We start from the raw sequence: 144,179 nt of genomic DNA, 5'->3' as shown, positions 1-144,179 counted from the left end.
GTGCCTCATCCACCAAACTTGTATATTTACATTTTGGTGCAGTACCTACTTTGCTAAAATCTGTGTACGCAGTTAAAATTACTGATCCAGCCTGGAATTGAACTCAGGGTCCTCTGAATAAAAGGCCACTATGCTGACCCTTCAGTCAAGGAACCGAGCAGTGCACAAGGTACTAATATCATTTAAATAAAATTTGAACTTATTTACTTACCATGTCCTTCAATCCCATTTGATTAACCTAAGATACACTGCTGTACTGCAAATACCAGTACACAATTGCTCATGAGTAATTTATTTTATTATTCATAGACTACAATTCTAAGCTTTTTGTGGCCTTGAGACAAACACAAACACTAAAGCTCCCACATTACAAGAATACATGACATACAGTAGTAGAAAGAAGTTTGAAATCTGGGGTGATTTACCACATGAAACTGCAGTTTGAATGCTAATGAAAACTTCAAAATTTGAGAAAACTGGTTCTATTTATCTGTGCTCTACCCAGGAATACAACTATATTATTTTCATTTTAAAAAAAGCATTTAGATGGTAATTTATTCACTTATTCAGTTCTGAAGACATTTGTCTTGTACCTACAGTTTTAAATCTAGTCTTTCAGTTATTAGCTTTGGAATTTATCACATCTTATTTTCATAATTATTGAGGACAAATGATAATCACTAAAATATGCTTTAAGTATTTCATTCTATCTATATACTGGTACTAAATAGTAGTATTAAAAAGAAGAAAGAGAATAAAGTGCCAATAATATAAACAACATACTTTTGTTATAGTTTCAGTAGGCTTCAAAGGTGGAAGCTGTCCAGAGGGCGGTGGATTCTCAAATGGCCCAGTAAACTTCCCTGCTTCAACTTGACGTTGTAGTTCAGAAAGATAAACGTTACGGAGGACTCTATCTTGTGCTGAGCAGTGACTTAATTTGTCTAACCATATACGACACAGACGAGCATCTGTTGGAAGAGGATTGAATTTCACATTACCAGAAGCAAAATGAGATTGCAGTTGGGACATATACAGATTTTGAACTATTAATGGATAACAACTGGAGCTAGAACGTACATGTAATGTTTACTTACATAATCAGTGGAAAGGGACAAACAAGTGACAGGCCAAGTCATATATAGAGAGCTTGGAACATAAAATGCAACATGGGATAAATAAAATAACAGGTCAGCATAGGAAGAGGAAGTGACAAAAAAGAGATGATGACTAACATAAAAAAGGATGAGAATAATCTCACATTTTAATACACAGTCATCTGCAAATGGATAGGCTCTCTCCCCTCACCAATACCTTCTTCATTAATTTCTTCTCAGCCTCTACCAGGCCCATTTCTCATCATCATTCACATACATCATGTTTGTAAATAATATGTTATTTAATTTTTATCCCTATGAAATAATAATAATAATAATAATAATAATAATAATAATAATAATAATAATAATAATAATAATAATAATAATAATAATAATAATTACTACAGCAACAACAACAACTAGCGGACCCATGCTGCTCCGCAGCATTCCTTATAAATAGGTCGGATACGCCTGTCGCAGTTATATTGTTTTACCTGTCCTTTTCAATAGTGTTATGAACATTTAATACTGGTACATAATAACTGATTCATTTGTAATTTAGTTTATAACATTTCTTTCCATACAATATTCTCTATGCTTCGACCATTCGGCCGTATCTGGATCGTAATGTTTGGGCTGGGAAGACTTGGGAGAAAGGAGACGAGCTGCTCGACTAAGTGGGCTGTTCATAGAAGAAATAATAAAGGTATTTTTACTGCTCCACCTTTATTATTTCTTATATGAATAACTTTCAATACGGAAAAAAATCATGAGGATAATAACCTGTAATAAGTGGTATGTTCCGAGTTGTCAGTGGAGAGATGGCGTGGAATGACATCAGTAGACGAATAAGTTTGAGTGGTGTCTTTAAAAGTAGGAAAGATCACAATATGAAAATAAACTTGGAATTCAAGAGGACAAATTGGGGCCAATATTCGTTTATAGGAAGGGGAGTTAGGGATTGGAATAACTTACCAAGGGAGATGTTCAATAAATTTCCGATTTCTTAGCAATCATTTAAGAAAAGGCTAGGAAAACAACAGATAGGGAATCTGCCACCTGGGTGACTGCCCTAAATGCAGATCAGTAGTGATTGATTGATTGATTGTAACATTTTCAAACGATCTTACCCGAGATAGTGCAACATACAATTGGCCATGGCTGAATACTGGTTCGGCTAAGTAGACACCCATTTTCAAGCGTTTGTCCCTGCGTTTTATTAATGGCCATACAGAAGGCTAGTCGACTTAATACCTTCCCGCCTGTACGTACTAAACTGTTTTCTCTTAGTAACATGTAAGTTATTAGGAACATTCTGCCATCTGTTGGGTATATTCAGAAGCTGGCGAAGGTCAGAGAAGCAAAGAGTATCTAGCAGAGAAGAGTATTCTTCTATCATCGAAGTGTGTACTCTCTGGCTTGACAGGTAGTATTCATTAATGAAACTATTAGTCACTTAGCAACCCACTAAGTACAGAATGTACAAGTATTATGTACAGAGTTTTCAATAATATTCAGAAGTATACAGAAAAATAGAACTTGATTCATAAACACAGTAAATATTTTGAAGGAATGTTTAACATATGAAGCTATCAAAAATAATCACAAGTAAAAAATTAGAACTTGCTTCATAAATACATTTTCTTAATAAATATCCTAATACCATACTGTGTACTATGCATTTCATGATATGAAATGTGAAAAGGCTACCACCAGATGTACTGCGTGAACAGTCTCCATTACGAAATATACAGTACTTCTCTGAAGGAATGCCTGCTTTCTAATCTCATTTCTTGATATTAAACCATCTACCACCTTCTCCAGATTTAGTGCCTTAGCAGCCTCCAAAGACTGCCAAACTCCACATTTTAAGGGGAATTAACATCTAGAACACATTTTTTGTTCCATTCTGCCCCACTAAGATCATTTTGGGGGGGGCAGGGGGGGGGCAGAAAATGCCTTGCCCCCCTAAAGCCGGCACCACTATTCCCACCCCTACCACTGTAGAGATAGATTTCATTTTATGCACTTGTCAAGTAGTGATGAACAGGCACATTAGATAGTCGTTGGTATTAAGAAAAAGTTATTTAAATACGAAATAATGAGTAATGAAGGTTGCCAGTCCCCAGATTCACCACAGTCAGACAAAAGAAGTGTATTAGAGTGTTCCTGTTTCCTTTCTAGATTTTTAAAAGAGACCTCTTTAAGGGTGGCACCCTGTAAAGAGCAAAAGAATCCATTACTGGTTTTTGGTCTATTAGATAGGGACCTACAAGGTCCACTTTCACCATATGGTGGTGGTGGTGATTATTGTTTTAATAGGAAGTACAACTAGGCAACCATCCTCTATATAACACTAATCAGAGAGAAAAAATGGAAGGGGTCCGACACTTCGAAAAATGAAGGTATCGGCCAAAGGAAGACAAGGGCCATGAAGGGCATGAAAATGAAAGACTCCCTAGGCCTCCATACGTAATACCGTCGGGGTCAGAAAAGAACAAGAGTTGACCAAGAGAGGTCAGATAGGATAGATGAAAGTGAGGAGCCTGGCACAAGTAAGTGAAAGCAATGCCAGGACTTTGCTAAGGGCCCTGTGGTTGCCAACCCAGCTCCAAAGTTCAGAGCCCCTGGGGCCCCTTTTAGTCGCCTCTTACGACAGGCAGGGGATACCGTGGGTGCTATTCTACTGCCCCCACCCACAGGGAGAACTTTCATCAGAGCCCCACATCTTGAGGTATGGCTATAAATACTTCAGAGGCCACCTGCTATCTGAAGATGGGTCGCTAGTGACTTCTCTCCCAGTAAGCATGCACATCTTGTAATGACTAACCATACCATTTTCTTATTTTTATCAGCTCATGCAAAATAAATGACCACAGGGTTAAAAAATATAGTAATTTCTTACCCTGGCTAAAAAATCCAAAATTCCTCCTAATCAAACATGAAAACGGGAAGTGCTCAAGTTTCCATTCAATCTTTTGACAGACATTTTTTAAACATTCTTGATATTGTATTCTTCAAATCTGAAAAATTAGTCATGCATGTTCATCTATGCCTTTCCAAGAGAACCAATTTCTAATTTACTTTTAAAATCCGTTCTTTCTTTCTTTCTTGGAAGATCTGCATGAACTTGCTTGTTAGACCTTTTGTAGTTCATTTCATTTTACCATGCACATTCTAGCTAGATTGACTAAAATGGTTTGGAAGATCAATTATATTTATGCTGTGTTTATCTAGGTACCTAAGGTCAAATGTAGAAGAAGTTAAATCCTTGCAAACAGTACAAAGTCAATAATATAATGTCAATAAGACATGCATTGATAAGAAGTTCTGTAATCCTGGAATACATTTTTCCAAATATATATTGATTCTTCTTAACATCCTTTCATTTTCTATGACTATACAAGATGGCCTGCTAGTCCCTTATTTTTAATTTAGGTACGAAACCCAGCAAACTCATATACAGTATAATGGCTAACCTAAAACATTGGTTTCTGATCCTATATTGCCTTAGTAAGTTACAACTATACCACTGAGTTCATGCTCGAGAATAATAATGTTATTTCAATTGACGAAAAACTAAAATGAATGTTTAAAATGATCACAAGTTAGCTGCGAGTAACACTACCTTACGTTTCCACAGGAAGTGTCTATTAGGACTATGAACAGTTTCCATACATGCAGGTCACATGCTACAGCTCTCCATAGCTAAGGTGGCTAAATCACACATTGTTGCTGTTGCAGAGCCAAGCTGCCAGGAACCAAGTCCAGTTCCTAGGCTGCTACACCTTTTAAGTACAGTACTTTTTTCCATTTTGTGCTGTTTACAATTGATGTGATATGGCCACATACTTACTTGTTCCAACAAGTGCATTATTATTGGATGTTATGTAGCCAAGTTATTCTATGACATACTGGTCTGTACATAGGAAGCAGGGTACTCTACACATTCCGTGCAGTAAGTGCTCGAAATGCTGACCACCTTTGTTGTATAGATTTCAGCACAATGTTGTAAAGACATTCTTGTTTGTTGTAACATGTGAGGTGGAACAGCTTGGCATATCTTGGTGATCAGTTGCTGAAAGTAACCAGGATTTTCAGGCTACTGTGTATACACTACCTGCGTTAAGAGCCCCCCCCCCCCAACAGGAAGAAGTCAAGTGGCATAAGACTGGATGATCTAGTAATCTGGTGGGCCAGGGAATAGGTCTTCCCCTTCCTATCTGCTGTGTTTATTAGGATATGAAGCATGAAGGTGATTCCAAACAACTACTAATCCACGAGGTGGGACCCCGTGCTGTTGACCACATTTGTAATTGGTCGAGCAGTGGCGCATTCTCCAGCAGCTGTAAGAGTTCATTTTGAAGAAAATGAAGGTTGCGTGCTCCCATCAAATGGCCGTCGAAGAAATAAGGTCTGATTAGGTAGTCACCCAAGTTCCCACCCTAGACGTTTACTCCTCACTGTACTTGAAATGCAACATGTCTTGCCCAATGGGGATTCTCCATGCTCCAATAGTGCATATTGTGCTGATTCACAATGTCATTGCTGTGAAATCTGATTCACCTGAAAACAAGATTCTTGACATAAAAGGCTATGTCATTGGTCACTCTGCATAGTGCCCATTGTCAAAATCTTATTCGAGCATCAAAATCACATTTGTGGAGCTGCTAGTGTAAATGCAGATAGTATAGAAGTTCACTGATATGCAATATTTGCATAATAAAAGACCGGCTGATGTTGGTTTGTTGTGCTAGTGTCTGTTTACTAATATGAGGACTATTCCAGACAGCTCCAAAAAGAGCCTCTTCATTTGGACCAGGCATTATAGGAGCATCTCTAGAGATACTTTCCAAGTTTCCCAGTCGATGGGAATCATCATTCAAGGTTTTGGAATTTATCAGTAGATGGTAGTCTTCTGTCAGGAAACTGCTCATTATACAGGCATTTTGACTCTAATATGGTCTGCCTTGTTTCTCTATAAATTAGCAACATATCAATGGAGTCATCTCTCAAATACATCATGAGTGAGCAAGTGCTATGATGTGACCTGGGTGGTATGGATAAATATTATGTCCCTGTTACAATGGGACACAGTCTGTCATTCAAAAAAATAACCAAGCATAATGTTGGATTTGAACCACTACACTACCAATATTCAGATACCACAGGCGACTGGCACATTACCGACTCAGCCACAAAGACAACATACGTGATACTCACTAGAAGTGCAGTACTAAACTAGGGCACATCCACCTCAAAAGTTAATATCCACATCAGAGTTTTCAGTCATGGTTTATGGCATTCATTTAACTTTCCACCATTACAAATAACGTGGCATAATCTATGTTGCTGCACATCGGTCGGTATAACCTTCAATTGACCTACACGTGTCCCCCGGGTGGTGCTAAGAAAGCAACCAAGATAAGATGAGACCAAACTGTCGAAAAAAGACCTCTCAATCAAAGAATGAATATGAAGACATCCGGTCCTATTCAGGACCTTCAAGTTCGTAGAATTGGACCATCTCTATGCATTTGTCAGCTGAATATTGAAGTGATAAGCCGAGCAAAATGTGAATATCTTTCCAGGCTCTCACAGAAATATGCAGTTGATGTCATCGTGCTCCAAGAAACACACACAGCAGACAAACTATAATTACAGAATAGAGGGAAAATACCAGGCTTTAAATTGATAGCCTCTAATTACCATCAAAATTATGGCCTTGCAACGTAAGTCAAGAATCAGATAACAAATCATCAACTGCTGTCACTTAACTCTGAAAATGACCTCTTTACTACTACAATGAAGATTGAAAACTTGACAATAGTTAATGTATACAAGCCTCCTGAGACTAGTTGGCCTAACCCAGCAATATCCAACTATATTCCTGTGTGATTTCAACAGTTATCTTCATCTTTGGGGGTATAACAAGAATGATCTTAACAGTGAAGCTTTTGAGGACTGGATGGAAACCGAAAACATGAAATTAATTTACGATGCCAAATACCTGCCTACTTTGTACTCAGCTCACTGGTCTCGAGGCTGTATTCCAGATTTATGTTTCACAACTCAACTTCATAATTCACTCAGTCATGTGTGATGTACAGTGCTCAATTATTTCCCACATAGTCAGTACGGACTTGTTATCTTGGAGGTGGGGATGTCTATTCCTGCTATATGATCACATCCTAAACCGAGATGGAACTTCAAAAAAGCCAACTGGACCGAATTTGCAAATCAAACAGACTCCAACATCATTTGGATTAAACCACCATATAACAACTACAGCAGATTTGTTGGGTTTATTAAAGGTGCAGCCAAACATTGCATCCCTAGAGTATACCGTAAAGAGTACATCCCTGGCTAGAGTACAGAGAGTGAGGAGCTACTAAGAGAATATGAAGAACATCCTACTTCTGACAATACAACAGGTCTCCTCCAATTCCTGGATGAGAGTCGAAGAAAGATCTAGCATGAAACAGTAGAATCCCTATATTTCACCCACTCTAGCAGGAATGCCTGGTCTCTCATACGGAAATTAAATTCATCAAACCCTGCAACTAAAAGATCAAAAACTGACATCAACTTGAATGATTTTGGTAAACATCTAGTATCAGTTTCCAAGAATATAAAAGACAAGCAAACCAAAAGGAATATTAAATCACAGCTGAACGCCAAGAAAAGAGCAGCCCCCACAGTCTTCAGAATTTTCCACTCCATTCCTTGAAAAGGAAACTAAAGAGGCAATCAAAATAATGAAACTTGGAAAATCAGCTGGACTTGATGGAATCTACCCTGAATTTCTGGCTCACTGTGGACAAGCTACAGTAAAATGGTTAACCAGCTTCTTTTCAAATATCCTGAAAACTGGTAACATCCCACCTCTGATGAAGAAAACAAAACTATTAGCCATACTGAAGCCAAATAAAGATCCCTCAAATGTGAAAAACTATTGTCTGATAGCACTTCTCAGTGTCAGATACAAAATTCTCGAGCAACTGATCTACAACAAAATTTTTAAAACAATCAACAAGCAAGCAAGATTCAAATCTGGAAGAAGCTGTAATGAGCAGGTATTTTCTCTTACTACTCACATCGAAAATGGATTTGAGAAGAAATTAGTATTGATAAACTTAACCATAATAGGTATTTGACTTGATCCTGTACTGACTCGTCTAAATCTATTAAAAAACTATTTAAAATAGTTTTTTTAATAGCTTGAGAAATTAGTAAGCGCAGCTGCCTTTTTGGACCTGTCAGCTGCCTATGATATTGTTTGGTGTGAGGGACTCCTTTTGAAATTTGTGAATGCTATCCCATGCCGTAAACTTACGACCTTATTAAATGTTATTGTATGCAATAGATACTTTCAGATCTACTCCAGTAATGAAAGAAGTAGAGTGTTTAAACAATATGATGGTTTACCTCAAGGATCTGTCCTGGCCCCCCTCCTTTTCAATCTAAACACACACGACTTATTGAAAATAACTTCAAGAAAATTCATTTATGCTGATGACATTTGTTTGATGATTCAGTGCTCTGACTTCCCTGATGCTGAAACTATTTTATCCACAGATCTCAAAGCCATGGATGTATATTTTAATAAATGGTGCCTCCAACTACATCTCCATAAAACAGTGGTATCTGCATTCCAACCACATAACAGACTGTCAAATTACAAACCAGATGTTAGGTTCAGAAACCAAGTACTTCTGTACTGTAATACACTAAAATACTTGGGAATAATGCTAGACAGAAGTCTGACCTTCAAGCAACATCTTTGGCTGCTAAAATCAAAACTAGAAATAATATTCTACGAAATCTTGCTGGTACATCATGGGGAGCTAATACATCCTATGATCCATAGCCTTAGTCCTATCATATTCTGTTGCTGAATACTGCTGTCCAACCTGGATCAATAGTGCTCACACTAAGGAAATAGATGTACTTCTCAACCAGCTATGTGAATAATCACGGGATGTATTTGGAGTACGAACATACTATGGCTACCTGTTCTCAGAATTATTCCACCTCCATCCCTAAGAAGATCAGAAGCACTTCTGAAGGTATGGAAAAACATTCAACAGAATCCAGAGCTACATATTCACCAAGATATTGCACAAACAGAACATCAGTGCTTGAAATCAAGGAAACCACCATGGCGCACAGCAGATAACCTTGATGATGATGCTTGTTGTTTAAAGGGGCCTAAAATCTAGGTAATCGGTCCAGTTAACCTTGAAAGATCCTCCTCTAAAGTTACCAGTTAATGGAAAATCCGATGGAAGCAGTCTTCAGTAATCAATATACATCTAGTTGAAGACCCTTCTAAGCGATACAGCGATTCAACGTTCTCAGACATCAGCGGAGGATCATCAACTGTATCCGAACCGGACAAGGCAGATGTGGATATCTGCTACAAAAAATGGGGATGGGCTACCTCTGCAAATTGTGACTGCGGTGCCTCCTTGCTGACAGTCCACCACATTGTCGCTGACTGCCCTCTTCGTGCTTTCAGAGGAACGATAATGGACATCCATCATACATACATCAGTTGAAGCAATAGAATGGCTCAGATAACTAGACCTAGTATTGTAGGATAGTACAAGCTTGTGACTGTGCACATTTGTCCATATACTTTGTATATATGTAAATAACTTTGATTCATCATACAGTTTTTAAAAATCTGTTAATTTGATCATATTGCTGGTACATGTATTATTTCAGGGAGCAATACATTGCATTGTATACAATAATCCATTGGATGAGGCAGGGAAATTGTGCAGTTATTTTTCCTTTGCTGGCAAGACCTAGTGTTTACAGTGCACTATGTCTTCTGGTATGGACTAGAGCAATTTTCTTACCTTCGTTGATTTGTCTTATCCTTTGCTTTGACAACATGAAAAGTGACTGAGGTATGAGCGATGCTAGTAATTCCATTCCTTATGCAGCCAGTCCCTGCTATGAATGGTGCGAAAATATCGCTCATAGGGTCAGTTGGTCCATGTATTTCAGTGGGCTTGGCAGACTGATATGTGATAGCAATTTCTGGTTCAGTGAGGAAAGCAATGGGAAACTACCTCACTCCTGATTTCCCTAGTATGCCTCTTCAGTGATGTCTAGGCCATTTATGACAGCTGATGGTGGAGCTATTGAGGATCCAACCAAACTTGTACGTACGTACGTACATACATACGTACATACATATGTACGTACATACATACATACATACATACAATTCCATGGCTCATTTACACATCTGACACAGAGACAGGATGTTTCAATATCAATATCAAGGAGAAATTTAATGTTGGTGGAGTTTCATAGCCTCCTCAGTCCCGAGTGGAAATGAAGTATGTTACAAGTTTGTTTTTTGCATAAATAATTCAGTTAGGTACCAAATAACACAAGAAAAGAAATAATTTTCTTTCATCATAGGTATTTTATTACGTAACAGTGTGTCCAGTATGCTGGACACTGGGTCTCAATTGTTGTAAACATAGAGAAAATAAGTGAACATAAAATACGATTCTAACTATCGAGAATCAATTCTTTACACACCTTGTGCATCTGTTGTTAACAATGTAACATTCAGCTGTGAAATTGTAGGAAAACTGCCTCTCACTCGATATGCACAGAAATACATTACACTGAACACACTTGAATTTCATTTTAGACTTACAGTCCTTGTTTCGACATCTCATCCATTTGTTTTTATCATCAATTGCACAAATAGGTAGATGGTTGTTTCCTGATTTTCTGATGTCTTTGTTGGGAATTGTAGCTGGACTGTTTTTCTTTCTTGGTGGTTCAGGGCTCTCATCGTCCTCATCAGAAGAATAAATTGCCTGTCTTCTAGCAGTGGCAGCAAAACTTAGTGATTCTTCAATATAGATCTTGAACTCCAGAAGATCCATTGTTTCTTTAGGTCTATGACCAAGAGCTTTCTGGTCTTTCCTATATTCAATCCATGAATTAACAATGGCCAAATCAATGAAATGGAAGAAAACTCGAACAGGCCATTTCTTTGTTCTCATGGAAATGCGGTAAAATGATACCATTCGGTCACATAAGTCTACCCCTCCCATTGATGAGTTGTAGGTGAGAACAAGCTTGGCCTGCTCAACATCAATGTAGGATTTGCTTTTCTTGTCCCACCGTCTGACAAAGTGTGTAGGGAATGCACCAGTACAGGTCGAGGCTAAGAGGACTGACCTGTTATCCATCCATTTTACGATACACATATTTCCATCTTCTCTTACAAATTCATCGCAGGAACCTCTTCCTCTCTTCAGCAAGTCTTTGTCACTGGGAAGTTTTGATTTCATTGAACTGTCTATGCGGCTAGCGAGTATCGTACCTGTGGCAAAAATGCGTCTTTCAAGAAGGTAGTCGAGCAGTGGGATTGAGGTGAAGTATCTGTCGCAGTAAACTATATGGTCACTTGGAATTCTATCTTCCACCAGTTTCACTACAACTGACCCTCCAATACCTAAGTTAGGGGAAGGCTGGCCATTAGGCCAGGTTTTGGCTCCTTGATAGATGAAAAAATCTAGTACCAGTCCATCTGGAGTTGCAAGAACAAAATTCTTAATACCAACTGGATTTGGTTTGTTTTTTACAAACTGTCTCAGTGACGTAGTTCCAGTAAATGGAATCATCTGCTCATCTACTGACAGATTACGTGAAACTTGAAGGGTCAAACACTTCCTCCGAACAGTATCAAGTATCGGCTGCACCTTCCACAATTTATTTTGCTGTTTTTCATCATCTGAAACACCTAAATTGTCCACACAATGCAGATAATTCCTCAATTTAAACATCCTGTCTCTGGAAATGACAGTCACTGCAGGTACCCTTAAACCCTGACGGTAGTACATCCGAAATCTAGGAAATTTCATGCATCCTGTAATAATATGTGGCCCCACAAGTTGTTTAATTTCCTTCGGATTGGTTTGAAGTGGTCTTTGATTATCCTGCAAGGCTCTGATATTAGTTTGTTCAGCTACAATCTTCCATATTTCATCAGGAAAGTACTGCTCGAAGTGGTACCTTAGTGGTGTCCATAGTTCTCTCCCTCCCACAGACCATTCTTTCTCAGGTAGATCCTTCAATTTGTCATCAAATTGCTGCCTCTTCCATTTCATGTTCCTTTGCTTGGTAGACTTTGATGTGCAGGGGGTATGTATATCTTCAAGTTCTTCTGGCTCAGGTGAAGGATCAGAATTTTCTTCGGAAGAAACAACATCCCACGTTGGATCATCAAAAACATCATCATCCGATAAATCTTCAATGTCGCTGCTCTCTTCCAACAGAGTGAATATGTCCTCATCTGTGATTGGTTTCCTGTAAACTAAACAGATAAAACGAAGATTATTATTATTATTATTATTATTATTATTATTATTATTATTATTAACACACAATACAAGAATAACAGATTAACATATAAATTAATTTTGGATAAATTCTATTTCAATGCAACAAACATACGGACTGAACTGAGTTAAGATTTCACTTTGCAAAGACGTCATATTTTCCCACCAAAAAGCTGAGATACTGAACAGAGACCTGGTGTCCAGCCGGCTGGACTTCATAAGAAATAGTGGATTAAGCAAATAAATAATATATGTAAAGTATGCTACATTACACAGAGAGCTTCTCCATTATATATACAAATAATTTCAATACTTAACCGTACAATAACTTGTGAGTTACTTCAGTACTTACCCTTATTTCGCTGAGAAGTCTTCCTACCCATCTCAGCTATAAACGCCATGATGCCTAAACGCGAATAGCCAACTTCAGAAACATAAAATCAAAGATTAAAAAACCAAAGAGTAAAAGGCACATGTGCAGCAAGCTGGACAACAGGATTTAGAGAGAGTGAAACTGAATTTCTTCCATTTACGGCTGTACATAAGTGTGTCCAGCCGGCTGGACACCTGGACTGAGGAGTATAAAACTAAATGATGAGGGGTAGGCAGGCCACCTAGTAAATTCTCTTTCCCACCAAACAAAGCTTTGCTTCTTATTTAGTCACCTTTTTGGATCTAGAGAAAAACCGCTTTCTCCATTTTTTTTATGAATGTTACCAACTGTCTTATTAACTGATGTCTAAACTTCTTTCAACACATTTACTCATCATATGACAGAAGAACGGTATTTTCATACTTAGCCCTTGAACTAGCGTTCATTTAACCTGTAGCGGCAAGGATATTTTACCAGCTATGTAACATGTTTGTATTTGGGCAAAATTTAAAAAGTTGGTTAGACAAAAAGAGCACCATTTTATAGCAAATAAAAATACATTACTTATTGCACTGTTCTTAACTGAACTACATGTGTAGTTCATAAACCAATTGTACACCACAACATATGCACTTCACTCACAGTTGCTTGGGAGGTTCTTACTTTTTCCTACACAACTGTCGGGCCTCCAGAAGTGTACTAGTTTATGATAACAGTGCTGGTGAATCCCACCATTATGTAGACTATTACTTCTTTTCTTCCAAGCAGACAACACACATGCGATTGTTATTCTGTGGTAAATTTTGGAGGACATGAGATGGGCATCCTGCATGACATGCTGGCCCCACAACTAGTATAGTAATTGGGATAGATCCATTTACCAATCCAGGATGAAAATGAAAATCCACAGCCTGCTTCCAGTCATATGACCGGGTCAGGAATAGAATGAATGAAGACCTCATCTAGTGGTGAGAATAGGAATTGTTCCGGCTGCCGAAGCCCAGTTACAGGATGTATGCATCAAATAATGCCATATCTAGATTGAAAAAAAAATTGTATCTAACACCTTCTAGTCGGTCTGGAACAGGTGGCATGATAAATGCATTTATCTTTGTTATCCATACCTCCCATAAAGGTATTATACTTGTGGATCAGTAGTGGTTTCAACCCTTCATTTCCCTTACAGCTCCTTACAACAACTTGGAATATTAGACTACTCAAGACGTCAACAAGATTTCTTGTTAGCACTGATAACAAATTTATCTCGCCAGCCAACAAATTTAGTCCATCAGATAAACAACAAATGGTTTGATATTATTGTATATTACATATGTGAGTTCATATCAACACTTCGATTTGATATCAGAAGGAAAACTAGCGACTAAATGAGCCGGCGAGTGACTGCCTAGCTGCTAGCGCAAGATGGCAGATTATCAGCTTATTTGATATCATTTTACATATCAGTACAAAATGAGAATGTATAAACTATTTCTCGATAAATGCTATTCATTTCCCTTTCAATTGACACTTTAATCGGGAGAGAGTGGGTTCGAACCCCACTGTCGGCAGCCCTGAAGATGGTTTTCCGTGGTTTCCCATTTTCACACCAGGCAAATGCTGGGGCTGTACCTTAATTAAGGCCACGGCCGCTTCCTTCCCATCCCTAGGCCTTTCCTGTCCCATTGTCGCTATAAGACATATCTGTGTTCGTGCGACGTAAAGCAAATAGCAAAAAAAAAAAAAAAAAAAATAATAATAATAATAAAAATTCAATTAACACTTAATTAGCACCTTTCAATGACTAATAGTTTGCATAATGCGATAAAATAAAGAGCATGTCCAAATGCCTGATATCAGGCGCTGCCACATGCTACTTATTCATAGAATATGCATTGTGAAAGGAACTTTATTTTCTGTACAGTATAATAAAATTATGCATGCATTTATAATACCTGAAAAATTACTGGACATTCTGATTTGTCTCACTCACTCCCTCCATAATGTTTTTGAGGTACCTTAATATTATATGTCTATACTGATATAGTCTGAAAGTGTTCCTTCATAAAGAGACTGTGCAACAACAGGGTTGATCATTGTATTTCATCAAATATATAAATCTAATGTTACAAGAAATTCAGAGGAAATGTTACACTTCACTTGCAGTCTGTATTCAGGGAAGTTCTCACAAGACATTATCTTTATCATGGCAAGTGTCACATACAGGTCGCTGGTGGTCAGGACACACCCAGTTTTGCATACATTGCAGGTTTTCCTACTTGTCTTGTTTTGTGCTCAACTGCAAATATGGCAGCGGCCCATTTTGTATGTTTTAGCAGGGGGTGGGACGGAATCTTCTTCAATTTTCAAAAGCAACTTTCCACGATGCTTAATTTCTCTTGGAATCATTTCCAGGTTGATCCTTCTTTGCATTTCAGGTTTCATCAAATCCAAAGCAAGAGTTTGCAAGAAATTTTGGCAAGACACTACTGCATAATTTAGATTTGCAGAAAATATTATTCAAGCATTGATGCCACCAATATTCAGGCAGTTGAAGAATATAGTTAGAGGCGATCTCCGAGAATTCCTCGAAACATCAAAATGTCCACACATCTTATCCAACACATCAACACCACATTTTGTCCCATTGTATGCCGTAAAAATCTCTGATTTTCTGTCAACACCTGTAGAATCATCTATAGCTGTATCATAATGCATAGAAGACACTGCTAGGACTGCTTTATTCTTTTTAGGAACGTAGGATACTAGAGTACACTGTTTATGAAAGCCAAACAGTGAACTCTTTACCTCTCGGGTTTTGTTGGGCAAGAATTCTTTTGAGATTTCCCATTTATTTTTTCTCAGTGTTCCCATGTATGTTAGTTTCTTGTTGTCTAGTACTTCAAGCACCAAAGAAATTGATGTGAGCCAGTTATCGGCCGTGATATTCCTATTCGAACCTACAACTGTTTCCACAGTACGTTTCACTATTTCATTTGGTACATTACTCTGCTTGAATGGTCCATCAGGTTGAACACCTACATATACTTCAAGGTTGTGAGTGTACTGTGTATGTTTTTACAGTCAATGAGTGTGAATAATTCTAGCCATGTACTGGCGAAAGGCTATCAATTGTTCGTCAATGGTGAGGTATTCACTTGCAGAATAATTCTGCCTACAGTTCAATACGAAGTTCAGAAATAATTCTCTGAAGGCTGCAAACTTGTCCATCTTCCTACGTTCAAGTCTACTACGAATGTCATCAAACCGGAGGCAATGCGTGAGAAATTTGAATCATTGTGCACTGATAGTTACAAACATAGCCTCTACTTCTGTTCCACAGCTATTATCCCACAAATCTTTCATATTTCACCTTCCTGACTTCAACACACTGGTAAGATAAAAAAAAATACCTATAAGTGATATAATTTCACACACATCTGTAGGTTTTGCGTCCCTTTCACACTGAAAATTAGACCTGTTTTTTTCAATGTAAATATTTGTATACTCAACTATTTTTTTGTATCATGTTGTCATCAAAATATAGTTGAAAACACTGCAAATGTGTGGTAGCATTTTTGACCCTGCTCTTAGGACCCGGCAAATGAACAATAAGTTGTGAGAACGTGTGCGCGATGTTGGCGCAACAACTGACTTTCTCCACTTTGTTCCATCCTTTCCAGTATAATAATTAGACGGCACAGTATCATCAACAGATTCTTCATCACAACCAGAAGCACTGTCATCCCCACTGTCAGCATCACTGTCTACATCTGGATGCCTTCTGCATGGTCTTCTTCAACCTCATCCTCAACACCAAGCACTTCATTATCTTCCTCACTGTCTGGTTCATTGAGCCATCGTTTTATATTCTCATAATTATCCATTTTCGCACCTATATACCAATAATTAATATAAACTCATAAAACGGAGTAGATATATGCACAGGAACTGAGATTAGACACCGTAATAAGAAAACGAACAAAGTCAAAAGAAGTCACGCTAGTGGTCGCACAGATCACAGTTGTGATCCACAAGAATAAATTGTTTTATAACACAACAGCCATCAGTCAAGGTTAGCAGACTACTGTGTGTCAGAGAGGGGACGGGGTGCGAGGAAGATGCACAGATGCTCAAGGACAACAGTCATACCAACAAACAGTAGCAAAAAAAAAAAATCTAAACGGCTGAATTACTATTGTGATCCGCGCGGCCACTGGAGTGTTAAGAAAATTTTTATAAAAATGAGCTGGCCAATGGATGAGAATCAGGAAAGGATTAATTATATGAAATGAATGAAAACCTACAACCTGCTTTCCAGTCAGTTACCGGGCCAGGGATGGACTGAATGAAGCCCCCATCTTGCAGCGAGGATAGGAACTGTGCCGGCTGCCGAAGCCTGTCGCACTCCTCTGGGGCAATGAATAATGACTGACAGATGAAATGAAATAATATTGGAGAGTGTTGCTGGAATGAAAGATGACAGGGAAAACCGGAGTACCTGGAGAAAAATCTGTGCCCTGCCTCCGCTTTGTCCAGCACAAATCTCACATGGAGTGACCGGGATTTGAACCACGGCACCCAGCGGTGAGAGGCCGACATGATGCCACCTGAGCCTTGGAGGCTTTCAAAGGATTAATTATAGAATATTCTCATATTGACTGAATGTTTTACTTCAGCAACGAAGAATTTTTAAAATCTCTCTTGAAGGAGTTGAGGTAGAAAGACAACTTACCGTTTACAGAATTAAACTGAAGAACATGCGGTCGAATTAAGGCAAGAATATTCTTGTATTCTTCATCTAACTTGAGACCTGATAGCTCATCCTTCTCCATGAGAAGACAACTTCCCAATGAGCAACATTAAAATTACTATATTATACTTCTTAATGTAAGCCTAGTCTGCTTCAAGAAATCAAATGGATCTGAGAATGGACTGTCAATGCCATACATTAATTTAAGATAGAGCAAACCTTTTGAATAAATATGAGAGATTAATTTTTTTACAGTCACCTCTCATTCCTAAGCAACCAATGTTTTACTGTTCAACAAAACACTTTTCTTATTGTTGAAGTATTATAAACTAATCTATTATCAGATAAAATAAACAGTAAACTCAATGTCTGTCATTGTCATCATTTCCCCTTTTCCAGCTGAAACTCGGTGAGGGTAAATATGGATCCTCTCTCCTTCATCCTATCTCTCCACCATTCCTCATCCAACACTGCGCTCCAGCCCAGGTTCCATTGTCCTATGCTGTTCTTCACAGAGTTCGTCCATTGTAATCTTCATCTTCCTTGTTCTCTCTTCCCTATGGTCTGTTTTACAGTGCTTGTTTTGGTAGTCTTCCTCCCTTCATCTGCCTGACATGTCCAAATCACTTCAATAGGTTTTTGCACATTTATCTCTTTTTGCACATCTTCATTTTTCACTCTATCCCTCCTTGTCTTTTGTACCATACTCCTCAGTAATTTCATTTCAGCTGCCTGTACTCTACTCTCATCTCTCCAAGTCAATGTCCAGGTTTCTGCTGCATATGTCATTATTAGATACAGGAATTTGCCTATTTTATTCCTGTGTTCAGAAATGTAAGCTTTTGAGATATAAATCTGTTTTAGGGTCCTTTAAGGTAGATTTTGTTGCTTTTATAATGCCTATAAATGCCTATTTCAGGGGTTTGTGCCTATTTGGAGTATAATTGCCTATGTGATGCCTTTGAATCTATTTTAAAGAAGCCAATTTTCTCCCAGTGCATTATATTGCAACTGATGTGCTCAAAAGTATTGCCTTCTCATTTCTCAAGATCTGTTTACCCCACGAACAAAAATGGGAATTTTCAGAAGTCACCAGAAATAGTTCTTGGGAAATTTCCATCAGGAGAAACAAGGAACAATTTGACCTCGAAGCCTTCAACCCCTCCAACCTTCTAAGACATACATTATGCAAGAACCAATCAATGTCGAACTACGTTGCAGAACCCATATCCCTTATACTTCCTCCTCGATGTGAACTGTTGTAGGCGTATGCTTTATCTTCAGAACGTGTTGTGATTTATTGTGCAGAAGAAATGTGTCTGTGGTGCGCAGCTGTGAGCTTGCATCTGGGAGATAGTGGGTTCGAGCCCCACTGTCGGCAGCCCTGAAGATGGCTTTCAGTGGTGTCCCATTTTCACACCAGGCAACTTAATTAAGGCCACGGTCACTTCCTTCCCACTCCTAGGCCTTTTCCATTCCATCATCACCATAAGACCTACCTGTGTCGGCATGACGTAAAAAAAATTGTAATTGCAAAGAAAAATCGAAGTTCTACTGGCTGAAGCGGTGGATCACCAGGGATCCCAATTTCACTACGGTTGGAAGGGTAGTCTTCTGCCAAGCCTGCTGTATGGAGATAATTTCATTTGTTCCTTTTATCATTTTTTTGTGACTGAACTACGATCGCATTTCATTGTAGCATTTATAGGCCTATTAATTTACGTATTGTGGAAAACTGATTTGTTGTAATGCTGTATTAGTTGCGAACTTTCAATAATTTATATTGCTAAAATGTAAATAATCATTTAATTACTGAATGGCGAGTTAGAACGCCGGTGTCTCTTGTCACAGAGTGAATGAAAATTAAAAATCGGTATTTTGAACTCTGATTCATTTCCTGTGAAAATAAAGATTTACAACTGAAATATTTTCTTTCATTCTTTCTTAATCTGTTTACCCTCCAGGGTAGATTTTTCCCTACCGGGCGAGTTGGCTGTGCGCGTTGAGGCGCGCGGCTGTGAGCTTGCATCCGGGAGATAGTAGGTTCGAATCCTACTATCGGCAGCCCTGAAGATGGTTTTCTGTGGTTTCCCATTTTCACACCAGGCAAATGCTGGGGCTGTACCTTAATTAAGGCCACGGCCGCTGCCTTCCTATCTGTGTCGGAGCGGCGTAAAGCCCCTAGCAAAAAAAAAAAAAAAAAATTCCCTCGGACTCAGTGAAGGATCCCACCTCTACTGTCTCAAGGGCAGTGTCCTGGAGCGTGAGACTTTGGGTCGGGGTATAAAACTGGGGAGGAGGACTAGTACCTCGCCCAGACAACCTTACCTTCTATGCTGAACAGGGGCCTCGTGAAGGCATTGGAAGATTGGAAGGGACAGGCAAAGAAGAGGGAAGGAAGTGGCCAAGTCCTTAAGTTAGGTACCATCCTGGCATTTTTCCTGGAGAAGTGGGAAACCATGGAAAACCACTTCAAGGATGGCTGAGGTGGCTATCGAACCCACCTCTACTCAGTTGACCTCCCAAGGCTGAGTGGACCCAGTTCCAGCCCTCGTGCCACTTTTCAAATTTCGTGGCAGAGCCGGGAATCGAACCCAGGCCTCCATGGATGACGGCTAATCACGCTAACTACTACACCACAGAAGCGGGCTACAACTGAAATCTAATTTTTAAAAATCGTGAGTAACTTTCACCAGCGCTATGTGTAGGCTCTAGTGAATTCTATTACACTTCTGCTAAGCCTTCACAAAACGTAGGTTGAAGATCCAATGTGGTGCAGCTAAGACGATGTCACAGAGGCTAGACATACCACAGACAAACCAGATGGCACGGCTTGGGCGATGTTACAGCGGGTTTTTCTAAGGCTGCAAAGCCTATTTTTACAAGACCAGGCCAGTGAAAAGACTGTTGGTCTGGATTGGTGAGGTCCGGTTAGTAACCGTTGTGCTGGAGAGGGGAGGCAAGCAAAGAGAGTCTGGGGGGGCATAAGCTCTAGCATCCCATCTAGAGTCTTGCTAAATTGTGACAAAAGGTAAGGTTATGGGCGCATGCCACGACAATTTCAAGTCATATGTATAGACAAGAAAAGGTTCCACCTTATCAATACAATTTTTATTATTGTAAGAATTAATTTACAGGACCAGTTTCCACTTTAAATAGTCATCATCAGCTGTACATGAATACCTTTACATTTGTGTCAAGCATTATCTAATATGTCCTTTCTTAAAGGGAGATACCATAAGGAAGCATTAGGTCTAAGTGTCCAAATTGGGCATGTGTAATGAGAAATGGTTATGTATAATGATTCAGGTACTTAGGTATAGAGCTATCTCTTTAGGACTAGAATTTGTTTGTAAAATCTAACTTAAGCTTAAATCTAAATTACGAATACATTAAAGATTAAAATACACAGTACATGTTAAAATCCTTTAAAATAATGAATATAAAACATTTCATAGAAATGAATGTATGCGTCTTGCATGAATCTATGTTCTCGTTTGAGTCCAATGTTATAAATAATTCAGTGCTTGCATTCATGGGCAATGCTGTAGCTCTCTTGGGAAGTCTAATTGTATATTTAAATGTCTCCACATGTGTGTGTGGTGAAAAGCTTCTATTGTTAACAAAATCCAGTATATAGACAGAGGTAAGTATGTGCAGCTGTGAGTGGAATATCATCTTTAAGTATTGGAGGAAGTTGTGGTCTAGGTTGTACGTAAGTATTTCTCGATGCAGAATGGTGGCTCCTTCCTAGTCTATAACTGTATGCTGATGTATGTTATTATTGCTGTCGTGGTTGGGTTGCATTGGATTTGAGTGGGCTTTACAACCTAGACCACAACTTCCTCCAATACTTAAAGATAATATTCCACTCACAGCTGCACATACTTACCTCCATCTATATACTGGATTTTGTTAACAATAGAAGCTTTTCACCACACACATATGTGGAAACATTTAAATATACAATAAGACTTCCCAAGAGAGCTACAGCGTTGCCCATGAATGCAAGCACTGAATTATTTATAACAATGGACTCAAACAAGAACATAGATACACGCAAGACGCATACATTCACTTCTATGAAATGTTTTATAGTCATTATTTTAAAGCATTTTAACATGTACTGTGTATTTTAATGTCTTTAATGTATTCATAATTTAGATTTAAGCTTAAGTTAGGTTTTACAAACAAATTCTAGTCCTAAAGAGATAGCTCTATACCTAAGTACCTGAATCATAATATATAACCATTTCACATTCAACATGCCTAATTTGGGCATAGACCTAATGCTTCCTTATGGCATCTCCCTTTAAGAAAGGATATACTAGATAATGCTTGACACAAATGTAAAGGTATTCATGTACAGCTGATGATGACTATTTAAAAGTCGAAACCGGTCCTGTAAGTTAATTCTTACAATAATAAAAATTGTATTGATAAGGTGGAACCTTTTCTTGTCTATACATACGTGAACTATCAATATGGAAATGAAACTAGTAAATCAAGAATTTCAAGTCACGCGGTTTTCTCATTTTCAATGAGGGTGGCAGTCTTGTGGGCACACATGATGCAGGATCTATTGCAGGTAACAGAAAATAGTCTTCATGACAGCTGACCCAGCTGACTAAACCCGGCGAATAGCAACATATTGCATCCATAATGCGAGAAGGGCACAATATAAAATGTTCACAAATCTGAGATTCATAGTGCCTCCATTTTAATTCTACTATATAAGTAAGAATACTGTTAAGGGCAGCTGGGTGAGTCCTTAGCAAACATATAGGAAGGATCTCTCCTCTATGCTACTCAGGTATCATTTCAAGTCATTTTTATTTTTTTTCACCTGGTGAATTCAACAGGAATCTGCCAGATTATAACAACATTTTTGAGGACATATTTCCATGTAAATTACAAATTCTCTTGTTCCTACTTTCAAGTTTTGTACTTATAGTAACATCACCTCTAATAGTCCTTTTCTTTCTTTATCAAACAAATGCATGTTTATACTAAGCATTATTGCCAATTAGCCCAGCTCTAGAAATTTAAGACATAGGAACATTGTAACTTAATTCAATTATATTATTTTTCAGATCAAATGTGAAAAGATACCATATAGATCAACATAGAAGTACTGTAATGCATTTGGCACGAGTACAGAAAGCTGTGTCAACGCAGCTTTTCTACCAGTCCACTGTGAACAGCGACCAACAATTTTCGATAGACCTGTGCACTGCGGTGGTGGGAGCTAATATCCCCCTGCATAAACTGGAGCATCTTCAAACTTCAACAAGCTGCGGGGAGCAATCACCGAGTTGGAGAAGAGTGGCTTTTCCCTGGTGGAGTCATTTAGGGTTTTGGAAGAAGTCAGGGGAAGTTTTGACCAAACCTCCAGGAAGGTAGCTGCTGTCAGCAAAAAGTTCCATATGAGTCCTGCAGCAGATTCCATGATGGAAAGTGACAGTAAAAGTAGCCAGTGTGCTACGAGGTGAGGTAGATGAAGCAGTTGAACTAAAACCAGATGAAGTGGCTTCATTCAAGTTTTGTCCAATCACTTCTTGTGATGTTGAGAGATCTTTCTCTCAGTATAAAACATTCTGCCCGACAGGAGAACGAGATTGTTACCCAAAAACATTGAAAAGTGGCTTGTTATAAATTCCTTTTATAGTAATTGTGTGTGTTATTAAATTATAAGTATTTTTCATGCCTATTGTACACGTTAGTGCGAATTTACATGACTATTTTGGCTAATTAAGGAGCCTATATGCTTGCCTATTTTAACTGTTTTTAGTGCCTATATATCTCGTCTCTAGTCATTATAGGTAAGTAATATCCCTTGTGCATTACTTATTTAGCCTTCATTTGTACATCTTTGTTCGATATTCATTTCTGTATCTGGCGGTAAAAGGCACTCCCCAGTTGTATCCTTCTACTAATTTCCAAATCCAGTCTTTCATTTTCTGTTCTACCAATTTCCATATCCAGTCTTACATTTTCTGTCATTTCACTTCTCAAGTATTTGAAGTGTTCTACTATTTCCATTACCTTGTCTCCATTTTTGATAGCTCCTTTTCCTTCCTTACTTTCTCTGTTCATCACATTGTATTGCTCATTTCTACAATGATCATCAATCTCCATTGTTCAATCCTTCTATTTCGTACATTCAGGTGGTGGTGTACCTCCTCATCTTCTCCCCAGATCACATCATCATCATCGTCATCTGCAAACACCATTACATTCACCTTTCCTCTCTATAATTTTCCCTTTCTGCCTTTACAATGTCATTCATCACCATTATGAACAGTAAAGGTGACAACACAAACTCCTTTGTTTTAGCCCATTGTCATTTCCAAACCATTCTGTTCAACCCAATTTTGTTTTCACACAGCTGCAAGTTATCACATATTGCTTTTATCATTGTTATTAGTTCCTTGCCAATGCCCCTGTGTGTCAGGTATTCCCAAAAATTTTGTTCTGGGGTGGTGTCATATGCCTTTTCTAAGTCTGCAAAAGTCATTACTATGTCCTTCCTATATCACCAGCTCTTTTCCAAGATCATAGCTCACTGGACAAAAAATTAGTCACCCCTGGAGAAATCATTACAAATATCATTAAATACTGTGTAACTCTGCCTCTGGACTTGATAACCGCCTGGAATCAGTTAGGAAGTGAGTCCACAAGGTTGTGCAGGTATGCTGCATCCAGGTTAAGCCACTCGCTGAGGATTTCATCGAGCAATTCCACCAAATTGCGAGGATGCTGACGTCGGTGTTTTAGTCGCGGTTCCAACACGTCCCACAGATTTTCAATGGGGTTTAAGTCAGGTGATTTTTCAGGCCAACTGACATATAACAGGGTGGGGGAGTGTTCATAAAACCAGTCACAAATGCGTCCAGCCTGATGAACTTCACTGATGTCATCTTGAAAAATTGGGGTATCAGTAGCATACTCTTCATGCATATATTGACTGAAAGACAACACCTGAGGTGTCTAGTATCAAAACCGGCCAAGTCACAAAATTTACGAAAATGAGTTAAGGTTATCAGTTTGAAGTAGAAGTATAGCACTATCAGGTGAAACAAAAATATGCTTTAAAATCGACCATGTCTTCATGTTATAGAGCACTGAATTCTCGGTCGTGCAACAGAATCGGCCAAGTCATGCAGCCAGTAAATTCAAAACCGGCCAAGTCAAGGAATGAGCGACAATCTTTATGATGCAGCATTATTGTCTAAAACCTTGTGTTGTTACATTAAGCAACAATGTGATAATATCAGTAGGCAAAATCGTTCCTTGTAATGTATATTCTTTGAAGTCATAATATTTTGTGTTTTGTTCGTTTGCAACACTGATTTACGTATTCGCGGGCTTCTTACCGTCATTGGTGCCAAAGCAATCCTATTTCCGGTGTGCTCGTATTTGGTCATTATTGTGTGCTGTAACGTTGATATTGTTCCGAGTGGTGAACTGAAAGATTTACTTCCATACCTTGTAAAATTGTACAAAATTGCAACAAAAACGGCCAAATCAAAATTTAAATTAACAAAAAAGATGGGTTAATTATAAGTTAGATTTCTCAAAACAGCGGAACTTAAATATTAAACCATTAAGGATATAACAGTGAAAAAAAATCTTTTCTGACCATCATTGCTTTGCCTCTACAGGTTTTTCGTCCATATTGAAAAATATGCCTTGAGTGACTTGGCCGGTTTTGATACTAGACGCCTCACCTGATTATCCAGAATGGTTAAATAAACATACTGGTTCATGTTAGTGGTCACATCAGTGAGCGGGTTCAATCCCCAAAACATCACAGACCCACCTCCGGCTTGAACCGGATGAAATGCTTCATTTGGCCTTCAGTGCACTCGACGACGTGCGCCATTGGAATACAGGAAAAACTTAATTCGTCAACCGCATTACGTTATGCCAGTCAGCTACTGTCCATATTTGATGATTTCTAACCCATTGAAAACATACAGCTTTATGTGCCTGCGTGAGCAATTGGGAGGTAACCAACTCCAAATGTTCATTGCATGCAGTTCTCGTTGCAATGTTCTCTCACTAAGAGGTTGGGATGGACCTTCATTCACTGACTGCAGCAATTCTTGTCATGTTTGGAAGCGATTTTGATTCACAAGTCGTGAAATGCGTCTCCGGTTCCTCTCAGTCAGCATCTTTTTCTGACCACAATTCTGACGTGTTTTGTGGCCATGTGTAGTACACTACTTCTTGTAGACACGTTGAACAGTCCGCTGCAAAACACCAACAAATCCAGCATCTTCACGCACCATATAGCAATGAACACGGCCAGACACGATTGCCCCTTTTTGCTACTCTGTCACATACTTACATCTACCCATGTTGACATACACTGTCCGCTTGAAACACCAATGTCCCATTGTTTGCTAATGCCTTATGCTCACATAGAGGCAGTGTGAGTGTGGTTGAGCACGGGACTCATTCGCTGCACCATCTGTACATGCTCAACGATCTATCTGTGAATGCACGTTAGGGTGACTAATTTTTTGTCCAGTGGGCTTACCTTAGCATTAAAATTGGTTCCACTGTTGATCTTCCACTTCTGAATCCAAATTGTTCCTCTAGTAACTGACTTTCCACCTTTTCTCTAATTCTTCTTTCCAGTATTCTATTCAATACGGGAGATGATGGTGATTTCTTGGTAGTTACTGCACATCTTCTTGTCTCCTTTCTTGAATATTGGTCCTGCTGGTCATTTCTGTGATGTCTGATTCCTTCTCTGTTACTTCTATTCTTGCTGCCTGGATACCTTTTCCACATCGCTTCTCACCTTAACAGTTCACTGAAATCTTTTTTCCATCTGTTCATTAGTTCTTCTGGTTTTGTCAGTATTAAACATTCTTTATTCTTCACAAATGTTGTGTTCACCGTACCATTAGTATAGTTAATTATATTTCCTAATAATTTTTTCCCACAGTTCAAATCTTCCTTTACTTCCCTCACTTCCTTCCTTTACTTTCTCCACCAACTTTTCTTCTTTCCTTTGACTACTACTATTTGTTTGCAATCTCTTTTAACTTCTATGCATCTTGCTTTAGATCCAGAAAGGTGACTGATTAAGAAGCAAAGCTCTATTTGGTGGGAAAGAAAATTGAAAACATGCCTATCCCTCATTATTTAGTTTTATGAAACTACACCAACATTAAATTTCTCCTTAATATTGAAACATCCTGTCTGTGTGTCAGATGTGTAAATGAGCCATGGAAATGTATGTATGTATGTATGTATGTACGTATGTATGTATGTATGTATTGTTGGAAGATCAGAAGAATGCACATGTCGGGTGAGGCAAGGGGCGAAGGAGTTTTCACCAGCAGAGCCAGTGACACAATGGTTACCATAGCAACTCCGCTACTACCCAGGCGACTTTATATTATCTTCTACTGGCAGCTCTTCGCTCTTGTCAGTTGTAATCCAGCAACCTGCAAAGTGTAAATCAATGTTTTTGTCTAGTAGATAAGAGCAGTTAAGAGCCGATCTGTGTGGACAGAACAGGAAGTTTGTGCTTGCAGGCCACATTCCTCATTCCTGCATTCTTCTCATCTCTACATAGTATGTATGTTCAGTTCTCAACAGCTCCACTTTCAGCTGAAAGATGGCCTAGGCATCACTGAAGAGGCATACTAGGGAAATCAGGAGTGAAGTAGTTCCCTATTGCTTTCCTCACTGAGCCAGAAGTTGCTATTACATATCAGTCTGCCAAGCTCACGGAAATACATGCAACAACTGACCCTATGAGTGACATTTTTGTTTTCCATTCCTTCCAAGTTTTTTCTTTTTCTTTACTTTATCATTCCACCACACTGTCTCTTTCTCTCTTACCTTTCCTGATGTTCTGCCACATGTCTTCTTTGCATACCTTTCAAATGCACTCTTAAAATTATTCCATTCCTGTTCAACATGGCTAATATCTGTCCTTGGTATTAGTTTTTGTAATTCCTTCCTAAACTTGTCCTGAACTTCCTATTCCTTCAATCACCACACCCTAATCTTTCTTTCTCTTTTTTCTGATAGTTTTGTGACTTTGTGTACTTTTAACTTTCTTATCACTGCTCTATGGTGACCCGCAAAGGCTTCCTCAGGCATAGCTGTAACATCCATAAGATCTTTTTGATGTCCTTTTTTCCACTCATATGTAATCAATCAATGATTTTGTTCTTCTCCCTCCCCATCCATATCTGGTAATCTTCTGGCTATTTTCTTCCTGAACCATGTGTTTCCTGTTATTAGTTGTATGGCAAAAGTCCATTAACATGTCCCCTTCTTGATTCTTGTTGCTATATCTATATGGCCCCAGAATCTCTTCTCATCCCACTTGTGCGTTCAGATCTCTCATTATCATTACTTCATTGTCTTCTATGTATTTCTTAAAGGAATTGTTCTTGTGTTCTCTTTTTTATTTCCAGTTTCTGGAGCATATACTAGCAACAGATCTTATGTCCCTGTCTCAAAGTGCATCCTTGCTACGATCATTCTGTCATTTATCTTCTTTACCTCCTACACATATTCCAGAACATCCTTTCTCATGAACATTCTTACATTGTTTATTGCATCCTGTCCTCCACTGTAAAACAGCCATACCCTTCCATTAGTCTTATTTCCCCTCCTCCTCTTTACTTTGTGTCACTAAGACCAAGGATGGGTTATGTGCCTCTCTTTCATGAACTCTATCAGCTATGTATTATTTCAAGGAATTGTTTGTTCTATGCTCTCTTCTTTATTTCCAGAATTTTTTATTTCATAATTTCTTTAAATTCCCCTCTCAGCAGCAGTCTTTCTCACTAAGCTGGGGACAGATGCTGCTCTTGATTTGTTCCAGTGTCATTTCCTACATGGAGGGAACCATCTAAGAGAACTCATCTGCCCAAAGCCATTGGTCCTCTCAGGGGGTCAAGTAATTTCTCGCAGTTGCTGGCTGTATGATCTCTCCATTACCATAGCAGATTATTGATGTACATTATGTATGTAAATACATACATATTGGTGTCTACTCCATTACAGTATGTATGTATTTGTTACAAGTAATTTGATTACTTTCACTCAATTATTTTAGCCCAGCAGGCATGACACAGTCAAGCATCACCTCCAAGCCATGTAAGCTGTAGTGCATGCAGCATGTGTTTAGCTGTGAGGCTAGTGACGTAACGAGTTATGAAGTGTTCGAAGTTAGAGCCTGCAGATTCGCATCCTTTCAAACTCTTTAACTTTTGTAAAGCGTTATAAATTACAGTGTTACCATGTTTCAAGACTTAGTTTTCCACGAAGTTACAGAATAATTTCTCACGACGATGCACAACAGTATATCATACTTGTAATTTTCCTTCAACTGCATCAACTGTTAAGTTGTTTTTCATCGAAAAGTGTCAAGTAACAGATTTAAACTGCTGCCGTACAAACATGTGTCACATGTTAGAAATCTGCTTTAATAGTATTAAAACTCATAAACTGTGTTAAGTGTTGGAAACTGTTCTTGGAAAGAATCTTTAGGGACTTGTGTGTTTATTTGAACTGTCTAATATCTAAAATTTAGAAGTTCTAGCCAAATACTGGGAAGCTTCACAAGTGCAGCAAACATATTTCAGTAGAACTGTTAATATTCATGCCAAATTTAAGTTATTTTGAATGACAGTGTAAATATGCTTGTCGACTCATTCAAGTTAGTATAATTCGAATCGCATAAATACTAGTTAAAGTATTTATTTCTTCAGGGAATTTTAACTTTATAATTAATTTGTGGAATCATTCAAGCAAGACAAGTGGGATTGGAGTTCTGCAAATTGTTTAAATTCAAAGTTATTCCTCAACCATAGACTACACTTAGTAGCCTGATGTCATAATTAAAGTTAAAGTGACTACAACTCAATCAATCAACGAGAACGGATCTCCCACCAAGGGACCAGGACCCAGGCCATTATTGTGACCTCCCATGGTTGGAATTTCTAGCTTGGTTACTGAAACTTCATGGATTGGATCGGAACTTCTAATATGGTAGCTGGAGCAGTGGCGGCTTGTGATCAATATCGCCAGTGGGGCCAAGTTTTTGACCATGAATATGGGATTAAGGCAGGCATTTTTGAAACTTGGGTTTCTATATTGTGCAGTACTATACTATACTGTTCCACTAAAACTCCAAAAGACAGTAGGCCTACATATAGCAAAATATGTCGGCCTACATATAGCAAAATATATCAGCCTAAATATAAAAATACACTAAATAGTTGATAATAACGAAATAGAACTGAACTCACCAAATGGCACATTACTTATACAGCAGTTGAACTTTCCTATTCTTCTGACTGGCAAACATTTCAATGACTCTGTTGTTGAAATTGGGAATTTCACCAATTTCCTCCTCATGAATTGAACAAACAGCAAGTGAATTCAGTCTGTTTCAATCCATGCTATTCCAAAGGTAATTTTAGACTTTTTAATGTGCTAAAACTTTGCTTTGCTTCCACTGCTTAAATTGGAGTAGTTAGAGCAATTTGTAGAGTTTTATGTACCGTACTTCAGAGAACAATTCTTCAAAGGAATGTTTCATGAAGAATGTGACCAAATCACAGACTGAAGGAATATTTTTAAAGGTATCATTGCGATAAATCACTGAAAGCTCATTTATCAATTTCTCTTCGGAAATTAAATGGACTGCAAGTCGATGAAAAAATATCGACTAAATTCGTTGGGAAAATTTCTCTGAACATAGCAAACTTTTTCGGATCAATAATTTTGGAACTACTAAATGTATGAGATAATTTCAAAGAAAAACTTCTCTCTGTACCTAGTTGCAGTAGTGGACTGTACACTCCCTACAAATCCTTTATCTCATATTCGAGCTAGTCCATGATTTTCCTTGTACAGTATATTGAAATTATGTGGCCGAGTGTTTATACATGAAAGTGACTGAATTTTTATGTAGATTAAAGAACAATTTCAGTGGCAGGCAACATTTTGAATTTTTATCATAAAAAAGACCCAGGGAAGTGGAGGCACAATTCAATAGATTTTGTAAAAAAAAAAAAAATTTATCATTTATGCTTTCACAACTTACCTTTCTTCAAACTACCACATTCTAGGCACTTACGTTAATGCTATTCCTATGCATGGCATTTTATCACACAATAATTTTGTGATGATGAACTTGAGTATGACGGCATTTACAATTGCAGCACTTCTTCCCTGTTATAGACAGGTTAACAGCTAGTTGAATTTTAATACCTGATATTGACTAATCAGTTTGAATGTGGAGCTGAAAGCCTGAAAAGTTCACAAGAGAATACAAAATAATATTTCAAAATGTCATTATTCTCAACCTTAAATAGGAAAATTTAACAAAAGTAATCACAAGATATTCTCAGCCACAGAATTAAGAATTATTAAATGAAAAAGGTCTCATATTTACAAATCATAAATCACTTACCTGACAATGAAACATCTGCCATGGCAGCCACTTCAAATTACATAATAAATATGTGGAAGGGATTTTTAAAAAGGGTAATTTGGTTTAAAATTCATGTAACCGTGTGTTCTTCACGTCATGATGATGATAATTTAGTGTTTAGAAACTTGAATTTATATGTACAACGATCAGTATCATATGAGAATCAAAATTGCGTGACTTGCTACAAAGCAATGTATCATTTGAGTACCCAGTCAACAGAATATCTTGATGCAATCCTCATTTTCTTCTATCCTAGGCTAGCTGCTGCACTTCATCTGTGAGAAAATCTAAACAAAGTGTTAAAAGGCTATGCAGTATGGCGAGTATCCATGGACTAATGAGAAAGGTGAGCTTGAAACCTGAAATTGTATCCATTCTTGGAATGGTTTTGTATACAATCCCATTTCAATTCGAGGAAAGTGCTAGAATTGTTACTTATTCAAGATCTTCCCAAACCTTGACCATATAAATTACAATGACATTATTCACACAAACAAGTTCCAATATGAAATAACAACAATAAAATTTGACTAAGTTTTCCCAGATTTTGGCTGCCCGTGTGGTCTAAGAGTAATGTGCATGCCTCTCAAACAGAGGTCCCAGGTTTGATTCCCGGCCAGGTCAGGGATTTTTTCCTGTTCTGAGGGTTAGTTTGAGGTCCACTCAGCCTAGCGGTATGTGATTATAACCGAGAGGTTATCAGATGGTGAGACAGCAGGCTCAGTCAAGAAAGCCAAGTACAGTGGCCAAGAGAATTCGTTGTTCTGACCACTTTTCACCTTGTAATCTTAATGTTTGATATTAACTTTGGGCTGTACGACCAGTGAGGGAGGTTAGAGGGGGGGTGGGTGGGGAGTCCTAGCTTAGGCCATTCTTGAATGTTTTTGTCTTCCACTGTAACCAAGGCATATTTCTGTATCTTAAAATACGCTCAAATAAATTTGCTCTCCCTTTCTTCAAAAAGTTTTATTAAGATATCTTCACAGTCTCCTAGATTCCAAGTGATTTCATTTTTCTCCTTATCTTTACATCAAAAGCTCCAATATTGAAAACTTTCAATAACACTCAAGAAATTATACAAACAGCTGTGATTAAATTGGTACTTATGCTGTGCACTTTTTTCTAAATATCTTACGATTTGAAACCATTAATATTTCACACTTATTTCTTCATCTTTCTGATGGCTATATTCGATTCACTCCTGTTGCTGCTTCACAAGAGGCTTATAAAAAGAAACATCTTTTCCTTCAGGTTTCTGGTTTCATCTTCACATTTAGGACAAAAAAACACTGTTGTACCTCATACTGCAATCCAATAAAGCAATCCTCTACTTTAACCATCATCTAATTCCCATAATATGTACAAGTTAATCTTTGGCCAATTTGATATGATGCTCACCCACTTTAATATTATATGCAAGATATGCAGTTAATGTTTGATATTAACTTTTATTCAAATTAATCTGTCAAAATTGCATTGAATTCCTCAAAGCAACTACGGTGCATGAAAATACTAGGTAGATTATAATGTTCTTATCAGAGAACCATGCACACAGTATTATATTGACATATCTACTTTCTATACACAAAATTAAAAATCAGTTTTCAAGATTAGAGATATGAAAACTTCTTTTATCTTAACGAAGTCTACAAATCCACTACCTCAACTTGAAGAGTACAGACTTGCATGGCACCCAAGTCCACCTAGTTGATTATTAGGCACATTACCAGTTCACCAGCAAATGCTCTGCACAAGTGCATGTTGAACAAACCATAAATTTGTATTCAGTCTCCTAAGTGAGGTGATTTTGAGAGAAGTATCTTTATTTAAAAACAAAAAATACAGGCACACCAGGAATAGATAATCCAACAACTATTTATCAATGTTTCCTGTTACTCAGAGCTTGTTAAAAATGTTCTTAAAATCACCAATAAGAAGAACTTTCCATGTATGGCCCATAAAATATTTTTTACTTTTATGATTTTACTTATTTATTGCTAGGCAATCCGTTATGTTTGATCCATGACAGTTTTAGGTTTATTCTTCTACTAGCTGATGTACCCGTGCTGCGCTATGGAATTCTCAGAAAGACTGTCTTTGTGGTTTTTCCCAAATGAAGTCAACATAGATCGTTACAATGATGTCAGTAGAAATGTAGTGATTAAAAGCAATGTTATCATATAAAATACTCGATCAAATGAAAAACCGCACATTTCCTCACTTTCAACGATCGGTACTACACTGCCAATCTAAGAGTCCAAAGTTCCAGTGTTGGAATGACCAGGCTGCAGACAGCCACGAACACTCCTCTGTCATTATTCCGTTAAATATGCACACTGCTCATTCTAATCAGTGCCTCAGAGTAGGGACTGAATAGCTGGAATGCTATGATGAACCCGTGTGTTGCATACCAGTAGTATCAGAGGAAAGGAATGGCATGGTAAAGAAAAGAGAGATCTAACTCCCCAGCTACTTCTGCCAATATATAGGCAGGCTGTTATACATGGTACGCAGCAGTAATCCCATCTATTGTAGATGAGTGGCAGCAGGAGACGCAAAGCACATCACAACAAACAATGGTCAATGTAAAGTTATTGTTGATCAATTTTATGAGCTTCCTATATCGTAGGCCTTTACATTTAGTTTTCTTCCACCTCTGTGATATTAGGGCAGCATATAAAATTATTTATAGCGTAGACTGTAGTTCTTTATTTCCTGACTTTACATACCGATTTTCATTAAAATCTGTTTACCCGTTTTCTCATGGCTTGGCGCTGATATTGATTTAGCAACAAAAATCCAAGCCGGTACAGTAAAAATGTATGAGATATAAATGATCGAAAATATAATATTATATAAATATATATATCTATTACATAGTAATAGCATAGTTGTAGCATCATATACAACCATTAACCCGGCTCAAGGGAGACAGGACCACCTTCCCTGTCCTCCACTTGAGTAATTCTTGCCTGGTGTGTCCATGTCGCGGGGGTGGGCATCCTACACTCCAGTAGGTCGGAGTGATGGGATGGCTGATTTCAGGCAGGGACCTAGTCCCATGGGGTATATCACGGAACCCATGCCTAGGATTACGGGTGAAGACCTCAATGGCAGTGAAGGTGGAGATAATGATTCGGTACAGCAGAGCTTGCGGAAGAGGCAACCCATCCTCTGGGGTAGTACAGATGGAACCCACTGCCTTGTGGGATGAGGAGGGGTCCTCAAAGGCTAAGGGAGTAAACCCTGAAAGAAAATCCTTCTTTATGTTAGGCCAGGCGAGCCAGTAAAGAAGTAATTGTTTGATTACTTTCAATGAACGAACAAGCCTCAGATCGAACATACCATAAGAAGACTCCACTTCTAGCACTTCAGGAACTAATGATGACCCTAAGAAGGCAGATTCTTATCCTGAAAATGCAAAGAGATATACCGATCTAAGACATAACAACCAGAATAGACCTTACCAAGAAACCAAACTGAGAGAAGTAACCCTGAATATAATTACACTGACCAACAAGTGTAAAGAGATAGTCGACCTTACGGAAAGGAGGAAGATTCATGTATTAGGAATGAGTGAAACAAAATGGAAGGGGATGAAAAGAAAGAAACTGAGGGAAGATTACAAGCTATACTGGAATGGTAACAAGAAGGAAACAAATAATGGAGTTGGATTTGTACTACATACAGGGAAAATGCAGGAGTTGGTTTAATAATGAATGAGAAAATAGGGCAGTGGGTAAGCTACTACGACCAGCATAGTAAAAGAATTATTGTCGTCAAAATAGACACCAAACCAATGCCCACCACAATAGTGCAGGTCTATATGTCTACTAGTTCATGATGAAGAAATCAAAAGAATATATGAGGAGATAGAAGATTTAATACAATATGTAAAAGGTGACGAGAATCTAATTGTGATGGGAGACTGGAATGCAGTGGTAGGCCAAGGAAGAGAAGGTAGTACAGTAGGAGAATTTGGATTGGGACAAAGGAACGAAAGAGGAAGTCGGCTGGTTGAATTCTGCACTGATCATAATTTAGTCCTTGCCAATACTTGGTTCAAACACCACAAACGACGGCTGTATACGTGGACGAGACCTGGGGACACTGGAAGGTATCAAATAGACTTCATTATGATTAGGCAGAGATTCAGAAACCAGGTGTTGGATTGCAAAACTTTCCCAGGAGCAGACATGGACTCTGACCACAACTTGTTGGTTATGAAATGCCATCTGAAGTTGAAGAAATTGAAGAAAGGAAAGAATGCAAAAAGATGGGATCTAGACAAGTTGAAAGAAAAGAGTGTGATGGATTGTTTCAAGGAACATGTTGCACAAGGACTAAATGAAAAGGCTGAAGGAAACACTATAGAGGAAGAGTGGAGGGTCATGAAAAATGAAGTCACTAGGGCTGCTGAAGAAATGTTAGGAAGGAAGAAAAGATCAACTAAGAATCAGTGGATAACTCAGGAAATACTAGACCTGATTGATAACGACGAAAATACAAGAATGCTAGAAATGAAGAGGGCAGAAAAGAATACAGGCGATTAAAGAATCAAGTGGATAGAAAGTGTAAGGTAGCTAAGGAAGAATGGCTGAAGGAGAAGTGCAAGGATGTCGAAGGCTGTATGGTCCTGGGAAAGGTAGATGCTGTGTACAGGAAAATCAAGGAAACCTTTGGAGAAAGGAAATCTAGGTGTATGAATATTAAGAGCTCAGATGGAAAGCCACTTCTAGGGAAAGAAAACAAAGCACAAAGATGGCAGGAGCATATCCAACAGTTGTATCGAGGTAAAGATGTAGATAATTTGGTTCTGGAACATGAAGAGGCTGTTGATGCTGATGAAATGCGAGACCCAATTTTGAGGTCAGAGTTTGACAGAGCTGTGGGTGACCTAAATAGGAACAAGGTACCTGGAATTGATGATATTCCCTCTGAATTACTGACTGCCTTAGGAGAAACCAGCATGGCAAGGTTATTTCATTTAGTGTGCAAGATGTATGAGACTGGAGAAGTCCCATCCGATTTTCGGCAGAATGTTGTTATACCTATTCCCAAGAAAGCCGGTGCTGACAGGTGTGAAAACTACCACACCATTAGTTTAGTATCTCATGCCTGCAAAATTTTAACATGTATTATTTACAGAAGAATGGAAAAACAAGTTGAAGCTGAGTTGGGAGAAGATCAATTTTGCTTGAGAAGAAATGTAGGAACACGTGAAGCAATCCTGACTTTGCGTCTGATCTTACGAGGATCGAATCAAGAAGGACAAGCCCACGTACATGGCATTCGTAGATCTAGAAAAGGCATTCGATAATGTTGACCAAGCTATTTATTATTCTGAAGATGATAGGGATCAGATACCAAGAACGAAGAATTATTTACAATCTGTATAAAAATCAGTCTGCAGTGATAAGAATCGAGGGCTTTGAAAAAGAAGCAGCAATCCAGAAAGGAGTGAGGCAAGGCTGCAGTTTGTCCCCTCTCCTTTTCAATGTTTACATAGAACAGGCAGTAAAGGAAATCAAAGAGAAATTTGGAAAGGGAATCACAGTCCAAGGAGAGGAAATCAAAACCTTGAGATTTGCTGATGATATTGTTATTTTATCTGAGACTGCAGAAGATCTTGAGAAGTTGCTGAATGGTATGGATGAAGTCTTGGGTAAGGAGTACCAGATGAAAATAAAAAAAGTCCAAAACAAAAGTAATGGCGTGCAGTCAAACGAAGGCAGGTGATGTAGGAAACATTAGTTAGGAAATGAAGTCTTAAAGGAAGTAGATGAATATTGTTACTTGGGTAGTAAAATAACTACCGATGGCAGAAGTAAGGAGGATATAAAATGCAGACTAGCACAAGCAAGGAAGAGCTTTCTTAAGAAAAGAAATTTGCTCACTTCAAACATTGATATCGGAATCAGAAAGATGTTTTTGAAGACTTTCGTGTGGAGCGTGGCATTGTATGGAAGTGAAACATGGACGATAACTAGCTCAGAAAGAAAGAAAATAGAAGCTTTTGAAATGTGGTGTTACAAAAGAATGTTGAAGGTGAGATGGATAGATCGAATCACGAATGAAGAGATATTGAATCGAATTGGTGAGAGGAGATCGATTTGGCTAAATCTGACGAGAAGAAGAGATACAATGATAGGACACATTTTAAGACTCCCAGGACTTGTTCAGTTGGTTTTTGAAGGAAGTGTAGGTGGTAAGAACAGTAGGGGTAGACCAAGGTATGAATATGACAAGCAGATTAGAGCAGATGTAGGATGCAATAGTTACGTAGAAATGAAAAGGTTAGCACAGGATAGGGTGAAATGGAGAGCTGCATCAAACCAGTCTATGGACTGATGACTCAAACACTCAAAGATATTGAAGCCACAACAGATCTCTCTTTTAGTCCAACCCTTCGTAAGGATGTAGTGGCATCACGCGACAATCCTTTTGGTGATCTTCCTCCAGGAGTCTCTGCTTTGGGCTTGGTGACTTGCTTGCTGTAAGCACATCCTGGTCAAGCTCTTGATCTGGTCCATCCATTGTAACGGTGAATGTCCTCTAGGTCTTCGGCCATCGACTTTTCCCTCTATGATAAGTATTTCCATTGCCTTCTGTCTTCTGGCAATATGACCAAAATATCTGAGTTGTTTTTGGTTGATAAGGGATGACAGTCTTGTTCTGATGCCGAGCTGTTGCAGGATCGATTCGTTAGTATGGTGTGCTGTCCATGGTATTCGCAGTAATCTCCTATAGCACCACATTTCTAGAGCATCAATCCTGCGGCGATCCACTATCTTCATCGTTCAAGTTTTTGCAGCATAGGTCGCGATAGGGAAGATCAGAGTTCGAATGAGGGTGAGCTTTGTCTTGGAAGTGATGGAGGTGTCCTTCCAGATGAGAGTAAGTTTTGCTGTTGAATTTCTCGCAATCGCAATGCGCTTATGGATCTCAGGTTCACAGTCTTGTATTTGTGACAATGGATCCCAGATGTTCAAAGCGACTGACAACCTCATAATCAGTAATTCTTGTTATGGCAGGTTATTAAAATGGTCTACAATCATCACTTTGGTCTTTTTATTGTTGATTTCAAGACCATATTTTCTGCTTCGCTCGTTTAACCTCTGCATGATGGCTTCTAGTTCATGGTCATCTATTACAATTATCACAGTGTCATCCGCATATCTGAGATTGTTAACTTTCCTGCCACCAACTGTGATGCCATCACTCCAATCCTCGAGAATCTCCCTCATAATGTACTCACTGTACACATTAAATAGGAGGGGGGAGAGAATGCAACCTTGTCGCACTCCAGCACTAGGGAAGATGTCTGAGAAGCCATTAACTCTCACTGTCGCAGTGTTCGAAAAGTACAGTTGTTGAATCAGGTACACTAAATATCTCGGCGTCCCCATCTCAATGAGTATAGCCCAGAGCTTTGACCATTTTACCTTGTCAAAGGCTTTCTTATAGTCCACGAAGCACAGGAACATCTTGATTTTGTACTCCCTTCTCTTCTCTATGAGCTGTCGGATGTTTAGGATCTGCTCGCGAGTTCGAGATTTGTGGAAGTAAGAAGGTCTTCAGCCTCTCGTTCAGCACCGTGAACATGATTTTACTGGCATGGGAGATGAGGGCTATCGTTCAATAGTTTGCACAGTCAAGTGGAGAACCTTTCTTGAATAGTGGTACGAAGATGGAGTGGCACCACTGGTCCGGCCAATTTCCAGATGTCCATATCTTCTGACATAACTTGTGGAGGATGTCGACACCTAGGTCATCCATGTTCTTTAGGATTTCAGCAGTGATTCCATCTTGGCCTGGTGCTTTCCAGTTTCAGAGCTGTTTTATTGCACGTTCCACTTCTTCTCTAAGGATCATTGGTTCAAAGTCTGTTGGGTTCTGGTAACATGGCACTGGTTGTGGGTTATCAGTGAACAGCATGATGCAGTATTCTCTCTATACTTTGGTGATGCCCGCTGCATTTGCGATGATATTCCCTTGGTCATCTTTAATAATCTGAGTCTTAGGCATAAACTCTCGTGCTAAGTATTTCACCTTGTTGTACAGTTCTGCGCTGTGATTTTTGGTCGCATGTGCCTCTAGCTCTGTACAGTTTCTTAATGTGTTCATTCTTGTCTCTTCTACATGCGTGTTTGATATCATTGTTCAGTTTTTTTCATTAGTCGTCCTTGTTGTTCTGGATTTGTAACTGTGAGCAGGATGTTAAGTCTCATTTCAACCAGTGCCAAAGTTTCGTCAGTCATCCAATGTTGTCGCTTCATTACGGCATTCATCTTTGGGACCTTGCTCACTGCATCTGTGATCCATTCTTCAATTCTCTTCCAAGCCATGTCACAGTTTCCCTCTAGGTCAGGTGGTCCAGTGCTTCAGAGTGTTTCTTAGAAAGTAATTGGCTCAGGGGCCGTTAACTTTTTCGAGTTTATTTTGATGACTGGTTTGCTCAGTTTGATTTTAAGATAGGCCCAGAGTAGACGATGATCCGATTTTCATTCGGCACTAGGTTTTGTTTTCACATTACGGAAGGTTCTCCCTCTTTTATTGACAAGGATGTAATCAATTTGGTTCTTAAAATGCCCATTCGGGGAGGTCCACGTAAAGAGATGACGTTTGTGGAGTTTAAATGTAGTATTCATAATGGAAAGACTTGTCGGTTGCAAACTGTATCAACCGATTGCCTCGCTCATTACGTGGACCCAGGCCATACTGTCCTACAGTTTCTCACAGGTGGTTGTCCATCGAGGTGGTTCCTACTTTTGCATTGAAGTCTCCCAATAGGATGGTAATACCTCTTGGTTTAAGCAACGCTAGAGTATCTTCCATGTCTGCATAGAGTCTTCGATATCTTGGTCGTCTGCAGCGATTGTGGGTAGATATGCATGGATCAGGTGTAGTTTATATGGTTTGGTGTTTAGAGTGAGGGTCAGTATTCTTTCATTGATAAGTCTGTATTCTCAAAATATTGGGATATTTGCTTATCAACTAGAAATGTGACGTCATTATGACCTGTATCATTTGCCCCGGCAATATATATTACATGGTCATCTGTTTCAAAATGCCCAAGTCCTTTCCAGTGAGTTTCTGACAGTCCATAACAGATATCACATATATAAATGAAAGAGTAAAACTTGGCAGTAACAGTCTCACAATAATCCAAGTATATGCTCCGTAGACAGGATGTAATGATGACAAAAAGCAAGAGTTCTTTGAGAATTTGGAGGACCATGTATAAGAGGATAATATTATGATAACAGGGGATCTAAATGCCCAAGTTGGAGTAGATAGAACATGCTATGAAGAGGTAATGGGGCCCTTTGGATATGGGGGAAGGAATGCTGAAGGCGAGAATGTCCTAGATTTCTGTGCCAGAAATAACATGATAATAAAAAAACACCTTCTTCAAGAAACAAGACAGCCATAAAATAACCAGGTACAGCTGGGATGGAAGAACCAAAACAGTCATTGATTATGTAATAACAGAAAAAGTGGAGAAGGCGTGAGAGACGTAAAAGTTATTCGCAGTGAATGTTTAGATAGCGATCATAGGCTACTAATAGCTGACTTGAACTATAAGGTTGTGCGAACACCACGTACTAACACATAATAAAGTAGAGTACAAATGATCCACCTTATATCAATACAAAATATGTTGCTAATACAAGATCACAACATTTTTATTAGGGACCGGTTTCGATGTCTTTGGACAAACACAGAATGAATGTTGATATCTAAAAGCTGACGTAAATCATTGTTCCTCTGTTGATAATATGTAACTTGGTAGTGGTCTGTGTCATCGGTTTTCATAAGGTAAACGCCAAGCTCAAGACTTTTAGGCATTACACAGTGACAAAGACTTTTTAAACCATTTGTTAAAAATTTTATCATCTAACCATCAAGTCTCTAACTTGTAAATTTCGTAAGAATGACTTTTAAGCACCATCACGTTGTACATTTCTCCCATTTTATATTATTTTATTACTAATGGTCTATATTTTGTATTGTAATATATATATATCTTTGTTCATTTGACCTATTGTGGCTGATGATGGTGTCCAAAGACATCAAAACCGGTCCCTAATAAAAATGCTGTGATCTTGTATTAGCAACATATTTTGTATTGATATAAGGTGTATCTTTTTTTTTTTTTTTTTTGCTAGCGGCTTTACGTCGCACCGACACAGATAGGTCTTATGGCGACGATGGGATAGGAAAGGCCTAGGAGTTGGAAGGAAGCGGCCGTAGCCTTAATTAAGGTACAGCCCCAGCATTTGCCTGGTGTGAAAATGGGAAACCACGGAAAACCATCTTCAGGACTGCCGATAGTGGGATTCGAACCTACTATCTCCCAGATGCAAGCTCACAGCCGCGCGCCTCTACGCGCGCGGCCAACTCGCCCGGTAGGTGGATCATTTGTACTCTCCTTTATTATATGTTAGTCTCCTTTTAATACGGATCAAATATGAAGTTTTTTTAATATTAAGAGAACACCACGTACACAGAAAATACTAAGAATAAAAGATTGGAAACTGGAAGATGAGGCAAATAAAAAAAAACAACATAAAATAAAATTAAAATTAAAAAAAAAAAAAAAAGCTTTTCAAGAGTTAGTAACGGAAAAGGTACTGAAGAATGAAACACAAAGTGCACAGGAGGAATGGAACCTGTTTGAAATAACATTAGTGAGTTGTGCAGCAGAAATGTGTGGCAAAACAAGAGGAGGAAGAAAGAAGAAAGAGACCAGTTGGTGGAGTGAAAAAGTAAGAGAAGCTATTAAAGACCGAAATATGGCAAAGAAACATAAAGATGTTGAGAAGCAAAAACAAATGCAAGGTGTCTTACCACAAGATAACAAAAAGAAAAAGAAAAAAAAGCTGACCTTGAACAAATAGATAGAGATAAGAAATTATTAGTGAAGAGAATTGTGAAGGAAGAGAAAGATAAAGAGTTGGGAGATGTTCACACAAAAACTAGAAGAGGACTCAAAAGGGAATAATGAAGAGTGGGAGATCAGACAGCCGGCCCCGTGGTGTACAGGTAGCGTGCCTGCCTCTTACCCGGAGGTCCCAGGTTCAATTCCCGGCCAGGTCAGGGATTTTTACCTGGACCTGAGGGCTGGTTCGAGGTCCACTCAGCCTACGTGATTAGAATTGAGGAGCTATCTGACGGTGAGATAGCGGCCCTGGTCTAGAAAGCCAAGAATAACGGCCGAGAGGATTCATCGTGCTGACCACACGACACCGCGTAATCTGCAGGTCTTCGAGCTGAGCAGCGGTCGCTTGGTAGGCCAAGGCCCTTCAAGGGTTGTAGTGCCATGGAGTTTGGTTTGGTTTGGGAGATCAAACAAAGAGGATATTAAAGCAATTTAAACAGGATGGAATCCTAATCGGGAATACAGAAAACATCAGAGAAGGCAAGTTGTTAAATGGCAATGAAGAAGAGAAGCATGAAAACAATGAACTTATCAAACATGGAGAAGAAGAAAGACCAATTACATGGTCAGAAACAGAAAATGCCCTGAAGCTTATGAAAGGAGGAAAATCACCAGGAGTAGATGGATTATCTGCAGATATAATCAAAGTGGCAGGCATACAAGGTCTTCAGTGGCTACATCGAACACTAGGAGTAATCTGGAGAGAAAATAAGATACCAGATGAATGAAAAAACTACAAACTGCAGAGGAATTATCCTGCTACCACACTGCCTCAAGATATTGGAAAAGATCATAGCGAAGAGATTAAGAACAAGGATAGAGCATCAGTTTGAAGAAGAACAACATGGCTTGAGAGGCAACAGAGGAACAGTGGACCTAATTTTTGCCATTAGACAACTAATGGAAAAGTACTGGGAAAAAGGGAAAGATCTGATAGTAGTGTTCCTAGATATAGAAAAAGCTTATGACAGTATTCCAAGGAGCAAAATATGGGAATTTATGCATAAACTAGGGGCTTCAAGTTCTCTAATTCATAAGATCCACTTGCTATATGAAAACTGTGAAAGTAGTGTACAAATAGAGAATGGTAGATCTGAATGGTTCCAAAGAAAGAGAGGTGTACAACAAGGGAGTGCACTATCTCCACTACTTTTCCTTGCACTCATAGGTGTAATCATTGAAGAAATTAAAGCTGCAGAACCTGGAGATTTGAATGCATTAGTGTTTGCAGATGATGTTGCCATTTGGGGAGAAACAGAGTAAGAAGTCCAAAGGAAATTAGATTGCTGGGTCAACAAATTTAAGAAATATAAGTTAACTGTGAGTAAGAAGAAAACAGTAGCAATGAAATTGAGTAGAACACCCAGCGAATGTGACCTCAAACTTCATGGAGAGAGAATGAATGTGTAGAAAGCTTCAGCTATCTTGGAAGTATTGTATCGAACCAGGGGAGTGCTAAATTGGAAATCCAAAACAGAGTGACAAAAGGTTCCACGTTCTTCTATCAGGTACGAAATCTAGTGTGGGACAAAGCAGTTCCCTTATAAGTCCAACAAACAATGTTCAAATCTTACCTCCTGCCAATCATGACATATGGGTAGGAGACCTGTTATTGAAAAGACACATCAAACTGCAAGCATTTAAAATTAAATTTTTACGATCTGCTATGGAAAAAAACAAGAAGAGACAGAATTAGAAATGAGTACATTAGAAATGACATACAAGTGATCTGTATGATGGAGGAAAGACTATGCATTGCATGGTTGAAATGGTTTGGGCATGGGCAAAGGATGGAAGAGACTAGAATCCCCAGACAATACTTGGAAATGGCAGTACCTGGAAGGAGACCTGGTGGACATCCCACAAGAAGGTGGCTGGACCAAATAAATGCAAACCTTATCGAGAAAGGAACAACACTGTAGAATGTGAAAGGAGAGGAACTCTATAATGACAGGAACCGATAGAGGCATATTGTCCACAAAAGTCTTAACTGGCCCGCTGGAAGGATACCCAGATGATGATGATGATGATGATGATGATGATATGATGACATAGTAACACTTCCTCAATTTAGAGGTTGCCTGAAAGACAAAGTATACTTAATACCAACTGATATTGTGTTCCTGATTTTGAATGCACTTCTTATTGTAACGCGGATGCACCTGTGTGTGGCCTCCAAGAAGCTGAACATTTGTTTGCTCATTCATGTGCTGTTCGCCCTTTAATAGCTCAATGTATTTCCATACTAATGGAAGATGCACATCCATTAATTTTTGAAATTTACTGTGCCATCCTTCCACAGCATTGTTTTTTTGATCTGGGAGATATGACTGAAGATAATCAGAAAAATCTCATTAGCAAATCATGCTTTAATGTTTATATCTGTGCCATTGTTACATAATGTGATTCAATCTGTGGCCATCTATGCAAGCAGAAATTCTATACCAGGTGATATTTTAGCCAAAATAATTGAAGTACTTATTCAGTTAGAACGTGCTGGTGTATGAATTACTGGATTTATGTCTGATGTTAGTCAGTCAAATAAAGCAGCATGGAAGTGTTTAGGCATTAGCAGTAAAGTGGGGAAGATTAAATATTTTATAATGAACACTACTGATAATGAAAGAAAAATATGTGCTTTCTCCGATGCAGTACATGTACTAAAATGTATATAAAGTTATCGAAACAGACTTTCAACGTATTAGGTCGTGTTACGTACATGTAGTACGTGTTGAAGAGATGTTAAGTACACAACCTCCCGATTTCCGGCTGGCCATTTTTGTTCTATACTTAACATCTCTTCAACACGTACTACATGTACGTAACACGACCTACATTGAAAGTCTGTTTCGATTACAATGCGGTCGTGAAAAATTCAATATTTATATAAAGTTACTTTCATGATAACACAAGAAATTCAACTCTTAGAGAGAGGTATGCTGTATGGATAAAGCCTCTGAAATTTCATAAATGAAATCATGCCCCAAATTACATCATCATACTTTGACCCAACTTCTTTCCAAAGAATGTAGGCAAGGCTAGCTTTCTAACTCTTAAGTGCAAGCATGGTCTATAAAATTTTCTTTCCTTCTTCTCCTGGAAATGCCGTATCCTCAATAGATGTTGACGAGCAATCTGGTCCAGGCCTCCTTACTAACAGCTGCTCTAAATAAGCCAGCTGATGATGAAATGGACCACTGGCAAAGGTTTCCCAACCAAGAAGTGTGTCATCGCTCAAGATCTCGGTTCCTTTTACTTTTCCTTGAAGTGTATGTTGTGGGAGGTAGTATTTCTAGTTACGCATAGTGTGGCCAAAGTATGCTGTCTTCTTTTGACGGTCTTTGTTATTTCTAATTGTTTTCCCATGTGCTGCATATCAACGTTGTTCATTATTATGGCGATTAATGGTTCCATTGTTGTGGAACCATGCTTCGTCCCGTAAATAAGATGGTTAAAACAATTAAATTGAAATAACAAGTAACGTGGGTCAACATATTCAATACAATTAAATAAGAAATGTAGTGTTACAGTCTTATGTGATTACAAGCAGAAGTGGTACCGGTTTTGACTACCAATCTGGGTTATCATCAGCCAAATAAAAATACAAAAACAATGCATAGGAAAACAAGAAATTAAAGGATGAGTCTTTCATAAAAGCAGTTGAAGAAGCAATATAAGAGTTAGAAGCTCCGTGAATTTCACTGCGAATGAGAGGTAAAATCCTGTTTTGGATAGTTTCACTGTAAATTTCATTTCTCATATGATAAGAATGTAAGATTAGTGAGTTTAAATGGAGTGAATTAGTTTTATACGATAACAACTGTGTGTTCATGTACTCCACGCTACTGTGTCAAAATTTACTATAACGCTGACGCTTCTGCCATCTAGCGAGTTTTTCCAGTACACTGAACAGAACGGCCAAGAGTACGCACCACATTTGAAGATGCGTACTCTTGGCTGCCCTCCGAAAAATTATCTGTTCATCATTCTTTTCTTTACGGTAGTCAACGCGATCAGGTTTCTCTTGTGAAATGTTAATTATAATTGTTGTTATTATCAATAATATTACCTTTTAGATCGTCATCATGGGTAAATACAAACGGACGACAGATAGGAGTATTTTTACTCAGGAAATGTTTGATAAAGCAAACGTCCTTCTAAGGAATGGAGAGAGTCGACGATCCGCGGCGAAGAAAATAGGAGTCAATGAGGCTATACCTTCGGAAAAGATTTAAAGCAGTAAGTATTGTCTTTCAGGCTCCAAATTAGTTGACATATTGCAAAGAGTAAGATGGGGGAAAATACAATTTCAGTTAGCAATTTTTATTGTCCTTGTAGGGTACTGTTCCATATTCATTAGGCCGATTTTAGGAAAGTATTTAATGAATCCATGGAAAGTGAGCTCGCAAAACATGTTCAAGACTTAGATTCAAGATTTCATGGAATAAGCAGAAAGCAGCTGATGAAAGTGAAGTACGATTTCGCAAGTTTGAAACGGACTTCAACATCCTTTCTATGAAGAAAGAAAGCAAGCAGGCAAGGACTGGGTAGTGAACTTCTGTAAGAGACAGGGCCTCTCTCTTTGCACCCCCGAGCAGTGTAGTTTAGGCAGAGCTATGGGGTTTAGCAAAGTTCAGGCAAGCAGATTCTTTTTCAATTTGAAGGACTGCCTCGAAAGATTCCAGTTTCTACCTCATTGGATATTTAACATGGATGAAACAGGAGTTTCCACTGTTCACCTAAAGATTATGCGAAAATTGGTAAGAGAAGTGTTCGAAAAATTAAGTCTGGGGAGAGAGGTCAGATAATTACAGCTGTTTTCTGCCTAAATCCGACTGGGAATTACATACCAGCGGGTCTTACCTTCCCTAGAAAACACATGAAATTGGAACTTTTCGAGGGTGTGCCTACAGGCACATTGCCTATGATTTCAGATTCTGGTTTTATGAACACAGAGCTTTTCTTGCAATGGTTACGACACTTCGTTAATCATGTAAAGCCTTCTGCGGATGACCCTGTTCTCCTCATTCTGGATTATCATGTGTTCCATTGTTCTCTCCAAGCTGTGATTTCCTGCAGAGAGAATCATGTTATTCTCTTGTCCCTGCCACCTCACGCAACTTGCATGATGCAGCCACTGGATAGGGTCAATTATGCTCCGTTCAAGAAAATCTATGCTGAAGAAGTGGAAAAGTGGTTGTGTTCTCATCCAGGGAGAGCTGACACTCAAATGCAGGTATCCGGGCTGTTTAAAGTGGCGTTCCATAGAGTAGCAAATACTGAAAAGGCAGCACACTCATTTCCTGCTGCGGGTATTTACCCATTCAACTCTAATACTTTTTTCGGAGGAAGAGTTTCTTCCCGCAGATGTCACTCATGTTAAGAGTGCCCGAAGAGGACTTCGAAGAAGATTCGGTAGAGAGAGAGAAGCTATGGAAGTGTCCTCAGAGCTGGAGAGTTGAAAAGGCGACCAAAGAAACAGCAAACAATAATTCTAATGGAAGTGTTAGGATCAATGCTCTTCACCCACTGCCGAAGCATGAGAACGAAACTCACACCAAAAGGCATGGAAAAAAAAGTGTGAAATTCTATCAGATTCTCCATACAAAAATGCACTCGTGGAGAAACAAGTAAAAAAGGATGAAGAACTTCATAGGAAGGAAGAGAGGGTAAAATCTACAGATGGGAAGAAAGACAGAACAACAATTGGGAGAAGTTCGACTAGGCGTAAACTTAACTTTGTCACATCCAAAGCCACTGATAAACCCTCAACCTCAACTTCAAAGGTGGTCGAAACTGAAACTGTGGAATACGCCTGCCCAGGTTGTGGTGAAGTGCAGTGCCTGGGTGCAGTGTAATGAGTGTTCTGAATGGTGGCACGAACTATGTTCCTCTTACGAGGGCGAAGGTGTTTTTGTCTGTGACTATTGTTAGTTGTTTCCAGACATCTTAGCTGTTTTCAGACATTTATTTTCTCACTGGGTATAGTTGAAAAGTGTTTTAATTTTATTGTCGTATACGGACGGTAACATTTTTATTTACATGGAAAATTATAAATAAATTATTTGACATGCATACTCTTACCCGCCCAGGGTGGCCAAGAGTTTGCATTTCCCAAAAATTGTTTGAAATAAATTAATGTAATGTACTTGAATAGTAATGTGTTCTAACTACGTATCGACGTTGTTTGATTGTTTTACTTTCATGTAGTGCACTTTTATGAATAAAAGATAGTGTAATAAGGAAGTTATTAACCAAAATAAACTAAGTGCGTACTCTTACCCTCCTCTACCTTATATGAAGTAAGGCGCAATCCTCCGAAGAGTAGCACAACACACGCAATGTTCGGCACTGTGCCTCAAAATGTTTATGAGAGATGAACAGTTAAGTGAGCCAGCCTGCACATACTATCAGGCGCGAAGTCACAACATGATTTAATAAATATGAAGTCCCAAAATTGTGTAGAAGTCGAAGACGAGTCGCTTGAAGCAAGATGCTAGCTCCTGAAGATCAGCGCAACATACTCAGTGTCCAGCACTGTGCTTTCAAATGCCGACGAAACTCCGTGAATAGCTTAATGGTCAAGCTGTAATTGTTTCGGTTGCAAAAAAATATATATATGTATAATACAATTTAACATAATTTAATATAATTGAAGTATGTAAATAGGTAAATAGATAAGTACCATATCCACATACTCGTCACTGGAATACATCTAGAGGCAGTAAATACGCTTTGTGTTGTGACTTACATCGAAGGAGGGGAGTTTGCGCAGCTACAGTACATACCTACCTGCCATCACATATAGTTATCATTCCAATAGGACACACTGCTCTATCTGTGGTCTACGAAAAGGAAAATTTATAGTAAATGACAATTCTAATATCACATTTCATGACTGGGAAAGTGAAGCACCTCCTGTAAACAGTGTGCCTTGTGAACTATTTAGCTGATTATATCATCCACAAAGCCGGAAAGATTACAACTTGTGACTCTTGTATTAGCATACTTTGCAGAAGACAATGATATGACAGTAAATGGGATGAAAATTCAAGTTGTTTCACCAAGAGGAAGAGGAATTAGACATTGGAAAAAGTTACCATGGGAGATGTTCGATATATTTCCAACTTCTTGGAAATCACTAAAGACTAAGTTAATAACTAGGGCCCGGATTTTTAGGTGGCATAAACCTCCACTTTACGTTTTTTGTATTCTTAAAATAGGTTATTTTAGGTTTTGCATCCAGGCAGCAATATTTTTTGGTTTTGGTAGTTCTGTAAAATTTATTTATGTATGGTACTTATTTCACAAAAGTTTACACTGCCATATTCAAAAAAATATACAGAGAATACACTGTTCTGTTTCCTTTGTAAGTTATTTTTTGGCATTGCAGTAAATAACAACGCACATACCCAAATTGTCTGGCGTGAATGATTTCCTATTGTCACGTAACACATTCTTATATGACGAAAAAGTTCTTTCAACGGAACATGACGTCATTGGAGCATAGTACATAGATGCTAATGCATTAGGTTGTAGGGGTAATTTTCCTGAATAGTTTTCTCCCTGTAATACTGAACTGATGACTTTCATATCTTCAAAACCAGGATTGCATTGAAGAATCTTCTGCAGCTTCGAAGAACATGCCACTCCCAATGGCCCAGGTATTTCTCTTCTGGAAACATTGCCAATGATATCCAGGGAATCTTTGAGTGGCAAGGTTGCACCTTCCAACTGGAGAATAGCTTCTGGTATAAAACAAAAATGTGTTTTAATATATGCTAGGGAAGCGACGAGGGTCAGGCACTCGAGCGATTTCTTGGCCTTTGCAATGCAGGAAGCTTCTGTTTCATCCAAGTCATTGAGAACATTTTAAATTCCTTCTAGGTGCTCAGCATAGTAAATAGCAGCAGACAACCAAGTTCCCCAGCGAGTAAGTATCGGCTCAGGTGGAAGAGGTGTTATCGGTAGTTTCTCTTTGAACAACTGTATACGTGTTGGGACTTTGAGGAAAACTTTCTTGACTGAAGAAACCACGCTGTTGACATCACTGAAGTTGCTTCTAATCTCCTCCGCAAGGCGGTGCAGGCCGTGGGCCAAGCAAGTAATGTGTAGCATGCTCGGGTAGAAGGACTGTAGAACCTGCCCTGCTTTCAACATGTAAGCAGCACTGTCTGTCACTAACAAAAGGAACTTACTATCTTGATTCTCTGCTGGCCACAATATGCGTAAAGCATCCCTCACAGCGCAGGCTATTGTGCTGTTGTTAGTTTGTTCTATTTCTTTACAAAGAATTAGATGAGCGTTACCTGGTTCATTTTGATCCAGCTTACCTACTACCACATTCACAATGAAGCGACTGCAACTGTCAGATGTTTCATCGACAGAACACCAAATATAGTGATCGCCTATATCTTCTCTTATTTCATCTAATGTCTTCTGGTAAACAGGATGCAAATAACTCTTCGTTAAAGTGGATTCATTAGGTATACTGCTGCCGCTGATGTCTTCTAAGAATGTTTTCATAGTCAGGTTACTTAACACGTTCCATGGGATGTTTGCAGACACCAACGCCTGACATAGGCGAAAGTTAAAGTTATCTTTAGGCTTGCCAACTATGGAAGAAATAAAAGTTTGCTTACTGTTGCTGCTGGACTTATTTCTACTCGCTACGCTAGCTATGTGAGCCGCTGCAGATTTATGCTGCTCAAGATGGGCTTTCTGCTCACATTTAACCTGAAATGAAGAATCCAAATCCTAAGTACTCTTCAGTAAGCGAGGTAGGGTATTGTAATGCAGGTTTTAGATAAGTTACAGGAAACATACTTCTTTGGAGCATGCCTGACAGAAGACTACTCGACCATCTGTAGTGAAGTGTCCATCTGTAGCAATCCATTTTCTCAATAAGTGCGATTTAGGCACTGTTTCGCTATACAGCAATTACGGTTAGAAAGTACTGCAGGAACCAGTTACCACACACTCTGCTGGCTATACTCTCTATGGACGACTGGAAGCGAAACTGTTTACGTTCCTCCTGACCTTCTATCAGATGTATCAAGGAGCCACCAGATGTCACATATGTAGTGGGAAGCATGGGATGTGCTGCATTTAACGGTAGTAACATGAACTATCTCCGTCCTACTGCTTGTAATTGCGGTGGAAATAATTTTACAATGCAGGGAAAATAAAATTCTTTATTTGAAGAAGGTAAAACAGCTATTTAGGTTATTTTAGGTGTCAACCCCTCATTTAGGTTTTTTAAGGTGTATTCTGCTCCAGGAAGTGTGAAACGAACAAATATATCAAAATTTGTGAATTAAATAGCGAGGAAAAAAGTAGGTTAAAACCTAAAAATCCAGGCCCTATTAATAACCGACAGGGAATCTGTCACCTGGGTGACAGCTCTAAATGCATATCAGCAGTGACTGATGGTGGTGATGATTGATTCCAGGACATTATATTATTCTTGACTAGGACGTGGGACAAAGAAATCAGTTACAGGACAATCCCAGCCAATTCTGGATGGGTGGCAACCCTACCTCCAGGGAGATATCCTGAAAGTGTCTACGGCTGCCATTAATGTGCCCTAAAAGAACAGTTATCTTTTGTTTTATAACATACACAGGTTATTTCAGAATATATTTAAAATATTAAAATATGTACATTATATTCAATACATACAAAATTTACAGCACAATAAAGAATATAATAAATTAGTGCGCAGTCTTTCAAATTGACAAAACAAATACTCCACTCCCCCTGATAGAGTAAAAGTTAAACCATGCTTTGCGTAAGGAATAATTGACAACTACATACTTGATAACAGATATAAAACCAGTAATGACATAATTCATTTTTCATTTTCCATTAAAAAATCCATTTATCTCAATTTCACAGTTATAAAGATGAAAAATACAACATGACAACTACATAATACTGGAAGAGCAATACAAACCATACAGGAATACAACTTTTCTTGATCACCACAGAATGATAACAATTCTTTCACTACATTTTGCTCTTGGCTCAAAGCTGCAACACAGAGCTTCTTCAGATTTCAATTCACATTTTAACAAAGTTTATTCTACATAATTACATTACATTCCTGTATCGTCGACAACGAGCTCCAAGCGACATCTGTGATTCAGCATCTTTTTTTAATTGCCGCAATCTTGTTTTTAAAGGTTCTACGTTGGTACCGAGCCATTCATCCACGGTTGGAGTGAACAAGATATCTTCCATATGTACACGCATATAGCCTTCCAGAGAAGCAAGTTCAAACATTAAGCTATTAAGACAGAAAAATTGGTTAATATCTTAACAGTCAACATTATAATACAAAATATATCAGTCACAACACTTACTCAGTAAATGCAGGAATTAAACTCTCAATCTGCATTGGATTAGTTAAGCCATGTTGAATCTGCCAAGGATTGAGCCAAGTTTCCACTCTGAAAGAAAGAACTGCTGTGAATTAAATGATAATTTTTCATTATAAAGAGAAATTTTAAAATTTTAAATATGAAAAAGGAGGGTTGAAAACTTTATACTGAATCACATTTATGAAACTTTAAAGGTTTTTCAATCTGTCAAAAACACTACTTATATAACACTGTAACATACATGTAAAAGAAATACACATTAATAAAAAATAATGATATGTTTCATTCTCTAATAACATCCTTAGATCCCATCAAATCAATTTAAAATATGCACAACATTATTTATATTTCATAAACTTGTCAATGATTGTGACTGGTGATGTTATGAACAAGCAAGACAAATTATGATTGCAGTAGTCTGCTACTGTCACCTTAGAAGCTTGAACCCATTCGACTCATTTGACGTGACGTTCACGCAAGCATTGGCCAGGCCTTACACTCAAATTGTGAAACATTCACGCGCCAAGTTGTATGTACTAGCTTGTATTTTGATCACCCCTACAAGGGTTTCCCTTTTGCAAACTTCTATGAACAGAACAGGAATGTGGCTTGTTTACAGCTCTCGTTCTAAGAACTTGCACTGTTATTCATTCATTGCCTAATTGTAGCCTCTGAAGCACAAACATTTCATCAGGTAGCAATCGTTCTCTTAGCCAGGGATGGTTCCGAGCGTAGTACAAGTCAAGTGACAGCCATACTACTGCTGAGTTAACTGAAAGTGTTTTAGATTCGGAGGACAGTGATGGTGATTATGATAACACTGAAGAAGAGACCTGAAGTGAAAGTGAAAAAGATAAAATGCCCCAGAAAGCAAAATTGACCCTGTTTCATTCCTACTTCATTCCAATTCTCACCTATGGACTTGAAACATGTACCCTATACAACAAGGCTAATAGTAAAATCCAGTCAACAGAAACGAAATTCATCACAACAATTAATCAAAAGACCAGGAAAGACAAGATTAGAAATGAAGCAAACAGGAAGGAGGCTGGCATCAAAATACTTGTTACCAATGCAGGCTACAATAGTTTGGACATGTAATGAGGATGGACAGGAGGAGAATAGAGAAGTGAGAGGGAAGAGACCAATGGGGAGGCCAAAGAATCGATAGACACAGTGAAATCAGATATCAGCAAGAGGAATGTCAAATGGGAGGATACAGAGGAACAAAAACTGTATTCTAACAGGAAGAAGTGGTGAACACATGTACACCACACCCGTGAAATTGGAGCTAGAAATGATGATGATGATGATGATGATGATGATGAAGGCACTAGGGAGGCCAATGCAATGCAATTTCCTTCAGAAGAATTACACACATTTTTACATAGTTAGAAATCAAAATAAAAGAGAACAAATATGATATGTCACAGAAATCCACCCCTTACTTATAATTATTGACCAGTAAGGCCTAGTTTTTTGTTACATAGAATTAAACCCCAGGGACATGACATATTTCTGAAATTCTATAGTATTGGCAGGGATTTAAACTTCATCCCACTAGGGATGAAGGTAAACTGATTTGTCTCCTTAATATTAACAAATTTCACTCAATAGTTTCAAGCAATGCAAGGGGAGGCTTCTGGTTGTTGCTTCATGTCAGCGACTTATAGTATGTGAATTCTGTGTGGTAATCTGCAAGTCACTACTGAAATGTGCATTAGTAAGAAGTTGGGAATAAGTTTAGATAGGCAGTGGTTTGCAGAAACTGAGATATGTTTCAACTTATTTTACAATAAAAAGACAAACTCACTGGTCACTTTCAACAATGGTTCGAAACTTCACTCTCAAGTTCACAAACCATTCTATTCCAACATAAACTTTCCATCCTGGAAAATTTAACATCTGAGGAATTGGTTGAGGCCTGCAACAGAAATGAACAGACTTTATCCTTGATGAGTACAATACAGAAACAATAAATGTCTAAATGTGTAATGGAAAGGGAAGAAACAAGTTTACATCAACGGTAGGAAGCTAGGAAGCAACAATAAAGTCACAGCTTCAACATGATATACATTTGAAGATAAAAAAAATTAAAAAAGACAATTGCAAATGTCACTTAACTTCACTCTACTGAGCAATAAATATGACACATCCTGCCATGAAGTTAGAAACATTCTTTGGAACACATTAAGACAATTACGTTCTACAGTAATTTATACAGCAAACAGCACTTCATGTTATATAGCTTCATATGTTAAAAAAAAAAAAAAAAAAGGGAATACAATTAAGCTACTCAAACTTAGTTAGAGAAGCATCTTGTGCATGGAAACGGAATCCGCCCAGAGCAAGATGTTTATCATAAAATGAGGAGGGTAGTAATTACAAGCAGGTGGTATATATATTAAGTTTATGGCTGCTGTATACGTTTAGATAGAAGATAGTGAATAAGAGGATAAGAGGATTAAGATAGAGTGTAAGAGGTAAGAATTGTGGAAGAACTGTGAGAAGATGGAGTGAACTAGTAGAGTATGGAAGGATAAACTGTTTGTATGTTTGTAGAGGAGGTGATGTAGAATGATGGATTGTTCATGTGTAAGTCATAAGTAAAATAAAGTGGAAATAACTGTGAGAAGATTGAGTGAACTAGTAGATTTGGAAAGAAAAACTGTTTGTATGTTTGTAAGGGCAGTGATGTAGAATAATGGATTGCTTAGGTGTAAGTCGTAAGTAAATAAGGTGGAAAGAACTGTGAGAAGATGGAATGAACTAGTAGAGTTTAGAAGGATAAACTGTTTTTATGCATGTAGAGGAGGTGATGTAAAATGATGGATTGTTTATGTGTAAGCAATAAGTAAAATAAGGCGAATGAATATGGTAGTGAAGTGAAGGAGGAATTGTTGGTAGTGAGGTAACTGTAAAAGTATGTAAAAAAGAGAGCTTGGAAGGATGAACTGTTGTATATCTGGAGCAGGAGGCTTTATAGTAGGATTGAGTGTGTATGTGAGCAGGAACAAGTTGGAATAAGTGTGATGGTGGAGTGCTTGACGTAAGAGGTGAGTGGGAGGGGTGAAAGAAATGACTAAGCATGTCTGCACGTGGAGAAAGAGGAGCGGTGAGGAAGTGCGCTGTCAATGGGACAGGGAAGGTGAGCCGTATACAGTGGGCTGGACAAGAGATAAGTGTGGCAGGCCACGTGTTGGACTGGCTTCTGCCACATGTGGCCTGCTAAGCAAGGAATGGGAGGAAACACATTGTCAGCAAGGGACTTGTGAGGTCCGCTATCCAGCCTCACGAGGCGAGGCTGGTGGCGGTGTCTATGGGTTGGACGGCCAGTTTCCTTACCAGGGAAGATGCCGCGACCAGCCAGTTATTTTAAATTAGTCTTAGGTAGTAGGATAAGGTAGTTAAGTGATTAGTGTAATTAATAATAATAATGTTATTTGCTTTACGTCCCACTAACTACTTTTACGGTCTTCGGAGACGCTGAGGTGCCGGAATTTTGTCCCGCAGGAGTTCTTTTACGTGCCAGTAAATCTACCGACACTAGGCTGTCGTATTTGAGCACCTTCAAATACCACTGGACTGAGCCAGGATCGAACCTGCCAAGTTGGGGTTAGAAGGCCAGCGCCTTAACCGTCTAAGCCACTCAGCCCAGCAGTGATTAGTGTAGTTTGTCTTTCTGGTAGCATCTTGCATGTGGTGTTGGCTATCCGCGCATGTCTGGGATGCTACCGAGTAGATGTAGTAGATAGTAAATTAGTTTTAGGAGGATAGTAGTGGCTTTTTCTCTTTATTACCAAAAACCGATGGTATGTACTATGGTTGGGAAATAAAGATATGTATGAAATTAAGCTACTATACCAGTAACATAAAAGTTAAATCCAGAAATACATTAAACTGCTCATTTTAACTCTCTAGCAGTTACCCGTTGCTTCGCTTGCATTGATTTCATAATTTGATAAAAGTAATCATTCCTCAGTACTGTACTAAGACATTATCTGACAACCCCTAAAGTATAAAACCTCACCGAAAAACTGAGTTTCATTTATCCCAGAAACTGTTTGTAAATCACGTTTGTGGTATTGTCTTTTGGGGCTAAGATGACCATGCAACATAGAACTGTACACGTGAGAAACAGCCTTCTCTCAAGTTGAAAATAAACTTTCTTCATTTTCAAAAGAGATTCCAAATATCTATTTCCATGTCTGTAACATCTTCAGTTTTTAAGATATAAGTATCCCCATAAAAAGAATTCAACCCCTTTATCAGTCCTTTCCCTACCCCCACCTTTGTGGACTTTCTGAAAACAAAAAAATAATTATTGAAGGAGATTTCAAAGACCAATTTCCACGTCTGTAACATCTTCAGTTTTTGAGATATGAGTATCTTCATAAAAAGAATTCAACTTCTTCTTCACTTCTTTCCACCCTCCTTCCCCCTTAAGTGGACTTTCCAAAAACATAAAAATATGTGTTCCTTTATTTTTAAATGAGATTCCAAATACCAACCTCATAAAAAGAATTCAATTTGTTTTACTTCCTTTCGCTTTCCTCTCTTAAGTGAATTTGCCGGGGAAAAAAAAAAAATGTGTTTCTTTATTTATAAAGGGGCTTCCAAATACCAATTATCAAGACTGTAACATCTTCATTATTTAAGATATATGTATCTTCATGAAAAGAATTCAACTCCTATATACCCCCCCACCCCCATCAAGTTGATTTTCTCCCAGAAATGCGTGTTTTATACTTCTGAAGGAGTATCCAAATACCAATTTTCACGTCTGGAACATCTTTAGTTTTTTTAGATATAAGTATCCTACTACAACTAATTCAACTAATGTTTCAATTCTTTCATCCCCATTAAGTGGGTTTTCTTAAACAATAGAATACATGTTTATTTTTAAAAGCGATTCCAAATACCAATTTTAAAGTCTGCAACATCTTTGGTTTTTGAAATAGAAGTATCCTCATACAAGGCATTCAACTAATTTTTCAATTCTTTCACCCCATACTTCAGTTTTTGAGATCAGTATCCTAATAAAAATAATTCAACCCCCTTTTCAGTCCTTTTAACCCCCCTCCTTAAGCAGGTTTTCCAAAAACAAAAAATGCACAATTCTTTATTTCAATTTTTTTTTAAAAAAACATCAATTTTCATGTCTGTAACATGTTAAGTTTTTGAGATATACTGCAGATATGGTTATTTTAAAAATTCACCCCAAACCACCTTTCCAGTCCTTTTTATCTCCCCGTAAGTGTCTTTTTCCAAAAACAAAACAATACATTTTTCATTATTTTTAAAAGAGATTAAAAATACCATTTCAATTCTGTAACAAGTTAAGTTTTTGAGATATACTATAAATATGTTCATTTTAAAAATTCACCCCCTTTCTCAGTTTCCCTTAACTGGATTTTCCAAAAACAAATTATCTATGTTTCTTTACTTTTATAGGAGATTCCAAATACCAATTTTCACGTCTGTAACATGTTATGTTTCTGAGATATACTGTAGATACAGTCTTCTTAAAAATTCTTCTCCATTTGTCACTTCTGTTCACCTGCCATTAATTGGATTTTCCAAAAACAAAAAAACAAAAAAAGTGTGTTTATTTTTAAAGGAGATTCCAAATACCCATTTTCATGTCTGTAACATATTTAGTTTTTGAGATACAAGTATCCTTATAAAAGGTATTCAACCCCTTTTTTCACCTCAATTAATGGTATTTTCCAAAAATAAAAGTATGCATTTCTTTATTTTTAAAGGAGATTCCAAATACCAATTTTTAGGTCTGTAAACTTTTTTGAGATATACTCATTTAAAAAATTCACCCCCTTAGCGATGGAATATCCAAACATCCTCCCTTAGTGAGCACCTACATTCTAATATAAATGTATCCCCAAAATTTTGTTTCTTTATGTCCAGTAGTTTTAGCTCGGTGATGATGAATCAGTCGGTCGGTCAGGACATGTTATTTTATATATTATATAGATTACTCCAGTTGTGTGCAACCCGATCAGATTATACAACATATTTCGGGTGCTCAGCTGAGAGACAGCATGACATATTGTTCTAAACAGGAAGAATGGCTCTTTCTCATGGAAAAAGACAGTGTCTGATTATCTCAATTGGTTCATGTTTTATACAACACCAAGTGTGAATCCCAGTCACAGCCTGTCACCCATTCCAGGCCAGTAGTAGTAATCATGTTGTGTGGAAGGCCGTTGTTGCCAAGCAGTGATATGTCTGATATTCTGAAGAGAAGCGAGAGAATGGAGTCTCAGAAATATCAGATTGTGAAGAACTGTTTACAGGTAGTTATGACAGCAATAGTGGCAGATCAAAGAAAAGTGAATCAGAAGTTATAGAAGCAAAGAATGTGATGTGCGTGAGGGAGAAAACCATAGAAATTTTAATTTTCTGGGACAAGTGGTATAGTCCCAATATTAATCAGGCAACTCTGTGGCCCATAGAGGCTCCATATCTAGCCAATACGAATGCTATAAATGATCCATGGTTTAACACGTCCCCAAGAGCTTCAGAATTTTACATACCATGGAAACCTACTAAAATGTCAAAAAAATATTCTGAACGTACAATTTAGGATTCTTTCATTTTATAAATTAAATTCTGCATAAGAACCTACAAACAGCCATGCCTCACACAAATGAAATACTAATTCTGAGCATGCAAAGGGCTAGAAAATTTGTATGGTAATGTGTTAAAACATCAAGTTCTACAATATTATTGATTCTTAATAATAGCTTCTTTCAACTGCTTATTTTGTCACTATCAAAGAGTAGGAAGGGTCCAACTATTCACCTACCCTTTGATAGTGACCATAATGAAATTAATAACTTATGCTTATTTTGTATTATGTCTAACTCTTTCTTCCCAATTGACAGTCCACCATGTCTACTTTACAAACTGTAATTCTTTCAAACCCTCTGCTCAACAAAGGTAGATATTTTGATTAATAAATATATTCCATTCTCACTTGAGAAAACACTCAGAACTTCCCAAAAACTCAAGAATACTATGAATTTAACATCTGTGTAACTGCTGATGTGTTAGATGCATCCATAAATTTAAAAAATGTTCACATATTAAATAGTAAATGGAAAAGTAGCATACCTGGGATAAGGAGTAAGAATGAGAGGAGTATCCACAAATCCTAATGATTTAGCCACAGAAGTGTGGACATCTAAATTAAAACTTCCAGTAAGCCACACCTTGAGACACAAGGCTAGGCTTGGGACTGCTACAGCCAAGAGCTCACACATCATGGCATAGTGATCATATCTGCACAGAGAAAGCAATCAGATTTTTAAAAAATTATGTGGAAGTCAATATGAATGAAAACGGAATGAACCATAACGTATCATCCTTGTTAGTGAAGGACACAAAAAATGAATCTTACCTCGACCAGCCTGTAAGTGCTACACCACGAAAACGTGTAAATTTATTTCCTTCCCGGCCAAGAAGAGAGAGCCATTGTTCGTGGTTACTGATGTGATGTTGAATAACAGGTATCATCTGGCTACTGCCAGTTGCACCTTTAAATGCTGTTGCCACCCAAATATTGTTAAATACACTCGAATATTTATCCCAGAGATCTGGAAGAATAAATACACTAGATTTATGATCAGTTCAAGTGAGAGAATAAAAATACTTGCCTAGTTATCCTGAAATATAATTGCATAAATCTTTAATTTAACTAAAATTATACAAACCTGGAGACAATTGGAAGGAATGTGCTGACTGGTAATGCCAAACCATTGGCTCTACATAAAGCCCCAAATTATATTCTGTAAAGAGAGATCAATAATTATTTTGCTGAATGTACTTGCAAGGAATAATCTCTTGCATTTTTTCTCTAGTGTTAATGCTCTAGCATCACATGAAATTCTTTTTTTTCTGTTTTCTTTCATTACATATCGCTTAACGTCATACCGACACAGACAGGCCTTATGATGAAGATGCGATGGGAAATGGCTAGGAGTGGGGAGAAAGTGACCATGGTCTTAATTAAGGTACAGCCCCAGCATTTGCCTGGTGTGAAAATGGAAAACTACACAAACCCATCTTCAGGGCAATCACATTAACTCAACAGGTTTTTGATGAAGATTGGATAGGAAAGAGTAGGACTGGGAAAGAAGCGATCATGGCCTTGATTAAGGTGGCCTGGTGTGAAAACAGGAAATCACAGAAAACCATCTTCAGGGCTGCCGATGGTGGGGTTTGAACCCACCATCTTCTGAATGCAAGCTTTCAGAAACTTTGTCAGTCTTCCTGCAAATACTGCAGGGATTAAAATAGGGTATGAAGCAGTGCAGTGACTGCAGTGTCATTAATAGGACTGAATCATTCTGAAACAAAATATGCATGTCCAACTTGATATCAATCAATGTACAGTATTCCAACTATCACCACAGAGACCCATCAGCTGATAACTGCACGCTGAACAGTCTCCAACAGACAGAATGTCACCTGCCAGGGAACATAATTTCATTTTTATTTTATTCCACTATTCACAAACAACAATGAACCCACTATCATTGACCCAGTTTACAATGCAAGGAGCAAAATAATATACCAGGCCAAGATACAAAAATATAAAAGGAACACACTTGAGAAATATGGTAAATGTCAGAGTACGGAAGGAGGAAATAACAAGATTAACATTCAAATAAAGTTGGCAATACAAATAAAGAGAGATCTTTCTTAGTGAATATTTACAAAATTAATCAACATCAAAGTTACAAAATATTTCTAAAAGATATCACTTCAGACCAGGAAGATCATCTTTCTAAGCTAAAGCTGATGTCTGAAGAGTATCTTCTTAGTTCCATCCTACTGGAATCAGTAAACAAACCTATATATGGTGAGTTATTTAATTCTATGGGCAATCAATGGACATCACTAGGGCCCAGATTCATATGCATTAAAAACTCCAAAAATATGCACATATGCACTAAAAATGTTGAAAATACGCACTAAAATAAAACAAAATACATTTACCAAATGCATTATTTAATTTTAACTCAGTGTTAAATTGATAAACATGTTTCATTCCTTGCAAAATGATGCATGGCAGTAGTTTATCAATAGTTTTTCAATGTTTTCAGGGGTCAATAACTTTCTGTTGTTGGACATAATTATCTTATACGCTGAAAATGATCGTTCTACGTCGATGGACATAACTGGGAAATACTTGTATACTGGCACTCACCGCTCGGAACATTCTTCTGGCAAAGACTGCCTGATTCCACTTACATAGTTGCTTATGGATTGAACCTTCTTCAGTCCTGGGTTTGAGTCCAACACCGTACTGAGTTTCTTTTTAATTTTTTCTCCAGTTGTACCAGGGGTACCATTTAAAGAACTAATGGTGTTTTGAATTAACTGAAAGGATTCGTGTAGAGGTGCACCACAAGTTTCTAGTCCCCTAATCGCCTTCAAAAGTGACGAATACAGCACATGGATGAAACTGATACCTTTATATAAAGTTTCAGATTCAAATGCGCACTTTGCTTCATGAACACACGCAGAATGACTATCATCGATACTTTTAACCACATTATTCGCCAGGCTGAGTGGCTCAGACGATTGAGGCGCTAGCCTTCTGACCCCAACTTGGCAGGTTCGATCCTGGCTCAGTCTAGTGGTATTTGAAGGTGCTCAAATACGTCAGTCTCGTGTCAGTAGATTTACTGGCACATAAAAGAACTCCTGCGGGAACAAATTCCGGCACCTACGTATCTCTGGAAACCGTAAAAGTAGTTAGCGGGCCATAAAAACAATAACATTATTATTAGAAAATATTTTCCGGTTAATCCGAAAATTTCATAATCCGAACAGACTCCGGTCCCAATTAGTTTGGATTAACGAGACTCTAATGTACTTCTGATGATCCTACAGGAAGGACACGAGATACTCGTCAATGCCCAGACGGAGATACTCGTCAATGCCCAGACGGACCTCTTCAGAGCTAGTCTAGCTTTAGGGTACGTGCCGAAATCATGGTCTGAAGCTAAAGCAGTATTCATACCTAAGCCTGGAAGGGCAAACTATGCCCAAGCCAAAGCATATAGACCATTATGTTTAACCTCCTTCATGCTGAAAGCAATGGAGAAAATTCTGCGTAAGTATATCAGAAGAACGGTGCAACTGAAGTCAACGTTACATGAAAATCAGTTTGCATATAGACCTGGAAGGTCCACTGAATTAGCACTCCACCAGTTGGTTTGTAAACTAGAGGAAAGCCTAGAATATAAAGAAATTGCACTGGCAGCATTTCTAGATATAGAAGGAGCCTTCAGCAATACAACCTATGACTCTATGACCAAAGCACTGGAAAAGAGCAAAGTGAGTAAAACCGTCGTCAAATGGATTAAATCCTTGTTAGACGGAAGGAAGGTAAAAGCAACCCCGTTTGAAGAAACGCTGACTGTTAGGGTGACCCGAGGCTGTGCTCAGGGAGGGGTTCTTTCGCCTCTACTGTGGAACCTCGTGGTGAACAAAATCACAGCTATGCTCAACGAACAGGTTTTTTATACACAAGGATACGCAGATGACCTAGTGATTGTGGTACGAGGTAAGGTGATGAGTGTTATTCAGCACCTCATGCAAAGATCATTTAACTTTGTGGAGAACTGGTGTCGGGAAGAACAACTATCAGTCAACCCGAACAAGGTAACTTTGGTTCCTTTTACAAGAAGGAGAAAATTAGAGGGAAAGAGATCACTGAAGCTATTTGGACAAGATATATATATGGAAGAACAGGCATTGCACCTAGGTGAAGCGTTAGATAAAAATCTAACCTGGAATCCACATATAGAAAGGAACACAACCCGGGCCAAGAACTTGCTCTATGCACGTAAAAGAGCTGTCGGGAAGACATGGGGCATAAGGCCATCAATGGTAATTTGGATATACACAATGATCATTAGACTGTTGATGGCCTATGCTGCAATCATCTGATGGCAGAAAGTAAGTCAAGGAAAAGTCAGAAGTAGATTGGATAGGATACACAGATGGCATGCATAACCATAACTGGGGCTATGAGAACTATGCCGACAGAAGCCTTGAATATTTTACTAGACCTCCCATCACTATAAATTTCATAAAAAGACAGGCTACAATGAGTTCATATAGACTGGCACAATCAGAGTGCTGGAATGCACAAAGACTCAATCTAGGGCACTGTAAAATTAACAGAGTAATAACCGAGGAAGTTCTACACATGCCTCCTGATCATATGATACCTAAGTACAACTTTGAAAAACCGTCTGAAACCCAGATAATAAAAAAAGAAGACTGGGATATCAACAAATGGAATACTGAAAAAGGAGATATAGTGTGGTGGACTGATGGCTCAAAGACTGTGGATGGCACAGGGGGAGGGATCAACGGGGGAAGACCTGAGAGATCAATCTAGGTTAGCCTGGGCAAACACACTTCAGTCTTTCACGTGGAAGTGATAGCTATCACAACATGTCTTGAAGAAAATCTGAAAATGAACTATAGGGATAAGGACATTTTCATTTTTACGGACAGTCAAGAGGCCATTAAGGCACTAGAAGCAGTCCGGATAATATCAAGAATTGTCTGGTATTGCCATTCACTTCCCCTGAAGCTCTCAAAGTACAACATTGTCAAAATAATATGGGTACCTGGGTATGCAGGTATAGAAGGAAATGAAAAGGCAGATAAACTGGCCAGGAAAGGGGCAGAAACATATTTTGTAGGCCCAGAATCTGTATGCGGGATTTCCTGTTGATAAGCCCGACACTACATAGGAAAATGGGTACAAAAGAAACACATGAAGAACTGTAAAAATACTCCAGGATCCAGGCTTGCAAAGGAACTGATCAAAGGACCAAACAAGAAGCATAATAAAGAATTGTTGAAACTCAACAGAGAAAATATAAGATGGGTAGTAGGACTGTTTTGACAGGACACTGCCATCTGAAAAAACACCTATATAGAATTGGAGTAATAAGACACAATATATGTAGGAAATGCAATGAAGCAGAGGAATCAGCTGGACACGTACTTTTCGAATGTGAGGCGCTGGGTAGAATCAGACTCTCCACTCTAGGACTACCAGGTGAAGAGAGGCAAAAAATCAAAGACGACCCAATAAGAACAACTTGCAGCTTTGTGAAGGAAGCAGGTATATCTAGGTGGGAATGCAGGAAAAACATGGCAGCAAAAGATCTTAGAAGCCCCATGAAGAATAAGAAGAAGAAGGGAAAAAAAGAGCATTCCTTTGTCTTTTTTGAGTTTTGAAAATGTTTTAATAATAAATATTGGACTCCTAGAAAAATTACCATTTCCAAATGCTTTTAGCCATGAAAGACCTACATTCCACTAGCTTCTAGGGCTCCCGCCAAAAAATGTCTCATGTTTTTAAATTTTCATTGTGTTAATCTTATGCACTTTTAAGGTTACATTTGTTTTCACAATACAAGATTAAATAATAAATTTTCTGTACGACCAGAAGCCTCTGTGACTCAGGCGGCAGCGCGCTGGGCTCTCACCGCTGGGTTTCGTGGTTCAAATCCTGGTTACTCCATGTTAGATTTGTGCTGGACAAAGTGGAGGCGCGACAGGTTTTTCTCCAGGTACACCGGTTTTCCCTGTCATATATAATTCCAGCAACACTCTACAATATCATTTCATCTGTCATTCATTAATAATTGCCCCAGACGAGTGCGACAGGATTTGGTAGCCAGCACAATTCCTATCCTCGCCAATGGATGGGGGTTCATTCATTCCATTCCTGACCCAGGCGAATGACTGGAAACAGGCTATGGATTTTCTTCTTTCTATAAGACCAAATAAATGAGAGTTCTAGTTAATCCAAAAAGCTGCCTTCCCACTGGCACATCCTCTTTCTTGCTGATGCTGTTAACTGCACAAGTTCTGGAAACATCCAATCTTGTGAAACAGGAAATAATGCCTCTAGAACTGTGCATGTCCTACAGCATGTTCCAAAAGTTCAGACCAACAGTTACAATTTTCACATTTTCTATAAAACCAAGTAAATGAGTTCCAGTTAATCCAAAAAGCTGCCTTTCCAATGGCACACATTTCTTCCTAAGATGTTGTGGAATCCAAGTACCTTCTCAACGACTTCTAAATATACATCCTTAACTTTCTCCCATGTTGATTCAACATCCATCCCAAGTTCTGGTTCAGTAGCAAGATCTAAGTGATTTCTCAATTCTATCTGGAATTCTTTTTTTTTTGCAATTTATGTTGTAATTTACCGACATCAAATTTCTTGTTTTGCCTTTCAAATTCCCTTCAAATCACTGCAATTCTCATTTTAAAGTCTGCAACTAACAGTGTGTACCAACTTTCTACTTATGATAGTGTGGTTCATCTGTGTTTCTGTAACATGACCTGACAATACCCATGTAATCTTATGGTACTGTTTATGTGGAAATACTGTAGAGTGCCACCCACTACCAGATCATGGTTGGCACAAAAATCAATGAAGAGGTCCCAACTTTCATTTGAGTCACCACCTCCATGCACTTCCATAATTTGTTCCAGGCTCTCATTGTTTGAACCAACCTAAGCATTCAAATCCCCCATCACAATAATAATATCCCTCTTTCCCACTCTCTTTATAGTCCCATTTAACTGGCAGTAAAATTCTTCCCTTTTTCTACCTCTATCTGTGGAAGCATAAAACTGAAAAACAACATTGTGAATGTGGGTCCTAATTTTTGGGCTAGATTTCCTTTAAATAACATGATATGATCATGTACTTCAATGGCCTATTGGACCATAAATATTTACATTACACACCAAAGAATAGTGTTTCATCGAACTTGACTACAATAATGAATTAGGGTGGCCAATTTTTTAAAATCCTTCCAAGAAAAAAGCTATTATAACTAGAGTCAAAATGAATATAAAGACTATGTAAAGAGTGGTACCAAAATTCCATTCAAAAGCTGAGTTAATAAACTACGTGTCATAAACGAGAATACCGAGCTCGATAGCTGCAGTCGCTTAAGTGCGGCCAGTATCCAGCATTCGGGAGATAGTAGGTTCGAACCCCACTATCGGCAGCCCTGAAGATGGTTTTCCGTGGTTTCCCATTTTCACACCAGGCAAATGCTGGGGCTGTACCTTAATTAAGGCCACGGACGCTTCCTTCCCACTCCTAGCCCTTTCCTGTCCCATCGTCACCATAAGACCTATCTGTGTCGGTGCGACGTAAAGCAACTAGCAAAAAAAAAAAAAAAAAAAAAAAAAAAAAAAAAAAAAAAAAAAAAAACCCGAGAATATACATAGCAATGGAAATACAATTTGTAATAATAATAATAATAATAATAATGTTATTTGCTTTACGTCCCACTAACTACTTTTACGGTCTTCGGAGACGCCGCGGTGCCGGAATTTAGTCCCGCAGGAGTTCTTTTACGTGCCAGTAAATCTACCGACACGAGGCTGTCGTATTTGAGGACCTTCAAATATCACTCGACTGGGCCAGGATCGAACCTGCCAAGTTGGGCTTAGAAGGCCAGCGCCTTAACCGTCTGAGCCACTCAGCCCAGCGAAATATCATTTGTATGAAAGAGTATATCCTCACTTCATCCTCTGGAATATCATCAAAACCTAAATATGAAAATAAGGCTTAGTTCTTCCAATATTCCATTACTGTGTTGCTGTAATCATTTGTGTAACTAATGAACGTCTTAGGAAAATACAACGAACCATGACCTCTAGCATACATATTTTCTTTACACTATGAAAGACATATGTCCAATTACAATTAACTTTCCCTTCTGAAATTTGAACAACAGGGGAATCTTCACATACTGTCGATGACCAAGTGTTCAGATCCCTACCTGAGACCTCTCCCCTTACCTGTCCCCAAAATCTAACTAACTTTCCTCTTTTCACCAACATGATACACACTCAGCTGTACCCTTGCAATTCCCTTTAACAGGTCAGCTGCCAATTATTGCGCTATCATTGCAATGGGAACCAGAGTATGGAACTCAACTGTGAATGATGAATTCTTCATTCTCTGTTTTAATAATAATGTGATTGCTTTTACCTCCCACTAACTACTTATACAGTTTTCAGAAACACCCTGGTGCCGGAAGTTTGTCCCGGAGGAGTTCCTTTTCATGCTGGTAAATCTACTGACATGAGGCCGACACCTTCAAATACCAACAGACTGAGCCAGGATCAAACTCACCAAGTTAGGCTCAGAGGGCAAGCGCTTCTATTGTTTGAGCCACCTAGCCCAGCATTCTCCCTATTCATGCATAGAGTATCTCTAAGATGTATAAACAAATAATGTTTAATGTAAAGAGTGTGCAACTCTCTGTGTATGTGAGCACATGTGTGTTAATTAGAAATTTTTTTCCTTTCTCCAATCTCAAACACATGATTCTAGAATGTCATACTTTCTTTCCCTGCACGATTCCCTAACTCTTTAATAATTCATAGTTTTACTGCAGCACTGAAGGAACACTGCACACCTGTAGTTGTGGAGTGGCGTGTTTGCACGGAATCAAGAGCAGAAATTTTTCGAAGTATTATGCCAGTAAAATATTGTAACATTGGTTGGAACATGACTCAAATTAAAGTCTTGAGAACATAAGTTTCCTGGAAGTACTACACCAGTTAAATAAAATTGTTTGGAACATGACCCAAATCAAAGTCTTCACATATGACACACATACTTTAGGAAGTATTAAAAAAAAAAAGTATGTGTGGTATGCAAGCAAATATGGTATAATAGTTTGTCTGGCTCATTAACTGAATGGTAAGAGCCTGGGTCAGAGGTATTAGCTATGTTTGTTTAATTCTTCAGGCTAAGAGATTAAATGTTTGTGTTTGTTTCAATACACACACCTCTTCATATTCATACATCACACTATTAACCACCACAGAAACATGCAACAGTGAACACATCCCTTTGTATAGGGTTAGTGACAGGAAGGGCATCTGGCCATAAAATAGGGTCAAATCTACACTGTGAGAAACAGTTCATACAAGCAACCTAACCAAGGTGTGGGAAAAGTGGAAGAAGGAAAAAAAGAAGAAGATATATATATATAACCTGCCAGTTTAAAATAATTCTTAAGTTGTATGTGTACTCAAATTATTTTTTTTAATCTTCTAAGTTTTTATACTTATTATTGTACCATGATTAAGTGCAAGAGTGGATCAAGTGTCCCACATACTATGTAAAAAAACAAAAAACAAACAAGAGTTCCAACTGGGTATCTTTACTATGTTTGTTAATGAATGCCCATATGAACTGTTGGTGTCCATGGTATCATGTGGCCTTACAATCATAGCATATTCAATCAATCAATCAATCAATCAATCAATCAATCAATCAATCAATCAATCAATCAATCAATCAATCAATCAATCAATCAATCAATCAATCAATAAATAAATAAATAAATAAATAAATAATAATGTACCTTGCAGAACAGCTGAATCAATATTACGAAGCATATCATCCCACATTATAATCCGTAATGAGGGATAGTTGTCACGAATGAACTGCACAACAGCTATAATGTGATCCAGATACAGCTGAGCACGACCATGTTTGCTATTCTCCATCCTCCGTACACATGTTGGGCACAATCCCATGTGCCAGACCTTAAATCACAATGATTAAATGCTTACAAATGGTGAAAATTGCTCCTTTGCAAACAGAAAAAACATGCCTTGTGGCCATCAACTGCACTTGAATGAGGCTTTTTCATGATGAGAATAAGAGGCCAATGATACCGGATAATTAAGATGTAAATATATTGCGCATCAAAAAAAAAAAAAAACAAAAAAAAAACAAAAAAAAAAAAAAAACAAAAAAAAAAAAACTGGTTGTATTAGACAAAGGAAAAACTACTGAGCTATATGATAGTCAAGAACAAGTAGGTAATAAATCTAATAAATTGTGGCAAGTTATCCTGTTTATCTTTTATAAACGTTGTGATGTGTGCTACAAGAGTATATACATTTGACCCAGTTCAAGTAAATTTTTGGATCATTTAAAATTGTATTAAATTTTATCATCTAAGTTTGTGGGACACCCTGTACTGCACGTGCCGATTTTTCTGGGACTTGCACAAGATATAAGCTTTGAGAGGTTCCCTAACAAGCGTCCAATTTAAACATTTAAATTTGATTGGTTTAAATAAATCGAAAGGTAACTACTGTGCAGTCATTGGTCATTCATTTTGCTGTGCCGCTTCCGGTTGCACCATCTAGCGTGGCCTACCTTCGGGAAGCGCATCATGGGGTGTCTGAATTCTGTCTTTGGCATCATGTAGAGCGGACGTGTTGTCCAGGAGCTCTGTGCTCCATTGGAGTTTATGCCTTGTCTTGGGGTAAGGAAATCTTAAATTTCCTAATGTAACTTAATTTAATTTCAAGTTTTTATTTGTCACAGGAGATAACCCATCAATTTTTCCATAAGAAATTAATTGTAATATACGATGGTATAAAGAGGTCTTACATCCGTCTTCACGTTGACATGAGGCAAGCTTTTTACTAACAGTTTTGTAACTTAAATTTATTTTTCATTAAGCTTGACCTCAGTAATTCTGATTCATTTTAACATGTTTTCCTATGCCCTGTATTTTATTTCTTTGGTGAAGGTGGTCGCTTCACATTAAAAGTACTGTACTTTCCATGATGATAAGTAGCCTACTGGCAATATTGTAAGACTGCAACTTAATTACATCAGGGTTTGTTTTTCTATTTTGTGTTTATGTTAGCGGTAGTGTTCCATATTTCCTTTTTGACGTTTTTATAATATGTATGTATTTACTATAAGTAGGTATTAACTAAATTATTTTTTGGTCAAAGATTCAGCCACAAAAGTTCTTCGATCCACAACCTCGTAGGGTTCCTTCCACTGTCCACATTCGCCGTTAGTTTCTGTGTATTTACCTTGTTTAATTTTGATTTTATGGTATGGTTTTAACGATTCTAAATTGCATTTAATTTCCAAGTGTTTTTCTTTAATAACTGTTTCATTAATATTGACCCCAAGAGCTGCTACAAATGTATATTCAGCAATCAGAACAATGCAAAGAAGTGAATGTTAACATAAAACAAAGGAAGCATTAAAAACATACTTCAGTATAAACTGCGCCCTTTGATGGTGTTGGTCGGGAATTATTCATGGAATCACTGGCAGAGATGGATCGCTCTGTAGATATTTCCCACAATAATAATAATAATAATAATAATAATAATAATAATAATAATAATAATAATAATAATAATAATAATAATAATAATAATAATCTTCTTCTTCTCTTCATGGAGCTTCTAAGTATTAATTCCTAATTAGCGTCAACCTCTAAGATCTTTTGCTACTATGTTTTTCTTTCATTCCCTTCTAGATATACCTGCTCCCTTCACAAAGCTGCAGGTTGTTCTTATTGGGTCTTCTTGGATTTCTTCTCTCTCTTCATCTGGTAGTCCTAGAGTGGAGAGTCTGATTCTACCCAGCGCCTCACATTCGAAAAGTATGTGTTCAACTGATTCCTCGGCATCATTGCATTTCCTACATATATTGCCTCATTACTCCAATTCTATGTAGGTGTTTTTTCAGATGGCAGTGTACTGTCAACAGTCCTTACCCAACTTATATTTTCTCTGCTGAGTTTCAACACTTCTTTAAGTATGCTTCTTGTCTGGTCCTTTTATCAGTTCCTTAGCAAGCCTGCACCAAGGAGTATTTTTTCAATTCTCCATTTGTTTCTTTTGTACCCATTTTCCTATGTAGTGTCGGGCTTGTCCATAGGAAATCCCGCATACAGGTTCTGGGCCTACAAAATATGTTTCTGCCCCTTTCCTGGCCAGTTTATCTGCTTTTTCATTTCCTTCTATATTTGCATGCCCTGGTACCTATATTATTTTGACAATGTTGTACTTTGAGAGCTTCAGAAGAAGTGAATGGCAATACCAGACAATTCTTGATATTATCCAGACTGCTTCTAGTGCCTTAATGGCCACTTGGCTGTCCGTAAAAATGAAAATGTTCTTATTCCTATAGTTCATTTTCAGATTTTCTTCAAGACATGCTGTGATAGCTATCACTTCCGCTTTAAAGACTGTAGTATGTTTGCCCAGGCTCATCTAGATTGAACTCCCAGGTCTTCCCCCATTGATCCCTCCTCCTGTGCCATCCACAGTCTTTGAGCCATCAGTTCACCACACTATATCTTCTTTTTCAATATATTCCATTTGTTGATATCCCAGTCTCAAACGGTTCTTCAAAGTTGTACTTTGGTATCATATGATCAGAAGGCATGTGTAGAACTTCCTCTGTTATTACTCTGTTAATTTCACAATGTCCTAGATTGGGTCTTTGTGCATTCCAATGCTCTGATTGTGCAATAATAATAATAATAATAATGATGATGATGATGATAATAATAATAAAATAATAATAATCGACACATGGGCTCCGGAGAGTGCCGGTGTACAGTAGGTTTTTGATCTGACATCGTATAGGTGACCTGCACAACTGTGAGGATGGGGCTCTACCTAAGATGAATTCTAATGCTGAAGACTTTACAAACACCCAGCTCCCGTGCCAAAGGAACTAATCAAAGTTAAAGTTCTCGACCTGTCGGAAATTGAACTTGGGACTCTTTGGACCAAAGGCCAGCATTCTAACCATTTAGTCATGGAGTAGGACAACAAGCGAGTGAATAGACATAAGAGATTCAATTGCTGTTAAGAGAACTTTAGTGCTGGACTACATTCAGCTTTTGGAAAGGTTTGAAAGACTCAGGTCATTTTTAATAATTTACAAAAAAAAAAAAAGTCAGTAGTTATCTTATAACAGCACCCACAGTGTGGAGGGTAGTAGGCCTGCCTGCCTTGAACGGAGGCTCAGGGTTTGATTCTCAGCCCGCCCACCAAATTTAATTCTGGACTGAGAACTGCCAGTGGCTCCAAGTAGCCTATGCAGTGGCCTCCACGGTATGCACTAGCCATGCGTCTTGGTGGGTGTGCTATATACCAACTGATGAGCCCAACTTAGCACACTGGGGTGAAACACAGGCAACCAGGAATGAGTTATCTGGAAAATTTATAATGTCCAATAACGGAACATTTATATCAGTTTCAGTTATTCTCCAGAATTATCACAAAATTGCAAGTACTCCCTTTTCACAATATCAGCTGCTGATGCAATCATTTGTTTATTTAACATAAAATCTCCAATGCTACCGTCACTCAAGAATCTCTCAAAATGGAACACTGCATAACTTCATCCCACAAACATGAAGCACCTTCACTATCACTGATTTCATTGGGCTCTCCCCTGTAATTTTTAGGTATAAACTTCTCAGAATACCTCTGCAGTCATGCTTGAAAACAACATCCTTTTCCTTGCTGGTCTTGTTAGCAACACTGGCACAAAATCCAATATCTACATTGAGAGATGTTTTCTGATTGGATGGAATGGCAACATCAATGGCAAGCAGTCTGGCAGAATTCGTTGCCCCATCTATAACATTTTTCTTAACGAATTTAATGCAATGCTATAAATAATTTTTTACAGAACTTTGTGAAAAAATGGCAAGAGTCATTTGACCAATATTTAGTTTAAAACTCCTAAGTTCAACTGACAAAGTTACAAGAAACTGAAGTTTTGCACTGAGGAAGCAGTCTTAAATAATGTTTTATCCTCAAAGTTTCCAATTTTTTGTAGACTTTCTTTAAATTCTGCAATATACTTCATCATATATGGAACCAGTTCAACAGCTCTTTTCATGACTTCAGTATTACCAATCTACCTTCACCATGTTATGGCACCTTTCCATCTTCATCTATCCAACCACCATTTCTCCTCCTTAACCCCTCAGCGACAGGAAAAATTTGAGTATCACTTTACCCAGCGGACAGAGGTGATTCAGATGGGAGCACTAAAATGAAGTTATACCTATAGGGGTCTATACCACGCATGAAGGTTGGCAGCATGTGAAGAAAAGGAGGTCTATACGACGTATGGAGGTCAGCATCAAGGAGTTCCATAGAGGGGAAAAAATTATTGAGGAAGACCAAGATTAGAGTACATGACGCAAATATTATATGGCATGACATGTGATTCCTACTATGAACTGAAATGGATAACAGAGAAACGTCAAGAATGGAGGGCTGCTGCCAACCAGCTCACGGCTGATGACTACAGAGAGATAGAAAAGATTTGATGATGTTCCTTGATTTAGAAAAGGATTATAATAGTGTTCACAGAGCAACGGTATGGAAAATAATGCAACAGAAAGGATTTGAAAAACAAATGATAGAATATGTGCAAACAATGTACAAAAATTGATTGTTTCAGCAGTGTGCGAACGTATGTGGGGAGGACAGAGAGAATAGTTTTGGAATGAAACTGGACTATAACAAGGAAGTGTGCTGTCACAACTGATATTCAGAATGGTTATGGATAAAAATATGAAAAAGACAAAGGTAAAATAAGGAGACAGGGAGCTGTTTGTAGATGATTTTGTGGTGGAGGGAGCAAACAGAGAGGAAGTTCAAAGACAAGTCGACATACTGAGTGAGATTATTGAAAATTGTGGAATGAAATTCAGCGTGGAAAAGAGTAAGACAATGGTGTTGACTAGAGGAGAAAGGGGAGGGAAAGGAATTATAAAAGTAAAGGGACAAAACCCTGAAACTGTGGAGAGCTTCAAGTACTGGGAAAGAAAACTGATGCAGGATGCAGGGCTGGATATGGAGATCGGTAAAATGATTCTACCTGAGTGTGGGAAACCTGGTTTGGAGGAAGGAAGTACCAGTGAAATGTAAAGAAGTGATCTAAAAGCTATATCATAAAATGGAGAGGGATAAACTTAGTTGGTCTGGACATGTAAAGAGAATGGAAGAGGTAAGGATGCCTACGTGGACAATGGAAGCCCAAATAGAAGGGGAAGAGGGAGATCCAGACTCAGGTGGTTGAAAACAATCAAGAATAGTATAATATTCCCAATTTTTTCCATTAACTGCCTCATAGTGAAGATGGGGTCTAGCATTGATCTTCCATTTCAAAAGCCATATTGTTCTTCTTTAGTGGCTTTTCTTTGGAGGGCTACCAAGACTATTAGTGAAGCACAAACCTCAAATGAGAACGATGGAAATCTTAAAGCACATTATATTGTATCTGGCACATGTTCAATTTACAAAACTTGAAAGCAATGAGAAAAAACGCCGCTCATATTTCTGAGTGCAAGGCACTGGAGACTGACATTCCAGCCTAGGCTCACCTCGACTCACCTCGTGCGGTTTGCTGCTGAATGTCTGATAACAGCAGGGACCAAGGGGATAGGTGTGTAAGACTGCACTCCATCATTTCATCACTGCTAACACAGAGAAGAGAGCTCAAAGACTCGAAGTTCTCCGGAAGACTCAAAACTGACACGATTGATCCATGTATTATGGTGTCACGTGTTTGTTGTTGCATATGCAAAACATCTTGCTAATTGCTTATAGAATTATTTGTGTATTTTAGTATTATTAGCCCATTGTTCTCAGAACAATTTTAGTTTATTTGAAGTTACAGTGCATAACGTGACTGGCAGCGTGGGGGTTAGTTTTGTAAAATGGCTAAACCGTGTATTTTAAAAAGAAAAACAGTTACTGTATAAACCATTTTCGCAGCTGAAGTATGCAGATAAATTGCTGATAGTTTAAAATGGTAAGCCTACCTCACATTTTCCTCAAAATCAACCTCCTCGTACTCTTAATTTCACCCTCATTACAACACCACCAAGCCTTTCCAGAGGCCATATATTATTATTATTATTTATAAAATTCAAATGTAAAATTTTAAACCATTATCCATGGTCGTACTCGTCGTTCACTGGTTTATTAGCTTCCTCGGTAGATCAGTGATGGTGTTCGACCCATGATCATGCGTTCAATTCCAAACAACCATGTGTTCCTCATCGTATATTTTTCCACAACTCATACTTCTGACTCAATTACAGTAGAGTCTTGATTATCCAACCTAAAAGGGACCTGGAGTACGTCGGATCACTGAAAATGTCGGATAATACAGAATAACTTTGAAAATGAACTGAAACAAACAGCAAGGCTATACTCTAGCACTAAAACAATGACATGTTTTATGGTACTCTATTTAATGCATTATCAATTCAATTTTACAGTACATGCAGTATTGAAAGAAAACATTCCAAGTGTCTTACGAAAAGATTGTCAATAATGTCTGCATGCCTGCTGATCCATGTTTTCTTGCTGCGAGATCCCGCCTTTGACGAAAAATCAACACCTCCATTGCGCTTGCTTCCGGCTGTTGCTCAACGTAGGTTAAGCCATTTCCAACGCACTTAATCTGTCACTGTGAGTCATCGTTTTCTCCTTTTGTTCTGCAATTCCTCATTCTTCTTCTTCATTATCCTCATTTTCATTAGCAATCACAAAATCAATAATGCCAGCGTCAGTTAATTCAAACAGCTGATCTTGTCCACACCACTTACATCTTCAGTTGTAACATCCTCACAGCCAGGAATGAAATTCAGTAAGAGCACAATATTTTCCATGTCTTCTTGCACCACCTCCTCTTGATGTTCAACCTCACTCAACATTATGTTCCAAGACTTTCTAATGTTGTTGTTTCAACTTCTTCCCAAGACTGCGCTATCCAGTATGCCACGTCTTTCATGTTGATTCGTTTTAACTTTTCTATCATATCGTTGCCATTGTCCATTTCCTCTATCAGGGATGAAAGGAGTTTCCGCCGATATTTCCTCTTCAATGCTTCCAGCACACCTTGGTCCATTGGCTGGCATATGACGTCACGTTAGGAGGGAGGAACATGACTTTTATGTCACCACTTCTAAGTTGCTCTTCATTTGGGTGTGATGGAGCACTGTCCAATAGAAGAAGAGCTATTCTAGGGAGAGTGTTCAAAGCTAGAAATATTTCTACATCTGGAACAAACTGTGTAAAAAACCAGACTTTAAAGATGTCAGCAGACATCCAGGCAGCCTTCTGATTCGTGTAATGGACTGAAAAAGCATGAACAGAAATGTTTTTAAATTCCCTAGGCTTCTTTGCTTTACCGATCATAAGCAATTTTGCTTTTAAGTTCCCAGTAACATTACTACAGGCAAGAACAGTAACTCTTTCCTCACTACGCTCGTAGCCAGGTGCAAATGTCTCAGCTTGGGCTGCGAGAGTTTTTGATGGCAGCATCTTGAAACTTAGCCCAGTCTCATCACAATTAAAAACTGATCACCGGTTAATCCTTCAGCAAGAATTATTTCCTGAAATTCCTTTTTAAATTTCACAACCTCATCGGATTTAGCTGACAGTTTTTCTCCACAGATATTAAGCTGCCTAATGTCGTACTGTTTTTTCCACCGATCAAGCCACCTAGCACTGGCAGTAAAATTAGGGTCCCCTTCATTAAACTCCTTCTGAAAATATACAGCATTTTCTTACAGAATGGACAGATATTGGCAGGCCCTTTCCCCGGTGTTGATTGAACCAAAGAAATAGTGCTTCACTCACTTTTTTGTACTCACATTTTTCATTGTTTTTCTAACTTTCAGTGCATTACTTGTTGCTCTGGTAGAGCACCACTTTTCATTTTCTTCCCTCTTTTTTTTCCAGTCTCCCACTGTAACACATCCAACATCATAATGTGGAGCCACTTTTTGAAGAGCTTCCCCTTTGTCCAGTCTCTTTATGCATTCAAATTCTCTTCCATAGAAACAACCTCTTTCTTCTATTTACTCGCCATACTCACAGAGGATTTGAAAACTATAACATCCGCACCCAAACCAATACTACAATGAATAATGACTGAAGATTCACTGCACCTGTCCTTGAGAAAAAACCCGGTCCTACCGCCAGCGGTCAGGCCAGTGCTTGTCCCACAGTCGCACCCTCCACAACGAGTGTCCCCGTCTCCACCAAAAGTTCAAATTAAGTCTACCCGTGTCAGATAAGCGAAGGTCGGATGAGTGAGACTCTACTGTATATAGATAACAAAGTGCTGGTATTTCACTCCAATCTACTTCTACACCTTGTAGGAAGACACTGCAGAGCTGCTGTTATAGGAGTATCTATTATTATTATTATTAATTTTTTTTTTGCTAGGGGCTTTACGTCGCACCGACACAGATAGGTCTTATGGCGACGATGGGATAGGAAAGGACTAGGAGTTGGAAGGAAGCGGCTGTGGCCTTAATTAAGGTACAGCCCCAGCATTTGCCTGGTGTGAAAATGGGAAACCATGGAAAACCATTTTAGGGCTGCCGATAGTGGGATTCGAACCTACTATCTCCCGGATGCAAGCTCACAGCCGCGTGCCTCTACGCGCATTTATTATTATTATTATTATTATTGTGCCGGGCGGTACACCTCCACGCCGCTAGTTCAAATATCGCGCCAATTGAAACTCCTCTACAGGAGAAAGCCTGAACTTTAAAAAACTGTATTAACTCAACAGTTTCTCTGAAGATGGCTCTGTGTGAATTTTGATGTGTTTTTGTTTGTAATTGATCAAGAAGTGTGGACGTTCTCTACCAGATGTCTCTACTAAAAACTATGATTACGCACTCTGGTGCGAAGGAATGAACTTTCTTGAAGAAATTTTGTATTCAAAAGTTGTTGTCTTTACTAAATTTTGTTCTTTTATTTTTTGGGTTGGCAATATTAATCCTTCCTTCTGCCAATTTTGAACTTAGCCAATCCCAAATTTCTTTAATTAATTTTCCTCCAATCATTGCTTTCTTCTTCAAATTTCCATGTGTAATTATTTGTCTACCAATAAAAGGTCTCGAATTTTCCACGAGAGTATAAAAACTGCTGATTTTCTTGTCTCGGGGCCACTTCAGTAACATGTAACTCAGTGTGTGAATATGTAGCAGGGGGCGGGAAGCGCCTCTTTCTTCAAGCAGCAGTTCTTCTACAAGGTAATGGCCTTTTAACATCTTTATTTCTTGCTAGCTCAGCAGTCTAACTCTCGGGGAGGGTTTGAATCCTTTAATATGTAACCCATCTTTTTAAAATGTAAATTCCTTTTCTGTCTATGTAAAATCTACAAATCTCTTTCACTGTAAAGCGGGGATAGAGAGTGCTTTACCCTCTCGAACTCCCCTTCATTCTGAAATTGAGGTGACCACGTTTTTATAACCGTTTCTTCTCTTCCTTAATGTATTAAAGTTTTCTCATACGGCCCCTGTGTATCGGCCTAGAGCCACTTAGGTTTTAAAAGTGTATTTGGAGTGCAAGTTCACGCCTCCAGTTCTCTCTATACTTTGGGCCAGTAACTTAACCTGTTGTTTTATTTTCATTGCGAAGGCCCTGTAGGTTGGGTATTAAATACCCCTGTTTCTTTGTGTGCCTTGAGGGCAGATAGAAGTGAAATTCGTTGTGGCCTTTGATAGGCTTGAACTTTGAGAGCGGGTCTGCTCTTTCCTAAATTTGATTTCTGTGTGCCTCTAGGAGGCTTAACATTGTAATTTGGAGCGAGTGCTCCTTGGCACGATGGGGTTTTCTGCCCCTTTGTTCAATTTTGTACCTTGGTAAAGTTGGGCTAATAGCTCAAGGATTGTGATTGTGGGGCTCGAAGCCCAGACCTTGTAATAATCCCCTAACACTTGTAATTTCTTTGTATCTGATTTTGGCTTGTTGTTGGCTTGTTAAGTTTTCAAATTCTATGTTACCATTGTTAACATTTGTTGAAATTTTAATTCATCTTTCGAACTTGTAGTTAGACCCATTCCAGCCTGCACCTTCTTTCACCTCTGCTGTTCCACAGATACCTCGGAACAAGTGGTAGCAGAGCGTGGTTTCGATCCACAGATCACTGGGTTATGGGCCCAGCACGCTTCCACTGATACACCCTGCCACATACTGGACATCGACCACCATCCTTTCCTTTATTAGCAGCCTCCTGCATGCTTGAAGTGACGAGTCCATGTGAACCAAGCAAATGCCTCTCCAATCCTTGATCTGTGAAGAATCTTTTTTTTTTTTTTTGCTAGTGGCTTTACGTCGCACCGACACAGATAGGTCTTATGGCGACGATGGGATAGGAAAGGCCTAGGAGTTGGAAGGAAGCGGCCGTGGCCTTAATTAAGGTACAGCCCCAGCATTTGCCTGGTGTGAAAATGGGAAACCACGGAAAACCATCTTCAGGGCTGCCGATAGTGGGATTCGAACCAACTATCTCCCGGATGCAAGCTCACAGCCGCGCGCCTCTACGTACACGGCCAACTCGCCCGGTGTGAAGAATCTAAACTGACACTTCTGACAATTCAGTGGTGGCCTATTATAGATCATTTTCGGGTGGATTTTAACTTTATGGATCCACTGCATGTGATTTCGCAGCTGTTCCAAGTCCTTAATGTATCCGTCACAGATTTCACAGATGACAAATGTGGCTTTATTAGACAAGTTGCCTGGATGGCCTGGAAGTCCTGCTTGGCCAGTATGCTTAGTGTGCATAGGATTAGGCAGCGTTCCAGTAGGCTGCCTAGGAAGTGGAGTAATTGAAATGCTAGGCTGCTGAAGAAGCTTTGCAGCTGGATTCTTGTTGTTTGCAGCACTCTGTATCGTGATGGAATTATTGCCTGCTGCTATGTTGGGCACCAGGACAACAGGGGTGGGTACAGATGAGCTAGCACTGGCTGCACTAGGTGGCATCAATGTAAGTCGTGGCACAGAAGGAACGTTACCCAGCATCATTGGCATCTCCTGGCCTTGACTGCCCACCACCTGATAAATCTGACTGCCAGCAATCTCATATGTAGCAGGTAGTAACACCTGAGGCTGAGATGAAGGACCACCAGGTCGATACATCATATTTTGCCGGATCTGCGTAGGTGCAATCGGTTGCTGCTGAGGGACCTTCATGTCCGACATATATCTGCTATGAATGGGAGGTCGGCCTCTGCCACGGCCCATAGGATTAGGTGGTGAACCCATTGCTGCTCCAGGTATTAACTTCGGTAACAAAGGATGCTGGGCATTCTTGTTGGCAGCCATAGCTTGCTAAGCAGCAGCACCAAGCCCAAGAGCAGTGGGATGGCTTCGGGCAATACGAGGAATCTTTGCAGGAGGCTCCCAGTCAGGTGGTGGTTTTTGATTCTTTTCAGGCTTGTGTTTCTTAGAACAGGACATCAAATGGCGAGTCAGTTTACCTTTCTGATTGTCTTCAAATGGACAGTTTGGACATTGATGGAAAGCAGGAGCACGTTCCAAATGACCACGAACATTATGTTCGGCCTCCATGTGGAATAATATATCGTGTGGACTACGAACTTCCAAAGGACAAAAGTTACACCGATAAACATAATTACGCATGTGAGGGGTTTCTAAGTGTTGAGCCATAACCAAAGTTGATTCCGTCTTAAAACTACAATACTCGCATTTCCTTTGTTCTAAATGGAATGGCTCATTATTTCCTTTACTAAGTTCTAGGTTCTTTATCACAGAATTAATAGCGAACTGTGTAGTGGCATTGCCCTTACCACCTTCACGCACACGTTTTCTCTTCTGATAACGCAATAACTCTGCACATATTCCTGAACTAAATTAACACCTATTTGGGAGAAAAATTTTCCGAGTGGGTTATCAATATACGTTGGCACCTTTTGCACCTTATCCTTATCTTTCTCACTGTCAGGTTTTGATTCACTCTTCCCCCCACTTGACGCAGGAGTTGATGTTTCTGAACCCTTACTTTCAGCTTTGTCTTCACCAGTCTTAAGAGAATCACCAGAACCTTCCTTATTATTTTCACTATCTCCCTTCTTCTCAGATTGACTTTCTACAGATTTTTGGTCGAGGTCCCCAGTTTCTGGTTTCCTTTCCTTTTCTCCATCTTTCTTGTCATCTGTAGAACTAACTTTGGCATCATTACACTCCTCCTTTTCTTCCACTTTTGTCTCCCCATCAGGAACCTTTGTAGTCTCCTTTAGTGGATCACCCTTTTCTTCATCAATTCGTTCTTCCTTCTTCACATCAACAGTGCTGGTTTCAGACTTTGTAGAATCACCTTTTCCAGACTCTTAAATTCTCAGCAGAAGATTTTTCAGACATAGAACCTGCAACAGACGCTTCTGCAGCTTTCTCTTTCTCTTCTGCAGCACCCTTTTCAGCTGCAAGTTTGCGTGCCAATTCCTCTTTTTCCTCTTTCTCTTTCAGCTGTTGTACTCTACTGCAACCGTGCCTCCAAATTGCACATTTCTAATTGTTAATTCATAGATTAATTCCTCCTTGCGCAAATAGCCGGAATGAAGGACATCGCGAGGGCCGGGCATGATGACAGAACTTTACACATTTAGAAAAATCGAAAAAATCCAGTGACGGAGAAAATTGTTAGAGTTCGAACCAAAAGCAATATGTAGCCATCAAAAGGGGCTAAATTGAGACCCATTCAACCACGCTCTGCTACTACTTGTTCCGAGGTATCTGTGGAACAGCAGAGGTGAAAGAAGGTGCGGGCTGGAATGGGTCTAACTACAAGTTCGAAAGATGAATTAAAATTTCAACAAAGGTTAACAATGGTAACATAGAATTTGAAAACTTAACAAGCCAACAACAAGCCAAAATCAGATACAAAGAAATTACAAGTGTTAGGGGATTATTACAAGGTCTGGGCTTCGAGCCCCACAATCACAATCCTTGAGCTATTAGCCCAACTTTACCAAGGTACAAAATTGAACAAAGGGGCAGAAAACCCCATCGTGCCAAGGAGCACTCGCTCCAAATTACAATGTTAAGCCTCCTAGAGGCACACAGAAATCAAATTTAGGAAAGAGCAGACCCGCTCTCAAAGTTCAAGCCTATCAAAGGCCACAACGAATTTCACTTCTATCTGCCCTCAAGGCACACAAAGAAACAGGGGTATTTAATACCCAACCTACAGGGCCTTCGCAATGAAAATAAAACAACAGGTTAAGTTACTGGCCCAAAGTATAGAGAGAACTGGAGGCGTGAACTTGCACTCCAAATACACTTTTAAAACCTAAGTGGCTCTAGGCCGATACACAGGGGCCGTATGAGAAAACTTTAATACATTAAGGAAGAGAAGAAACGGTTATAAAAACGTGGTCACCTCAATTTCAGAATGAAGGGGAGTTCGAGAGGGTAAAGCACTCTCTATCCCCGCTTTACAGTGAAAGAGATTTGTAGATTTTACATAGACAGAAAAGGAATTTACATTTTAAAAAGATGGGTTACATATTAAAGGATTCAAACCCTCCCCGAGAGTTAGACTGCTGAGCTAGCAAGAAATAAAGATGTTAAAAGGCCATTACCTTGTAGAAGAACTGCTGCTTGAAGAAAGAGGCGCTTCCCGCCCCCTGCTACATATTCACACACTGAGTTACATGTTACTGAAGTGGGCCCGAGACAAGAAAATCAGCAGTTTTTATACTCTTGTGGAAAATTCGAGACCTTTCAGGAATGAGTAGACACCCCCCCCCCCATTTTATTGGTAGACAAATAATTACACATGAAAATTCGAAGAAGAAAGCAATGATTGGAGGAAAATTAATTAAAGAAATTTGGGATTGGCTAAGTTCAAAACTGGCAGAAGGAAGGATTAATATTGCCAACCCAAAAAATAAAAGAACAAAATTTAGTAAAGACAACAACTTTTGAATACAAAATTTCTTCAAGAAAGGTCATTCCTTCGCACTAGAGTGCGTAATCATAGTTTTTAGTAGAGACATCTGGTAGAGAACGTCCACACTTCTTGATCAATTACAAACAAAAACACATCAAAATTCACACAGAGCCATCTTCGGAGAAACTGTTGAGTTAATACAGTTTTTTAAAGTTCAGGCTTTCTCCCGTAGAGGAGTTTCAATTGGTGCAATATTTGAACTAGCGGCGTGGAGGTGTACTGCCCGGTACTATTATTATTATTATTATTATTATTATTATTATTATTATTCATACATAGCCTCTGGAAAGGCTTGATGGCAACCTAATGAGGATGAAATGAACAGTGAAGACATCATAAACACTCAGTCCTCAAGCCAGGGGAATTAAGAGTATAAGAAGGTTGATTCCAAGAATTGAACTGGGGCTATCAGACCAAAGGTAAGCATTCCATCCATTTAGTCACAAAGCTGGCCTTTAATCTGCTAAACCCCACTGATCAGCTGTTGAGTAACAGCAGTGGCAGAGGCCAAGGGTAGTAGCTTGTGAAACAGCCTTGACAACACAGCAGACTATTCCTATTGCCTGCAGCTCAAAATGGTCCAGGCTTGACTTTCACTAAACCAACAATCGTAAGTCTAGTTGTAGCCCATGTCTTGATCCCAGCATACGCCACAGACCTTCTTGTAATTGCCCTTCCACCTTTCTTCTCTTTCTCTTTCCCAGCACCCTCAAATATTTTTACCATCTGAGATATGAATGTGATTCCTCGATAATTACCACACATCTTCTTTCCCCCTCCTTATTTTAATTATTTTTTACAATTTGTTTTACATCGCACCGACACAGACAGATCTTATGGCAATGATGGGATAGGGAAAGCCTTGGAGTGGGAAGGAAGCGGACATGGCCTTAATTAAGGTACAGCCCCAGCATTTGCCTGGTGTGAAAATGGGAAACCATGGAAAACAATCTTCAGGGCTGCCAACAGTGGGGTCTGAGCCCACTATCTCCCGGATGCTAGCTCTCAGCTGGGTGCCGCTAACCGCCCCCTCTTTAAATTGAGGTTTTATTACTCCTTAACTCTAGTCATTTGGTACTGGTTTTTCTTTTCAAATACATCTAAATAGCCTATACACCATCTGATTTGTGTTTCATAGTTGGCGTAGGGATGTGGCAACCCCATTGCCCAGCGGGTAACCACTGCTATTTGTTTTACGTTGCACTGACCCAGATAGGTCCTATGGCGATGGTGGGATAGGAAAGGCCTAGGAATTGGAAGGAAGCGGCTGTGGCCTTAATTATGGTACAGCCCCAGCATTTGCCTGGTGTGAAAATGGGAAACCACGGAAAACCATCTTCAGAGCTGCCGACAGTGGGGCTCGAACCCACTATCTCCCGATTACTGGATACTGGCCGCACTTAAGCGACTGCAGCTATCAAGCTCGGTGGTAACCACTACAATTAGCCTCCTGACTATAGGCGGGTAAACCATGAAACTGACATGAGAAAATGCACGTCACACACCTACCAACTAGTGCATAATAAAACATTAATGCAAAGATCCATGATAGGCCTAGCAAGCCAGTGGTAGAATATCAACCAAAAGTAACAAAGCCTTTGTGCAGATCTGCCAGGTATGACAGCCAAAATGGCTCCAATGATAGAAAAATATAACTGGGACTATTAATGTAGTATCCTTAGAATACGATGCAAGAATTCAGGAAATCACCAGGAATGACAGAGAGAAACATACCGATAATGGGACTGAGTGAAATAAGAAAAATAAAGATAAAAAAAGGGAGTAACAGTAAGGTGCAGGAGAGGGTATATAAAATGTGGTCAGAAAGAGACAAAAGAAGAAATGGTGTTGCAATAATACTGGCTAAAGAACAGGCCAATAAACTACTCAATGCGGATTGTGTTTGCAACAGAATAATTAAAGTTCAATTAATGATGGAAAGAAATATCCTTGATATAATACGGGTTTACGCTCCTTAAATAGATTGTGAAATAGATGAAAAGGAAGAGTTTATCACTAAACTGGAGGATGGTGTAACATCTAACAAGACTATGATTATAGGAGACTTTAATGATAGAGGAGGATATGAAACTGTTACAGGAAGCCATGGAGATCACAGAAATAATGAAGGGGAGATATTATTGGACATGGGTCTGGGAAATAAAAGGATCATTGGTATAAGAAAAAAGATAGTCACAAGTTTACCAGATACAGTTGGAACTTGCAACAGAAATCCATAATTGATTACATAATAATAACGGAAGAAATCAGAAGACACTTGACAGACTTGAAAGTGATACCAAGCATTATAGTCCAGCCACCAGCTGTCCGGCTCTGACGTTTCTCAGACATTGTTACCGATTTTGAACCGTGCGATATAAACTAACGCAAACTCCTAAAATATTTCACACATACGTAATCAGATTCTGTGTTAATGCAATGGAAATGCATACTAAAATATGCAAAAATTACCTCTAATATATTGAAAAACAAGAATAATGTAATCACAATAATAGTCTGTCCCCATGATGTAGGATGTAGGGGGTGACACGTCTGCCTGTCACCCGGCGGCCCCGGGTTCGATTTCCAGCCGGGTCAGAGGTTTTTAAATTGTAATAATTAATATCCCTGGACTGGGGACTGGGTGTTTGTGACGTCCTTAATCTTCCTTTCCTCACACACAACATCCCACACTACCACCATTCCAATTAAACACAGGTTCAATACAATATGGTGCCAGTAGGTGCAGAAGATCCACATGGGTCGACGCCCCGAAAATTAGCATTTAAAAAAAAATCACAATAATAAAATGTTCCAATAAAAATTAACCGCACTCCAGGAAGAGCATAAATATAATAACGAAACATTCCAGTCAAAATTAAGCACACTCCAAGATCAGTGTTAATACAATAACAAAACATTCCAGTCAAAATTAAGCACATTCAGGGAATAGAATAACTATAACTAAGCAACAGTAGACTATAAATGTAATACACTGACTGACAGAGCAAATGCAACACCAAGAAGGAGTGGTTCGAAAGGGATGAAAGTTGGGGAAAAAACAGAGACGGCACGGACGAATAATTGATGTTTATTTCAAACCGATATGCAGGTTACACAATGCGCATGGCATCGACTCAGTAGGATGTAGGACCACCGCGAGCGGTGATGCACGCAGAAACACGTCGAGGTACAGAGTCAATAAGAGTGCGGATGGTGTCCTGAGGGATGGTTCTCCATTCTCTGTCAACCATTTGCCACAGTTGGTTGTCCGTACGAGGCTGGGGCAGAGTTTGCAAACGGCGTCCAATGAGATCCCACACGTGTTCGATTGGTGAGAGATCCGGAGAGTACGCTGGCCACGGAAGCATCTGTACACCTCGTAGAGCCTGTTGGGAGATGCGAGCAGTGTGTGGGCGGGCATTATCCTGCTGAAACAGAGCATTGGGCAGCCCCTGAAGGTACGGGAGTGCCACCGGCCGCAGCACATGCTGCACGTAGCGGTGGGCATTTAACGTGCCTTGAATACGCACTAGAGGTGACGTGGAATCATACGCAATAGCGCCCCAAACCATGATGCCGCGTTGTCTAGCGGTAGGGCGCTCCACAGTTACTGCCGGATTTGACCTTTCTCTACGCCGACGCCACACTCGTCTGCGGTGACTATCACTGACAGAACAGAAGCGTGACTCATCGGAGAACACGACGTTCCGCCATTCCCTCATCCAAGTCGCTCTAGCCCGGCACCATGCCAGGCGTGCACGTCTATGCTGTGGAGTCAATGGTAGTCTTCTGAGCGGACGCCGGGAGTGCAGGCCTCCTTCAACCAATCGACGGGAAATTGTTCTGGTCGATATTGGAACAGCCAGAGTGTCTTGCACATGCTGAAGAATGGCGGTTGACGTGGCGTGCGGGGCTGCCACCGCTTGGCGGCTGATGCGCCGATCCTCGCGTGCTGATGTCACTCGGGCTGCGCCTGGACCCCTCGCATGTGCCACATGTCCCTGCACCAACCATCTTCGCCACAGGCGCTGCACCGTGGACACATCCCTATGGGTATCGGCTGCGATTTGACGAAGCGACCAACCTGCCCTTCTCAGCCCGATCACCATACCCCTCGTAAAGTCGTCTGTCTGCTGGAAATGCCTCCGTTGACGGCGGCCTGGCATTCTTAGCTATACACGTGTCCTGTGGCACACGACAACACGTTCTACAATGACTGTCGGCTGAGAAATCACGGTACGAAGTGGGCCATTCGCCAACGCCGTGTCCCATTTATCGTTCGCTACGTGCACAGCACAGCGGCGCATTTCACATCATGAGCATACCTCAGTGAAGTCAGTCTACCCTGCAATTGGCATAAAGTTCTGACCACTCCTTCTTGGTGTTGCATTTGCTCTGTCAGTCAGTGTATAAAATAATAACATTAAAACCCCAACTCTGCAAATAGTATCACCGTAATTAAAATAAGTCAGAATAAAAAATAAAACCCTGAGAACTGTATCACCATGGTAATAAAAACGTCGCTCTTACAATAAAACTTCTACATGCTCATAGAATAGTAGTGCCAAAATAATAAAATATTGCAATAAAAAGAAACAATTATGTACTTGCATTAACTAATCCAAAGGAAATACACCAAGTTCTCTCAGTATTTTACTTAAATTGGTCATTCCACCACTGAATAAGTGAGATTCTTCCAAAGAGGAAAGTAGTTTATCATGTGTGGGAAATTCCCTCCTCATGTAAGAACTATAAATATGTCGCTTTATCGCATCCTTCTGAAATACATTTATTAATGTCTTGGGACAATGTCTTGGTCTTTGTTTTTCAGGAGTACGCAGCACTTCAGAAGGTGTAGTAAGATCCACTGGACACTTTTCTTTTGTTACACTTTTCACAGTCGTCCTACCTACTTTTAAAGCGTCACAAACTTGACCCACCACTTTTGTAACAGGAAGAAGAGGCCCACCACTATCACGCTCTTTCTCAAAATAATCACGTAGCCGGTATTTAAATTCACAGTCTTGGCTCTTATAAACTGATTTTTTTCTTAGTCGTTCCCAATGAGCCACTGGCATTGTCGCAATAACAAAAACAAGTGGCTTACACACACTGTGAAAACATGCACTTCATGCAGGCTACTGAGGCCACGTGTTTCTCTTAAAACAAGTGGCATCACCGCACCGGCAGTACACAGGACATATGGCGACATGAACGGTGATTGGTACTTGTTGTTAAATCTTAAATCTGGCGTGCCAGTGACGCCAGGCATTGCAAACCGTGACAATTATTCTAACCCCTAGCAGAACCTTAGTATTCTTTGTGGTGAAATAACAAATTAAAATAATAACATGAAATCAACGAAGGGTGTTGGTCTCAGCGATTTATTATTAAAAACATACGGCACAGTATAAATTTGTAATAGTGTTTTCAAGGTTATGTCTATAGTTTCAAATCGCCACAAGTTGGCAGTACCGTACTCTCCTCTCTCTTTTCTTTACACCACAATCTGTCAGGGCCAGACAGCCAGCGGCTGGACTGTAATTTCGACGGTGACCACAGACTATTGGTGGGAACTTTGATGAAATTCAGAAATGGTAAATGTGGGGGAAAGACAGGCTAGAATCAAATGCTGGAAAATAAAAGATAGAGAAATCCAAGAGATATATAGGGAAAGGATTAAAACTGAACTTCATAAATATGAGAGAGAGGATACTGAGGATGGAGAAGGTTCAAACAGGCTTTAATTAAAGCAGCAGAAGAAACATGTGAAAGGACATCAACAAAAGTCATACACAAAGAAAATCCATGGTGGAATGAGAGAATTGCAGAAGCAGTCAAGAAGAAGAAGAGTGCATGGAGAGAATGGTTCAGAAACAGAACGGAATATAATAGAGACAAATAGAAATGACTAAGCACAGCAGCAAGGAAAATGATAGCACTGGCTAAAAAAAGTTGCAGAAGAGATAGAAGAGTATTATAAAAATTACAAGGAAATATTATACTGCATATTAGGTAACAGAAGGAAGCAAAAAGAAAATACATCAGAAGTCATCAACAAAGATGGAAAAAACCGTGTGGAAAGAAAAAGAAGTTTTGTGAGTATGGAAAGAATACTTCCAAAATCTATATGAAGGGCAAAATGAAACAAATGAACTCAAGTAATAAGATGAAGAAAAAAGAAATATCACCATTACAGTGGAAGAGCCATATAAACGATCAGAAGAAACAGGAAGAGAAGTTCCACAAAAGTCAGATGTAGAAAAAACTGTATTAGAAATGAAAAAATGACAAAGCTCCTGCAATAGATGACATCGCAGTGGAAATGATAAAAGCTGCAGGACCTACTGGAATGCAGTGGCTGTATAGAATAATAAAGATAGCACAGACTGACGGCGAGATTCCTGATGATCGGACAAGGGCAATTGTTGTACCCATTTTTAAAAGCGGTAATAAGGCACTTCGTGAAAACTACAGAGGAATAGTATTACTGCGTCATTGCATGAAGATTTATGAAAAGATAATTTTACAACATTTCATGAACAAGATAGATTTGCAATTAAGAGAAGAACAATAACGATTTAGACCTGGGAGATCAACTATTGATGCCATATTTACAGCTAGACAAGTAGTAGAAAAGATATGGGAATTTGGGAAAGACATTGCAGTTTCATTCATAGATATACAAAAGGCTAATGAAATGGTTAGAAGAGAAGAGATATGGCAAGGTCTGTACAGAATGGAATTGTCAAGAGAAATGCAATTCAGAATTAGAAACATGTATAACAAATGTCTGAACTGTGTTATAATACATGGCAAAAAAAATCAAAATGGTTTAGAAGAGACAGAGGAGTTCAACAAGGAAGTGTACTTTCACCAGTGCTCTTTAATATAGTGATGAACAAATTCCACCATTCTACAGTCCCAAGTCCGGAATGGGAAAGAAGGAGGGTTAGCCGGCTTGGCAACAAGCTGTAAAAACTGCTAACGCCGAGTGTCGAGCGACGGTAAATAATTCGACCCCCCATAAGGGCCAATGGCTTCGGGTAGATGAGCCCCTATGGGTGGGGTGATGGTCCCCTCAGTGTAGGAAATGACACTGGAACCCATCATCTGTGTCTTTGGCCCAAATGGCAAAGCTGACAGAGAAACCTCCTTTTCGTGGTTCGCAGTGGTCGTGGAGGCGGATGAGGTTATGCCAGATGGACTGGCTGTGAAGGCACAACTCAATGGTATTTAGAGTCTGCGCAAGTCGGTTACTGTCATGGTACTATAACCTGCATGTTGCATTTCATTTGTGCCGCAGTGTATAGTTCCGAGATCATAGTGTGTGGGTCACTTTGTTGCAAGCTGTGATCCACCTTAAACAAAGTTCCAATTAAGGCCGCTTCCTTCCCAGTCCTAGCCCTTTCCTATCCCATTGTCGCCACAACACCTATCTGTGTTGGTGCGATGTAAAGCAAATAGCAAAAAACAAAGTTCCCCTTGTGGCACTTTTTCCTGCTGTCACGCCCTTCAACTCAAGTCCAACGGCGATGGGATAAGGATGGTGGCTGCAGGTTTTCGGGTGAAACTAGAAGCCTCTAGTTCGGACCTACACATTGGCAGCAGATGTGTGATGGTCGTCTTTTTGAGACCCCGTGACCACTCTGGAATTTGGTCCTGCATCTGTGTTTGGGCAGGCCTATTTAGGATCACTGCTGCCCACGACTGAATGGGGAAGGTCCTAGAAAAATGTGGGGTAAACATCGGTAGTCACACTCTCAGCCGGCTGGGAGGCCGTACCCCGTGGGTCACCCCTTATGCGGACGAAAAACGAAGATTACCAAAATTCTGATTATAGGAACCTGGAATGTTCGAACCCTACTTCATTTGAATGACAATAACAACCCAAGAGGAAAACAGCACTTGTCACCCATGAGCTTGGACGAATGAACATTGATATCGCTGCCTTAAGTGAAACCAGACTGTCCAGCGAAGCAGGCTACACAATCTTATTGAAGGGAAAAGATGAGGGAGAATACTGCATTAATGGTGTTGGATTCGCTGTGAAGACCACACTGGTGAATTAAAAATGAAATGGCGTAAGGCTTTAAGTGCCGGGAGTGTTCGAAGACATGTTCGGCTCGCCAGGTGCAGGTCTTTCGATTTGACTCCCTTAGGCAACCTGCGTGTCATGATGAGGATGAAATTATGATGAAGACGACACATACACCCAGCTCCCGTGCCAGCAAAATTAACCAATGATGGTTAAAATTCCCGACCCTGCCGGGAATCGAACCCGGGACCCCTGTGACCAAAGGCCAGCATGCTAATCTTTTAGCTATGGAGCCGGACATTGGTGAATGATTATCAGCTACTCTCTGAATCCCACTCTCTGGAGCCAAATCTATGACACTCATCTCCACATATGCTCCCACCTTGGATGCTGATGTAGAAGGTAAGGACCAATTCTACAACCTGCTGAGCACTACCATCACCAAAGTACCACCAAGAGACAAACTCTTACTACTTGGCGATTTCAATGTCAAAGTTGGTAAAGATCACCAATTATGGGGCAATGTGATGGGAAAACATGGACTTGGCAACTGTAATGACAATGGTCTACTGCTCCTTGGTGTATGTGCTGAACATGAACTCTTTATTACTAATACTCAGTTCCACCCGCCGTTTCGCTACAAGATCACTTGGATGCATCCTCACTCAAAGCACTGGCACATCCTTGACTATATCATCACCAAGCAATGTGATATCCTTCTTACAAGGACTGCAAGAAACGTCGATGACTGCTGGACAGATTGTAAGCTCCTTTTTTGCCGGTTGAGAATCTCAATCTGTCGCAAACCAAAACGATCCATCCATAACCTGCCTAGAAAGAAATTCAATACTTCTAAACATGAAATTGAATCCATTGCTACAGATTACAGAAATTCAATCTCAAACAAACTGGCTAGTCATCCAGTCAGCAGTGATAGTACAAATCAGGAATGGGCCATTCTTCAGAAGGTCATCACTGAGTCAGCTGAGGAAACAATTGGTTTTGTGAGGAAAAACAGACAAGACTGGTTTGATGAAAATAATGAAGAAATTTAATGTCTGATCAATGCCAAATGGGAAGCCCATCTATCATATCTTCAAGATCTGTTTTCCAATGTGAAGAAATCATCTTTCTTGGAACTTAGAGAAAAATGTCAGGCACAAATTAGGGAAATCAAGAATAACTAGTGGCAACAAAAAAGCTGAAGAACTGCAAAAACTATCTGAAGCCCGTGACCTGCAAAACTTCTATGCTGGCATAAAGAAGATATATGGTCCAATTTGATCTTCATCGGGGTCGCTGAAGACTGCTGACAACTCCATAATTTTAACTGATAATGGAGAAATTTTAGAGCGTTGGAAACATTTCTCCAGGCTTCTAAATCGTGTCTCCAATGTCACTGAGGACTTTCTTCGTAATGTCCCTCAGCAGCCCCAACAGCCCTGGATGGCAGTTCCATGTACATACAGAGATTTCACCAAAGCACTCGATCAACTAAAACCAAGAAAGGCTCCTGGTCCTGATAACATCCCTCTGGAACTGATACAAAATGGAGGTATATCCTTGAAGACTAGACTTTTCACACTTATCCTCTTGATTTGGGAAACTCGAGAAGTACCTGACGACTTGAAGAATGCTACAATCATCACTATCTTCCAGAAAGGCGATCATAGTGTAGATGAGAACTTTAAGGTAAAGGTTTAAAACACAATTGGCCTAGTATAAAAAAAGAAAACGATGTTATCACCACCCTAGTAGAAGTAGAGACGAATATTCCAAAACTCCCTCTGGAACTACAAAAGGACACCAGATACGACATAAATAAGAAACTTCCAACACTAATTGAAGGCTTAAATAAAAATGCTGTTCTCAATCATTCAAAATTAATTAAATAAGTAAAAAACAAAATAAAAGATAACATAATAGTAACTAAAGCCGATAAAGGAGGGACTACTGTTCTAATAGATAAGAAAGATTACATTGAAAAAATGGAAGAATTTTTCACAAATGAGACACACAATATTCAATAAAGACCCCACAATAAGAATCCAATGAAATTTAAAAACACTATTAAAGAATTCCACATTTTTACTCAATGAACAAGAACAACAAAAACTAATCCTTATGAACCCTAAAACTCCCACAGCCAGAGCATTGCCTAAATTACACAAGAAAAACACACTCATACGCCGAATCATCAACTGTACAAATAGTCCGACATATAAAACCTCAAAATATATCCACTATTTTCTAAAAAAGCATTACAGGTTTAACAATAAACCCCCTTTATAAATTTAATAGACTTCTGTGAAATTTAAAAAAATTCAATAGACTTCTGTGTTATTTAAAAAAAATTCACCTTACTATCAAACCACATTATGTGCTCTTTTGACATTACTAATATGTATTCTAATGTACCAACAAAGGAAACTGTAAATATTATCAAAGACAACCTCGCAAAACACAGCAACCTCAGCAAACTTGAATTAGAAGACTTCATAAAAATCCTAAACTTCGTGCTAAAAAACAACTACAGTGAAACTCTGTTAAGAAGTTTTTCAAGGGACTGAAAAAAAAAAAAAAACTTCTTAAGCAGGAAACTTCTTAAAAGGGGTAATGCCCAAAAACTTATTCTGTACTTTGAAATACATGTGAAACATACAGCCAACAGATTTCCTTGTTTGTGAACAATACCGAAATAGGCCGATATATAAGAGCTGCTATCAGAAAGCCACAATATAAAAATTAGATTATCATGTCAATATTTTTAGAGATAAAGTAAAATAGTTGAACATATCATATTAGAAATATATTTGATAAGGGAAGGGAACATATTATATAAAACCTTGCACAAGAGATAAGAAGAAATACTAAGAACATTAAAACGGTAAACAGGAACTGTACATAATGTAAATTCTGTACTGCATTAGACATTAAATACATTTTCAAACACACAAGTCTAGACTCCTACTTGGAAAAGAAACTGTCTTGGGGTTGACTGTTTCAGGTTTTTACTGCATTCTTGAAGTATAAACCTCTCCATATCCCACATTGCCTTTATGTGTTCTGAGGCACACTGGCTGAACGTTCCATAAACCGCCTCAGTTTTTCAAAGCAGATGCTTGCCTCACTGCAAGATGGTCTTGGGGGATTCTCTTCCTCAACCTCTTCTTCTTCAATCTCCTCATCTCCTGCCCGAGTTTCCTTGCAGATCTGATCGATGGCCTGCTCCTCGCAAGTGATTACCATTGCATAAAATCAGCTTCATGGGCATATCGCACTTCAATAGATTGAATTGAGTGATTACCATATCATCAATGGCAGTGAAGTCGTTGAAACTACTGGCAATCTCCATCTTCTCCTGTATAGTTTTCCAGCACAAAGGCTGTTCATCACCAACTTTCATAACATTGCTGTTGGTACCACCACCGAAGCCTGCTTTCTTGAAGCAATTTGCTATTATTACAGGCTCCACTGAATCCCACGATGAGGCAATGAAGTACATTGTGTCCAAAAGAGATGGTTTGTAGATAGGTTTGCCTGCTTCCATGCGTAGCAGCATATGGCGCACAACTGATTTTCGGTACCTTTGCTTCAATACCTTATCGATTCTTTGGTCCATGGGCTGTAGTACCGATGTAGTATTCAGTGGAATGAGCACGGGCAGTGGTCCGTAAACACCACAATCTTCCTGTTCTGGCTCCCCATTTTCGCATCTAAAGCCTGCATATACTCTTCAAACAGGGAACTTGTCATCCAAGCTGACTTGTTGCTGGAGTACTTGCACGGTAAATTCCTGACATTTTTTTAAAATAACGTGGCTTCCTAGACTTCCCTATCATCAGTTGAGGTAGTTTTTCAGTTTCTTCCATATTAGCACCAACCAATACCGTAACTAGCACTTTACTTAATTTTACCTCATGGCAAGATTCTCCCTTCAAATCTAGAGACATATCCAGAATAAGCTGGTAAAAAAGTGTGAATTCATCGAGATTAAAAATGTTGCAAGGTTTGCTTATTTTCCTTCCACGCTTCCCTTTTAGCAGCAAGTTTTTTGGTTTTTGTTTTTTACCAAGCTCGATAGCTGCAGTTGCTTAAGTGCGGCCAGCATTCGGGAGATAGTAGGTTCGAACCCCACTGTCGGCAGCACTGAAGATGGTTTTCCGTGGTTTCCCATTTTCACACCAGGCCACGGACGCTTCCTTCTCACTCCTGTCCCATCGTTGCCATAAGACTATATGTGTCGGTGCGACGTAAAGCAAATAGCAAAAAAAAAAAAAAAAAAAAAAAAGAAGAGTTAACAATGCGGGTTCTTTCTTCGCTATAATGTCGTTCAAAGTGGACGGCGGCATCCCCAGCTCCTTTGCCAAAGTAACATGGGAAAGTTTAGATGACTCCACTTTCCTTGTAATCTCCACTTTGTCTTTTATTGTTAGTGCCTTTCGCTTGATCTTTCCTGTGAGTTCCGCTCATTTTCACTTAAAACGTTTGTATGTTGATAGTACAAGTACAACTAACTTTGCCGACTCCTATTCATACTAATTATGACGCTACCCTATGCTTGGCAATACGTAGCTTAGGCTTACAAGACGCAAAGACAAGACGTGTACTACAGTTTGTTAGCATGTGCTTTCTATCTTCCTCACACCTCCAACAACTGCTTCAAGGAAATGACAGCAAATGGGAAATCTGGCAACTTATTCTTAGAGATTCTTAGAACCTAGGCCTAAATCGCCCCTGCATTCCTACTGGTTGTCACGGCAACGGGCGTAGTTTCTGGCTGTTTCGCAAGTACCGTATGGCCAAGCCAGTATTGAGTTTATTTTCCTGCTTCAATTCCCTTCATGCTATAGGGAATGAAGAAAAGAAACACAGGTTCGAAGTTGCAGAAATGAGTGCATGGAAAAGTATCTGGGGTATTACGTGGGAGTGATAAAGGTGCAGTAGCAACGCGTTAGCACATCTAAACGTAAACAGTTTCTTTCCCAGCGAGAATTTTATTTCATGTCTCCTCATCCTTATGCTACGTTCTAATAATGCGATGTAATAATTACGAGTGACACGATAATACAATGTTTAGCTCATATAAAGGTAAAATTAAAAATAACTTTCAATTTTATACCAACACGTGGTATTGCAATGCCTCTGTGTGCCTCCCACCAACATCCAGTTGGCTATCAACATTCATTCAACTTCGTAGACGATCGGAATCTTTTGGCCGGCTGTTTGGCGGCATGTGTATCAGCTGGCAAGTCGGCTGTTTCCTACATAGAGTCGGGAAGTTGTTTTCGTTCACCTCACTAATAATGGACACGGAAAATCTTCTCAGTTTAGTTCAAAAACATAATTTCCTCTACGACAAGACCCATATGTATTATTGCAACAACAACGTAAGAGAGAATGCCTGGAAGGAAATGAAAAATCAAACAGGTTAGAATATTCAATTTTGTGGTCGATTAACAGTAATGTTGTGGACAAATACACTTAACGGTTTTTAATTAATGTTTAGGCCACCTCGATTAACGACTTCATCCTGTCATGGCCTACAAATTACTGCATTAAAGTTTTATCAAACCATCCATTGCGTGCTTTGTTTCCCACGTAGAATCCCGTTCGATTCTATTCTGCTAGATGGAACGGTGGAGTGGAAATTTCGACTGATGGGTTCGATTCGATTCCAGAAGGTGAGAGTGAACATCTGGTGTCCGTGTTGTCAGAGCATGACGTCGTATGACCTGGCAAGCCCACACAGGTTCTGTGACACCAGATACACACCGCGAGCGGTCTAACACAGAATGCAACTTGCGCGGAGACTGGAGAGTTCTAACCATGGGCTGCTTTGAGCGCACATTTTCTATCTCAAGGGGCTCCAAAATCTGAACTGTTTAACCGGGAAATATATTTACAACAGAACACTTTAAACGGGAAAAATATACATATATCTTAATACAACTGATCAAGGGACACTTCTTAGGCAGGAAAACTTCTTATGCGGGAACTTCTTAACGGAGTTTCACTGTATTTCACTTTTAATGGTAAAATTTACCATCAACCTAGACCAAAATATTCCAAGGAAGATCAAGTCAATGGATACTTAAATTTCATAGATCTCACAGTAACTCACATTAATGGCAACTTTGACATTCAAATTTACAGAAGACCTACTCGCACCCCATTAACAATCAAAAATACTTCTTTACATCCTAACTCCCATATATTGGCCACTTTTCACAGTTTAATTTACAGTGATTTAAAAATCCCTCTAACACCCAAGAACCTTGAAACAGAACTAAATTATATAAAGGATTTAGTAAAAATCAATGGATATAAACCTGAAATGATTAACCATTTAATAAATAAGGTCAAATTCAAATTAACAACAAACCTCATCCCTGACAAACCCAAAAAATCCAAATTCGTTACCTTCACCTACAACAACCCAAACTTTCATGAGGTCTTGAACCCAATAAAAACAAAAAATACGAGTATAGCTTTTAAGACAACAAACACTAACCAAAAATTATTTTTTAATCACAACACAGTCAATTGAAGCAAAAACATTTACTCAGGCTCAGGCATATACAGGCTCACCTGCACGCAATGCAACGTCTCTTATATTGGTCAAACAGGCCGGAGTTTTCAAACTAGGTACTTAGAACACTATAATGCCAATAAGCACAATAAATTTTCAGCTATGAGCTCCCATATGAAAGAAACAGGACATCACTTCACAATGATAGAACAAGACCTCACAATTACTAAAAGAGTAGACAAAAGAAAGTTGATGAATGAACTTGAAACCATCTACATATTTTTGGACCAATACTACTACAAAAATCTAAACCTTAATGATTTAACTGAAGTTAAGAATCCATTATATGAAAGTTTACCCAAATTATTACAAACTCTAAATTCAAAACATAACTACATTCTTAAAAATCTTAAATTAACATCTTCTACAACTTCCACTACTTTAACTAACATAACTCTCTTCATGTCCGCCCCCGCAAATCTCCCGCAACTCAACAAGAGTCCCTCCCTGTCCAACCATGCAAATCTCTCGCAACCAACAACACATAAACTTAACGCCCCACCTAACCCCTCCCCTCCACCACACCCTCCTCCGCCAATCTCACATCGATACAATACTAGAAGCACAAGTGTCAGTCATTCAATGCTACCATAGCAACTGATTAACACCATAACAGTCCAAGAAATAAATGAACATACACATAACATTGTTTTCTTCAACTAACCTTTCCAAAACTGATTTACATCTTAACAGACGAAAGGGTAAGTGTTTATACATTCTCCATTTTTTCTTTTTAAACCCACATTCTCTTCAAAAATACCTTTCCTAAGCATTCACTCTCCTCTTGTTACAGACTTCATACCAAAAAGCTCTAATCAATGTCAATATACCTTCAACTTTCGCTCCTTCAAGCAAGATAAATACGACTATAGACAGCCGAATACCTTTCCTTGCTCCCACAACTACTTAAAGAAGACTGTTATCTTATTGTAACACATTCGAATTTTACTCCTTCAAGCCAGTAAAATAAAACTATAGACAGCTGAACAGCTACTTAAGAAGTCTGTTGTATTATCTTAACATATGAAATTAACATCTTTAACAGTCTATCAGCTTTACTTTTTCTTATCCTCCAATAGGAATATTCAAGAAAAGACATTTCTATTTCATTATAAAAATTGAGCTGTTTATTGCTCTACCCTCAACAGTTTTTGGGCGCATTGACTCAGCGCTCTGGAAAGTGTAATCTTGTGAACTTGTGACATGCAGCTTGATACTACGATTTTAACCACAGACATTCTAATAATTTCATCTTGGACAAACACCTGGATTGATATCCTCTTTTTACGATTTGTAAGAACAATCAGGATCCTGATTATTTTTTTTTTCTAGGGGCTTTACGTCGCACTGACACAGATAGGCCTTATGGCGACGATGGGATAGGAAAGGCCTAGGAGCTGGAAGGAAGCGGCCGTGGCCTTAATTAAGGTACAGCCCCAGCATTTGCCTGGTGTGAAAATGGGAAACCACGGAAAACCATCTTCAGGGCTGCCGATAGTGGGATTCGAACCTATTATCTCCCGGATGCAAGCTCACAGCCGCGCGCCTCTACGCGCACGGCCAACTCGCCCGGTGGATCCTGATTATTCACGTTACAGGTTTGAGTTTGAGGCTGATAATGCCCTTAATATTGTGACCTTATCGGTCATGTACATATTTATTTATTATTATTTGGCAGTGAAAAACCTTTGTAAAGCTCCCTCGTACTTGTTACAAAAAGTTGCATTAGGTTGCGCCTGCTTACACAACCTTTGTAGCCTGCTAAACACCACTCCGTCTTAACTAAAAGAATACACGGATAGAGAGAGAGAGAGGAGAAAATGTCAAGCCAGAAAAATCGATAATGATACCTTCACCCGTTAAAAAAATGCCCGAAACACGATGTTGCCAGCTTGCAAGTTGCATTTGTATGATGAGATTTCGAGACATGCATAATATTTAATATAGGAAACCTCGGGATGATGTTATATGATTTCATTATAGACATCTGCCAAAATTCCAATTCTTTATAATATATTAACGTGTGGAAAAATACGCGATTATTGCATTATATAACAAGCTAAGCGTCAGGATGCTTACTTTGTACGCAGCACCCTCATGGAGGACATTGTAGGGGCATTATTTTGATAATTAATTTTAAATAAATGGCCGAACAATCCAGGTTCCGCACATAACCAGACTACTTAAGAATCTGAGTCACACGTTTGAGTGTATTACCAATGTCATATGACACGTGGAACTATTAATTTAAAAAAGTAGTGGGGATTTGCTACTGTCTCTTGCATGAGTGGGGGAAAGTTTATAAAAGGAATGGCGGTGATGACAACAGTATCCACTTGACGCGAAGGATCCAAGGCAGAACCACGGTTTGATGGTGTTCTTATTTATTTAGTATTTCAGACTGCAAATATACAGTTTACATCTTCGAGAATATTATAATTGTCTACAAACAATAGAATTTTAAAAAAGTTGAAGTTATGTGACCGCAAGAACGGTATAATTGTAATTTTTTTTAAAAAGTGATGGAACAAGTGTTAATTTCATTAAAGTGTTACAATTGTATTTTTTTTGTGTTGAAGTGACGCAACAAGTGTTAATCTCATAAAAGCTGTTATAAGTGTAGAAGATAACCATTGGATTATGAACGCGCTCAGAGGGAGTAGCAATGGACATGAACCCGTGACCAACGTCAACACCATGGAAGCTTAAAAAGGAAAAATGAGGGTCTTTCCCAGGACCCGAACCTTGGATTATTACAAAATGATGATAAGTACTAAAATGAAATAATTTTTCTAAATAAATGCGCGGTTATTCAATATGCAGATCACATAAATTAGGTTAGAAATGTAAATTGCATGTATTTTTGATTTAGAGAGAGAACTTGTGAGTGGTCTTGATATTCATTTATATTCATTTCATGGAATTAATAGTCTACTCCATGGGTTTAAAAATATATATAATTAACGTAATGCATGTATTTGATGTGATGATAAAATATTAGTTAGTCTGAGAGTGCTTAGATTAGGTAAAAGTAATAGAATATTGATTTGTTTTGGTACTGAGCCAAACAGTAATTTTGTATAATTTATTTACGTGATATCCAAGCTTATTATGATAATGCATGGTGATTATGCTTTCAAATTTGGACTATCGGCTGTTAACATCAGGATAGGAAGGCACTCTTATTTTCACGTAATTTGCATAATAATATTTGTAGATGGCTGTATTAATTATATGCGTAACTTGTGACATGCCTGGACATCGAACAAACGCCCTCCTATTGAGATTAGCATTTTCCTTTAATGTCGAATATTTTCCCTTTCTGTATATGAGAATATGTTTAAAAATCCATATTTGATTTTATTGGTTTGAGTTTAAAATGTAGGAAAAACCTAGGCTGTATTCTGTAATCGGATGGAAGCAAACCTGGTCATTCTAATTCTGAGGATGTGAATATGATAAGATAAAAGGTGGCCTGATATTGAGTTAAAGAATTGTGAAAAGGCAGTGAACTAATAAGCCAGTGGAGCTTTGGAAATATGATATGAGAATATGTAATGAAATGAGATTATTTAACAAATATGTGTTCCAAGGGAAACAATTTGGTTTCACCTTGAGATGTTGAAAGGATATTTCTGCCACACCAGTCCATTATTTGCTAGGGCATTGACGTCCAGAGATTTACAACCTGAGGGGAGACGGAAGAGGGCTTGCCCCTTGTAGAGGATTACTGTATACTGTATTGTTCGAGCTATTCCACTTAGAATGAAGGCAGCGATTATAGTTTAAAGGATTCTTTCACTTTTCCATGTAAGATTTTATAATAATATTTAACTAACTGGAACGCCAGTATTATTATTTATTTGTTGACCCTATGATTAATTAAAAAAGGGAGTTTTTATAGACCCGTTTGTCGATGCCATCCTGGATATCATCGGTTCGAGTTCTGAGGCAACCATGGATTTTTGTTGTCACATAATTTTTTTTTATCCAACCGATTGCATGTGTATATTGTTTATTGTTTCTTTTCATATTATATGTACATATTTTCCTCTTTTATACGTTCTTTTAGTCGTGTTTTACTCTTTATGTGGATGACAAATCGAGTTTTATTTCCGTAATTTTTGTCAATGGATTCATTGGGATGTGGGTTCGATTTCTGGACCCGACATCAGTCATTTTATTTTGATTAGGATTTTATCGACTAGTATTCACTTATTCTTTGTTTACTTTTTGTAATATAATTAATTTAGCTAGGTGACCACTTCAAGTTATCTTCAATTTTTTTGTTGTATAAATAATTGTTTCTTCTGATAGTGAAGAAAGTTCTTAATGATAACTGTCGCATTTATAAGGATATTTCTGATTTTTAAAAAGTATGTTATACAAATTATAATGTAATATTTATCATCATGTCGCGAAAAAGAAAGAGGTGAAGGAGAAATTAAATTTTGACATTTTACAATTTGTATTTAGTCCATTGGACATTGCATATTCAACTATGATTATACTATAAATATTCAGGGTCAATTTTTAATTAATTTGATTTATCAAGGATCAATAAATAGGTATTTAAACTTTTGTTTGCCTGTCATTTTGCCGAATAACATTGTATCCCAAGTTTCCTTCCGTTCATTTATGCCTTTAAGCTAGTTATGTGTTATTTTCTTTGATCTTTTGCCGCAAACGCACCATGGCCCTGGGAGGTCGGTGGTTTGATTCTATGGAACGGGAGGGTGCAGTAGATCCTTGCACGGTCGGAGAAGCTTTTGCTCACCCATCATTCTGAAAAATTTTCTTTTTCGTTCTTTCCTGATGAGGTGGCATTTGACTCTAGACTAAAAAGGTCCCTTTCCATCAAGCGCCTTGGCGTATGGTGCTATATGGCGGTATCCCGAAATTTTAGGGATTATCATGCAGTCATTTGGTTCTATGCGGCAACTGGCGTGGGGTGGAAAGGTTGCATTATGGATGAAACATGTCCCTTGTAACATTTTATGATAAGATTTAATTCTTAATTTACTAGATCTCTTTGTATTGAATAGGTGGATATTAAAAATAACACTTGTAACATACTTTCTACAACTTCCACTACTTTAACTAACTACTTTAATAATGTCCAATAACGGACCATTTATATTGGTATTATAAATTTACTCATTCGGAACATATATTTCATATTCCCTATGGGAATCAACATCTATATCATCTGATGGCCAAGCAGGCATCCATTTTTGGTAACGAGACAAAGTCTCTCATAGTGCATTGGCACTGCCGGTGGCTACAATTAACCTACGCAGTGGCCTCCACGGTATGCACTAGCCAGCATCTTGGTACGTGTGCTAGGTACCAACTGATGAGCCCAGCCTAGCACACGGGGGCGAAACGCTGGCAACCAGGAATGAGTTAGCTGGAAAATTTATAATGTCCAATAACGGACCATTTATATTGGTATACTTTGTATCTACCGTGGTATATCGCTTTTGTCAAATGCAGGTAAAATTCTCGCAAGAATTCTATTAAACCGGCTGAGAGTTATCTCAGAGAGGATTTTGCCTGAGTCTCAATGTGGTTTCCGAACCTCCAGAGGCACAACAGATATGATCTTCTGTGCTAGACAACTCCAGGAAAAATGCAGAGAGCAACAGCAGCCTCTGTATTTAGTTTTCTATGATCTGGAAGAAGACTTTGATTCAGTACCAAGACATTTTGGATGCCTGAAATGCCTGGAATTGGTTTGAGCTCTTCATGATGGCACATCTGGACAGGTTCTTCATGGTAACTCAGTATCAGATTCGTTCCCAATCACTCATGGATTGAAACAAGGCTGTGCGTTTGCTCCTACACTCTTTGCACTGTACATGGCTGCCATACTGCATGAATCATCTACAAACAACTTAGGCATGGAGATTAAATTTCGTTTTGATGGAGGCCTTTACAATATGGCAAGACTTTGCTCACAGAGACGTACTCTGGTTACCCAGGTGACAGAACTGCAGTATGCTGACAACACCACATCTCCTGCTCTAACACCTGCAGAACTACAACAGCCAGTCAACTGCTTTAAAACTGCATGTGATCACTTTGGTCTTCCGATTAACCAAGATTAACTCTTCCTGAGTTCAGTATTTCCATCTTAGACACAACAATGGAACAGGCTGATCACTTGTCATATCTTGGGAGCATCTTGTCCAAACGGTGTACCTGAGAACAAGACGTTGATAAAAGAATTGGGGCTGCTCATGTAGCATTCAGACAGTTAATGCACAGAGTCTTCATGAATAACTACCTAAAACTGCATACCAAACTCATGGTGTACAAAGCTGTTGTCATTTCCATGCTGCTTTATGGCTGTGAAACTTGGATACTCTATCGCCGTGACATCAAAAAACTTGAGCACTTCTACAAACAGAAAATGAGATACATCTTGAATATTAAGTGGGAGAACTACGTGACCAACATGGCAGTTCTTGACAAAGTGCAGCTAAATAGAATTGAGGCAACAATCATTGTTCATCTGTAACCTGACAAACCCCGGTCAGATATTATTATTATTATTATTGTCATTATTATTATTATTATTATTATTATTATTATTTATTCATGTGTATATTTCATTTATGTGTGTATTTAGCCGTCGCGGCTTAGTAACTCTTTTTGGAACTCTCGTTATTATGGATACTCTCTATATTTTATTTGGGACTAGTGTGTTTCGATCACTCAGTTTATCTCCCGGTTGTGTACGTGACGAGTCTCCGAGCGGGGGTTTACGTGTTGACGGAGCTGAGGTGGAAAATTCCAGGAACTGGGCTATTTTAAGATGCTGTTGTGTTGGCTTGGGCTAGTGTGGTGCAAGCACGCGTAGGTAGTTGGAAGTTGCAGCTTGCAGTGTGCAGAGGTGATACTGGTGGTAATCTGAGAGGTGTTTTGTACGAGTCATGGGAAGATGTCCCATGCCATGTTGGGAGTTCGAGATCTGCTGTTGAAGGAACCAGGGAGAAAGATGCTGGAGTGTAACAACATTCTATGGTTATGAATGTTAGCCATATATAATTCTACGGAGAGTCTACGTAAGGTAACGTGTTGGGCCTTTTCAAACTATACCAACGCCATCAGCAAAGTGGAGTCCATTCTTGAAAAATGAGTCATGACTGCGTGTGAATATTTTGCGTTGCGGAATAAACTGAGTACCAATTATTGAGAGAGAGTTATTTCATAAATTAAGACATTTATTATTTATATCAATATTCTCTTTATTTTGTTATATATGTTCAAGGGTGTATCACGACGAGCTCTGCTCGGATTTCTAGGTAAATACAGGTTTAATTGACTAAGTATATTGTATGAGATTAATATATATTCTGTTTAATTTCTATGGGTGGGGGAAATTACCAGATGGACTCCTTTTCCAATATTAATTTTTTAGGTATCGAGTGATTCAGATCTCCTTGTCACAAGGCAACGACCCTGAAGATGAGTTTCAACAGCCGGCAAAGTTTAAGAATTATTTATTTGTATATTTATGGCTCCCAAATTCCATTAGTCATTATTATTTATATTTATATTTATATTTATATTTAATAGAGAGATTTCACATCAACTGAGATGGTTAGGCCATGTACCAGGCTTCCCCGCCAAATTCCTTATTGTGAACTTTGCTCTGGCAGTAGACCTCATGGAGCCCCTCTTAAGCGTTGTAAGGACCAGCTGAAACACATCATGAAGACAACTGGTATAAATATACAGACATGGGAAAAATGTGCTGTGGGCCGTTCACTGTGGCGGTACACTACATCCACTGCTGTCAACTTGTTTGACAGAGAACGCCGCAAACATCAAGAGCCCAAGCGACAAGCAAGAAAACTGTCAGTTACAACCTCGCCCTCCTGCATCCATTCAGTCTGATTTGTGTGGACGTATGTTTTATGCCAGGATTGGTCTGTTTAGTCATCGCAAACACATCCATAAACTGAACTGAACTGGTCAATGTATGCAGGAATAAGTTATATATACTCGGATCGAGTTACAGCCGACAACGACGGACAACATTATGAGGAAAGTTCGTCAAGGGTCAAAAGCAAATGAAATGAAAGTTATAGCATATTCAGATGTGATGATATGTGAAGAAAATGAACAAAAATTGGAAGAACAACTAGGTAAATACATGGCAAAGGGCAATTGAAGAAGCAGGCATGGGAACAAGTTTAATAAAAAAAGGTCATGAAAAACATTACAGAAAACAGGAAAATGAAGGATGTTAGGTGTAATGAAAATATTCTTAAAGAAGTACATGCTTTTAAATACCTAGGAAGTAAGCTAACTGGGAAAGGAAACATCAAGGAAGAAATTTTGGAAAGGATAAGAAATTGCTAAAAATTTTATTACTGTATATCAGACATAATTGGAAATTGGAAATTACCTACTGTACCAAAGTAAAAATCACAATAAATCATATTATTTGCCAGTACTGACCTATGGATAAGAATGTTGGACTTGGCCAAAACAGATCTGAGTAGATTACAAGTGACAGATGCACTTTCTGTGAGGGATCCTGGGTAAAACGAGGAGGGACAAGATAAGAAATGAAACAATATGAAACATGCTACAGATCAACCCCCTAAAAGAAACTATGAAGAGAAATAGGCTGAAATGGTTCGGCCACGTCAAAAGAATGGGACAAGAAAGATTAACAAGAAGAGCTCTGGAATGGACAGAATCTTGAATAAGACCAACTTGTAGACCATGAACAAGACGGAGAGATAAGGTGGAGGAGGACGTAAATTGGAGAGGACTACAGTGGGAGACAGTGATGAACAATAGACTGTGGGGAAAAAAGAGAAGATCTGAAGAGGCTCTATGAACGTCTTGCATAAGTAGAAACGTATCAGGAAGGAAAAACAGAAGAAGAAGTTGGTGAAGCTTTGGCCTGTAAGCCGTCATACACAACTAGGTGTTATAACCTTGAGTTATTTCAACCAACGCTCCTATTTGTCTTGAAAGCACGTATACTCCATTGGCCAGCTGTGCCTAACGTGATTTCTTCATCAGAGCTCCATTAGCTATCACTTTTCAGAGTTCGTGTAGGACCTTCACAGCTATTGTAGCTTTTACAGGGTATACAATTCCCACTGAACATTGCCACTACAGGCAATCCTCTACTTCATGACATTCAAACTACTACATCAGATAAGTAGACTACAACTCTAGCAGTTAAAGAGTGAATAAATAACAACTTAGTACTGTATTTCTTCACACGCAGAGATAAATAAAGAAATAAATAAAAGAAAGGAACAAGGTGAAGAAAGAAATGGATAAGGAAAAGCAAAAAATGTATCAGAGGGATGAGAATAAGATAGAAAGGTTACATGTGGAATACAAAAAATTGAAACTACAAGTAAAGACGAGTATCAAGGAAGAAATGGAGAAAAGTTGGGGAGAGTTTACGAACAAAATTGAGCAAGATAGTCGAAGAAATCAGAAACTATTATACAGAGTAATAAAATCAAAAAGAATAAATCAAGAAAAAATTCAAGGCATTAGAGAGAGAAGATGGATCCATAGTACATGACGAAAAGGGTCTTCAGAAGGTGATGGCAAAGTATTTTGAAAAACTTTATAATGAGGATGACTGCTCGGAGGAAAAATGAGATTGCAAGTAATCAGTAATCATTGTAAGTTTCTGGGAAAAAATGAGATACGAAAATGGAAATAATAGATGGAGAAAAAGAAGAGAACCCGATAACATGGTTGGAATTTGAAAGGGCAGTGAAAGCAATGACTAAAGGTAAAGCAAATGGAAAAGATGAATTCAATGTTGATATGATTAAGGCTACAGTGGCTATACAGAGCCCTCAATGCCATATGGAAGGATGAAAGGATACCTGAAGATTGGCAACAAGGAAGCATTGTACCATTGTTCAAAAAAGGAAATAGGAAGAAATCTGAAAATTATAGAGGTTTTTTTAAATTTTGTGTGGCTATTTCTAGCCGAGTGCAGCCCTTGTAATGCAGACCCTCCGATGAGGGTGGGCGGCATCTGCCATGTGTAGGTAACTGCGTGTTAATGTGGTGGAGGATAGTGTAATGTGTGGTGTGTGAGTTGCAGGGATGTTGGGGAGAGCACAAACACCCATCCTCCGGGCCAATGGAATTAACCAATGAAGTTTAAAATCCCCGACCAGGTCGGGAATCGAACCCGGGACCCTCTGAACCGAAGGCCAGTACGCTGACCATTCAGCCAACGGGTCGGACATTATAGAGGTATAACCCTGTTATCACATGGGCTAAAAATAATGGAGAAAGTAATAGACAGAAGACTGAGGGATATAATAGAAACGCAGTCAGAGGAAGAACAATATGGCTTTAGACCAAATAGATCAACAATAAATTTGATATTTACAGTGCAAATGATAATGGAAAAACATCTGGAAAGGAACAAGGAAATAATCTTCGTATTTTTGGATTTGGAAAAAGTTTATGATATAGTTAAGAGAAAACATGTATGGGAATGCCCACTGAAAAGGAATGTACCAAAATCATTAATTAACAAGATAAAAATGTTGTATCATGACATTAACAGCAGGGTACAAGTGGGGAGTGATGACTCTGAAATATTTTATACAAAAAAAAGTCTCAAGCAAGGAAGTGCACTGTCACCATTATTGTTTATTATATTGATGGATGAAATCACAAAAGGAATAAACAGAGTATTAGCAATGATCAAGTGAATGCTTTCGTATTTGCAGATGATGTGGTGATTTGGGGAAAGGGAGAAAATGAAGTACAAAGTACACTGGATGTTTGGAATGAAAATCTGAAGGAGTTAGGAATGGTAATTAGTAAAAAGAAAACTGCAGTCATGCACTGTGGAAAAGAGAAAAAGAGAAGCCAAGTGAACATAGAAGGAGAACGGTTAGAGAATGTAGAACAGTTTACATATCCGGGTAGCATTATTAATAGAAGTAATGAAATCAACCTTGAAATTAATAACAGACTAAGTAAAGGTACAACATTTTATCATCAATTCAGAGAGCTTTTATGGGATGACAAAGTACCCAACAGAACGAAATTAACATTATATATACAGTATTTCATACCAATTGTAACATACGGACTAGAAACGCTGGTAACTATTAAGAGACAAGATAGTAAGATCCAAGCAGTAGAAATGAAATTTTTAAGAACATCGGTAAAAAAGACAAATGAAATTTTTAAGAACATCGGTAAAAAAGACAAGAAGAGATAGAATTCAAAATTTTAAAATCAGAGAAGAGCTAAATATAGAACCATTAGTACAGAAGATACAGAAAGCAAGACTGAGATGGTTCGGACATGTAAAAAGAATGGGAAAGGAACGGGTAGCAAGAAGGGGACTGGAAAGAGAAGTTAAGGGAAAGAGACCAGTTGGAAGACCGAGAAGAAGGTGGATGGATCAGATTTGGAAGGACATTAGAGAGGCTAGACTGGATGTGGCAGAAGTAATGGAGCAGGAAAAGTGAAAGGACAGAAAGGAGTGGAGGAGGCTTGTTAACCACACCCGGGTAACTGGAGTGGGACATTGATGATGATGATGATGATGATGATGATGATGATGATGAGAGATAAATAGAAATGACATAGTTAACTTGTCAAAAGAAAAAAAAACCTTTGCTTTAAACAAAACAAGCACCATCCAACTCAAGGACAGTTAAGAGATTTAACACAAAATAAAAGAGAAATTCTTCCAACAAGTCATCTTCTCGAAACATTAAATCCACTTAGGGAAATGAACAAAAATATGTCCAGAAAACAAGCCTGCACATATCAAAATCTTAACAATTGGTATATATAATCTCCTAGTGTGGCCAAATAACTGCATAGCCTTTGGTGATGCTATTTGAGGACCCAACCACCCTCTGGGCTGATGACCTAACAGACAGACAGTGTGGCCAAAACTGAATATATCTACCAAGAGAGTAACAGCTTACAAACACCATAGTGGGATACCAGAAAATTCATGGAATAAATCTACAGATCTATCATTAAACATGACGACGTTTGTGATTATGGTACTGATCAAGTTGATGACAATAATGACAACTATCAAAGATAGTCAAGAGGAGGGGAGAGAGGGAAGTAATAGTATATCCAAATACACTGACCTCATCTGCTCCAATGTGAAAATATTGTATATCAGGATGAAACTCAACAAACTGCTTGATAAGTGATGTCACGAGAGGCACAGCTCCAGGATGTGATGGACACATGGAGCTGGGATAAGCTTCAACTTCCCGAAGTACTCTCCATTCATCATGTTTCAGTACAAACTGAAAGAAAAAGAGTAAATATTTAATTTAATACAATAAGACAATCACCTCTACAAAAACACTTGAAACATTGAATATTTCACATCACACCTTTTTCTTTCAAGAAAGCTCATTCATATAAAAACTGTTGAAGTTTACAACCTTCTTACAAGTATCGATAAACTTAACCATAATAGGTATTTTATTTGATCCTGTACTGACTTGTTTAAATCTATTAAAGAAACTAGTGTATGTTGGGTCCACCTTGTCAATACACTTTTAATGGTTGAAAATTATGGAATTCCTTGATTTGACTTCACTGATGAAGGGAATGCATATTGTCCCTGAAGCATGTGTGATAGAATAAATAATTTTCTATCATTAAAAATGTATTGACAAGGTGGACCCAACAAACTATTTTAAATACTGTAGTTTCTTTAATAGACTTCTTACAAGTTGATATAATTAATATTAGACATTCAATAAATAAAATAGGATGATGATGATGGTACAGGGCCTAAGCTACTGACTGGGCTGCAGACCTGATGTAGTTCCATTTAGGCCTAGGCTTACCAATTTCGACATTCCACTTGTGCTGTTATCAAGTAACGAAAGTGCAATTCTAACAGATGGTTCCTATGACTGAGCTTATTTAATTTTTTCAAAAGACACTGGGTGTGCCTCCAGAGATCTGTAACATGCTAATATCAATGAAAAGGAGTGCAAAGATTTTCGACTGCCCTTCAAAATTCAACTACTTCATCCACAGTCGAACCGGTAAACTTGCGATCATGAGTTGGACACTCTAGCCCTGATCCACAGTGACAGCTTAATAAAACTGGATGAGGAAAACAAAGAAGAACAGTAGATTGGAACCAAAAAATAAAGATATTTTACATTACGTTTCCAGACAAAGATGGAAAATACTGTACTCCTAATGATGACGGAACAATACTGGAGAATGACAAACATACTAGAAAAGGGAGTACAGGAGTGGGAAGAAGTGGTTATTGATGGAGTGGCCAAGGTAGGAATCATAATAATATTATTTACTTTATGTACCACTAACTACTTCTTCACGGTTTTTGGAGCTACTGAGGTACAGGAATTTAGTCTCGCAGGAGTTCTTTTACGTGCCAGTAAATCTACCGACACAAGGCTGACGTATCTGAGCACCTTAAAATACTACCAGACCGGGCCAGAATCAAACCTGCCAAATTCAGGTCAGAAGGCCAGCGCCTCAACCGCCTCAGTCACTCACGGCCAAGGTAGGAATATGCACTGAAAGGCGTATCACCACTGAAAGTTATCAGCCATCTACCTAACACTGTCTCTTTTCATACATTAGACACTTCATTATAAAATTATTTTTTTAATACAATGTTTTACATTGCACAGACACAGATAGGTCTTATGGTGATTATAGGATAGGTATGGCTAGGAGTGGGAAGGAAGCGACCTTGGCCTTAATTAAGATACAGCCTGGCGTGAAAATGGGAAACCACAAAAAACCATTTTCAGGGCTGCCGACACTGGGGTTCAAATCCATCATCTCCTGAATGCAAGCTGATAACTACTTGACTCAAACCCGCAGCCACTTGCTCAATTATAATTATTACATAACTATCCATTCACAAATCTAGGACAAACCAAAAAACTGAATAAAAGGTTTAACCACTATGACTTTCATTGTTTATTTCATTTTTATTAGTTCCGTGACTCATTACTCATTTTTGGGTTCTTAAAAATAACCTTTTAGTTTTTTAATAGCTCAAAATAGTTTTTAATCCTCCTGAAATAGTTTTTAATAGTCATTTCAATCATCACTGAAGTTATACTACTCATTCAAACTTCTCTAGTACAAAACTATACAACTTATTTCAAAATATTCTATAAATATGGGACAGAATGGCTTAATGAAAGTACTTCAAACACTTCATTCCAACTGAAATTAAAAATAACAAAGAATAATTACGCACAAATGCAATAAGTGGTATTTAGGTATGTAGGTTAAATTTTTGTCACTTCCAATGAATGCATCAAGAAACTAAAACATTTTCAAAAGCACCTGCTGTTACACTGTATAACTAAATACATTTCCAGGTTTTGCAGGGTAAAACATTTTGTGTCATCTCTGAAGATATTCTTATAGCAGGAAAATGTATGCTTCACACAACAAGAAATCATTGGAGCGTACTTCATTGAAGCAATAGCTTTTGTTCCCCATGCTACCTCATCAGTAACGTCTTCTCCCTGAACAATTGCAGACACTTCTTCATTGTTGAAAATCCAGGGTTCCACTATAGAATTTTGGTGAGCTTGAGTGAACAGGCTGCACCACTGGACCTGGTATTTCCTTCTTCAATGCAATGCAGACTCAACATGCTCAATAGCTGCAGGAAGATCAGCAAAGCGTGCCTTAATGAAGGCAAGTGAAATAGCGTTCTTGTTAGTAAGAGCTGTTTTAGTCTTTGCTATGCAGAGTGCCTCATCGACATTTAAAAAATTTATAACATTTTTAATATCTTATAAGTGATTGGCATAGTATACGGCTGCATTGAGCCATGCCCCCAACAAGTAATGATGAGTTCGGGAGGAAGGGGAGTTTGAGGCAACATTTCCTTGAATGTGAGAATGCAGCTAGAAGCAGACGAATAAGTTTGAAGGGTGTTTATAAAAGTAGGAAGGATCATAATATGAAGATAAAGTTGGAATTCAAGAGGACAAATTGGGGCAAATATTCATTTATAGGAAGGGGAGTTAGGGATTGGAATAACTTACCAAGGGAGACGTTCAATAAATTTCCAATTTCTTTGAAATCATTTAGGAAAAGTCTAGGAAAACAACAGATAGGGAATCTGCCACCTGGGCGACTGCCCTAAATGCAGATCAGTATTGATTGATTGACTGATTGATGCTTTAAGAAACATCTTTTTCACAGAAGAAACAATAATGTATACATATGTATGTATGTGTATTATTCCTAACCTCTTCAGCCAATCTGTGTAAGCCATAGGCTATGCAAGTTACATGCAGCATGTTAGGGTAGAAACTCTTCAATACTTTTTCTCTTGGCCAAAGAATGTGAAGAGCATCTCAGACGGTGCAAGCTATGGTGCTATGGTTCGTTTTTTTCCTAGCATCTTGCACAGTATAATATGAGGTTTACCAGGCTCTGTGGCATCTAATTTACCTACCACAACGTTTGTGATATAACGACCGCAACTATCTGTGGTCTTGTCCACTGAAAGTCAGATGTAACAATCACCTATATCACCTCTTATGATAATGATAATTTTTTTTTAATGCAGCCAATGGACATATTATAATACAGTTATAACCATAGTGGTCAATGTATAGTTCTATAGTTTATATAGCACTTAACTATTACTGAATTTTGTCAGCGAGATTTGTCTGTTTTTGCATTTTATCACATGGATCGCCACAGAGTTTACACTGGCACAGTTCACTGGGGTCATGGTAGGTATCCCTCTTTTAGCCGTTATCCATTCCCTATTGATCATCGCGTCTGTGGAGAAGAAATCTAGCCATATATCTTCCCTTTTGTCCTGAAGTTCCTTTAATAGGCTCTGGTATGCTCCTGACATGGGCAATGCTAATTCAAGCCTTAGATCTTCAATATAGAAGGGTTCTCTGGCAAGCAGGTAGACTAAGCATGATGGGGTAGACTTAGAGACTCCCAATGCTTTTTTCAGAAATCTAGCTTTTACCTTTTCAATTTCTTTGATGTCTTTCTTTTGCAGTTGTTCCCAGATTAGTGTCAGGCCATAGGTTAATATCGGCGAGATCTTTCGCTTAAACACTTTCAACGCAGTTTCCAATGAAATTTTCTGATGTCTTCGATAGTTTTCACATACAGCTTTTCCAAATAATTTTTTCTCAATCTGGTATCTTATAGCAACTGATGTCCTCAAGAAATTTCTTCAACACAGGATTATGTAGTGCATTCCATGGCACATTTGCCTAAATTAACGCTTCACATAAACAGATATTAAAATTCGTTGAAGTGCCAGGAAAACTGGAAATTAATTAGTGGCTGGTGCAATGGAAAATTGCTCCTTTCTTTGATAGCAATGTTGCTGATATGTCCTGTAGATTTCTTGTGCTCCACAAAATGTGATTTTTGGTCACATGTCAACTTTTCGTTTTGTGTGGACTGCCCAGTACTGTTACTCACCTAAGGTTTACTTCTATAGCATTCATCTTATGAGGTATTACTTCCAATACTTTCAACCATAACATTTATGTTAACTCATTCATAATTTTCTATAAAACTTGCTTTTCATTACAGTAATGGAGAGTACTTTCATTTTAATAATAATTTCGTGTAGCTATTTCTAGCCGAGTGCAGCCCTTGTAAGGTAGACCCTCCGATGAGGGTGGGAGGCGTTATTGTGGTGGAGGATAGTGTTATGTGTGAGTTGCAGGGATGTTGGGAACAGCACAAACACCCAGCCCCTGGGCCATTGGAATCAACCAATGAAAGTTAAAATCCCCGACCCGGCCGGGAATAAAACCCGGGCTCTCTGAATCGAAGGCCAGTGCACTGACCATTCAGCCAACGAGTCGAACAATTTTTTAATTAGCAGGTTTGATAAATACAAAGTAATTCCTTACCTGCTTTTTGCAGACTTGACAAAATATAATTTTGCCATCTGTAGAGAAGTCTGGATCGTTACCAATCCACTGGTGTATCAACCAACTTCAAGATGACTTGCTTTTAGGTATCGCTACTTCCAAGATTTGTAAGGTTCTTAAACTGCCATAATAATTGATTTATAGGGAAAATTAATTTTAGTCTGTCGCACAATAATGTGTATAGAGCTAAACAGTGAACAGCGCAGTAGCTGGCGGTAGTCAATTGAAAACGAGAGTTGCACTGAAGCTGGCAAGTTGCGCGGGCTTGTACCCGCTAGATACAGATCAGTGAATGCCAGGGGGCTGCCTCTTGATTTGTGCTGTACCCTGGTGGAATAATATTGTCACATAGTTTTGCTCGCTCAAGTTATTCTTACAAACCACTTCCAAACCATTAAGTCGTTTCAAAAAGTCATGCATAATGTTTCTTTCTAAAAAATCATTCCCATTCATGAATATTTGGTACTTCTATTTCAAAATAATGTAATATTGTGTAGAATAGCCCATTTATATTTTTTTAAAGGTTTTAACATCTTATTAGCCATTTTTAGGTTTTATAAGATTTGAGTAATTCAATCTAATGGTAATGAAATGGATAAGTTAAAATGCTGCAGTTAGCTAACAAGGAATAAAATAGTTTAAAACCTAAAAATCTGGGCCCTACTCGTTACATACAATCTACACTACAACAAGTGCCTTACAGAACACCAAAAAAAAAAAAAAAAAATCAGTTTTTAGGATTAACACACTTAGTATAAGAAGTTACAAACACCATAACTTATAGTAATAATAAGGTTATTGGCTTTACGTCCCACTAACTACTTTTACAGTTTTCAGAGACGCCAAGGTGCTGAAATTTAGTCCCACAGGAGTTCTTTCTCGTGCCAGTAAATCTACCGACACAAAGCTGACGTATTTGAGCACCTTCAAATACCATCGGACTGACCCAGGATCGAACCTGTCAAGTCGGGGTCAGAAGGCCAGCGCCTCAAACTTCTGACCCACTCAGCCCGGCCTGTAACTTATAACTATGGCTCTGATGTTTATAGAAAAGCATATCAATCAATCAATCAATCAATCAATCAATCAATCAATCAATCAATCAATCAATCAATCAATCAATCAAAACTGATTGTTTTTAGACTAGTCACCCAGGTGGCAGATTCCATATCAGTTGTTTTCCTAATCTTTTCTTACATAATTTCACAGAAGTTTGAACTTTATTGAACATCTCCCTTGGTAAATTATTCCAATCCCTAACTCCTCTTCCTATAAAAGAATATTTGCCCCCATTTATCTCGTTGAATTCCAACATCATATCTTCATATTATGATTTTTCCTAGTTTTAAAAACACCACTCTACCTTATTCGTCTATTAATGCCTCCTATAAATTTGTTTACGAGTTTTTGCACGGTCTCTCTATGTGGAGGACGTACACCTGGAAATTGTGTTACAAATCGCCTAACGACTTCCCTGCAAGACTCTGTTTTCACATAATTATCGTACATAAATACCTTTCCTCTACCATGTACACATGTGGAGGCATTATGAGAATTATACCCTGATGTAACACTTCATGACTGAAGAACAGTTGGAGCGACAGATCAACACTTAATACACGTTCTAAGCACGGACCTGGACTGCGAAGTGCGAGCATTTCTGTGCTGTCACTGCACTGTGTAACGGGAAGTGATGTGTCCAAGGGAGGCAGATAAATAAGCTGGGTGCGACTGCTGGCCAACTGAAGAGAGAAACTCTCTGTGTATCACAACCCACTGCCTTTAAGATGTCTCCAGAAATCTTATCAAAGCAGAGAGAAGGCAGACTAGACGGTGATCTCACAGCTTAAACCCAGGCCATGGGGGTGGCTCTTCAATGCATTAAAGTGAAACTATCTTAATTTTTTTTTTTTACAAGTTGCTTTACGTCACACTGGCACAGATAGGTCTTATGGCGATGATGGTAAAGGAAGGGGCTAGGAGTGTGAAGGAATCTGCCGTGGCCTTAATTAAGGTACAACACCAGCATTTGCCTGTTGTCAATCTTATGTTAATTTTAAGGACACTTCCTCTTAAGCATTACTTTGTCAATTTTATATATTTTTCATCTAAACAGTGTTATGTGGCTGAAGATGTTGATAAAATATGAAACATGTACCACTTTTAACCATTAAATTACCTTAAGCAATCATTGTATCGACTAGGTGGAAAATAATAAATACTTAATTGTGAATCTATTAAAGTGCGATACAAACCATGAAACTGATTTTATGTAATGCAGCTATCGAGGTCGGTGTTAATCATCTTAATATATTTAAATCGATTAAGCTCGAGTTTACAAACTAATATTTCTCCCAACTTTGCTTAAAGGATGTGAAACTTAGGCATTGACCACCAAACACCAAAATAAGCTCCAGTCATCTGAAATGAGATACCTCCACAAAATTGTAGCCAAAACTAAAAGGGACAGAATAAGAAATCAGGCCATAAGATTCAGTCATTTTTTTTCAATTTGCTTTAGGTCTTATGGCGACAATGGGACAGGAAAGCGCTAGGAATGGGAAGGAAGTGGCTGTGGCCTTAATTAAGGTACAACCCCAGCATACGCCTGGTGTGGAAATGGGAAACCATGGAAAACCATCTTCAGGGTTGCCGACAGTGGGGTTCGAACAGATTCAGTCTTTAAGTCCCACATGTCTTCCTGGAAATTAAACTAAGCCAGCTGTGATGGTCTGGACAAATCAAAAGAATGGAATATATAAGAGTAGCAAAGGTAACTTCCAATGCAGGGAGTAAGGCACTATGGCAGACTTTTCATTTCACACAGCTTACATGCGACACATGTCAAATTGACCAGCCTGTAATTACGCAATTATAAGCTTTCTGTTTATCGCCCTTTTCTCTGTACACCAGGGCTACTAAAGCAACTCTCAATTCATTTGGTATAACTTTGTCATGTAAACAGTAATCAAATGAAATGAAATGTCGTATGGCTTTCAGTGCCCGGATATCCCAGGACGGGTTCGGCTCGCCAGGTGCAGGTCTTTCTATTTGACGCCCGTAGGCGACCTGCGTGTCATGATGAGGATGAAATGATGATGAAGACAACACACTGCCATTGGAATTAACCAATTAAGGTTAAAATCCCCGACCTGGCCCAGAATCGAACCCAAGACCCTCTGAACTGAAGGCCAGTACGCTGACCGTTCAGCCAACGAGTCGGACTAGTAATCAAATAATTACTTCAGATATGGTGCTACATCACAACCCATTGCCTGTAGGATATCTCCAGATATCTTATCAATTCTAGCTGCTTTTTTAGCTTTCAATTTTTGTATTTTTTTGTAAATCTCTTTGTTAGCATATCTTAGGTTAATTTAAGTACTTTTCTAGTATTAGTTACTTCATCTATCTGAATATTATCCTCATATCCAAATATCTTTACACACTGCTGAGTGAATACATCTGCCTTCTGCAAATCCTCATATATATACTCCCATTGTTCATCAATGATCCGTGGAATGTACTTCCAGGAACTTGCTTCTGGCTTAAAGTACCTATACATTTTTCATTAAAACTCATAGGATTGTCAATTATTCTTGCCATCATGTTAACCTTAGCCGACTTCTTCACTACATTAAATTTCCTAGTAAGGTCCTTCATACTATCCTTACTTTCACAACTATACTTACTAATTTTATTTATTTCTAACCTGCACATCCTCAAACATGTCCTCGGACACTCCCGGCACTAAAAGCCATACACCATTTCATTTCAACTTAAGTACCATTTCCTAGTCATGCATTCTGTCATTTGCATTCCTTTCCCAGTTAATATTTGGTAAACTGAGATCACCCACTACAATTATGTCCCTTTTAGTGTCACTCTCACATAGCTACAGTCATTACATTATCAATTAAGTTAATTCTGCATCACCCTTCCCAGGTCTGTACATCCCAAAATTATCAAGTTGTCTATTATCTTTTGAGATGAGCCTTACACCTAGAATTTAATGTTTCTCATCCTTAGCTTTTTTCATAGCTTAGAAATATTTTTCTTTCACCAGTATGGATATTCCCCCTTTTTAGATTCTCCAGTTCAGGGAGAAAATTCCTGCATCCAATATATCACTTCTCAGGCACGATTCAACTCCTATTACAATCTGTTAAATCAATATACTAAATTATGTACTTAATTCTATTCCTTTCCTTACAATACTTATACAATTTAACATTAACAACTTTGTTATCCTTACTCTACTTCCTGTTCCTTTAGGCCTACTCTCATCATTGCTCCCAAATCCACCAAGTTACCCTCAATACACTTCTCTATAACCTTTCTAAACCAACAGCCTAGCAAGTACCTCAGTGGTTCAGGTGAAGGCTATTTGAGCGCAAATCTGTATCTATTACTCACCTATCGAGATCTATAAATCTTACCCCTGCCCCGTTTCCCATATACCCACTCCACAATCTCATTTAAATCCCTGTTTACCCTCCAGTCAGTATCCCTCCTATACAGCATCTTCCTAACAGCAATCTCTGCTTCCTTAAACTTCACCTGTGATAACCATATTCCACACATCCCAACAATGTTGGTACCAACATAAAAACCACCACCTTCTCCTTACCCTACACCTTCCCTTCCACTTAACCTTAACCTAATTCCTAGATAACACTCTTACCTGGATCCTTTTCCTTCACACAGTATCCTATGACCAAAGCCTCAACCCTACCCATCCCATTAGATACTCTGCCCTCCTGGTCTCCTGTATCTTTCCTGACTGATGCGGAACCTACTTCCTCCTCCTCTCTTTTCCTCTCATAACCCTGTTCCATTCCCCCCTCTTCCTAACCTCTACTGTATGTTCTTCTTTCCTACCCTTTCCTTTCCTATTATCTCTCCCTCCTCTGTAACACTTCTTTGTTCCCTATCTTCCCTCCGCAATTCTACCAAAAGTGACTCATACCAATTCCTCACCGATACATCCCCTGAAATCACCGCCTAAGTAGACCAGTTAGCCTTCAATTTCCTTCTAGCCGATTTGTCTTCCACGACTTCTACACTTATTCCTCCTCCCTCTTATCTACATATCACAACTTCTTCCCTTCCTACCCTTCCCTCTTATCAACCTACCATACCCTACCTTCAAGCCTGTCCTATACTGTAAGCCTGATTATTCCCCTTAAACTCTCTAAACTCTTCCCTCATACTCCTTAAAAACAACTCACACCTGCAGTGTCTACACCTACATTACTCAGCCATTTCTCACCCTTACACAGAAATATGAAATATTATGAAAAATATCAACAACAAAAAATTAACGTATACTGTGAGGAAAACAATGCTATACACTACACAAGGATTATACTGCGATCAAGCTCGCAAGATACAGTACTAACAAATAAAATAATCACTCTATAATTCTACTTTCTTTCCTTCCTTCTTAATCCGTTTACCCTCCACGGTTGGTTTTTCCGTCGGACTCGCCAAGGGATCCCATCTGTACCGCCTCAAGGGCAGTGTCCTACAGCGTGAGGCTTTGGTTCAGGGGGATACAATTGGGGAGGAGGACAAGTACCTCACCCAGGTGGGCCTCACCTGCTATACTGAACAGGGGCCTTGTAGGGGGATGGGAAGATCAGAAGGGATAGACACGGATGAGGGAAGGAAGCGGCCGTGGCCTTAAGTTGGGTATCATCCCAGCATTTGCATGGAGGAGAAGTGGGAAACCACAGAAAACCACTTTGAGGATGGCCGAAGTGGGAATTGAACCCCTCTCTACTAAGTTGACTTCCCGACGCTGAGTGGACCACTTTCCAGCCTTCAAACCACTTTTCAAATTTCGTGGCAGAGCCAGGAATAGAACCTGAACCTCCGGGGGTGGTAGGTAATCACACTAACCCCTACACCACAGATTAGGAATAATATACTAATGATAAAATACTAGGAATGACAGGTTAACTGAAACTGCAGAAATCGGAACTACTTAAATATCTACACAGATTATTATTATTATTATTATTATTATTATTATTATTATTATATCCTACCAGGAGTGAACAGAAATGAAAATTTCAGTTTTCTAAACCATACTTTACTAATTACAAATGAAACAACAGAAATGGATTTACAAAACTAAGTTGATATTTTTTTCTTACTATGTGTGAACAGAAATTAAAACTGTTCTTAAAGGCTGAAATATCGAAAATACAAGGGAAGATATCTTCAATAATGACTTCACTACTTCTCCCGAAACTATGGCCAAGACTTGAATTACTGTACAAATATCAAAATAATGGAATCATATATTGAAATATAGAAATCGGTGACCATATGACAAAAGTGGAATATTTCAAAATGAAGAGCAGTACAATAAGCACCAACAATGTTAAATTTGCTGAAAGTTGTTAAATGGAATGTTAAAGACTGACTACAAGCAGACAATCATGGAATCATAAAGTTAATTATAATGAAAATAAATATGTGTGTGTGTGCCAGTACCTCAAGATGTCCAAAAGTCTGCACAAGAGGTACAACTGCTAGTCCAGCATCTCCAGCTAGTTGCAACAACACTCTTGCCTCTTCTATACTATATGCACCAGTTGGACTAGCTGGGCCATTTGAGCCAATAGGAGCAAGTTCTCTAACGTATGGAAAGGTGTCTTCCCACTCAAGAAGCAATCCTGTTGCACCCCAATCCCGAAGAAGAGGAAAGAGCTGAAATATAAATACGACCTATGAAACCTCGACGAGTATAAGAATTCAACAGAACCGAAATATGCAAGCTGTTCTTTTCAATTACTTCACCTGTTCCAAATACGTGAGCTTTGGTGGTGCACCTTTAAGGTCCAAATGAACAAGTCTGGAAACAAAATATACAGAATCAATGGCCAGAAATATCTCGCTCAGTATGATTATCTGTATCTCAATATCTTGCTTACCTATGTGAACCAAGAATTAAAGACTCCATTATTTTGATTGATAACATTCATTTTAGGCACAAACTAAGAAACAACAACCTACTATTAACGTATTTCATGGGGCACCTAGAACCAATTCCTATATAAAAACCAGAAAAACGAAGTTTTTCCGCGCTGACAACAAAGATTTTCTGCCTAAACACATTTTAGTAAACCTCAGGTGGCTTTTGACAGGTCCCTTCAAAGCAATCAAAACAAAAACAATTTCTGCGATGCGCTACTGTCAAAGAAAACAATCTCGAAGTGAAAATAAGTCTTTCAAAGAGTGTCAATAACAGAACATGGAAGAAAAAGAAATGGACATGGAGGAAGTTGAAATCGAACCGAAATATGTATATTTTTTACAAGTTGCTGTATGTCGCCCCGACACAGATAGGTCTTATGGCGACGATGGAATAGGAAAAGGCTAGGAAAATAGGAAACCACTGAAAACCATATTCAGGGCTGCTGACAGTAGAATTCGAAACCACGAACCCACTATCCACCGATGCAAGCTCACAGCTGCATGCACCTAACCGCACGGCCATCTCGCTCAGTGTTCCGAAAGGTTTTTTTTTTTTTTTTTGCTAGGGGCTTAACGTCGCGCCGACACAGATAGGTCTTATGGCGACGATGGGATAGGAAAGGGCTAGGAGTTGGAAGGAAGCGGCCGTGGACTTAATTAAGGTACAGCCCCAGCAGTTGCCTGGTGTGAAAATGGGAAACCACGGAAAACCATTTTCAGGGCTGCCGATAGTGGGATTCGAACCTACTATCTCCCGGATGCAAGCTCACAGCCGCGCGCCTCTACGCGCACGGCCAACTCGCCCGGTGTTCCGAAAGGTGTCTGTTATAGAAAAGTGTTTAAAATTAAAATTGACAATTTTGGAGTTCGGGAAACGGAAAAGCACCAAAGGCAAAAGTCATCGGATCGGCCATAAACGGGGGGGGGGGGGGGGAGGAGGAGGAAAATCGCAGCAAAAGAATGAAGAAATTCAGGGAGGAGAAGAAAATAGTTTACCAGCAAACCAGTTTTATTCCGCAGTCAACAGAAAGGATCATAAAAGAGATATGTCACAGTCGGGCAAACTCAAAAAGTACCGTAAAAGAACATGAACTAAGCTAGAACGGACTTAACAACAAAATAGACTTCAAGCAAGTTTCGATTACGGTAGTGTCAATATGATCATGAGTGCGGGACATGCATACTTTGAATGTAATAATGAATACGAGTTTGAAGTAAATAATGATTGTAAAATAACTACTCCGATTCTGTTTGTGATCGTACTTTGTGATTTTCAGTACTGATACAGAAGTATGCGAGTCACTACGTGCTTTTATGTGAACGCTTTAAATTCCTGTAGGTGATTATTTCGTATTTGAATGAGGTACTGTACCATACAGGTTAAATGTTACGAGGGAGAATCAATATGACCTAACTCATTTTCCCCAACTGTACAAGAGAGAGGGAAGCTTCCACAATTCTGTGTCCATACATTCCTACCACCAACTATTTTGACACTGTGAGGACATTATCCAACTGACTGTTTGAGTTTGTTGTGTTCACAATAGTCCTGAACGAAATACCTTCAGATAGCACATGTTGGTGAGAGTGTCGTTTGAGATGGGATGCCTCGCAACTTTGAAAAAGGGGTATTATTATTACGACTGCCAGTGAGGTTCAACCAAATTTTTATAGAGGATGGCGTCACTAATTCAGAGCCCATCGTACAGACGAACGGCGTGCTACAGGGCGATCCCCGAAGTCCACTATTATTCAACATCACCACAGCAAACATTACTGATATCACAAAGACAACTCCACGAACTTCACTTATATTATATGCAGACGACATGGTAATAGGTTCCCAGAGCAGAGACGAAACGCAAAAGACACTAACAGAGCTCGAGAAATGGGTGAAAATGAATCACCTTGAAATTAACCTGCATAAGACAGTTCAGATTACTTTTAGGAAGGGCGGAAAAACCTCAATGAAAGACACAATCTACTTGAATGGCCAACCACTAGAAACGGTCATTCATTTGGGTATCTAGGAACAACGCTGCAAACCACAGCTAAATCATTCCGACATCATGTACAGGAGAGAACAGTACCGTAGCCGCGATAAGAGCAATTTATAATACGAAGAACTAGCTGATGTACCCGTGCTTCGCTACGGGATTCTGGGAAAAACTGACTTCGTGGTTTTCCTAACTGAAGTCAACATAGGTCATTACGAAAACGTCAGTAGGAAAGTAGCGATTAAAAGCAATGTTATCATATAAAATAATCGATCAAATGAAAAACCGTGCATTTTCTCACTTTAAACGAACAGTACTACGGTGCCGATCTAACAGTCCAAAGTTCCAGAGCTGGAATGACCAGGCCGCAGACAGCCGTGAATACTCCTCTACCATCATTCCGTTAAATATGCACACTGCCCATTCCAATCACTGTCTCAGAGTAGGGAATAAATAGCTCGAATGCTATAATGAACCAGTGTGTTACGTACCAGCAGTATCAGGTAATTTATGAACCAGGGGAATGGCATGGTAAAGAAGAAAGTTATCTAACTCCCCAGCTACTCCCCGCCAATATTCAGGCAGGCTGTTACACTCGGTACGACCGGACGAATTGGCTGTGTGGTTAGGGGCGCGCAGCTGTGAGCTTGCATCCGAGAGATAGTAGATTCGAACACCACTGTCGGCAGCCCTGAAGATGGTATCCCATAGTTTCCCATTTTCACACCAGGCAAATAACATAATTAAAGCCAAGGCCGCTTTCTTAACACTCCTAGCCCTTTCCTATCCCATCGTCGTCGTAAGACCTATCTGTGTTCGTGCGACGTAAGGCAAATTTAAAAAAAAACACTCGGTACGCAGCAGTAATCCTATCTATCGGAGAAGGGTGGCAACAGAAGACACATACACATCACAACAAACAATGGTCAACGTAATGTTGTTGTTGATCAGTTTTATGAGCTTTCTATATTGTAGGCCTTCACATGTAGTTTTCTTTTGACTCTGTGATATTAGGGTGTCTTATAAAATTACTTATAGCGTAGACTGTAGTTTCTTATTTTCCGACTTTACATACCGATTTTTATTAAATTCTGTTTACCCAATTTTCTAGTGATCCGGGGCTGATATGGACTTAGTAACAAAGACCGAAATTCAAGAATATCTCTGTGATATTAGCCGGTACGATAACAATGTATAAGACATAAATGGTCGGAAATGTAATACTATATAACTTGAGCTATGTAGTATTTATCGATACGACCACTAATAACAAATATTTGACAATCATTTCAGCCGCCGTGAATACAATTATTTATGGCCCAGATTATAGCGACTTATTCTCCGACTTTGCCTACCGATTTTCATTAAGATAAAACCACCAGTAACATAAATATTTGAAAATTAAATTGTAGGCCTTCCCCTAAACTACCATTTCACTCATCGTGACTAAAATTATTTATAGCCTAGAGTGTAGCGGCTTATTCCCCAACTTTGCATACCGATTTTCACTAAATTCTATTCAGCCGTTTTCTCGTGATACGTGTACATACATACATACATACATACAGACAGACAGACAGACAGACAGACAGACAGACAGACAGACAGACAGACAGACAGACAGACAGACAGACAGACAGACAGACAGACAGACAGACAGACAGAAATTACGGAAAATTAAAAAGTGCATTTCCTTTTTATTGTAGACACGACTGATGCAGAAATAACGTCCTTTTAAAATTTTGAGCAATGCACAGACAAAACTCTTATTTTATTTATTTAGATGTAACGGACCTGTCCCTGGCCACAGCAATGACCCTTTTCAAGACAACGATATCTCCAGTAGCAGCATACGGCTTACAGGTAGTTCGGGAACACTTGTCGATTACGGACCTGGAAAAAATTGAGAGTGTAAGGAATCGATTTGTAAAGCATGTATAGAGAGTGGGGAAATTTACACCGACAAGACTGTTTTTTGAACTAGCTAAAGAATCCTTCTATGTAGAAGATCTGAGGTTACAACTATCACTGCCATCCACAAGAAGCTATACCGAGCATATAGAAGGAAGAATAGCCAAGAGCAGAGAAATCGATTTAGATTTCTACAACACAGACGCCATTCTCGACAGGAACTGGACCAGAGAAAACCAAGAGCAAAGACATATTAAAACACGACTTGCCATTCACGGCTTTCAACATAAGATTTGTGTAAACAAAACCTCTCACGATACTAACGAAAGTTGTGTGTGCATTCTTTGCAGTAAAAAGTGTGATAGATATAATATACAGTGACTACTGTAAAACCTAGTTTATAACCTTATGCCCATTCGGGAGAAGTTTTCTTCTTAATTAAAGTTATTACGGGGCGTGTTTTTTTAAGTAAGAGCCGTTTTGTTGTAGACAGTAGTAGTTCGTGTGCGCATCGCAACGAATGCATGGGTCGTGTACCGGCATGCCTCGGAAACAACGGTGTTCAGTTGCAGCTCTGCTGCTAACCTGTACGGTTCTGTTCTGTGCTTGCTCAAATGTTCAAGATTTTCGACTCGCCCGCCCCCTTGTTTCTGAAAACCTAAACTTTAGGAAACTGTGCTCCCGTTGGGTCACTAAACTCCTAACGGAGGACCACAGAAACAAAAGATTTGACTGTTCGATGGCGTTTTTGACTCGTTATGCCGAGGAAAGTGACGACATGTTGAGTCAGATCTCAACGGGAGACGAAACATGGGTTTCGCATATCACGTCCGAATGGAAGTGACAGAGCATGGAATGGAGACACACATATTCGCCTGTAAAGGTGAAGGCCAAACAGACCCCGTCCCATCGCAAGATCATGGTTAACGGAGCAGGCGGGAAGTTTCTATGAAGAGGGTGTTCAAACTTGGTTGCTATGTTGAAAAATAGAGTAAAGTATGTAGAATCTGAAAATAAATGTGGTGTTTGAAAATCGTCTTTCGTTGTTAGTTATTTTCAAACGGTTCTTTCATTAAAAACACGCCTCGTATTATTATTATTATTATTATTATTATTATTATTATTATTATTATTATTATTATTATTATTATTATTATTATTATTATTATTCAAGATGATAAATAATCAACCGAATCGGTATTTGTATACATTAGTTTTTGCTATACTCTGCCAATATCATAAAACAGAAATGGGATTGTAAATAAAGGGTACCGATCTCTCCACATGGTTATGAGGGTGTTTAGGGGTTGTAGTAAGGATGTAAAGGAGAGTGCATATAAGTCTCTGGTAAGACCCCAACTAGAGTATGGTTCCAGTGTATGGGACCCTCACCAGGATTACCTGATTCAAGAACTGGAAAAAATCCAAAGAAAAGCAGCTCGATTTGTTCTGGGTGATTTCCGACAAAAGAGTAGCGTTACAAAAATGTTGCAATGTTTGGGTTGGGAAGAATTGAGAGAAAGAAGAAGAGCTGCTCGACTAAGTGGTATGTTCCGAGCTGTCAGCGGAGAGATGGCGTGGAATGACATTAGTAGAAGAATAAGTTTGAATGGCGTTTATAAAAGTAGGAAAGATCACAATATGAAGATAAAGTTGGAATTCAAGAGGACAAACTGGGGCAAATATTCATTTATAGGAAGGGGAGTTAGGGATTGGAATAGCTTACCAAGGGAGATGTTCAATAAATTTCCAATTTCTTTGAAATCATTTAGGAAAAGGCTAGGAAAGCAACAGATAGGGAATCTGCCACCTGGGCGACTGCCCTAAATGCAGATCAGTATTGATTGATTGATTGATTGATTGATTGATTGATTGATTGATTTATTTATTTATTTGATTGAACTTTTTTGGTACAATCGTAGGTGGTACCGGTCACATTTGTGGTTGCACTACTCACACATACAACTATCGCTGGGACTGAGGTACGATTGGCGCATACACATAGTTTGTGAGGGAAGCGTTGAATGGCGAATCGTATCACAACGTGTTTTAGTTCTTGATTTCATCAGTTGCAATTCAGGCAACAAGGTGAAAGGACGCAATAGAGTGACAACTGTAGGCAGTGTAAGGCGAGTGAATGTCTTGGGAAGATATGGAAAAGCTTAAGGATGTCTTGAAAGTGGATAAGAAATGGGAATTAAAAATCAAATCAAAATCTCTTTATTTGCAAATGAGGTGTCTACCTCGGTGGCAAATGGTCCACTAAAATACATTATTGTCAAGCACTAAATTTTAAATTAACAGGAGACAAAGAAAATTTTCCTAGAATACAATATTATACAATTTACGCTAATAATTTTTTCTATTAAACACACACATCATCCTTAAAAAATTTATATTGTTTACAAAATTCTACTTATAATATCTTACAAACATAGTCAACTCATATACAGTACGGTATGTGAAATTCTAATAATACTATACAACTGGTATAAGATTAAAATTAACATTGAATTTAATTACATATTTATATTTTACCCATTTTGGAACCTAAGGAGCATAACGACCTGCTGCGTCTTAACCAGAGCCCCTTTTGCCACCACTTTTCAGAGTTCCTGAAGGGCCTTCACAGCTACCGTAGCGGTCCCAGGGCCCTCGAAGTCCCCACTGTACTTCACCCTTACAGGCAGTCCCCTACTTTGGCTGTCCAAACTCCTTAGACCAGGGGATGGAATTAATTTAATCACACACATTTTGTATTTACAATATCCTGCATTGGTCGAATGCCCTCTAACATTTAATTTATCATCTCTGTTGTTGTTTATTCTCTTCTTGAATATCTGTACAGATTTTGGAAAAGGATCAAACACTACCCCTGGTAAACTGTTCCACTCCTTCACGCCCTCCCCAATGAATGAAAATTTACCCCAATCGCTTCTGCTAAAATTTTGTACTTGTGGTCAGTTCTACCAATATAATTATTTTCCAACTGAAGCCTCTCACGGATATCTCTCCATGCTTCTTCTCCTGTATAGGCTCTATATAATCCTATAAGTCTAGTTTTCTCCCTTCTCTTACTTAAAGTTTCCCACCCAAGTTCCTTTAATATTTCTGATACACTACTCTTTCTCCTGAAATCCCCTGTTACAAACCTTGCTGCTTTCCTCTGCACACCATCTAGTTCTTTTATTAGGTATTCTTGGTGAGGATCCCAAACACTGTTTGCATATTCCAATAATGGACGAACCATACTTAAGTAACTTTTTTCTTTTAATTCTTTGTTGCATCCTTTAAGTAGCCTCATTATGACATGTAATGATCTGTATGCTTTCCCAACAATGTCATCAACATGACCCTTCCAGTGCAAATTACTTTCAAATCTCACACCTAAGTATTTGCACTTGCCATCTTTTGGGATAACTACCTCATCCAAAGTATATTCAAATTCAGTTTTAAAGCTCCTGTTTGTAAATGTTGTAACAGTTGGTTTGCCTCCATTAATCTTCATATTATTTTCTTCAACCCATTCTTGGATAATCTCAAGGTCCCTTTGTAATTCTGAACAATCCTCAATGTTGTTTATTTCCTTATAAACAATTATGTCATCTGCATACAATCTTATTTTCGATGTTATATTGTTCCCTAAATCATTTGCGTATATTAAGAAAAGTAACGGACCGATTATACTACCCTGTGCAATTCCCTTCCAAACTTTCTCTTCCTGTGATATATTATTTCCTACTTTGACTTTCTGAACCCTTGAATTTAGAAATGTTCTTATCCAACGTATAACCTTATGTCCAATCCTATTCCCTCCAATTTCTTTAATAATATTCCATGTCCCACTCTATCAAAGGCTTTGGAAAGATCTATGGCTATGCAATCTAACTGGCCTCCTGAATCTAACTGATCTGATATGTCCTGCTGAAATTCCACCAGTTGTGCCTCACAAGAAAATTTCTTTCTAAATCCATACTGGCTTCTCATGAACCAATTTTTATCATCACATATCCCTCTGATGTACTTTGCTATTAAACTCTCCAGTATTTTACAAACTATACTGGTTAGGCTGATTGGTCTGTAGTTCTCTGGTTTCCTTTTATCACCCTTTCCTTTATAAATTGGTATTATAATAGATTCCTTCCATTCCTTTGGTATTACGCTATTAATTATGACATAGTCAAAGAGAAATTTTAAATAAGGCACTATATACCACCCCATTGTCTTTAATACATCCCCAGTAATTTGATCACTTCCTGCTGCTTTTCCTTGCTGAAGCAGTTGGATTTCTCTGAAAATATCTTCATTTGTGAATGAGAAGCTTCTTTTATCCCTGTGTGTCTCTCCCTCTCTATCTTCTGTTACGGTTTCCAAGTCCTGACAATCTTCTACTGAATCTCTGAATTCTCTACTAAAGAGGTTTGCTTTCTCAGTATCTGTTAAATAGTGTTCACCCCCTTCTCCCACCATTGTAGGAATTTGGATTCCTTTTCCTTTTTGATTCCTAATATATGAATACAGCTTTTTCCATTTCCCTTTGTGGTCATTACCCTCTTGAAGAATGCCATTCATATAATTCTCTTTTGCTTCCTTTTTCACTCTATTCAGTTCATTCATTAGCTGTTTTCTAGTTTCTCTATTCTCCCTACCTTCTTTGATTTTCCTGTTTACTATTCTACATTTTCTTTTTAATTTTCTTATTTCCCTTGTGTAATAAACAGGGTCTGAGGTCATTTTACCCTTCTTAACAGGTACAAATCTCTTCTCTCCTTCCCAAATGATTCCTTTAAATTTAGCCCAAAGTGTATCCACATTATTCCCTTCACTTATCCAACAACTGAATTGTGATTTAAGGTAAGTCCCAAATTCATCAACTTTAGTTTTTCTGTATAATTTCTTGTCTTTTGCGACCCTCTTATTAAGCATTTTTGATACGAGTCCTACATCCATTATTACAGCCTTATGGTCACCTATTCCTTCAATTACCTCAGTTTTATCAACAATTTCCCATGGTTTAACCAAGAATACATCTAGCAATTTATTGAGACGAGTTGGTTCTTGTACTACTTGTGTAAATCCTCCCTCCCAAATTAACTTATTTGCCAGTTTCTGTTCATGGGCCTCACTTGCAGCTCCATTCCATTCAACTTCAGGCAAGTTTAGATCTCCCCCAATTATTAACGTATCATTATTGTTTTTATGAGTATAATTTATTATTTTCTCAAATATTTCCATGTCTCTTTCCTCTCTTCCAGGCCTATATGTTCCTATAATTCCCACCTCATTCATATTGTCACAAACTAATTTTATCCCTAATATTTCATCCCTTTCATCAGTAAACCATTCATGCGAACAATAAGTTTCCTTCACCAGAATAAATACCCCTCCTCCCTTTTTATCTCCTTGGTCTCTACGATAGACTGTATACCCTTCTGGAAATACTTCTGTATTACCCACCCCTTCTCTCAACCACGATTCCACTCCTATCACCACATCCGTCTCATAAGATTACATCAATGTACCGAATTTTAATTGTTTATTTACTACACTCTGACAGTTTACCAAGAGCAATCTCAGACCTCCTTCCTCCCTAAAACTTGACTGTTGCAATTGGGTAACTTTTGACTCATGAGATGAGAACTTCCCTGGAACCCAGATCCTTGTACATAGATCTTGATTTAAGGGTCTGGGTTTTCTGGCAAGTTTCCCTGTATGTGCCAGTTTAGTGGTATGGGTTTTCTTAAGTACAGATTAGTTTGCAAATCTCTGTTGATAATTGTAGCAATTTGTCTACAGAGAGTTGCTTTCCCATTACCATTTAGATGTAACCCATGTCTAGTGAACATTTGCCTGCCACGACCTAAAGTATCTACTACATAGACATTTCTAAAACTCTTACATAATCTCTTGATTTTTATATTTACATCATGTACAGCTTTGTTCACACATGAGTCCTCTAAAAGGTCATACCTGGGTGGCACATTAACTACAATTACTTTTGAGTCAGGTAGTTTGGAAATCTTACCTCTGAGAGTCGTAATTAGTTCCTCACCTTCATTAGCAGCAATGTCATTTGTACCACTCACAATCACCACATAATTGTCCTTCTCTAACACAGGATCACAACTTGAAAGGACGTCTTCAGTTTTGGCACCTGGTTTTGTTAGTCCTAAAACCTCAGTCTTTGGATTAAATAAAGTAGAGAATCGAAGGAATTGAGGACCCTTTTAGAACCAGAACTCAATGATATCAAGGAGAGCCAGCTACAGGATAAGATTGAGATGGTTGAAATGAAGAATAAAGTCTTTCAAGAACTTAATTAACGGATTCAAGAGAAGGCAGAGAGGAGGATAAGTACAATAATATATGGATTGGTAGAGACAGACAAAGAGAACCCAAATGAATTGTTGGATATAGTACTTTCCTTAATCAGGGAGAAACTGGAGGTCGAATGCTATGATAGGGATATTGATTGTGTATTTAGATTAGGGGGAAATACGGGAAGGAGACAGATCAAAGTATGCATGGAATCGAGCTTGAAGGCCCAAAAAATTTTGGCGTGTGCGAAGAAGCTGAAATGGTAAAAAATATGGATCAAGAAAGTACCTGATCAGGAGGAAATGAAAGATATGAAAACGCTTTCATCTACAAAAAGCGTTGCATTCAGAACTAAAAGCTTATATACGCGGAAACAGACTCGTAGTTATGGGTGGAGTAGGCAGTGGTCGGTGAATCAGCTACGCGAGATGGAGCAACGGCCTGATGTGTCAACTACGCAGAAGATCAGGGATATGGGCAACGAGCAAGGCCCAGCAAGTTAGGAGTAGCAGAAGCAGAAATAACAGCAACAGCTGCAGTAGGTTTTGCTCATCAAATTGGAAATGGAGACCACGGCGACCCAGTTACGAAAGTGAGTCATCGCCATTCCAGACAGGTATTTATTTATTTATTTATTTATTTATTTATTTATTTATTTATTTATTTATTTATTTATTTATTTATTTATTTATTTATTTATTTATTTATTTATTTATTTATTTATTAGTTCCGTTTGGGCCTGCTATGGACCACGTGGTTCTTATCTCTGCCAGCTTTCTTCTTTGACCAGTACTCCTTCATTCTTGCACTGTGAATGTCTTTTCGCTCCTGAGTCCATTTCACACCTCCTCCCGGACGTACTGTTTTTTTCTGTTAGTGACTGGAGAGAGTTTGATGTTCTGATCAACGTTCTGTACCTATTCCTGTCATAAATTTCACTGGGAGCAATGTCCAATTCTTGAAGGTCTTTTCTGACTTGGCTTTAGTCGCTTTCCCTCTAGAGATGGTGTGGAAGGTGAGCCTCTGATTGTCCATTCTCATGACATGACCGTAGAAGTTCAATCTCATCTTCCTCATAGATGTTGTAATGCTCTCCAATTGTTGGTACGGTTCGTTGTTGTGCCTGATTCTGTACTTGCCTTCTTCTTTAATAGGGCCCATGATTTTTCTCAGGATCTTCCTTTCCTTCAGCTCCAGTTTTCTAACTTGCCCTTTTCTTACCATGTTTAGGCATTCTGAGGCGTATAGTACTGACGGTCTCACTACAGTAGTGTAATGCCTGATTTTGAGGTTAAGGGAGAGGGATTTGGATTTGTACATGCCCTTACATAGGTGGTAGGCATTTTCCAATTTGATGCATCTGCTGTTCATGTCCTGATCTTCGTTCACGTTTGGGGTTATCCATTCTCCTAGGTATTTGAAGGAGTTAGTCTTTTGTACTGTTTTGTCCCCCAGTGGGATTGATTTGGGTGCATCTTTGATGTTGGTGATACACTGTGTTTTGTTGATGGCGATCTTCAGCGCTACTTCAGCTGCTATATGGTTGAGAGAGGATAGTTGATGGATAGCTTCCTCCACACTGGATGCCAGGAGTGTAAGGTCGTCTGCGAAGGCTAAACAGTTGACTGTTAACTTGTCTTTCTTGTAGCCTATTCTCAATCCAGAGTCATCCTTTAGCATTTTCGTCCACTCACGAATGACTTTTTCAAGTAGGCAGTTAAAGAGGATTGGAGATAGGCCATCCCCTTGTCTAACACCTGTTTTGATCTCAAAGCTCTGGGACAGTTCCCCTCTGAATTTGATTCTGGCTGTACTGTTGGTAAGAGTTGCTTTCACTAGATTCAAGGTTTTCTTATCTAGTCCCAGTTCAGCAAGTGTCTGGAAGAGTGACTCTCTATCTACTGAGTCGTAGGTCTTCTGAAAGTCAACAAATGTTGCCACGTAGGGTGAGGCGCTTAGGTTTTTGTAAGTGATGATGGTTTTGAGGTTCAGGATTTGTTCGGCGCATGACCTTGACTTGCGAAACCCAGCCTGGTACTCTCCGATGCAGGAGTCTAGTTGAGCCTCTACTCTTGTGAGTAATACTTTGGAGAGTATCTTGTACGTCACTGATACAAGGGAAATCCCTCTGTAGTTGTTGAGATCTGATTTGTCGCCTTTTTTGTGTAACGGGTGGATGATAGCTGAGGTCCAGTCGCTAGGTAGCGTTTCTGTCACCCAGATGTTAGATATGTTTTCATGGATACCTTGGATTGACTCTTCATCAGCGTATTTCCAGAGCTCTGCTATGATTCCATCCTCGCCCGCTGCTTTGTTACATTTCAATTCTGAAATGACTTTCTGGATCTCCCCCTTTGTTGGTGGGAGAGAGTCCGACTTAGTAACATTCTGAGGTTCGAAATGCAGTTTCTCCTTGGGTTCCCTTGAATTTAGAAGGTTGCTGAAATACTCTGCTAGAACTGTGGTGCACTCTTCATTGTTCACTTTCAGCTTTCCGTCAGCTCCCCGAAGGTGAAGTGTAGGGGCTGAGTAGGGTGTTATTTGAGATTTAAAAGTTTGGTAGAAGTCTCTAGTGTTGTTTCTTTGAAAATCCCTCTCTGCTTGTTCAATTATATTTTTATTGTACTGTCTCATGGTGTTCCTGATAATTTTACTAGCAGTTTTCCTAACTTCTAAGACGTTTTTATGGTTATCCAGACTTTTGTTACAGTTCCATTTTAGCCATGCTTGCTTTCTCTCTTGTATTGCTTTGTCACAAGTAGTTGTCCACCATGGATGCTTGTTCCTTCTGAGCGCCGGGATGGTGGTTGTCGCTGCATCTGTTAGTGCCTTCTGTAGTTGGAGCCAATCTTTTTTGTCTTTGTTTTTAGCCAGGGTCTCGGTGAAGTTATTGTTATCTTTCAGCTTGGCTGGATTGAACCTTGGAATTTGCGACTTGATGCAGTGGTTTTCTCCGCTTCTTTTAAGAGGGATGAAATTGGTTTTGCTCAAAGAAAGATAGTGGTCTGAATCAATGTTTGCACTTCTCAATACTTTGACATTCAGCACTTGTTTGCTGTTGCTTCTACTGATGGCTACGTGGTCCAGCTGGAATTCCCCAAGCCTTGGGTTAGGGCATCTACAAGTCATGACTTTCCTAGGAAGGCGTTTGAAAGCTGTAGATTTGAGGAATAAGTTGTAATTTCTGCACAGGTCAATCAGCCTTTCTCCATTCCTGTTGGTCCTCTTGTGGGCTGGGTAATCTCAGACTATGTTCTTGAATTTTCTCTCTTTGCCAATATGGGCGTTAAAGTCCCCCATTAAAATAGTTATGCGTTGCTTTGGGATCCGGTCCATTGTCTCTTCAAGTACCCTCCAAAAGGTTTCCACATTGTCAATATCTTTCCTCTTGGTGTCATTAGTAGGTGCATGGAAGTTAACAACTGTGTGTGCTTTGTTGAGAGTTTTAAAAGCTATAGTGGAATTCTTCCATTTGGAGATGAAAAGGAGATGATGGAGTTGATCATTTTGCTGCTGACTATGAAGCCTGTCCCCAAGTGAGGCACATTCTTCATCACTCTTTCACCGGGTTGCCCTTTGTAGATCCGATAACCTTGTGATTCTATCACTTCTTGATCGAGTAATCTGGTCTCTTGAACAGCTGTTATCAGGATGTTGTGTTCAGTTAAAACATCTACCGTATGTTTTAGTTTTCCTGTCTCTAGAAGGGAGTTGATGTTGATGGTCTCCAAGAACTTAAAACGTTTTTTCGTCTCACATGAAGGTGCAAGCCCCCCAGAATCCAAAGGGTTGCTTGCCCCATCAAAACTGGGGGTGGATTTTATACCACCTGGGGTAGTTTTTCCGTTGGTCATTTTCTCCATGTTGCGAGAGTTAAGAAAAAAGTTTAGGGTGGTTACCCGCAGGTAACAATTTGTAAACTGTCAAGGTTGTAAGCCTTGAAGCACCCAGCACTGATCTGTTCGCCGACCCAACTTCCCGCTGGGATTGGTACCCAACCTTCCACTGGGTTGCTCGGCTTAGCAGGGGCACCTCTCGCAGGTTATGTGGTGGAGTTGGAGTGAAAGAGGCTAGTTGGACTCTCTTGCTGAATCCAATATCTTCATGTTGCAGATGATTGGCAACAACGCATTTCACTCTCATTTGCCAGAGTCATAATGACTCCTCCCGGGTTGATTCCCAGGACCCTATTTCTTTCTTTCTTTCTTTCTTTCTTTCTTTCTTTCTTTCTTTCTTTCTTTCTTTCTTTCTTTCTTTCTTTCTTTCTTTATTTATTTATTTATTTATTTATTTATTTATTGGTTATAGAATGTCCCAGTGATCTAGTGGCTCAAGGAGGGACTGCCCTTGGCAGCTTTTAGTTTCAGTTAACATATAAGGCATAGGCCTACATATATAACAAGGAATATTTTAAAATTATTGATTTACATAATATCACTATTTTACATGGAAAAACGAAGATATTAAAAATAAACTAAACTTAGGTGGAAAAATAGGTACACGGTGGTTATCGATTTATTCTCCAACATACTGTTCAAGGAAGTACCTGCGTACTTCTTTCTTAAATCTGTACAATTTATTGATTTGTTTCAATTAGGGAGGTAGATTGTTACCGGCTGTGCTTGCTGAATAAGAAATGCTTTTAACACCATACTTGGTAGTGTTAGTGGAATCTTTGTAAAACTGCCTTGCTGATCTTGTGTCATGGGTGTGAATGTATTTGCTGTATCGTAGTTCTGTATTAACAGAAATCATATTATTTTTATATCTGAACATAAATAAAGCTTGAGAGTACTTAATCTGCCATTGTACTGGTAATATGTTTGTTTCCTGAAAAACGAAAGCCAGCATTAAACGTAAAAGACATTTGGGCTAAAAAATGTCTGAAGAGTACTGAGGAAACTAAGGGTGGGGAAGAAAGAATAATTAGTTCCCCAAGTGGATCTATTATTCAATTAGAAAAATCAAGAATGACCAGGAGTAGAGCTTCGAGCTCAACAGATATACTCGCAAATAAATAATTAGAATGGGGTGTAGGAGTAATAAATATAGAGGGTAAACTGAGTAAACTGGGAAATGATGACGTCAGGGAAATGAGACTACGGTGATGATAGAAACGTGGATGGCGGATGGATATAAGTTGCAAAAACCGGGTTATAAAATTTGGAGTAAAACGAAGAAAAGAAGGACTCTGAAAGGGAGCTATCCCGAAGGCATATCAGTGTTTATAAAAGATAAAATATGTAATCAGGCAGAGCTATGGGAATCAGGATTGGATGAAATGATTTGGGTAAAAATAACTCAAAGAAAGCGGGAGAATAGATAAATTGTCATAGATTTTTGCCACAACCGTCCTTTGTGCTCCCCTTTGAGAATAAATATTTCTTGGATGATCTTTTTGGAGAAATAAACGAGAACAAATTAAAGAACGAAGAAGAAAGGATACGGTAATTATTATGGGTGACTTCAAATGCAAGGATGGACGAAAAAATTCAATGTACTATAGAGAAATAGACGAAATTCTAGTAGAAGCAAGGAGAACAAAGATAAAGTATGTAACAAGAATGGTAAGAAATTACTAGAGATGTATGCAATAGAGGAATTATATATTCTGAACGGTGGATGAGTGGGATATACAACAGGAAACTTAACAAGGTATTGCACCTGGAACAATAAGGCATGAGGTTTTTCAAAGGGGTTTCGGGTTCTTATGGAGCGGTACAGAGAGGGTATGCTAAATGATGGTGTATTATTCTTTAATAACATTTTTTATTTCATTGAACTCAAAAGGTGGATTCCTTATCGTTCTTATTCTTAAATAACATTTATTCTTTCATTGAACTCAAAAGGTAGATTCTTTATCGTTTTCTTTGATGACGATTTTTATATACAGAAACTGGCTAACTTTAGTTGAAGCTCTTGAAAGTAAAGAATTTATCCTGCACGTAGGCTTGTATAACGACGATTTTTTCTCTATTTATGTTTGAATGAAGATAAATTATGTCTTACGAACTCTTCTGATATTGCCTCTTTTGAGAATAAGTTCATTTAGTGAACGGAAATAAATAAAATATTTTATCACTCGTAACAAATTCTGTTTTAAGTTTATAATACTCAAGACGCCAATTTATGCGTTAGTTTAACTAAATTTAACACTGAGTTTCGCAAAATTATGAAAGTGAAAAGTGCGTCTTGTTTAGTTCAATCTTGATCTTTAAATAAATACGATAGACTCAAATGACACTAGTTCATAATGTTCGTTGAACTATCCACTCCAAAAATAACTGATTTCGCTGTTCCACTAATGAAAAGTTAGTATAGTGGAACTACAAAATATGTAATGCACTTATATCACCTTATTACTGGAACACCGGACTGGATTGAAGAACATGTAGTTCAGCGAACTACACGTTGAGCTCCCTGTTGTCGGATGTCGTGATGTCCACCGTGGTACCACGTTTGAACCCCTCCTCGAACCACGATATGATGTCCCTCGTCGAACCACGATCTTCTTTTCCCTCGTCGACAGGTTTAGATAAGCGTGATAGGCACTCGTTCAAAATATACTGGTAGAACACTAAACATTCCAACTGACTGTCTTTAACTTCGGGAGTGTCCTGTGTTAATATAGCACAGTTCTAATTAAGTCCATACGGATGGATTATCTTATCACCGGTAGCATATTTCGAGATTTTTGCACTAGAAAACATAGCCTGTAATACACCTAGGTCTATCGTCTTTAATACACCTAGGTCTATCGTCTGTAATCAGTATCACTCAGATCTCACAGTCTATTTCTAGCACAGTTCAATTGATTCTAAATTGTGTCACTCGAAAATTATAGTCTATAGAAAGCGCAATTCACTGGGAATAATTAGGAATGTCCTTACTTCAAATCAAATTTAAGAGTAGTGTTATTGGGAATAGAGTTTGTTAACGAAATTGTATTCCACTAATGTCGTTGCAAAAATCAAATTTCACTTCACGTAATTTTATGTGTCTATAAGCGATGATAGAGTCTATTCATGAAGAATGTTTGTAGATCTCGTTATATTTAAGTGGATTAACACTTGAAAATAACGTCCTTTTATGGCTACAATGGTCTATAAAATTCAGAGTTCGATTGTGGAAGGAAAAAAGAGATAATGTAATTCAATATTGCACACTTGCCATGAATGTGTTACCATTCCACAATCTTTAAACGTGAACGTCAAAGTACGATTATTAACAGTCTATTTTAGTGAACTAAACAGTCTATAATAATCTAAGAAGTGTTCTTAATTCAGACGCAATCATTAGTATTGAGAAGCTTCAAGTAATTTCTTGTTACTGGAGTTTTAAACTGTAGTTAGAAGCACGAAACTGGTAACTACCACCATCATAAATCACTGTGTTGTCGAGAAGTTTCAAGTGTTGTAGCATTCGCAAAATTTACAAGTTCGTACGTGATCGAATATTTTCTAAGTGTCACATCATTCACAAGCCTGTTTTGACGATCCTTCGCGTACCGTACTAAGTTCGAATAACGAATAGGCTATAGATTCATTCTCACCAGCCTGCATACGCTACAGCTGTGAGTGTTAAGTTGGAACTACTCTGATATTGTCAACGTGGCTCTCTTTTTGTATCCACGAGCCGGTCGGTCACCTGAGCCTCGTGGAAAATTGCTCTTCTTTCTCCTCGAATATATCCCAATTCCACGGGTCTATTTTTGCCAAAATTGCATATGTTTACATTTAAACCGTAGGCTACAAGGTGGTGTAGTTTTAAAATTAAAATTCCAATAGGTTTGGATTTTAGAAATTGATCTGGAAACTTCCGGATTGTCACGCCTTGTTCACGGGCTGTTGCGTCATCCGTGACGTGGAACAGGTGATGTCGACTGCAAGCTGATTGCCGGGCTGTGCCGTACCGTTGAGAACATAAATACTCTCCATCTCGTTACAAATCTCGGACTTTAAAATTTCATGTTCCAGGTGACCAACGGTTCCTGGTACAGTATATTGTTGAGTCAGAAGGAAGCGCGTTTGGCCTATTTTAGTATTCCTGGAACCGATAACTTACCAAATACATTCAGGTAAGTTACAGAACTGGACTGAATCCCATCATTTCCCAGTTGTTATTCCATTAATGAGAGATGAAGGAAAACCAAAAGACAAACAACACATTAACTATGTACAGAAACAACTGGTTCGGTATACATGTAGGGAGGAACATAGAGTCGAATTTAGGAACTATTATACGGGGAAAAGTTTAAAATTTAGACGAATGTCAGAAATATTATAGGGGGAAACCTTTTGAAATTTTGAAGTTGGGTACCGGTACTGAGAACATGATAGAGAATAATAACATAGAAGAAGCAATAAAAATGGTTGAATGATCAATAACAATAGCAAGCAAAGAAATTATTGTAAGAAAGATCAGGGAAAACAAAGAAAACTCATGGTACAATGATGATTGTAAAAAAAGAAAACCGATGTGCTAAAGGCACTAAAAGTATACATAAATGAGGAATCGGAAGATTTAAGGATAGTTTTTGCAAAATGAAGAAAGAGTACAAAGATTGAGTGAAAATAAAAAGAATTGAAAGGCCAAAGAGGTAGAATTTTTAAGCAGGTGTTGTGAATGAAACGAAACTTAGAAAATATGGAACAAAATAAGCAAAATTTATAAGTAATATAAAAGTAATAATCAAGCAAGCATAAGCAATGATGAGTGATTAGTATATTTCAAACATTTGATGATGATGGTGATGATGATGATCATGATGATGATGATGATGATGCTTGTTGGTCATCGGCCCCATTTCAAATGGTTGTTGCGGTGTAAGGATACATTGAAAATGAATGAAACACAGACTGGTATGCTTAGATATGTGGGGTAACGCAACTGCTATCAATGGAATTACTTATGAATTTTGGAACGAGTTTGTTAAAAAACAGTCAGATGCTGGAAATAATATCTGTAATATCCAACAACATTTTTGATGGTAGTAAAATGTCAAGTTCTTGGCAAGAATGAAATATATGTCCAATACGGTATGCAAAAGGAAAGTGGAGAGATCTAATACCAACAACTATACGGGATACACTGGATACCACTTAAGTAAAATTTATACCGGGATTCTGGTAAAAATAATGATGAAATGGGCAGAAGATTACTCTATACTCTCGACGTGCCAGTCGGACTTTAGGAAAGTAATGTGAACCACAGATAATATATTTGGAATTAAAACAATAATAGACAAATATTTAAAGAGAAAAGGTTCAAGATTTTATATTGTAGTGATAGATCATCAAAAAGCTTTTGATTCAGTGAGCAGGCGGGCTGTTCTTGCGAAGCAGGCTAGGATAGGGGTGTCAAACAAAATGATCAGGGCCATAGAAGAATTATACACAGAAGTTAATACGCACGATTGAAGTAAAAGAAAACGTGGCAGTAGGAGAGATACACTCAAATATATTGGACTTATGCATGGATGTAAATTATAACCAATACTGTTCATACTTTTCATTAATGATGTATTAGATAATCAGGGGAAGAAGGGCAGATCATGCCCATGTATGAATAATAAAGAGAACAGTCTTAATAAAACTGCCGAATATTGCAGAATATGGCATCTGAAAATAAATATTAATAAAACAAAAGTAACGATATGTAAAAAGGAAATAAATTAAAGAAAAATTAAAGAGGCTGGAGATTAGAGCGTATAGAACGGTAAGTTGTCAAAATATGGAATATCTAGGAATTATAATTACATCTAATGGGAAGTGGAATGAGCAAATAAGACGTGCTAAAATGAAAGAGTTGGGCATTATAGATGATATTACATTGCCACAATTTGTTTTTAGCGTAAATTGATACTCCTCCACCCTTAAGTGATTTTTCAGAAGGAATTCTAAAGGAATGAAATGCATCATAACCTGGGATATTGTAAAAGTTAGACTCATCACCGTTTACAGACAACCATGTTTCGACAACAACTATAAAATCGATATTCTGAATTAACTCTATGCGATCAGCAATCATCGGAAAACGACCTATATTACACGAGTAAAATGGCGCCTGCCGGTCGTGTTGCTCCTCAAGCTGTTGAGAATTTTCAGAAATGTAATAGTTTAATGGAAAGTAGTGAGTGCATAGAATTTAACGACGGGAAGAAGAAGGTGTCAAATACCAGTGGAAGTGTGGATCAGGTCATAGGCCAAAGGAAAAATAATTCGCGAAGTGTTTGTGTATGTGACGCACGCATCGTGCATGCGGAAGCGGGAAAGTGTGTTGACTGTGTTACTTTATTATCCGAATTGGCCTCAAGGGATGAAATTATTCGAATGTTAAGGGAAGACATTGAAAGTATTAAACGTAATAGACTTAGTTTAAATGGTGTGACTGAAGTGCAAACTGAGACATGGTCGGAAGTAAGTACGAGGTGTTGTAACAGTAGGCCTAAAACTAATCATGATCGGGGCGTAGGCCTAGGTATTGAATTAAGGAATAAGTTCCAGGTCCTTGAATCAATTACCGCTAGTGAAGAAGAATGTGTAAAGATTAATAACATTCCAGCCATTACAAGGAAGCCTGCACTGGGGTTGAAGAAGAAAAAATGTAAGGTAGTTGTGTACGGGGATAGCCATGGTCGGGGTATTGCTGTCGAACTTGGTGATATGCTACCGGAGACTGAAGTTGTAGGTTTTGTCAAGCCAGGTGCTCTGTTCAAAGGGGTTCTTCAGTCAGATATGGAAGAGATGGGAACACTTAATGAGAATGACTACGTGGTTATTATGGCAGGGACGAATGATATTGCCAGAAATGAAGCATCAAATGTGATTTCTGGGGTGAAGAAAGCACTTTGCAAATTAAAGACCACCAATGTAATATTATGTAATATTCCACATCGACATGATTTAATTGAATGGTCTTGTGTAAATAAGTTAGTTGATGATACAAACAGGCGGCTACAGAAAATTGTCAAATGCTTTCGAAATACAGAAATAATTGATATGAGCAATATGGATCGAGGATATTTCACAAATCATGGCATGCATCTTAGCAGAAGAGGGAAAAAGCAGCTATGTAATATGATAAGAAAGAAAATACAACAGACTTCAGGAACAACTATCACAACCAATGCCATACCACTGCTGTTCGATAAAGATGAGGAAGTTGCAGAACATTTGCAGGTAATGAAAGTAAGAAGAGTTGAGGAAGTAGTTGAGGTGAGTGCTACCACTAAAGAAGGATGCCTAGGAGAAGAACATCAGCTGAAAGGGATTAATGTGATTCTACCACAATCATCAGAGACAGCAATACCAGAAAGCACTGAGTACTCAGGAAAAACTTGTGAGGAAACCATTGAGATCATCAGTAGCAGTCAGTTGGATGAACGAGGAGAGGAGTTACTGGAGAAGTTGGATGTTGGAGCACCATCAGGACGAACTGAAGGAGGGCAAGCTAAACAACCAGAAATAAGAACGTCAAGTAGGACAAGGAAACGACCAGTATTACTAGAGCAGGATTTTTTATGGTAAAAGGTAGCAATAGTTATAATCTAAAGGGAGAGCTAAATTTGTTCCACCAGAATGTTCAATCTTTAAGAAATAAAATTCTAAGTATGGAGGTTCTGTTGGCAGATAACCTACAAGGGTATGATGTTTTATGCTTAACTGAACATTGGTTGATGGAGGATGAGATTTCAAATTTTGTATTAGAAGGTTATGCTCTTGCAAGTAAGTTTTGTAGAAAGAAAATGAAGTGTGGAGGTTCATGTATATATGTGAATAATAATATCAAATGTAAGCAGTTGGATAAATTTGAATATCTGAATGTAGAGGAGCATTTCGAGGCTAGCTTTGTTGAACTAGTGGATTATAAGTTAATACTTATATGCATTTATTGAAATCCTTCTAGTAATGTTGAAACTTTTTATAATAATATTGAAATTATTTTAGATGACCTACAGAATCATAACAAAAATGTAATAATCATGGGTGACTTCAATGTAGATTTTTTAGGGAATAATGGTGGGCGAGATAAGCAAAGGCTAGAAATGTTGTTTTCCTTGTACGGTCTAAGGGCAGTTGTAAATCAACCAACTAGAATATCTGGGGATACAAAGTCAGCAGTAGATCAAGTCGTATTGAATGAGGAAATGTGGAACTATGAAATAGAAGTTTATGATACAGGTTTTTCAGATCATTCTGCTCAAATTGTGCATCTAAATTTTAGGGTAATAGGAAACCATAATTTAAAAAATAACAATGTAATTTACAGGGAAACTAGAATGTG

General features: G+C 38.6%; 2 protein-coding genes across 2 annotated transcripts; both read right to left on the bottom strand.

The window, feature by feature from the left end:
- Window positions 1–51,649: 51,649 nt before the first annotated feature.
- On the bottom strand, window positions 51,650–121,864 carry LOC136875502 (hexosaminidase D). Its single transcript, XM_067149051.2, has 11 exons — window positions 121,626–121,864; window positions 121,492–121,546; window positions 121,186–121,401; window positions 109,879–110,043; window positions 68,884–69,067; window positions 60,145–60,219; window positions 59,832–60,027; window positions 59,546–59,713; window positions 54,225–54,335; window positions 52,394–52,480; window positions 51,650–52,317 (listed from the first exon to the last, which is right to left on the bottom strand). The coding sequence occupies exons 1-11, from the start codon at window positions 121,670–121,672 to the stop codon at window positions 52,122–52,124; spliced, it is 1,500 nt and encodes a 499-aa protein (XP_067005152.1). The 5' UTR covers window positions 121,673–121,864; the 3' UTR covers window positions 51,650–52,121.
- On the bottom strand, window positions 79,275–94,651 carry LOC136875376 (MOG interacting and ectopic P-granules protein 1-like). Its single transcript, XM_068228043.1, is given in 5 exon segments — window positions 79,275–79,434; window positions 79,689–80,988; window positions 80,991–81,482; window positions 94,278–94,371; window positions 94,454–94,651. Coding segments are annotated over 5 exon segments (2,244 nt in total).
- Window positions 121,865–144,179: the final 22,315 nt, after the last annotated feature.

This window comes from Anabrus simplex, chromosome 6, assembly GCF_040414725.1.
Source record: "Anabrus simplex isolate iqAnaSimp1 chromosome 6, ASM4041472v1, whole genome shotgun sequence".
In the NCBI taxonomy this organism is placed as follows: Eukaryota; Metazoa; Arthropoda; class Insecta; order Orthoptera; family Tettigoniidae; genus Anabrus; species Anabrus simplex.
Note: the sequence above shows the minus strand (reverse complement) of the source record. Positions and strands in the feature narration are given on the sequence as shown.

Coding starts and splice junctions, on each gene's coding strand:
- LOC136875502 (XM_067149051.2), bottom strand. CDS start 121,672: ATGTTATCAATCAAAATAATGGAGTCTTTAATTCTTGGTTCACATAG. Junction 121,547..121,625: donor TTAATTCTTGGTTCACATAG/GTAAGCAAGATA, acceptor TTTTGTTTCCAG/ACTTGTTCATTTGGACCTTA. Junction 52,481..54,224: donor ACCATTGTTGAAAGTGACCA/GTGAGTTTGTCT, acceptor TCTTTCTTTCAG/AGTGGAAACTTGGCTCAATC.